General features: G+C 56.4%; 5 protein-coding genes across 24 annotated transcripts; all 5 read right to left on the minus strand.

Annotated features, from left to right (window-relative positions):
• Positions 1 to 4870: 4870 nt before the first annotated feature.
• On the minus strand, positions 4871 to 6973 carry SNRPE (small nuclear ribonucleoprotein polypeptide E). The gene is made up of 5 exons (XM_068419072.1): positions 6840 to 6973; positions 6621 to 6647; positions 6029 to 6091; positions 5712 to 5790; positions 4871 to 5153 (listed from the first exon to the last, which is right to left on the minus strand). Exons 1-5 carry the CDS (start codon positions 6891 to 6893, stop codon positions 5098 to 5100), a joined length of 279 nt encoding a protein of 92 aa, XP_068275173.1. The 5' UTR covers positions 6894 to 6973; the 3' UTR covers positions 4871 to 5097.
• Positions 6974 to 7218: 245 nt separating this feature from the next.
• Positions 7219 to 26353, minus strand: ZC3H11A (zinc finger CCCH-type containing 11A). Of its 11 annotated transcripts, none has more exons than XR_011049790.1 (20): positions 19647 to 26230; positions 18976 to 19251; positions 18668 to 18787; positions 17769 to 17892; positions 17062 to 17265; positions 16773 to 16889; positions 16159 to 16239; positions 15598 to 15705; positions 14841 to 14903; positions 14397 to 14459; positions 13958 to 14020; positions 13606 to 13701; positions 13327 to 13392; positions 12294 to 12788; positions 11598 to 11668; positions 10597 to 10903; positions 10120 to 10289; positions 9646 to 9713; positions 8519 to 9099; positions 7219 to 8416 (listed from the first exon to the last, which is right to left on the minus strand). XR_011049790.1 is itself a non-coding variant. In XM_068419067.1 (20 exons), the coding sequence occupies exons 3-20, from the start codon at positions 19027 to 19029 to the stop codon at positions 8916 to 8918; spliced, it is 2454 nt and encodes an 817-aa protein (XP_068275168.1). In that variant the 5' UTR covers positions 19030 to 19251; positions 19647 to 19699; positions 26240 to 26353; the 3' UTR covers positions 7219 to 8915. The 11 variants fall into 11 exon arrangements, 10 of the variants coding, with proteins under 10 accessions (XP_068275168.1, XP_068275163.1, XP_068275166.1 ...); XM_068419067.1 differs by adding an exon at positions 26240 to 26353 and having other exon boundaries at positions 7219 to 9099; positions 19647 to 19699; XM_068419062.1 differs by adding an exon at positions 26240 to 26353 and having other exon boundaries at positions 7219 to 9099; positions 19647 to 21107.
• Positions 26354 to 28689: 2336 nt separating this feature from the next.
• ATP2B4 (ATPase plasma membrane Ca2+ transporting 4) lies at positions 28690 to 77402 on the minus strand. Of its 10 annotated transcripts, none has more exons than XM_068419198.1 (22): positions 77261 to 77402; positions 57494 to 57934; positions 53234 to 53431; positions 52157 to 52414; positions 51292 to 51417; positions 51025 to 51150; positions 49262 to 49297; positions 47513 to 47674; positions 47177 to 47391; positions 46843 to 47085; positions 46507 to 46748; positions 45963 to 46197; positions 44637 to 44816; positions 44458 to 44545; positions 44209 to 44315; positions 43063 to 43254; positions 42747 to 42960; positions 42100 to 42311; positions 41623 to 41730; positions 41064 to 41246; positions 38635 to 38724; positions 28690 to 33209 (listed from the first exon to the last, which is right to left on the minus strand). In XM_068419198.1, exons 2-22 carry the CDS (start codon positions 57687 to 57689, stop codon positions 32904 to 32906), a joined length of 3717 nt encoding a protein of 1238 aa, XP_068275299.1. In that variant the 5' UTR covers positions 57690 to 57934; positions 77261 to 77402; the 3' UTR covers positions 28690 to 32903. The 10 variants fall into 10 exon arrangements, with proteins under 10 accessions (XP_068275299.1, XP_068275288.1, XP_068275291.1 ...); XM_068419196.1 differs by having other exon boundaries at positions 33090 to 33209; positions 38532 to 38724; XM_068419187.1 differs by lacking the exon at positions 38635 to 38724.
• Positions 77403 to 112125: 34723 nt separating this feature from the next.
• OPTC (opticin) lies at positions 112126 to 114938 on the minus strand. The gene is made up of 6 exons (XM_068419448.1): positions 114714 to 114938; positions 114151 to 114286; positions 113028 to 113186; positions 112723 to 112925; positions 112485 to 112580; positions 112126 to 112296 (listed from the first exon to the last, which is right to left on the minus strand). Exons 1-6 carry the CDS (start codon positions 114936 to 114938, stop codon positions 112126 to 112128), a joined length of 990 nt encoding a protein of 329 aa, XP_068275549.1.
• A 4026-nt stretch (positions 114939 to 118964) lies between these two features.
• Positions 118965 to 130228, minus strand: PRELP (proline and arginine rich end leucine rich repeat protein). The gene is made up of 3 exons (XM_068419246.1): positions 129962 to 130228; positions 122844 to 123795; positions 118965 to 121014 (listed from the first exon to the last, which is right to left on the minus strand). Exons 2-3 carry the CDS (start codon positions 123778 to 123780, stop codon positions 120836 to 120838), a joined length of 1116 nt encoding a protein of 371 aa, XP_068275347.1. The 5' UTR covers positions 123781 to 123795; positions 129962 to 130228; the 3' UTR covers positions 118965 to 120835.
• Between the last annotated feature and the right edge of the window lie 8296 nt (positions 130229 to 138524).

A 138524-nucleotide genomic window follows, 5' to 3' on the forward strand; every position in this document is an offset into this window, starting at 1 on the left:
GCTCTGCAGGTGCCACCGACACAAGCCAACACTCGGGGTACGGCGGCGGGTCAAACTTCCCCTCTATTTTGTATCATCTTAATGTACAAAATGCAACTGAGCTCTGTCAACCCCTTAAGATCCCTCACCAGCTGGACTTGGCCTACTTCTAGCTCAGTTTACAAGGTGAAAAACGACCGCCCGAACACTCTCCTTAAGTCTTAACCCACCCACCAGGGAGCACAGGGAAGGAGAGGAGCGTCCCCGGAAAACTCAGCTTTATTTACGAAGCAGATTGCCTGGCAGCAGGAGCCACAGAGACAGCAGGTCGGTGCACGGCGCTGTTCCACTCAGCTGAGGACATCACACCACTCCATCAGCCATCACCCCCCCAGGGGACTGTTAGATATTGCTCCTATTTCACAGACAAGAGACTGAAGAATTGCAGATAAAGGAAAACTCTGAAAATCGGGGCCAGACCTGCAGGAAAGCTCGGTCTGCTTTTGAAGCTCCGGCCCTCGCAACGAGGCAAGCCCTCCTGCAAACCTGAGCCCAAATGGCTTTTGTGGTGAGACAGGCAAAACCTGGAATGGGTCCTGTGCCTTAATAAATACTCGTGTGTGAGTAAAATAAACGGCCCAAACCTGAAGCTCTCTCGTGGCTTTGTTTTACCACGTCTATACCCCAAAATCCTGCAGTTAGATGTCACGGAGCAGGGCTGTAAATTACAATCTCTCTCTCTCTGCCACAGACAAACTGGTACCGTTGCAGGAGAAGCCCAGAAAACATCATCCACCGTGACGCTGTGCTGGGTAGGAACACGGCCCAAAGACAAGTGCAGGAAAATTGGGCTTAAACATCGCAGCTCAAGGCACAGGAGGGAAGAAAACCTACAAGAACAGGGTTGTCTTCTGGGTGATGGAGTTTGCTGTGACACCTTGGGCTAAACCCCATCCAGGTTTTTGTGCATGGGGAACACCACTCTCCCCAAAGCCCAGGTTATCGCTGGCAAGAAAAGCACCAGCATCGACTAAGCTCAGCGAAGCAAGTCCAGCTCCTGGCACGAAGGGGCCTGCTGGTATGCGAGGCAGCGGCGCAGGGGGGGGCGGGCGTTGCTGCTGCTAATGTGGCAGAGTTTCCCCGCTGAGGGCAGGGCAGAATGCCCGTGACTCATTTTTCCAAGAGATGTTACAAACAATAGTAACGATGCCCCTGGTGGGTATGAATGTGAAAAGGCACGACGGGGGGGCAGCCATGCTGGGCACCTTGTGTGTGGGCTGCCAACGGAGGGGACTGCCACCAACAAAACCTGCTGGAGCCAGTTTTTGGCATTGTGTGCGACCAGAGCCCTTCTGCAAGGGCTTTGGTTGGGGGGAAAGAAGGGCAAAACGGCTGCCCAGCAAACTCCTCTCCCCACGGCATCCTTGTGCTGGGTACCAACCCCCTCTTCAGCCAAAGAGGGGACCAGTTTTACTACCCAGGGAGAAAGACGGCAAAAAACAATCCCAAACGGTTCCATCCCCATGTGGGACTGGAACAAGAAGAGGCAGGGACTTTAGGGCAGGATTGCAGCGCTTTAAGGCTGCTCTCCCCCAGCTCCTGCCTCTACCCTCCACACAAGTTTTCCATATTCAGATGCTGCCCTAAGGGGACAGCTTCTAAGCCGATTGAGTCCTTGACCTTCCACTGTTGTCTGTTTGATACTATTATTTTTAGGCACACAATCCCTAAAACATACCAGCACTTGAAATAAGTTCCCAGATAATGTGCACGGAAGCACGAGGTGGCGAGGCTTCGGGAGAAGGGAGCTCTGGGGGGACCGAGGGCGGTGGCAGAGCGCCACGGAGGAAAAGGTGATTTTCCCCTTGTACAGCTCACACACATCCCACCTCCCCGTTCACTTATTTCACAGACACTCCGAAGGTCACAGGCCTGAAAAGACAGTAAATGCCGACGGTAGCCCAAGCTCAGCAAGCAGCCACGGGCTACGCAAGGGTCTGCTCCCATTTGCGGTGCTCCTGCCGACACAGAGCCACGTCCTGCCCGAGGACGGAGCCCGCTGCATCCCACGCAGCCTGAGCACGATGCAATGCCACCTTTCAGGAGCCGGGAAGGGCACCAACCCGCGGGCAGCTGCCTGGCTCAGAGGTTTAGGTTCAAGCATATATAAAATTGTCCTAGAAATCACTACGTCCTACCAAAGAGCCACAGAGAAACTGTTCCCCTCTGGAAAGGCAGGACCACTCTGCCTCCCTCCTCGGGGGGCTCTTTCACAAGCATCTCATCCTGCAAAAGGACTGGGCTGGGCCAGGGAAAGCAATTCCCAAGTGCGAAAGGGAAGAAATGCAGCCTTTTTCCCAGAACCCCAAAGCCACAGGCAGAGAAAAGGGACAAATATTTACTGAAAGTACCTTCCAGTGGTGTTAAAGGTGCTGACGCTTTTAAGAAAGAAAAGAATCAAACACTGCAGAGCCCCACCTGGGTCCGAGTGGGCTCTCATCCGCCTGCCACAATGAGCCCAGTGTCTCAAACTGAAATGCCACACCGTAGAGCTCTGTCTTACGCAACCTGTGCCACCATCCGTGCAGAAGCAGGTCTTGATCGCTAGCTTTGTAAGGAAAAACGAGCTCTATTTCTACAAAACAGACATTTGGGTATGGTGAGATGGTACCTAAAACTACCCCCAGCTCAATTTCTGGTTGTGACAGAGATCTGAGTGCTGGGTAGGGGTAAGAAAACTTCCTCTGGCAAACCCGGCCACAGGCACTTTGTTTCCTAGAGATGGGCAAACGCTGCAGCGTGGTATTTGCACCACAACAAGTCATCCCACTGCAATAATCCAGCACGCTGGGGCACTCCTAATAATGCCACCTCAAGGCATCTTCTTCAAAAGGAGTCTTGACACGCCCCCCACCCCGCACATCCCCCCTGCGCTGGAGGGAAAGGAATTTGCACGTTATGGAAAAGTACAATTTGCAAAAGCAAACAGGCTCCACGGCAGCAGAAAGCCAAGCGATGGGGGGTTTCTAAACACAGAGCCCAACTGTAAGCGTTCACTCTACCTTGCTCCTCCTCACTGCCTCTTGCTCAGCCCAAACCAGAACCTTCTACTCCTCATCCCCTTCTGGAACAGGACACCTCAGGGTGAGGACGAGCCAGGGAAGGTGCCGGTGCCCAGGAGATCCAGGCACGCCGTCCAGCCGCCGCACCGTTTGAGAGCAGCCTCGCACCGGCCAGCCCAGTTTGCTTTCTTCCAGGTTGTTTGGGAGCCAATAAAGCTGTTTGAATGCTGGGGAACTCTGTGTTCCTGCCGAGGCTTATGACACTTTGCTGGAGGGGCAGGAGGAGCTGGCCGAGTCCGCAGCACCCTCTTCTGTCTACCGCACTCTTTTGCAACCAGTTTGAGTCTCATTCTGGCACCGCACGGTTCAAGCGGCTCGTGAGACGTTACCTTCTTGCTGCCTGCAGCTTGGGAACGCTCAGGAAGCTGGAAGGATTCGGGGTTAAAAAAAAATCAGCAAGCATTTAGATGAGTCAGCGCTGTGGTTTTGATGAGGACAGACAAGTGCTGCCTGGGAAGGCAGTTTGGCAAAGCCAGAATTGTTTTTATGCCCCATCTATGTGCTGGTAATGCCTAGAAGCTCTGTTCTTGGACCACAAGGCTCCATTGCCAGGCGCTCCTCAAACAATGGGGCTGTGTTTCCTCCTGGACATCCACACACGCCTGGACTCTCCTGCAGGCTTTCTGCAGTTTTCATGTCTCCTTTTCTTCTGCAACTCCCCCCCCCACATAATTACTGCCTGTTTTGGTACCTTATCATGAGATGCTTCAGAGCTGATTAGCCTGGACTTCCTTCCTCCCATCATCAACCTACTCCAATATTGACGTTCACTCACACTAATTTGATCAGACCAAAGAGCAGAGGAGCTTTAGGAGGCATTACGGTGTCTTGAAGTGCACAATTTGGAGCTGGCAGCAGCACTGCTGATAAGAACAAGCTATTTCTCCTAATGTCCAAGTCTTCTCAAACAGCAGCCGCTTGCCAGCCACGTGCAAAGCGGAAGGAGGACAGACCCTTGTAGGCTCCGAGCCAGTTTTGTTTCAGTGGCCCTGGATAAACTGGAGCCAAGTAATGTGATGGAACAGATCCCACTGAATAACCTCTAACACATGCTCACTATTAGCAAAAAGTTTATGTTTTGAAATACTGAAAGCTTATTAAATGAGTCCTACTGCAGCCTGTGCATCAAGATTAATTTCTCTCCAACCAGGTAATCTCAGTCTCTTGAGTTACAGCCAAAACCTTCCTTTTTTTCCCTCTTTCTTTACATCACAAAAGCAGCAGAAGGGACTGACAGTCCCGAGTAAACGAGGGAACTTATCTTTTGTGGATGCAATAAGCAACTCGGCTTCTTGTGGAAACTTCAACAGAGCAGCCATATCCTCAAACAGGTAATAATAATAAACCAACATGACAAAAATCCAACTGATACACCTGACATCCCAACCCATTTGATAGCACCACGGTTTAATCTGGAGACTCTGCCCAAAGAAGCGAGAAATTACAGAGGTTTAATCCAAACCAACTGCCCTCTCTGCTTCTCTGACCTGAAGACAAGTTATTTCACAAGCATGCCTACCAGTAAAGTCTGTAAATGCTGGATTACTGTAGCACAGCCCCAAGTCCCTCACGAGCACCACGCAAGCTCAAGGACCGCACGTCGCTCCGGTGTCCTGAACGAGCCCACCTTGTCCACCTCACGCAGATGTAACATCCCAGAACACACAGATATTTATTGGAGACGGCACAGACCCACAGTGAAAATCACTTTGAATACATTTCTCCCCCTTCTCTACTCACAGGAGGGCACACGACTGAAAGCAAGCAGATTTACGCTTACGGTTAATGTGAAAAACGTTTATTTGAGAAATACATTGTGCACTGTTTCAAACTACAAAAGAAAAAAAGGACTTGCACAAAGGAACACGCAGTTTTCAACTCTGCATGCGACCCCAGTTACACATAACTTCCCATCTACTAGCTGGTCCTGCTCCCACTAGCACTTTATCCACTCTGAAGCACCGTAGCCATTGTTCTACGTGAAGAATAACAAATCCTAGTTAGAAACACTTTGTAGAAGAGTGATATTGTCCCCTTTTAACATGATCCGACCTGCAACACAGAGAAAGGAAAGGGGGGATTAGAGAGATCCCAGGCCCTGGTGACAACCTCACATTTTCACAAAACATTTCACAACGGCAAAGGTGCTCGCAAGAAGATGCCGACACAAAGACCGACCAGGTTTTGATCAGTGACACAGAGCCCCTGCCCAGCCGGCCGCATCGCAGCACTGCCAGCGTGGCCGTGCAGGGCCCACACTCACAACTCACACTACAACGTAACAGACACAACCTCCGTTCCAGCTCAGTGTTTGAACAGCACTCTGTCCCCACCGAGAGCCCAAACAGGCAGAGAAAGCGCAGTGCAGCTTATATGTTGTTACACATTTGAAAGACAAAAACTGGTCTCAGGCAGAGGCAGATTCTCCTGCACGTTCACCAAAACCACCAGCTCGAGAAACAGCAGGAACCGAGACCCAGCCAGTGTCTGCTCACTGTACATCAAACTCAACACTCATCACGTGTTTTGGATGTTAAAATGTTGCTATGTGGAAGGTTCACACAAACAGGTTTCAGGCATCACTCAGGTTACACAGACACACTGACATACCCAACTGTTTCCTTGATTTCGTTTTGGAGTGAATCTCCTCTGCGTCATCCAGCACCAAGTTCATGTATTCATCAAAGCCCTAAAAATCACCACAAAAGCAGTCAGTGAGCTCAGTCACCCCCCGTCTGAACTTCAGCAACAACGATACAAACTCTCATTAGCTGTGCTGATGTGGGCTGGACAATTAAAACTATCCATTGGAGAGGCATGAAGTATTCTGCCCCCCACTAGTTTTTCTTGAGAGGAAGAAATAGTTTTATGAATCTGAAAAATAAAAAACAATCAAAAGAATAACAAAGGCACATCCTGATACTCACAATGATGCAGCCTTCTATCCGCATGTTCACCTGCTCATAGAGCCACACCTGGATCCTGGACCTCTGCAGAATGACAGAGGAGGAGGGGAGCAAACCAGGAACATAAACACTCCAAGCACTTTTGTTCTCTCCTATGCACTAAGTGATCCTCGCTACCAACAGCCACTATAGCTCTGCAGCACTCAGGAGTAACGCTCACGCTTGGTTTCCGTTATGTCCTCAGATATTTTTAAGGTGTTATACTATTTTGTAAATATGCGTTCACTGATGAACACGTAACAGCGTAGATTTTAAAAATATCACAGAAAACATCCCCGCACACCGGGCTGCAAGATCAAATGCCTGTTACAAAGGCAACTCCTTAACACGAGAAGGAAACGCTGAACCCCTCACGTATCTGAACACCAGCGAGTTCTTCATTTCAACAGAAACCGGCTTCAAAACACGACTTATGAACTCGGAAACACCAACCCGGCGCGGCGCCCGGTCCCACACGGGTCACACGCCCCCGCGCAAGAAGCCCCGGGCCATTCTTCCCACACCGAGGGCGAAGCTGCGGCAGCAACCCCCCCCGCCCGGCCGCGGTACTCACGTTCTGCAGGTAGCGGAAGATGAGGTTCTGGAGCGGAGCGTTAAGGACGCAGCACGGCAACAACTCCTGGGCGGTACGGCCCGCGGGGCCCTTCGGCGCCTCACGGCCCAACGCAGCTCCTCCCCGCCTGCCCCCCCCACCCCCGCCAGACCCCGCCCCCCCCGCCCCGCGGCTCCGAGACGCGGCCGCCGCGGCCCCCCGCCGCCGCAGGAAGGATACGATGGGCTGCACCATCACCTTCTGCACCTTCTGGCCCTGCCCGCGGTACGCCATGGCTGCTGCTGCTGCTGCTGCCGCCGCCCGGCACGCGCTCCCGCCACCCCCGCCGCCGGAAGCCGCTAAGCACGGCGGGAGCGCGCAAGGAGCTGTGGGATGCTGGCGGACCCGGCCGCTCTAGGAGGCTGGGAGGACCCGCTCTACTGCTCCGCGCAGGCAGGGGCGAGCGGGAGGTGGCGGGGGGCGAGGAGAGGGGTTGAGCGGGGGGAACCCCCGGGACCCCCCGTTCCCCCCCCCCCCAGACACACCAGGCACCCACACCGCTCCTGTGCCAGGTTTATTTAAAAACACTCTTAACTGCTGTCATAGGGAACAGTTCAACTACAGGTGATGGCGGCAGAGGCCAGACTATGTTTAATACCTTAAATAAAATACAAATATAAAATGGAATAAAATATTTACAGAAACCACGGCGTACACCACATCCCGCCTGCACAGACAGCGCCTGGGCTGGGGGGGCCAAGGCTGATGACCCGAGGAGGGAAGCAGCAGGGGGGAAGCTCTTCCTCTCTCCCACTATCGCTCCTGTCGCTGGCAGAAATGGCACCGGGAGAAAGTCCTTCAGCAGGATGACGGGGCTGGGTGACCCTTCTGGAGCCCAAACAGCAGTTTTCTAAATTTTGGTTTCAAACCCGTCCTCTAGGAACTAAGACATCACAGTGGATCATCAAAGCACACAAGTGTTTCCTTCCACAGAGAAAGTATTTACAATCAACTCAACCAATTTTCTCTCTGCCAGCAGCAAATGCCTGAGGGCCCCTACAGCTTCACAAATCATAGCAGGAAGAGACTAAAGTTCTTAAAAAATTTAAGAAAATAATTCAAAAATACATCTGCTAGGGAAAACAATCACTGGTGGCAGGGTACACAATACACCCCAGTCTCGGCTTTTCTGCAGGGTCACAAATTCACCGAGGCAGAGCAGTGTACTTCCAGCGCGTACTTCGACACGGAGCTCGAGCCTCAGCGGTGGGGCAGGGGTGCACGGGAGAGCAAAGGGAGGATCCCCGGGGCAGGGGTTGCTCCTGCAGGTTCCATGATGGCCGGCCTGGGCACAGGCTCCCCCGTGGGCTGGTGCCAAGGAGGCGTCGGGAGGTCAGACAGAGCCAACGGTGTTTGATCGCAAGTCCGAGCAGCAGATGATCATGAGTTCCCAGCAGAAGATGAGCCAGCAGCGCGGGGGAACGATTCTTGGAACCACGAGGCACTTAAACCAATTCTTCGTTTACCAATTTACCGCAGACTACGAGAGGAATCCTGACCACCCACCCCCGAGTCCTACTCCCATCAGCAAAAAGCACCAACCCCCCAAGCTTTGGTACGCTACAGCCAAACAGGAGAGGGGTAGTTTAGCCCTACTGTAGAGCTGCTGCTTTTCACATCTTACTGTATCATCCCTGACAACTCAAAGTAAGGCTGGATGGACTGACCCCACTCACCACCCTTGGCAGCACGTTTGGTCCAAAATACTGAAGTAATTGTTCTGCTCCCTCCCACCGCGACATTTTCATTAAGTTACCCTAGAAGATGAAAGACAAAATAACAGCGTACATAAATAAAACTCAAGAGTTGACATAGTAACTCCAGGCTTTAGATATCAACTGTCCAAGAAACCAGAATACCAAAGCGGTGAAATGCGCCGAACGTTGAGTTTCGCCAAAGGGGGAGGAAGGAAGAAGCTTTCAGTTTAAGCCTTCAGAGCATCACTGAAGCAGTACATGAGTTCACGACCACCACAGTTTGCAGATGGGCATCTCTCTGTCCCAAAATAAACAAGTGCTTTGTCCTCTTCATGTGGAAGGCAGCCACCACTATGTACAGAATGGATGCACAGGACCTTGACTCTGACCAGCAGGGAAACTGAGGACAACTGAGTGCAGACACCGCCAACTTCTACCAGTTCAGCTGTGCTTTAAGACTCATTGCAAAGCCTCGGCTAGAAAAAGGATCACCTCCAGGTATCCAACAACAGAGACAGTTTTAATTATTTTTTTTTTTTAAACCATAAGACTATGCAGTTCAGCTGTCAATCATTTCAGAGAGTTCCAGAAGGAGGTCATCTTCATTCGTCCCTGGGTCCAGATCAATTTCTGCTTCCAGTTTGCCTCCTGAGATTTCCCAAATAAGCTTCTCAAAGTCATCTTCTTCTACAGATAAGGGTGTGTTCCCAGCCTCTGCCTGGCTTCCAATGTGCACTTCAGGGCTTGGAAGAACAAGAAAGAGAGCAGATCAGTGCATGATATTGCTTAACCAGAGAGACTTTTCTGCAAACCAGCTCTTAAAACTGTAGTTAATTCCTCCTACACCTCAACCTTACACAGGGATTGTTATTCGATTAACCTGGGGCTACTTTTAGAGTCCAATGTATCAGCAGGTACATCTTTCAGTTTGAGGATTTATCCGTGAAGACAGAGCGTCTGAGGTCTGGCAAAGAAGGTTCAGTCTTTGTAGCCAGAGACACTTTGCCACCTTTACTAATTTGACTGTAAAAAGGTTAAGAAGTCAACCTCTGCAGGCATTCAGAAATCTCAAGAAGCCACTTGAAAGCTGTACCAACTTCCAGCATTTTAAGAAAAGAATCTAAATAAGCATTCCTGCTAGCTGCTAGGAAATGATTTCAGATTAACTGTTCCTTTGTTGGATTTTGGCATTAGTTATCTCAAAACTCTAATTTTCCCACATGAAAAAAAGCTTATGTTTCACGTGCAAGACACACTGATCAAGAAAAAGAACGACTTGTGGTTGTTACCTGGTTTGGGGTGTTTCTTTCTCAGGTACGGGGACCAGGCTGTCCTCTCCCAAATCAGGAACAAAGGTCTAGGAAGAAGCAAGACAGTTTTTATGATACCCAGGTAAAAGACTTGTTAGCAAATTCTTCCTCCACTGCTGAGCCTTAACCAAAATACAGAACCAGGGTGCTCCTGAAGAAAATTTAGTATTCACTTGAAGTTGACTAATGACCTGTGTCTTTTTTAAGAACCCAGCATTAATGGACAAAATCCTTCCCACCACAGAGAAACCATAGCAGAGAATTATGTAAATACTGCCACCCATCTAATAAAAAGCAGAAAGGCACAACAACCATCCTATAGACCATTTCTGGATTTAAAAAGGAACAGAAACCTGTAGAACATTTCAGTTTTCCGTCTTTTCTTCAAGAGGAGGGTAAAACTTGGGCATAGATTTTACTAGGCACCCACTACTGCCTCAGCCATGTACTTACCACAGCTGCTTTTTTAGCTGGAGGCTCCATCGTATCACCACCACTGGTTTTCAATGGTTTCACAGCCGCCACAGCCGAGGGATGACTCTCAGCTGCCTTACGCTTCCGTGTCTGCTTCATGGGGGTGATGGCTTTCCCATCTGAAAGCTTCAGGCACACCTTAGATTGGGCTAGAGTAAAAGGAAGAGAGAACTGATACAGCCTTGCTCTGCCTCAGGAAAAAAAACCAAACCAAACAGGTTCTCTTAACAATCCCATAATCCTTCTAGTTAAATGTATTTAGCCAGCACAATTACACTGCCATTTCCCAGATTCTCAGCAGCATTTTCCACACAGTAAACTGTTTACCAACAAGCCATAAAAAGGAGCAAAGAAGTTACAAAAAGCAGCCAGAGTTACAACGTGAAACTTGTCATCTTCGGCCTTTCTTTCAAAACATGACCTAAAGTAACTCTCTAACATACAGTCAACACTTACTTTTAGCTTTCTGTTCCAGAAGATGAGCTGCCCGTTTCCCTGGTGATACAGCAGCATCCTTTCCAGGGCTTTCAACCCCAACTGGAGGTTTCACCATTATCCTCCTCCCAAGTTGATAAGCTGACCCTGAAACCACAGTGGATTCAGGGCTCCCTGATGCTGGAGTTTTATCCTTGATTGTTTTTTCAGCAGGAGATGGCACAGCAGCTGCTTCTTTCTGAAGCATCCCTTCTTGTTGTTTCAGTTGCTGCTTCTCCCTCATTTTCTCTTCAAGGCTCTTCACTTCAACTTTAGAATTAGTTGCACTCTGATAAGAGGGGTAGAAACAAACAAGAGAATTAATAGGACAAAAAACTATGGAGATTGTACTAAAAAAATCTGAGTGGCACTCCCTCCGAAATGGCTCCATGCGGAACAGAGCATGTTAATGTCATTCAGATCTGACATTTTCACCATAAAATGTTGCCTGTACAAGATCCTTGCTTTGCTATGGAAATACTGTTTCAAAAGCCTGCAATTCCAAACACAGCAAGCTTCTTCATTAGAGCAGAGGACTCTAGCTGTAACCTATTATATTCTTTTTAAGCAACAGAAAGTCATACACGCTCCCCAATACAGCATTCACTGACAGACTGATCTCCTCTAGCGCAAAGCTCTAGCCTTTTCTATTCAAATACTGACCTCAGGATTTTAAGATATCCTTCAAGTCTGACATATACAGTCACCAAGAACAAAAACATTCCCTCTATATTAACCTCGCAAATTTTATCTCATGCCAACAGGGTTCCTTAGGTTAATTAGATTAATTCAAAGTGTGAGGATGACAATGTTGTCTGGGAATGCTATTAAAAGTGACAGGACTCAGACTTCACTGCAGTGCTCACCAAACGTGGAAAGGTAGGAACCCACTCAAGCAGGGAGCATGCAGCCAGTTACCAACAAAACGTGACAAAGTTTACAGAAATTGTATGAATACATGTATCTCTGCACAAAGGACTCACCTCCGCAGGTGCAGAGACAGCTTTGGGAGAAGCCTTGCTCAATCCCACTGTCTTTTCTTCTCTTTCAGGTGCTTTAAAACAAGTAAAAAAAAAAATCATTTTGTCAACAGCAGAAATAAACCTGGTTACTTCCGTTTCCTTGGTGTGTTTATTTCCTCATGCCTAATGATGGGACACAGGGAAAGGCTACAGCAAGCAATCAAAGCAGCATTCGAGCTCTTTCCCTCAAGCACACTATCTCTTTTTACATGGCTTACATAATCTTAACGAGATCTTTAATGCTCTGTCACTTTTGACAAAAACCGGCCCTCACATTAAGAAGCTGATACCTCACACACACACATACATCAGTAACTAAGTTAAACAACACATATGCCAAAGAGGAAGGTAAACTTGGAGTCAGCACAGGGAAGATCCCATACCACAGATGGCACAAAAAACAGAGTAGAGAAACTACACTACAAAGCTCCTCAATGAATGAATTTTCCAGTGGGAAATACAGAAAACGTTCATGTAATTAATGGAAAATAATACGGTTGCGTATTCTGGCACTATCTTGCCTTTTCACTTTGTAGCCTTGAACTCTTTTATCCTCTAGCATACACAGAAGGAAAAAGCAAAGCAAATCCTGAGCAAACTGAATTTGCTTGACAGGGGAAGCACTTCACCAGGGCAGGTACCAAATCATCTTATTACCTATTAGCCTTGTAAGCCATGTAAACTTCTTCCCTCTTTGGGCAGGTTCAGCTGGTGGAATTGGCACATTTTTTTCACTCTGCTGCATTCGCAGAGCTTTCTCCTGCTTGATTTCTTCCAAGGTTTTAACATGCACTTCTCCTGCTGGCTTGGCTTTACCAGCCGGTTCTGCTGGCTGCACTTTGCCCAGCTTAGCTGGAGCAATTATGCTCTGCTTCTTGGGCTCAGTCTTAGCTTTTGTCTTGGTAGGAAACACTTCTGGTGTTTGCTTCTCTTCTTCAAGTCGCTTGTGCTTTTTTTCAGGCAGGGCTCCCGAGATAGTTATGATGAGACCTGCACGGGAAGGTTTTGCCCCCAAGCTGGGATCTTCTGTTTTACAACATCCTTCAGTCTTGGATTTTGCTTGAGCCTCTGCTCGTCTCTTATTAGCTCTCTCAAGACGAATTTCCTCCAGTGTTTTCACATGGATCTCTCCTGTTGGCTTAGCAGCCTTCTCTGTCATCAAAAAAAGAGAGAAGCATCGACATTTAAAGAGAGTCCAACAATATTTAAAGTCTCCAAAATTTGTCACAGTACTAAAGAAAACTAGATTTGAGTGTTCCCAAGAATGTATCTTGGCACAGTATCATTCTGCATAACATTCTCCTCCTCCTTTAAGCCACTTGTATTTGAAGACCAGTGCTATCCAGAGAGCTGTGACAAAACACATTAGTCTATTTTTATTTTGTTACTTTCTCAGACTGTGTCTCTCCATTAGCCTCTCAAACTCCTGCTCCTGGCAGTGGTTCTGATCTACTTGTGGGGAAGCATGTGGCAACTTCTGATGGTTCACAGCAGGAACATGAAACCTTGATGAGGCACAAGTGGAAAACACACACACACCTAGAGCCAGATACCTAACAGCGGCCATCAGGACAGCTTCAGCCCTTGAGCAAGAGGAATCAGGCAGGTTTTTTTAAATTAACTTTTAGGGCTGTATGGAAGTTCATGGAAACAAAAAAAAGGGAAGGCATATTTAATATCCACTTATTACCTGTCCCTGTTCTGGTCTGTTCAGAGGGCAATCCTAGCCTCTCCTTCAGAGACTTGGGGACTTGAACTACAAGACACAACAGAAAAAGTTAGGGAGACTGCATAAATCTCAATTTTGTGTTCACATTATGAAATGAGACAGGAGATCACTTCACTGGGATTCAAAGTTACCTTGAGCCCTCAACCAACACACAAAAAGAACCATTAGAGGAAAGTACAAAGAGAAAACCTCATTAGAAAATGTGTGCATCAAATCCAGATGTCTGTTTAGTAGCTGTACCTCTCTTTGGTGCTTCGTCAGCATTCTCCAGGCTCTCTATCTTCTTCCCCAGCCTTTCAGCAAGGTCGTGCCTTAGTGGAAGGCCACTATTATTAGCTTCAGAAAAAGAGAAAACAAGAAATACTTTTAAGAACATTTCTCTGGAGGAGGATATTAGACCAGTCAGCCACAAACTTCAATTCTTCCAGGTCCATTTTCTTCTATTTGCCTCTCAGTTGCTAACAAAATTCACTATTTCTGCAGTCAATACAGATCTCCGCCAAAATCTTCCTCCCGCATACAAAAAAATACCCTTAAATACACTCATGTTTAGATGAGGACACCCAAATAACGGCTTACAAAAAGCTCTTACCTACGGAGGCTCTCAGTTCTCGCAGTGTCTCTTCAACATTCAGTTCAATCTCAGACTCCTCCCCTGAAACAAAGAATAATCTCTTTAGTGCACAGAAACCAGCAGCCAGTAAAAGCATTGTCCTTCTAGCCCATGTCCCCAAAAAAGACACTCTTTTGGTAGCCAAACCACACAAACGACTGCAAGTAGAAGTAGTTCTACATGGGTTTTGCCTTTAAAATGAATTTGTGCAGACCTAAACACCACCATTGATACACAGACTCGTATCACATCACTGTTCACAACTGCCACTGTCAGCCTCCTCAATGCTTCAAAAATTGGTTACTTGTATAATACCATCTTCTATAGGTTTTCCCTTTTATTACTCCCCATTACATACCCTTAAATACACTCATGTTTAGATGAGGACACCAAATAACGGCTTACAAAAAGCTCTCACCTATGGAATTCTTCCATTTTCCCCGTTTCTCTGGAACATTGCCTTGAACCACAGGCTTCTCCCCTAAAGCACATAATAATCTCTGTAGTGCACAGAAACCAGCAGCCAGTAAAAGCATTGTCCTTCTAGCCCATGTCCCCAAAAAAGACACTCTTTTGGCAGCCAAACCACATAAACAAACGACTACAACAAGAAGTAGTTCTACATGGGTTTTGCCTTTAAAATGAATTTGTGCAGATCTAAACACCACCACTGATACACAGACTCGCATTAGACCACTGTCCACAACTGCCACTGTCAGCCTCCTCAATGCGTCAAAAATTGGTCACTTGTATAATACCATCTTCTACAGGTTTTCCCTTTCATTACTCCCCATTACATACCCTTAAATACACTCATGTCTAGATGAGGACACCCAAATAACGGCTTACAAAAAGCTCTTACCCATGGAGTTCTTCCGTTTTCCCCGTCTCTCTGCAACATTGCGTTGAGCCACAGGCTCCTCCCCTGAAACAAAGAATAATCTCTGTAGTGCACAGAAACCAGCAGCCAGTAAAAGCATTGTCCTTCTAGCCCATGTCCCCAAAAAAGACACTCTTTTGGTAGCCAAACCACATAAACGAATAACTACAAGTAGAAGTAGTTCTACATGGTTTCTGCCTTTAAAATGAATTTGTGCAGATCTAAACACCATCATTGATACACAGACTCGTATCACACCACTGTCCACAACTGCCACTGTCAGCCTCCTCAATGCTTCAAAAATTGGTTACTTCTATAGGTTTGCTCTTTCATTATTCCCATTTTTCAGTTGTGCCCTTATTTGCATACAGACACTTGTTTTCACATTAGCATCTCTCTGCTGCTACCGCACTTAACCCAAACACTAATTCTGTCACACACCATCAACACATTTGCTCATTCACAAATCTCACAACTTCAGGCACATGAAAGTCAAACTAAGCACATTTGAGAGTCTGTAGGATGGTGGTAATATATGATTAACTGTGGCTTAATGTCAGGCTGATAAAAAACACTTCTTGATCTTTTATTGCAATACAACCAGGGACTTTCAGCGTAAAAGCATGGTTTTAATCAGAAAAGGCAGCACCAGCAGACTAACATGTCTGAATTATCTTAATTATTACACAACCTTTTGGTTTTGGAGCCATGAAATGGAAACAGTAGTATTCACTGTTACCTTGCTTTGGAGACAGAGTCACAGTTCTCACTAATGTCTGTACATTTTCTTTTTCTGGCACAGTAGAAGTCCGAGATTGGAGCGGATGAACAGAAACTGAAGGATCTTCTGATCAGAGCAAGCAAAACAAGGATATTTAGGAAAAAAACCGCAGCCAAACAAAACAGAAGAACTATCCCAAAGACCAAAATCATTAGTTATTCATTACTGTCAAATGTACAATGACCAGTGCATGTAAATAAAAGAGATGGGCAGTTTCCCTCTGATTTGCACTTGGAATTCCAATCTAGAACACCAGCTGTTTAAGAAAACACGTTGCATGCCAAAGTAACTCAAGGCCCCCAGCTAAACACGCAAGTCTGTCCCACAAGCAGCTCCCAGCTGCAATCACTGCCCAGTCTGAACCCAACAGTGCCAAAAAAAAAAAATCTCCTTTCTTTTGCAAATAATTGTATTCACCCACGCAGAGCCAGCTATCCAGGTATTGTAAGAAGGAAAAAAAAAAAAAGATGAAGGTGAACAGAAGGCAGAAGGATAGGAAAGCAAGGGATATTAACTTGCCACCTTGTTTTTTTGTTTTTTCCTTCAGTTTCTTCGATTTGATTTCTTCAAGTGTTTTTACTCTGAAATTTAAATTGTCATCTGAAAACACAAAAGGGTTAATGAAACTGAGGCTTCAAGGCACCTGCTGAAGAGCACAGATCCTCAAACTTCCTACAGCTCAGAACCTTTCCAAAGTATTTCAAATAAACCCTGTCAACACTCCTCACAAGTAAAAAAAGCCACAGAATGGATGGTATTTTGGTAAGCAATTGGCACCTTTCTTCACCCCTCCTCCCACCCTTCAGGGTAAAACCTATAGTTTTAAGCATTTTAATCCATCTACATGATATTAGATTCCTCTATCATTAGACATGGCTTTACACAATGTGTGAAAGGACACATTTGCAGGCATTTAAACTCCACTCTGTGGCTCTATTTTGTTCTACAAAAGTAAACAAGAAGTTTACCTGTCTGACCCAAGGGACATATGACAGTATTAGATAGGAATGAGCTCATGGAAATAACTGACTCCACCCAGCTACCCTATGTTCCATCGTATTTTTAGAATACGTTGCCTTTGAGTTAATGTCTAATTCTCCTTCCAATCCATCCTACTACAGCTGTTACAATACCTTGCTTTGTATTAGCATTGGATTTCCTAGTGGAAGTTTTCCGCAATCCATTTGGGGCTTCTGTAGCTGGTTGCTGGAAAAGTGTTTCAATTTCATCTCCTTCTTCAGAAAGCAGGTCTGAAAGGCAAAAATAAACAGCAGGGATTAGACAAGATTTTTTCATGTTTACGTGGCTCACACAATGACATTTCAGTCCATGTTTCATATTCATAATCACTACACAATTCAGGTATTGTGTGATTTTATACAGTCATAGTAGAAATCCCTCCAAGAAGTAAAAAATGCTCACCATCGTCATCTTCGTCATCATCTGCTGCATTGATTACAACTGGAGGATGTGTAGGACTTGGGACATTTTCAGAGTTTTCCACTTTCATCACCCCCCTCAGTTGCGGAGAGGGATTTGACTGGACAGAAAGTTTGTTTTGCTGCAGTGACATTTGAGCCTTTTTCACATTGTCTTCTGCAGACACAGGTGGACTTGGAAGTGAAGCTACAGGAAAAGGAGGATCATTAGGGCAATGGTTGGACTCGATGATCCCAGAGGTCTCTTCCCACCTGACTGATTCTGTGATTCTGTGATCTGTAATTCGGCTATTTAAAACTTTGACCCCAATGTTGCACTCACTGAGTAAATGTGGTAGATAACCCACCTGGCTACTGAATTTAGAGTTTCCTATTCTCCACCCTTGGTTATATTACAAAAAACGGCTTCCCTTCACACACAAACTTTACCACCCTACCACCCAAAAAGGATTAAATGAGAGGAAAGCAACCTGAAAGACAAAAAAAATCATACCATGCACAGAGAAGGTGAGCAAGAAAGAAAAAAATAAATACCAGAATTACACTCTGTTTAGCTGAGTTTACGACTGCAGAGTTCTCCCTGCACTCATAAATGAACAGTTACCTGATGTCTTCTACGGTATTGTCCACTCAGAAGTAATACTAAAATTAATTATTTAATATTAAAGAAAAAGGACCCAAGAAACTCACTTTTGCTTGGCGGGAAGAAGAGTCCGTCAATGTAACGTCCTTTAGTGTGATGAAAAGCACAGTTGGATTTTTGACAGCCTACTGGCTGCTTCTCCCAGTAGCAAGGAATCTCGCTACGTTTCTTCTGAAGACAGAAAGAAATAAAAGCTCCTGGTAACAGTCACCGTGGATTTGCAGAGACATAGTTTCACATCATGACAGAGACAGGACTATTGCAGTGCAGTGCTGAAACGTCATTCCAAAGGTCAATTTATCACTAAAAGTGTTTCAGGGCATGTACACAAAGTTTGCGTAAGCTGTAACAACTCTGTATTATCCAGCTTTCTTATCACTCACTTTGAGAAGACAGGCACTCCCACACATCAATTCAGGGTGGGTTAAACTAATACAATATGCAAAATACTGGGATTATTCAGAAGGAAAAACGTCTTAAATTGCCTAGGTTCAATCTATCTGAAGTTATCTCTCAGAGCCTTAGTTCCTTCCCATCTTTTCTCTCCCCACCCTGCACTACCCCAAGAGGTCAGAACAACGTTATCTGAAGAAATCCAGGATCGGAGAGACACGATAGGCCATTACCAAGCCCAGCCCTCAGGAGCCCAGTGCAGGCTGTTTACTACCACCCTGCTCCAGCACATTTAAGCACTCTGATCAATGTGCTTGCTTTTGCCTCTTAAGAAAATAATGTCAGCATCTAATACAAAAATGTCTTGCTGAGATATACCCAAGACATTGATTTTTCTTCCTCCAACTTCCTCCCATTCCTCTCCCAGTAACAGAAACCAGTACCATTTTAAAGCAAGTAGATCTATCATGTAAAAGCACATTCAGTCCACCTACAGCAATGAAAAATGCTTTCAGTGAATTAGTTTGAGAACACATCTTTAGGCAACACTCACGTTGATTTCCATGTGTCTGAATCGGCAGACATTCCTGAAACAGCGACCCTCCTGCCACAGCTTGCAGACTGTTTCATTTCCCAGAGCAGCTTCGCAGTGGCGGAAAGAACAGCTGTCTCCCTGTAACCAAAAGGAAATCAACAAAAAGGAAAATAAAACAGTGCAGCCTAAAAAAATGTCCATGCTCTTAGAACTGGAAGCAGAATCTAACTGCTTATCAAGTTAACAGAAATCTGTATGTCTCCTCCCTCTCTTAAAAGCTAAAATGGAAAAAAACAAACCCCAAAGCAAAAGAAACCCAAACGTACCTTGTTACATGTGGAATAGAAATAGAAGTAGCAGTCATCTCCTTGGTTAGACATAATGGACGAATTCTTAGAACAAGCTCAGGTTCTAAGGGTTCGCTCAATAGCGACTTCTTCCAGTCTTGGCAAGAGCTGGCTTCGCTCTTTCTTGGACTGAAAGTCTTCTACTGCCTTGATCAGTGAAATCTTCCTCAAAGTCTTCTACTGCCTTGATCAGTGAAATCTTCCTGAAAGTCTTCTACTGGCTTGATCAGTGAAATCTTCTTTTTAAAAGTAACCCTAAAGAAAGGTATCAATAAGTAAAAAATAATTAAGTAATAAGCATTTTTACAGCTGCTTTCTGTTAATCAAATTAGTCTCTTGAGGGGGGCAATGTCTTGAAATCAGCTGGTCACAAGAACTATCCCAATACCAAGTCAAACGTCTGTAAAACTGCACAGGTTTTGTCAGTAAGCGCTCCCTTCTGTCCCCCTAGTAATAGTTATACAACTTGGAGTACAGAAAAAACTACGGTGTGTGCCTGTAAGCCCAACAGAATAGCCACTTCCTAAAAAACTGGTCATACATTTGAGTTGCCAGTCAATGATTAACTGTGGTACTAATAATTTCTATAAAATACAACTGACATATTAAACATTATTTTCCAATCACCATGGATCTTCAAGTTCACATACCTGGACAACTCCAGCAAAGATACTGATCTTCAAAGACTTCCAGTCAACTTCTCCTGTAGGCCGAACCAACACTGAATCCGTGAATTAATAATAAAGGGGTAGAAAGAATTTTCCTCCTCACATTGCCAAGGGAACCTCTCATCCACAATTCAAACATAGGATGTGCTTTTTTGGAACCTTTCATCCACAATTCAAACATAAGATGTACTTTTAAACATCTTACAACTAATGGAGGAAGAAAGTCCATTTGAATACTGTCAGACTGGAGACAGCCAGGGTTAGTTAGCTCTTCAAAAAAAAAAAAAACCAAAAAAAAGACCCAGCGCATTTAAAGATGAACTTGTGATTCAAAGTGGCTGCAAAAATGAGGATCCATCTTCCACAGCCGGCCAATTTTATCTTTTTTTTTAATTTAAAATTCAGTAAGTTGCAATTTCTGGTCTTCAAGATTTCTTCACCTATTAAGAAAACACAAAAACCTTCCCCCATCTTTATTACCTGTACAGTAAAAACATACTTGTGTGTATAAATGCACAAATATGTACATACATACACATATGTGTTTATACACACACCAAGAGTGAGTGATAATAAAGTCAGCAAGAGTGACAGTAAAAATTACAATTTTTGGCTATTTGCCACACAAGACTGCATAAAAAGTCTCTCATTTTGAGGGAACTGGGAAAAATGAAGGATCTACATATTTTGATGAATATGCCTGTGATTTGAATATGAATACATATTTACATGCATACGGTATAAACATATCTATACACACAAGTGTGCACAGTATATGTTGTATGATATCTGTACTGAGAACAACTTTTCGCCCTGATCAGACACGTAGAGTTGCAATCAATTAGCAGGAAGACAGCAGATCACGGACACAGCAAGCCTCAGAGGCAGGGAAGTGCTCCCTTTGCAAGCGTGGCATGGCTGCACGATACCAAGAATTTGGAACTACTTTTGATTTTAGGAAATAATTTGCTTTCTTTTTCCATCAGAGCAAATACTACAAGTTTGCCATCAGATGCTGTTCCCTAATCCATATATCCATTATTATCCATTGCTGCAGGATCACGGAAGGTTTGAAAAAGATGGCTTAGGTCCAATTCAACAGCTGATGATTTTTTGGTGCCACCAGAGCTGAAACTGATTTTATTTAGCCACAAGCAGGTTTGGTTTTTTTCCTTGTGAAGTCACATACTTTGATTCTTATTTTTTTAAGGATACTAAATGCCATAAAACCTGCAACCAGACCAGATAAAGTTCAAATTAAAGTGATTCTGACCCCTTTATTAAAATGCTGCCCATTTCTGTGCAAAGTATTTCTGACTCTTTTGGGCAAAACTGAATGAAATAGTTGTTACAAATTAATAATAAAAGGTTGGAACCTTTTACTCACACAAACACTAGTGAATTTTCCGGGATATATTTTTTTGGCAGGGAATTTTCCCAAATCTAAAATAAAGAGAGGAAAAGTTGGGTTCTCATATTAGTTATTGGTTTTTGACTGCTTGACAAAGGGAATAAAAACAGCAGTTAAGCGCAAGGTTTTCTTCCCTCCTTCAGTATCGAAGGGATTATTCACTTTTGACCTTTAGCACCTTCAAAACCAGCCTCAGTGTCCAGATTCCTATGCAGCTACTTCTAAAAACTACTGGTGCTCCTTCAGGTAGAAGTTTGACAACAAACATTTTTCCAAATGCGTTACCAATACCATTGTTAGTCAAATTAAATTTCAAGCACCATTTCTTCAGTTTGCACAAGCCAAGACTTAAATAGATGGCAATTAAGGACCACTGCTTTGCTGGGCAGAGGCATTCAAATACAAATCAGAAGGAATTCACAGTCTAGAAGGCATTGTTTTCCCTAGGAAGTGTAAGACACCTGTACAATGCAACATTACTATATCTACCACTATGGGGGGAAAAAAAAGGAATCCCCTAATCCCCTCAGGTTTGGCTCTTTTGAATGCCCAAGCAGCTCAGCGTTTTGCTTGTTGCCTTCCATATTCCTGAGCAGACTTCAAGAGCTGTTCAGAATTTGAATGGATCTTGTTTAAGGAATGGGGAAAAAAAGCAAAACTTTAAAACAAAATCAACAACAACAAAAACAACATTCCCCCCTCCCCACTCCTGAAAAAAAACTCCATAAAAGTCCTTTCATTTTAAAAAAGGTTAACTCAAAAACTTTTTTTTTTTAAACTGGTACCAGTTAACGCGGCAATTTCAGCACTAAACAGAAACCAACCGAACTAACCCCTGAAAGTCTGAATAAAAATGAGTAACTCTGGTGCACTCAGGGAAAACAAACAGTACAAAGAAAGAAAGAGTTTGTTTTACAAGCTTGTCTTTCTTGGTACTGAAGAAACAGTCCTATCCCCTGGCCTAACTCTCCAGCTTGCTTTTAATGCAAGTGCCTTTAATTTCTTACAAAAATATTAAAGATGCCTAACACCTCTGCTTATTAGGTCAGATGACAAGGGGGAAACTCCATGTTCTAACCCCCCATTTCAAGCAGTCAGCATTACCCCAGCTGCAAAACAGCTGCTGGCTACCGCACTCCTCGGGCTGGAAGTGTGGTGTGTGTGTGGTGTGTACATGGTGCGTGCGTGGGGTTTTCTATTATGTCACCTGAAGCACTATGACATAACACGGGTTGTTATGTCCCATTCTCCATCCCATAACACATCCCATTCTCCATATGAAAACCTAAAGCTAAGTTGTCCAAACCTGAAGCAGAATAGTCAGAATTTCTCCTCTTTACATTTTAGCCAACTCTAGCTGTTAAATACTGTCTAAACATGGACTGGGGGCATGTTCTGAGACCGGGGGTTACAGCACTCAAGACCCTCTCAGAGCAAAGACTGCAAACTTGCCAGCCAAGAAGGCAAAGGTTAAAGCAGATGATCATCTCAGCTTCCTCTGCCATTGAGTCGGGGTCACCTTTCGTCGTGACCCCTGAGAGCCAGAGCCATGAGTTACCACAGCCATGAGGCAGAGCTGCCCCTTGCCAGCTGGAGCAACTCTATTTGAAGATGTGCCACTTGAATTAGGACATTCTTCCTTCAGATGACAGGCAAATCAATTTGTTCCTGAAAGGGCTGATGGGCCTGGTGTTTCTGTAACTGTCAAAGAATAACTGTGAACTGAAGCACTCATCAGATCAGACACTGCTTCAGTACAGATCTTTTATCTTGACACATCAAGACACAGGAGAAGCAATTCTTCAAAGCAACCTTTAAAGTAGAGATCTTGTAAAGTGGCCAAGACAAAGTGTTCAGATCTGAGTGTACCCCTCCACAGAAAATCAGTTTCAAGCCTAAGATATTTCACCTATCTACCAGTCCAAGAGCAACAGTGACACCTCTGACTGGAAAGTCTTTCCACATGCTGTGGAACCACTGGAATGCGCTGAGAACAGCCCCATTCTCCCTCCCAGGAGAATTGCCGTTTTAAAGTCACTTTAACATATAAAAGGCAGAGAGAGGTTCACTGAGCAGCTATTTCCTGCTTCAAGTGATCCTGTGGAAGATGGTTGGAATGCTGGAGCTCCTGAAGAATTTGATGGGCCTCAGCAGAATGCCTAAGCAAATCTCTTAAGCAATTGCTATTCTGTTCTCAGGGTTCCTGTGCTCAAAGTCCTGAATCACTTATTTTAAAACATACATAAAACACCAGCTGCTGGCTCCTAGCACTGGGCAAACAGCGTCACGGTGTTGTAGGAAGCTGGAAAGCCAGGGGTGAGGGGATTAAAGGAAAGCCACACATCAATTTGGTAACTTGGCTGTTGTAAGACACTTCCTACTTGCAGAAGTTTTAGCAAAGCCAGCCAAAGGGAGGTGCCCGTTTTCTATGGAGAATTTTTCTTTTACAATGCTGTACAGTCACATTATAGATGGAAACTGACTGTCTAGTGCCACAATCTGTATGAACTTCTAATATGGCATTGAAAAAGAAGTGTCTTCAGTAATCAATTTTACAATAGCTCTGTTTATCTGTTATTTAAATGCATTCTCATATCAAGAGTTTCTTCACAGCAGTATGTAGTTGAGAGTCTGAGTCCCATGGTTAAGATTTATGTCCTTTCTCTGACCAAGCACCTGCTCAGTAGGCAAAGATGGAACAGGAACACCCAAGTCTGGAGATGTTAAACTACAACTGGCTCTAAGCCTACCTGTTGAAAAGAAACAGCTCAATACATCACCTTCATGGGGAAAAAAATCACGTGAAACAGTAGAAAAGTCCAGAAGTGCTTCCCGAGCTTCACGTTACCAACAGCACCATCATATTTAGGCCCTGGCCCAGCACGCAGGGTGTGTGGTCTGCAAGCGTTGCTGCAACACGGAAGTGCCAAGGCGAGTCCCTGCCCTGCCCGACACACTTTTTACACATTGCAAGGAGTGTGCCAGGTACACTGAGGGTCAACTGAGAAGTTCCAGGCAACAGATGTATGTCCTAATTTCTGGCATCAAGAGGCTTTTGATAGTACCGCTTTCATGAAGAAAACTCCGTCTTCTCCAGATGCTCCAGGATCTACTGTTGCTGCAGCTGCAACAGTTGCACCAGTACGACCCACATCTATGGCAAATCTCTTTGACAGCTGTTGTTTACCGAGGCACATTTGCAGTCGACTCCTCCTCTTCCAGCTGAAAAACCAGCCCGCCGGCTCTGCCACACCATCACTGCTGACATGAGAGCTGGGAACATACGTCAAACTCCCCGTGCTCAAACTGCTGTCGGGGAAGACGGCTGACACAGACAGGTTACAGGCATGTTCACCCTCCCTACAGCGCTTACAGCTGTGACACCCAGCTGTTAGCCATGGCCCAGCGTACACAATGCTCTGCTTGGAGATGTCACCAAAGAGTCAGTGTCCCCAGATGAGTACTTGGCCTGCCACAGATTTTTTTTTTTTTTTAAAAACACATGCTGGATACGGCACACGAGGTAAACCATCGATCTGAAGTTCCACACAATGGAAGCCTTTGCTCTTCATCCAGGCAACAGCACGTGCTTTAACATAGTGTTCAATAAAGAAGCTCTCTCCACCTTGCTCAGTGGCAACAGGCATGACTGCGGCACACGCAGGTGTAGCAGTACCTGCAGGTCCCAAATCCTTAACAAATTTTTAGATAGCACCAATTTTTAATGTAGTGGCTTTCCCTTAACGCATAACCCCTTCTTTCCTATATTTTTAGTCAGTGGATCTCCTCTATCTTTCTCTCTGTCCACCAGCTTTTCCTCCTCAGTGTCCAAATGGGCACTGTGAATCAATTCCAAACTAAGGGGACTGCTAAAGCTGCTATATCTATTCCTGGGTAAGACAGGAATACTTAAATAAAAGAGACACTCATTCTTTTTCTATTTCTGAAATCAGCGCCGGGGCCTGGCAGCAATTTACTATGACGATTCATCTTCCTCACTGAAATGTGTTATTAAATCTCAAAGAGTCGATTTCCCCTGGAAGCAGCCATTTGGAAGGGTGCCATTTTAGATGAGAACTGACAGTAAGAGGAAGTTTTCTCTAGACTAGCTTTCCTCCTGAAACATCTGGCCATCCAGCAACAAATTCAGCCTATCTGTTCAGCCTGATCAGTTTAGTGTGTGTCCAATTCAACCACGTGCCACTGTAGTGGTTCTGATATCATTTCAAATCCCCTATCCCCAGGAGAGTTCCTTTTCTACAATCAAATAACAGTGTTCTATTTTGAAAGTATGGCCCAGAGCTCAATCTCTGAGAGCAGTGTGCACCCCAAAGCACCAGTTCTGGGAACAATCTGTAGGCTGCAACAGTAAAAACCACTTTTGCACTTTCATTATAAACATCAATGTGAGAAAACAGAAACCTCCTAGATCCAATTCTTAAGAAACAAAAACAAACGTCACCCAATTGTGTTGTTTTAAACAACCTAAAGGAGAAATTAAGATGACAACCGGGTGCACCCAGAGTTAGTCAGATCCTGAAGGCAGCTCCTTGGGGGAACGGAGGAGCAGTTTGTCAGACGACTACATTACAGCATGACTCTTATACGCATTGCTACACAAGGAAGGCACAAGGTTTTAAACGAAAATAACCGCTAGTCATAAGGCTCCTGCGCTGGGATCTTCAGCCGGCCCAACCGAAGCTCTCCTGAGCCTGCCCCAGGACAACGTTGCCCCAGCAACGGGGGCAACGGGGGGGGCGGGGGGGCAGGGAGGGGCTAATGGCCAAGGGAAGGGCAGGGGTGGGGAACCAGAGAGCTGCGCCCGGGGCTGCGGCCCTGCAACCGGGGCAGAGGGGACCTTGGGCCTACCTCGGGCTGCGGGGAAACAGCTCCCCCTCTCTAACGTCCCGGGGCGCCGAGGCCGGGGAGAACACCTCACCCTCCCCGCCGGCCCCGGAGGGCCCGCACCGCCCCAGCGGCCTCCCCCCGCCCGTCCCAGTGGCTGCGGACACCCCGCTGAGGAGCGCTCGGGGACGCGGCCTGGGCCGCCCGCCCCGCCGGGCGCGGGGGACACCGCCTGCTTCCCCTGAGGGGAGCGGAGGAGACCTAGGCCTGGCCAGAGGCCATTCCCCCGCCCCTGCGGTTTACGAGCGGCTCTAGTTACCGGCGAGCAGGGACTTTACCGAACCCCAGGGGGCCGCCGGGGCCGGGGCCGCCGCCGCGTCGCCTCAATCCGTCGCGGCCGCCGCTCAGGTCGTCGCCCAGGCCATCGCCTTCCCGTTGCCAGCCTCAAAGATGGCGCCGAACATACGGGCAACGTCATCTCGCCCGTCACTAAGATGGCGGGCGGAACGGCTTCACCTGGGCCCACTTCCGCCCATTGAACCGGCGGGGGCGGGACTCCGCGCGGGCGGGCGGGAGGCCACCGGAGCGACAAAAGCGGCGCGGGCGGGGCCCGTAAACAAAGCGGGCGGGCGGATTTGCTGTCCATTTCTCCTCCGAGGGGTCCCGCCAGTGCCTCTAACCCCAGAGAAAGCCCCTCACTGTGGGGCAAACAAGAGAGTGCCCCCTTCCCCTCCACCTCTGCCCCGGCTGGGGTGCCCCGTGCCCACTTTCCTGTCAGGGTGCGTGCCCCTGCCCTCCATGGTGCCGGGCCTCAGCCGCTGAGGTGCCCGTCCCCTCCCTCACACTGCTGGGTCTCAGGGTTACGCTTCCCAAGCTGGAGGCTATTTTATGTTTTCACCGTGGTTTCCCGGGGTGGCAGGTGCTCACTCGGGAGCCTTGGGACACCTCAGGCCACGCTACACCCCAGGGAGGGAGGCTTGGGCCTGGCTGGGGCGTTTTGGGGAGCAGCCATTTCTCTGTCAGAGTGGCACAGGCCCAATAAGGCTTTGTGGCAGATCATAGACCTGAAACTGCCTCCCTCTGCTTTTCTCCTCTCCGTCCCAGTGTGCCGGTGTCCTGCTTTCCTCGGTTTGGCCCTGCAGCAGCAGTAAACAGCCACCTCGGCATCAGGAGCAGTGTCCATCCTCAGGCAGAGGGTGCCTGGGGCAGCCCCGCTACTGCACAGGCACAGCGGGTACAGCCATTTTTCCCATTAAATGACTAAAACTCCTCTGATTTGTTTCTTTCTTTACATCCAGCCTGGACTATGTTTAAAAAAAGAAGCAATTGTGGCTGTTCTGTCTAATTAAGAGCTGGAGGAGGCTGTTGGCACAGACACCTTCCCGAGAAAGCAGGAAAGAGGGTGACGCTGCACAGTAAAGCTTTTACGCCCTGTTCATATCACTTGGCGTTAGCTCAAAGGGTCAGACGCTCAGCTGAGAAGTTTGAGACTGAACTTTCTCACTGACAGCCTCACCCAGCTTGATCTTCTGATCATGGCTTGGTCCTGGAGTTATTAAAGACACAGAGAAGCAACAGCCTCTCCACTGAAGCGAGGGAGTTAAACAGCTCCAGTGCAATCAACCTGCTTGGGAATGAGAGTATTTCAGAGGCCAGTTGCTTTTATTTCCCATTGTCCTTCTTTTCTGGGCAAAGTACCACTATGGAGGCAAAATAGCCTCAGTACAGAGGCAGGACACAGCTCAAAGTGAGTCTCTGGGAGATGGAAATCACAACCTCCGCCATGCATCACCTTGGAGGCACTGCAGACATGGCATTGGGGAAGGGGACAAGGGAGGATCTTTGTTGAAGGGCAGCACAACACGTAGTGCAGGAGCACTGGTTTGGATGGCGTTTGACAGCCAGTTCTGGACTTTGCTTGGAGATGGAAGAAGCCATGCTTGAGAGAGCAAGCGCTGGGTGCAACCAGCCAGCCCCTGCCTCTCAATAGCGAGGCTTACACAGAGAGAAATCCACACTGACTAAGGGGCGCTTTTGTAGCAGCAGGGTTGCTTTTGATCCCCATCCCTCTTTCCACCCCGCAGGCCCCACGTTCATGCTCTGGCTTGCTCCGACAGGAAGCCCAGCCGTTCATCCAGCGCTAGGAGAGGATGGGGGATTGATTTCACAAGCTGGTGGACACACTGAGGACGTCACAGTTACATGTGGGCACATTTTATTCTCTGGATGCACTTGCGCATTGTTTCTGCTCAACAGCCAAAGCTTTATTGATTCAAAACCATTGCCCTTGTCCCCCACCCCCAGCACGCTTTATTTTTTTGCTATGTACCCCCTTTCCCACCCCTCAACCACTCGCCCGCTTCCACTTTGAGTATTATCTCTGCTTGGAGTCTGTTTTCTCAGAAGAAGCCAACTGACAATTCATTCAAAATTTGTTTCTCCCAAGAACCATATAAATTACATGCAAAACATTGTACATAGAGATTAATATCAAAATGCAATACAGATCAGGTGCACTTTAAGCTGGACTCTAGGATATGGCAAACACACCAGGGTACATATTGCTTTGAAACCACCATTTTTTTTTTTTAATGTCATGCATACCACATAATATTCAATCTTTTGTTTTGTATTTTTCCATTTTTATACAAAAATACCAGTGCTTATTATACTTACTTACTGGAAAAGAAAAACTCAGATCTGCGTGCCCTCTTCAAAAGAAAGTTTTGTTGTGAGAGCATTGGATAAATATATATACACACACAAATGTTGGTTTAATACTGTATATATATATATTTATTTAAGGGGAGGAAATAAACTAAAGGCAGTTTTAGCCATGGGCTTTGCTGAATGAAAATTGTGGGTTTTGTTGAGCAGGAGGACATCAGAGGCAGGACAGACAGAGATCAGCCAGTCTCAGTGGCAGGGGACAGCCTTGGCAGAGTGATGCTGGAGAGGAACAGCCAAGTGCCAAGAAACACGCTGGCGTTGCCCCACAGCCTCGCTGTTTGGGGCAGGACCAGGAGAGCGGTCCCCCCACGTCGCCATGCCCCGCTGGGGAGAGCTGGGTTTGCAGGAGGGTGTTTTACAGGTTGCATGCTCCACAGGTTGATGAACGTGTTGGAGCTGGACTCAGCAGTGAGGAGCGATGGCAGGCAGGTACAGGTGTCCTTCCCCCGAGAGGTACAAAAGCCTGCAGGGACTCTTCTTGGAGGTGCTTCGTCCCTGCACTGATGGAGGGCAACAGGAGCTGGCACTGGCCTCTTGGAGATGCCCTCCCTGGATCTGGGATGGGGCTTTTCCATTCACCCCAACATCACGTCATCCCGAGAAGCATTTGGAAAGGGGCTGAGCACAAAAGGACATCTACTCCTCAGCTGGGGAAAGCCAAAGGCTGCCCATGCTAAAATGTGGTTTAGTTTGTTTCCTTCTTGAGATTGTTTCAAAATTTTCCTCAAAGCTTATTGCACAAAACCTTTGAAAATTAAGTATAACCCTGTGCAAATCAAAGGAAACCTTATCACATAATGCAAATACCTAAAAATGCCTGGTCAGCAATGCACACAGGACGTGGTGTAATGTCTTTGGTACCAATCTGCCAATTTATTTAACAGAAAACCACCACCACCACCAGAGACCCTACTGTTAGTAAGAACTGGATGCAAAATGATGTTCAGAGTGTTTTAATAACAAAGCATTCCAAGGCAAGTTAACACGTATCACAGGGTATGACTTCGGTTCCTGTCGGGCATGGCACTCTCCCCCGTGCACACTCATGGCAGTTCAAACAAAGCAAAAGAAAAATAATATCTCTCCCCCTCTTTCAAGGCATGTTGCAGAGAGTCCCCAGAAGTTCGTGCTGCCAACCATGCCTTTCAGCGTAGAGCACCGATCTCCCCCAACTCTTTTGTAATGTCCTCAATAACTTAACCCAATAGTCATCTGCTGCCAGTATATCACTGAAACTAAATAGAAAAAAAAAAAACAACCCAAAATACTTTACAGAAAAGATGTATGCACAATAAACGTTTATACTTTAAGCAACCGGCCATACCAACATAATTTATATAAAAAAAACACATTTGTGTCATCCAACTAACGTCTAGTATAAAGATGGCTGCTCAGAGAAAAGGAAGCTGACTGGCATCCGATCGCTGATACACTGAATTAATTACCTGTCACTTTGAACTGCTGTCACACAGTCACGTGCCGTTGCAGGCGCGGGACTCAAGATTTATTTTTTTTTTTCTTTAAACAAAATACATATGGCTGACGTAAAAATATCAGTTTCTGATCTAAAGAAAACTATATTTTTTGCATAATATTTATATATAATTATTTCTCCCCCTCCTAATATGGAAACTAGAACAACAAAAATATATCAACTAAAGAACAACCAGACCCTTGTGGCAACCTGCCAGTCACAGATTTCTGGGAGTGACTTTGAGAGCCTCCAAAGTTGGCTTTTTGTTGGTTTAAGTCTTTTTTTTTTTGTTTAAAACAGGTCTGAGGTATTAAAAAAAAAATATCAAAAGAAAAATCGGTGTGTCCCCCCCAAAGTATTTAATAAATATTTATGTAAGCTTGTAAGAACACCATATTTTCATCCCTTTTTTTTTTTTTGCAAGTATTTAAAATAGAAAAAAGTGAACTTTTAAGCAATGTCACCTTTAGTACAGAACCAAACCCCACATCCACCCCTTTTTGTCTTTCCTGTCACCACTTGTGTATAACCTAAGAGAACACCCCCATACCCCCCGGTCCTGCCCAAGGTATTTTTTCAGCTCGTGTGAAGAAGGAAGGGGGAGGGCAGCGATGGGTTTGTCTGCACGGGCAGGGGGCTTGACACTGAATTTACAATCGAGATGGGCAGTGGTGGCAATTTCTTCTTGCTGTTGGCAGTGTACGGAGCCCAGCCTTCACCCCCTTTGCCAGCACCGAGGCAGGAGACCTGGGAGGAGGACTTTTCCTCAGCTACCTGGGACAGGAATGGGGCGACCTCGTCCTTCCCTCCTCCCACCCCAAGGAAGGGACGAGTCGGTGCTGGGCTGGAAACGAAACAAAGACACTTGGTTTGCGTTGTCGTTTAAGGAACACTTATTTCTTGGCAAAGTACTGGGCCCTCGCGTGGCAGGCGGTGCTGCAGGCAGTGCTCGGAGAAGGCACGGGAGATTCTGCTGTGCGTTCTTAAAGGAAAGAAAAGAAGAAACCAGCCAGCCCACCCTCTCGCTAAAACCTCTCTGCTTCCAGGGACGGAGGCTGGGCAAAGACGATGACGTCGTACAGCCAGTTACAACCAGGTTCTCTCTGCTTCCAACCAAGCCAAACGGGACAAAGAAGAGGCGGCAGCAGAGTTTCCTCCAGCCCTGCCTGCCTGGGGCCAGTAACCAGGGGTGCACCAGCAAGAGCCCATGGGGAAGAAACTAAGCCCAAGCAAAGCAAACTCCCGCCTCCTGCTCTGTCCCATGGCTTCACAAGAGGGTCAGTTCAGAGCCAACTTGCCCAGGACACCTGGGGCCTCTGCTGCAAAAAAACACAACTCTCAACAAATGGTTACAAGAGACTGAGGTGAGGCAGGACATGCAGGGTGAAGAGATGACCTTCGAAAAAGCAGTGAGGGAAAGCCTCCATGCAGTACCTTCTCCAGAAGACCTACAGCCAACCAACCAACCTGCCACCTCTGCGAGGAAGTGCCTCCACTGGCAAACCAGCTACACAAGGATGGAAATCAAGGGTCCTCCCATTGGCCACAGAGCTTCCCCTCCCTTCCACCAGCTGAAGAGACAACCTGACCCATGCCCTCCATGATCTAGGAGTTGGCCCACTGTACTGTCAATAACCTGATGCTCGTTCTCCGTTCAGCCTGCTAACGCCTCGGCAGCGATGCGCAGAGCCGGTGGGCACGGCTGGAGCATCCTCTGGGGTTCCTCAGCAGTTAAGCAGACCTTGTACTCCAAGGCTGAAGGATTATTTAACCCAACAGTACAGACAAGCCAGAACAGGCAAAAGTCCCTCTGCTCCTGGTGGCAGGAGCCGTTAAACCTTCACAAGGCTCTCGCCAAAAGCTTCACAGCTGTTCAAGAGCAGGAGAGATCCATCTCTTAAGGCTCCCTGGGAAGGAGCCCCATTTCTCACAACCACGGGGTTCTTCTTCACCACCCTTCCACTGCCAGTTCACTTCCACTTTGCTTTGTAGAAAAATCAGAATCTTTTACATCCAGCAAGCTTACAGCCAAGTCACCTTCGTTCCTTGTCTACCAATTACTGCTTTGGAAACAGAGAGAAAAGCGTGTGTGCACACACAGGAGGAACTGGAAAGGCTAGGTACCATTTTTCTAGGTGGAAGACTGGTGTACATCCCTGTATCTATCAACCTGTGAGTAAACACCTTGCCCCTGGCTGGGTTTTTCTTGTTTATTTTTAAATTTTCGCACTAGAGTGCTAACTCCCCCACTTCCCACCGTGAAGTTACTGGGGGGCAAATCCCACAAGCAAAGAACTAACCCCAACAATTAGAAGAAAACCCTAAAAACCACAAGTGGAAAAAAAAAAATAAAGTCACAAGTGCACCCCAGCCCTCAGGCCAAGAGCGTGCATGTAAGACTACAACAGTTTGAACTTTCTTTGAACGTGCATTTTTCAAAGTTAAAACCCTCAACAGACGCATGGAGCCCAACTCTCAGAGAGGAAATAACCTGGCTGCTTCACTTGGGCGAGTACCACTGAAAATGAGGGATGGAGATGCACAATTTTGGCTTAGCCTCTCTCCCAACACCCAGCATCGTGGTACTCTGGTTCCCACTGCTAAATAATGGTATAAAAACCAACAAAAAAAAAACCCAACAAAACAAACCACCAAAATGATATACGTATGAGCAGTTTGACACGAAGTGACCGCAGTGTGTGATCAGTTACTGGTGCCAAGATCACACAGGGCGAGGGGCGAAGGTGGAGGAGGAGGGGGGAGGTTCGAAGTTCTAAGGTCAAACTGATGTCTCCAAGCTGTGTAAGGGGCTTTCGGGCTCCGGGACGGTGACCTCAGCTTGATCGCTGTCCACTGCATTGTTATTTCTGTTGAGGGATGTAGATCCACCCAGGCTACCCCCACCTCGCTTTTTGAGTCCGTCAGTCTCGGGGTCGTCTTCAGCGCCATCAAGGAATGGTGTTCGAGGCTCGTCTTCCTCCAGGATGAACTCTGGGTGAGTCATGAAGTTATGGATGGAGCTTCTGGATTCGGGTTTCTCGAGGCCTTCGTACAAGGAGCTACGGAACGCATTCACCACTTTGATCTGCCGGGGCGCGAGGAGCGTGGGGGATAAACAAAAGAGGGGTTAGTAGCAGCTCTGAGAGGCTGGAGGTCCCAGGAGAAAGTAAAAATAAATAATAAAGACACAATAAAACAAAAAGCACAACAACAACAGTCACCACCACTGAACAGGCAGCTAAGTCAAAATGAGAGATCTATGGTGAACTAGGAGGGCCAACATGGATCAGAGTCAGGCACTAGGTGTGTGATGGGGAATCAACCGACTATGGGGCGACTTCAGAAGCTGCAAGAAAAGACACAAAAAAAACCCTCAAAAACACAGATCACTTCGAATGAATGGAAGCCAAAATGCATTAGTTGTCATTATGTGTGCGCACGCGTATCTGTGCGTGTAAACGAGGACAAAAAAGTGGAACTACAACTCAAAAAGGAGGTGGGTTAGACAAACAGTGGGTTCACTTCAAGACAAAAAAAACTCTACTGTGGGAGCGATGTGTGTGTGTTTATTCTGTCTCATTTTTAGACCTATAGAAAGGAATGGGCTTTAAAAAGGTGTCACAAACTTTTCAAGCCCATGTGAAGCAGTAGGTCCAAGTGGATGCCATGACCAGTAAAACCAGACCCAGCTAAACATGCACGAGGGAAGCCAGATCTGTGTGATCTGGCTGCCACCTGGATCCTGGGCTGGAGCTCTGGGTCCTTCCTTACACCGACATGCTGAAGATGACCCAGCGGTTTCCAAAGGCAGATAACTCTTTTGGATGCTCTGCACGGAAAACAATCTCAACCTTTGCTAGCAAGCCTGGCCACGCACCGCTCCTGTAAAACCCACAGGCTGTCAGCAGCACCAAAAGCCAGGCTCAACACATGACAGCCAGGAGATCCAGAGCCCAGTTTGGACAACCAGGGTATGGCTCTGCTACCCCCACTGCATGGGGAGGGAGAGGTCTGGAAATGAGCCTGGATGGTGACTAGCAGTGGATTCACTGCTTCCTCCAGTTCCTCTGGAAATCCAGCCTTGAACTCCTCCAGCTCTCGCCCTCCCTTGCAGCCAAGTCACAGTTGTTCGGTCGGATGGGTGACAAGGGTCCGATCCAGCGAATGAAGGGGCACGAGGCAGCAGCGCCGTGGGGCTGCAGCAGACCCCTCCACCCCAGGGCAGACGCTGGCATACGTGAGACAGCCAACATGTGCACCTCGGGTGCGGCAGAGCGCTCCCGCTCTCGTGGATGACTCGGGGCTATAATCACTCAGAAGACGTCAAAAGGCATAAACTGAAGGAGAGCGATGCAGTATGTGGGCTTTTGAAGCAGAGCCAACAGACTGAGCAGCTGAAGGTCTCCCAAGCCTTAGAGGACCTGGTGAAATCACACACGTGGCTTTGCCATTTACTGCAAAGCCGAGAGCTACCCATGACGCAGTGCCCTCCGAAGCATCTCTCAGGTTGCTCCGCTGTGTCTTACACTGATGTTCTCACCCCGCTGACTCCTTCAGGTCAGACCCAGCATGTTGCCTCTCTCCAGAGGTTCCCTCATCCTGCTGCCACAGGTCACACCAGCACCCTCCTGGCTCGTAGCAGCCTCCCAGTCACCTGGGAACTGAGCCATCTCCTCCCTTTATAGAGGAGGAAGCTGTTGACAGAAGTTGTCAGCAGGGACCAAGCATCTTGCACAAGCTCTCGTGTGTTTTATGGAAGCAACAGAAGTTTTTGATCTGGTCTGCTCAACTCTTCCTCTTGGAAGGAGCTGCCCCCAGACCACCGTAAGACTTTGTTAGCAATGCTGGGCGCAGCAGGGAAGTCGGTGACACCTCCCCATAGCAGTGCCAGTGGTCCTGCTCTGTCTCCTGCCCCATGGAAGCAGCACTGCTACTCATGAGCTACCTCCACCTGCTCCCAGCACCCAAGGAACCCAGTCCCCACCCATGTCCCCTGCCTGCTCTCATGGTGTCCCTGTGGACTGAAGCTGGGGCACAAAAGGGAGGAGATCCACAGATCCCACAAAAGGGGTGCTCCTCCACCTGGAGAGCCTCCCCAGCATTCAGCTGCCAGCTGAGGGAGTGGAGAACGTGCAGAGCTGCTGGAGGGAGAATGGTTCAGGTACCCCCTCGCAAGCTGATGAGGCAAATATACGCGTGTGTTCTGCCACTTCTTTGTGGACGGGCTGCAGATCTGGTGGGTGAACAGAGACGACGCCCCTCTTCCTGGTGAGATGAGCTGGGTTAAACTGTCCACCTCGGTTTGGTACATAGGCAGGCTAGGAGGGAAGTCACCAACCAGCACAGCCAGTGAGAGCCTCCCAGGGATCTTCGGTCTCAGCACAAACAGCACTCACAAAACCAGACCAGAGAAGTTGCCTCGTGCCTGGAACCCTGGAGGTTTTACCTGCAGCATGTTCCAGGGTTCCCCTCTTATGAGGGATGCCCGTCTGAGTCCGCTCTCCATCTGACTCAGAAAGATGGTGCTGCACCACATGGGGCAGCAACGTGGCATCCCCCTGGCACAGGCTCAGCACATCCCAGCTAGAAAAACAAGCCACCTCTTGCACGCCCACATGGACCGGCATGCACACACGTGAGCTGGATGACAAGACACTCATGAGGAGATGAGTGTGGGCCAGGTACCCCCAATGATGCTGGAGAACCAGCTGGCCTGTGAAAATGGAAAGTTTCTGTAGCTGGGAACAGAAATTCAGAGCTGTGTTTGCTGCACTAACACCCACAGTAAGTTCCTGGATAAATTCAGTCTTTAATGTGAATGCACAGGACAAGGGAAACCACCAAGCAGGCCACCTTCTACCAAGACTGATAACCTGTCACATCATCAACATCCTGAGAACAGCAACTGCAATCACTGACCCCTAAAATGCAGTCTGCAAAACCAACTAAACCAAGTATAACCAACCTGGACAAGCTAACAAGAGCCTAGGTGACTGCCAAAGCAACTAGGTGGTCAGCCTAGTACAAGCTCAGGGGAAGGAGTAGCTTCACAGAAGCCCTCTCTGCCCCACCACCTCAAGCCATGGTGAGCCCAGACCCTATCTACCACATCACTGCCTTCGGCTCCACCCCTAACTTCTGCTGCAGCTTTCCTCAGATTTTCTTACTTCCAGTTAAACATCTCTGTCAGCAACTGCTGTGAAATTAATTCAGCTGTTCCCTTGTCAAAGGAACTTAACAGCAAGGAAATGGGTTTTGAATGAGCCAGGCAGTGCAAGCAGCAATGAAATCCTCCCAGCCAAGCTGAAAGCCCACCTGCCTCCCTGCCCACGGCCAGGCTCACGCCTGCTCTCCACCTGAAACCTTCACAACCTGCAGAACCTCCAAGCTTGGAATTTATTCTCATTTCACACCATCACTGCAGCACCGCCATGTGCTGGGCAAACCCCACCGCTCCCACGGAGGTGGAAATCACATCTTCTGCATGACACCAGCATCAGCTCCACCACTGACCCCCGGTTTGCTTTGCCCAGCTCCCTCAAACCAGGACAAAACCCCCAGAGGAGACTAGCTCAGCTCTGCAAACCATCTCCTGAGGGTCATTCCCGAGACCTCCCTCTCTTCTGACAGGGACAGAGCAGGCAGAGCTGCCGAGGTCCAGCCCTGGAGAACTCATCCCATGGAAGTGAAGACAGAGGGACACCATTAATCTGTACGGGGGGAAGTGGAGCTTTGAGAGAGAGGGAAGAGAAGCAGCAGAGAGAAACAGAGAAGAGTCTAGGCAGAAAATAGAGGGAAGACTTAGCAACCTGGGTTAGCTTCTGGTAAGTTTTTTTGCTGCCTGGAAGGGCACAAGCTATCCAAGTTAGCTATTGCTGCAAACCAGGGAGAACATTAATTCATAGACTGCAAAAAACCTGCATTTTGGTCTTGTCCATCCAAGCCAACTACCCTGAGGCACCTTTATAAACAGGTTTTCTTCCGATTAGAAAGTCTTGGTGGTGCACAGATGCAGTCAGGAACAGAAGGCAGCGGCGCTGCTTCAGAAACATTGGGGTTAAACAAAATAAATTTCAAGCATCAGTGTCAGCTAAAGAGAGAGAAAACAAAATTATCAGAAATTCTCTCTTCTCTCCCACAGTGCATAAACAGTGGAGACTGAAAGCTATTCAAAAAGTCACCAAGGGTGTTTCTTTAATAAGAGGAGAACACAGAAAATGACTGTGTAATAAAAAAAAGCCAATTATCCGGGAAAGATACACTACCTACTCATAGCCTGGCACAGCCCTGCAGAGAGAATTCACGCTCCCGTGCTCACAACCCCGTACATGCAGCTCACAATGAACACGGAGAGGGGCACTGCACCAGAGAGGGCTTTTCTTTGGTCTGGAAACCCACCGCTCGATCCAGGATCCAGCTTTGCCGCTGCTGCTCAGCAGGGCCACGTTTTCCATCTCCATTTTCATGCAGAGAGTCGCGTGTCTCTGCGTATACACCGAGGACCAGCACGTGCAGAACAAGCTGGGCACCGACGAGGCGCTGCAACGGGGCAGCGATGCTCCGGCTACGACGGGGGACCGGCGGAGCCCCGCACCGTCCCCGCGGAGCTCCAGGGCAGCAAAGGGCACGCTCGTGTGCGCGGGCTCGCTCAGCTCCGTCTCGCACCGCATGCAAGGTGGGACGGGGAGGCTGCTTGCTTACAAGCCAGCTCTGAAACAGCGCGTGAGCGGCTCCGAGCAGCTCCGATGCGGCACCACCAGCCAGCTGAGCCACGGTGACCGGCTGCTCTCAACCAAGGCAGGAGCAAACACTCCTTCTCACACGCGTGCACGAGGCAGAGGGCACACAGGCAGCCCATGACCGCCGCTCAGCCGACCCCGGTAGGACACTAACTGCTGTGGGAAGGTCCGAGCAGCCACTCTGCCTCCAAACAGCTTTACAGCTTCAGTAAAGCAACACCTCTGCCCATCCCTGCCCTCCTGGGGCACCCCGGAGCTGGGTAGAGCCGCAGCAGAGAGAAACGGCAGCTTTTGGGCGCAGCGTGCCCTTTTCACAGCAATGCTTTTAGTTGCTCGTGAACACACGGTTCTTTTAACAAGAATCGCCAATTTTTACACTCCTCAGGAGGGTGGACTCATATGTCAGTCCTGCAAAGGAGGAGAAGAGGTAAAAAATGGAGGGAGCAACAAGGAATGGGGGGCGGGAAGGACCAGAAAGTATTGTAAACTTGTTAAAGATGCAACAGCAAAAACCTGGGGTTTTTTAAACGCTCTCCCGCCCCATCCTTTATTTGAGAAATGAGTGTGCGAGTCAAGGTTGAGACGGAGAGAGAACAGGCTGGGTTAGGTTGGTGCAGGTGCTCTCTGTGGTTATTAGAAGTCATGCATTGTAATAGACTATCACTCACTGCCCGCAGGAGGAGATGCAGCAGCAGCAGCAACAGCAGAAGTGGTGGGAGTGGAATTGACGGAGGAAAGAGCTACATGGGTTGGGCTAGAAACATTTTTTACATCGTGGTGCTGGCTCACGATGGAAGGCTGTCTCCTGAGGGCTCCCTGCAAAGAGGAGGCGCCGGTCTGGAATGTGTAAACTACGTCCATCTGCAAAGAACCAGAGAGTGAGATAGCGTCGCCCCGGCCAGAGACAGGGAGAGGGGTCAGGGGTGGAGGGGAGCAGGGAGGTTGGGCAGACACACACGGACAGGAAGAAGGAGGACGGAGAGGTGGGGAGGAGAGAGCCCCCCACCCCACGCTCCCGTAAACCCACACCGGGTTCGGCTGATGTTTCTGGGAGCAGAGAGGTCAGCTCCCAGCCTCTGCCCTGCTCTCGCAGGCACGGGAGGGTCAGGGTTTGTCCCACCACCAAGAGAGAGACTGTGGTAGGAGGGAGTGACAGAGGAAACACCTTGGGTTACCCCGATAATCTGCAGGAGGAGCAGAGGAAGAGAGAGGGCGGGCAGAGGTGTGAGCTGGCAGCTGGTGCTCCAGAAAACTGCACTGGGAAAGGGTTTCTGGTCCCTCAGCCCCACGGGACGTACGCTTGAGAGGCTGAATCCTGGGACACACCACGCACCCACAGCTCCCATGGCAGCCGGCCGGGCTGGAAGACGTTTCCAGCCTCTGTCCCAGGACCACGGCTCGGCAGAGGGCTCAGAAGCGGAGCTGGTAGTGGTGGGCAGGGACGCAGCAAGGAAGCAGCACCCTTGGTGGGCCACAGTTGCTCTGTGGATGTGCACCGAGGCCGGAGGAACCGAGCAGCATCCGGGTGCCACCGTGGCTTCCCAGACACTTTGCAGCTGGACTGTCCCCAGCCCCGTGCCAGCCAGCCCACTGGCACAGCACGCAGCCCGCCCTGGCTGCACAGCTCCTTGAGAAGGGACACCTTCTCCAGACCCACGTGCAGCTCTGGTTCACCCTGGAGCTATGTTACACCCTGCAGATTGATCTCCCTCCACGGAGGGACCCTCTTTTCCCCAGCACACCAGGCTGGCCCGTGGTGGAGAGCCCTGTGCTCTTGCTTAAGACACGGACTCAGGACAGAAGCCCTCAAGATGCTCGGGCTGGACCTGCCGGCTGCTCTGCTCGACGTGCCGGGTACCGCAGCCAGGGAAGGAGTCACTAAAGAGGCTCTAGGACGTGCCAACGTCTGGGAGCGTTCTTCATGTTGCAAGAGCCTGTTTCAACCCAGGTCCACCACGGCCGCAGGGAGAAGTATCTGGGGGGCTCTGGGCTCAACCCCAGCGGCATGCCTGGCTGCTGGTACTGCAGCCATTCATACCCACCAGGCCTCCAACACACGTGGACCACTTCCAAAACGGCCCAGTGCTCCCAGCACATCTTGCATGCGAATGAGCCAGACTGAGCCGGCAGCTCAGCCTCCCCAGCACCAGCGACCAGCACCGCCCTGGGCTCCCAAGAAGAGCCCAGCTGCCCCTCACCGCTCACCACGGCGGGGAACCACAGCTGAACCCCACCTTGAAACCATCAAGGCAACATCTCACCGAGGAGAAGCAAAGTTATCATGGCACAACACGGCTGCTGTGCTCGCAGCCTGGCTGGGCCAGGTTGGTTATCTCCATTTGCTGGAGGGCCAGAGGAGGAGAACAAAGCAGCCCTGAATGCCAGGGGCCACTGGGGACCTACAGCTTTCCTCCATGGGGCAGCTCTGCCCAGGCCTCGAGGGAAGACGAGGGGCAGTGACCTCGCTGCAGGGAGCTCTCCCTGCCCTGCCCAGCCACCAGGTCAGGGGGGAAAACAACACCCTTTCAGGAAAAAATGAGTCAGGGAGAAACAGCTGATGTAAAAACCATATTAACAGATAGATTCACCTCCCATTCTCTGCTACGGGGCCAAGAGCTCCAGGCAAGGAGCCCGGAGAGCTGGCAGGGAGGGGTGGCAAGAGCCCTTGACCAAAGGGCCATTGAGAAGGATGGAGTGGAGCAGAGGAGTGAGACCAGAGAGGGTCTCGCGCAGGCAGATCCCTCCTGGGCACCTTCCCCACTGGGAGCAGCGTCCCAGCAGCGACCGAGAGCAGCTTCAACGCTCACCCACTCGCTGCCCAACTCGGTAAGAGCCCAGGCAGCTCTGTGGCCCCCCCACAGCTTCCAAGCCCCTTCCTCTGCTGCACGAGGTGCCCATCAGCAGCGCATCCACCCTCCTGCAGACCAGCCTGGCCTCGGGCTGCAGGACACCACACTCTGCATCAGAACAGCCTGGTTCCTCCCCCTGCCCCGAGCTGTCCCCGAAAGCCAGGCTGTCCTGGTTCCCCAGCCAGGGCAGACCCAGAAAGGCACAGGTGGTGGGAGAAGTCTCGCCCAGGAGGCAATGGCATCCTCCGGGCAGCAGCCGTCACCTCTTTCCAGACAGAGCCCCTGGGGAGAAAGAGAGAAAGAAAGAGAGAGAGAAGGAAGAGCCCCACAGTACCCACTGCCCCCCAGTACCTGTGTCTGTATCCTGTTGAGACCCCTGAACCACAGGATCTGCCCGCGCCGCAGCTCCATTTCAGCATGGTCAATCTCATCCACGTCTTCAGGCAGCTCCTCCTCTGGGATCTCCTCCTTGGTGATGCCGTGCCCAGCTTCCTTCAGGAACTTCAGGTGGCTGGTTGGGACAGTGCAGATCAGCTGGGGAGAGGCAGGGAGAGAGCAGCTCCTTAGCCTGCAGCCTATGGCAGCACGGAGCCCACCACCAGCCTGGACCAAGAGGGAACATTCCTGCAGCGAGCTGCCAGGGCTCAGCTGAGAGATGCCAGGATGCAGCCGAGACATGCCACTGCTGGATGTGCCCCGCTGCAAGCAGGGTGGGAGCGAGAAGGTTAGCAAGCTCCTCTCTTTACTGGTGGTGTGGTACTGGGATGGAGCATCTCCCCCTTCCAAGGCTGCCTCGAATAAATATGGGGGAGAACAAGGGCAGCGAGGCAGCGGGAAGGGAAAGGCAGGCTGGGCTGCGAGCACGCCGTGGCATGGAGGCATGTGGTATTTTTTTCAGACTGGCTCTTACCTGGCCCCAGAGGAGCTCTCCCACTCCAATAAAAATACACCAGAACCACTGGCTCAGGGTGAGCCCAGAGCAGCTGAACGGCTTCCCACCAAACTCCACAATGATGATCTACAGCACAGGAGAGAACAGGTCACACACTGGGGAGCTCCAAGGGCTGCACAGCACAGCCACGTGATGAAAAGGTCCCCTACAGCCACGGATCTTCCCCCTGCCTTCCCTGGGATCACGAGAGAAGTGAGGACCTCACATCTAGGCTAGTAATTTTACAGGACACCAGCTGGCTGGCCACCCCTGGTACCTCCCAACACACTCTTAGACCCCAATATTCAGGTTTTGTGTCACCAAGAAACTGCTAGAGAAGAATAAGGGGACAGAACAGAACTGTGGGCAGTGACCGCAGCAGACACAGGTCCTGCTCGCAGCATGGTCCCCTCCCAGCCCAACCATCTTATTCCCACGCTGTTCCCGCAGCTTCACCTGAGCTGCAAACGTCCCCAGCACCACCGTGCAGAAGATAGGGTTGCGGTAGATGGACTCAAAGACGTTCCTCTCCCCGTGGATCTTGCGTGCGTTGATCTCGTTGAACAACTGCATCATGACAAAGGTGTTGAAGACGATGGTGTAGTGCTCGGTGGGGGGGGAGTGGAGCGGGGCGTTCCGGCCACTGTCGATGTCAAAAAACTTCTCCCCTAAGCAGGCAAGGGGGTTTGGGGAGGGGATGGGGAAGGGCAGGGAAGAGAGGAGAAGATGAGATCCTGCTCCTTACTTCTGCTCTGCACTGGTGGAAGTGGAATTAGGATCCCAGGGTCTTGCTGAAGATCCCTTGACCCAGGTGGAGTCCCCCATGCAAGCTCCACCAAACCCTTATTTCCTTAAAAATGCTTAAAAGCTGCTTCCCCGGCTAAAACTCTCTCTGCACCCCGTGAGCTCTAGAGCAAAAAATCCTCTCCTTATCACCCCTCCGCTTCCCATCCATTAAATAACGTCCTGGCCAACGTGAGGTCACCAAGTGACAGCTACGAATGAGGGTCCCCAACACTGGGGAGGGATGGTGGCTCACGAGGCAGTGCTGGGACCCTGCTCCTCTCCTTCCCCCCGCCGTTTCTTGGGGCCTCAAAGCTCACCCGCAAAAAGCAGCGTGAAAATGATAGTTAGCTGGTACACAGCGTGCCCCAGGATGTTCTTCATCATGGTGCGGGAGATGAGCGGCTTGTTGCGGCCGTATGGCTTGCGCAGCAGCAGGGACTCGGACGGGGGCTCCGTGGCCAGGGCTAAGGAGGCGAAGGTGTCCATGATCAGGTTCACCCACAGCATCTGGACGGCCTTCAGGGGAGAGTCCTGCAGCGAGACGGGGGAGAACACGTCACACCACCAAAACCACCCTTCTCTCCACTCCCTGTTTCACAGGAGCCTCCGCTCTCCTCCCGCTGAGCCCCGTACCTGCGTGATGCAGGCGCCCGTGAAGGCCACGATCACAGCCACGACGTTAACGGTCAGCTGGAACTGCAAGAACTTGGAGATGCTGTCGTAGACGTTGCGTCCCCACATCACCGCCTTGACGATGCTGGTGAAGTTGTCGTCCGTCAGGATGATGTCCGAAGCCTCCTTCGCCACGTCCGTGCCCGCGATGCCCTTGAGGACCAGGGAGAGAGCGATGGGGTGAGTCACGAGCGAGCTCCACGCTCGCTGTCCACCCGGCTCCACTTCTTCCCAAAAACAGCCCCGAGAGAAAAGTCCGCCGGAGCCAGCGGAGCCGGTGCCAGTCCTACGTTTGACAGCGAGTGCTGATGCGGCTGCGCCAACGCACCCGAGAGAGCGGAGGCTCCACAGCAGGGACGCCTTCAAGGACAGACCCCAGCGGGGCTCTGGGTCAGCGCAGCTTTTCAGCCTGTCGCTCTGCGTGCCCCAGACAGGGGCCACAGCGCAGAGAAACTGGGGAACAGCTTATAAGCGCGGCTTCCTCCTTATGCCAGGGGACATGGGCGCCCTCCTGGTGCCTTCTGCCCCGTCCGAGGTGGATGCAGCCCCGCAGCGAGCAGGGCTGCCCTCAGCCTCCCCAAAGTCACCCGCAGCCTCTCAGAAGGCACAGCCTGCACTGCAGGAGCGGGGCTCGCTGCGTTCCTCGCCGCCGGCACACAGAGGCGCTCGCTTTGCACTAATTAAATGCACCGAAGCGATGCCCAGTAACACACCGGTTCCCTGGTGCTCTCCCAGAGAAGCTCTCTTGAGATTTGCAAGACCCATCTGTGATGGGAACCCATCTGAGCCCCACTCGCTGGAGACCCAAGCACAGCACCCAGCGAAGCCCCACGCCTGGCCAGGGTCTGATCCTGCACATGGGGCAGGGAGCCCCACGGTATGTTGCTTCCCATCAATCTTTTGCTAATAGTCCTATAAAGTTCACGAGAATTAAATCAAACCTCCAAGGAAGGTTTCTTTTTTCTTTTTAAGCCATCCTGTAGATTTGGAGGAGAGTTTCACCAGTCCAGAAGGAATTTAAGTGTTGAGGACAGCCAAGTGTGCCATTAGTTTCTCAGCCTGGAGAGCAAAGGCCACCCCAGGGGAAAACCCACCGCCCTTCCGTACCATGGCAAAGCCAACATCAGCTTTCTTCAGAGCTGGGCCATCGTTGGTCCCGTCCCCAGTCACGGCCACCACCTGCCTCTGGTCACCAACGGTGCTGTCGATAATTCCTGAAACAGGGACAAGCAGTTCAGAGAAAATACGCCCCGAGGGCAGGCTCCCAGCACAGGTTACGCTGCAAAAGCACCCGGGCAGAGCAGAAGGAGACCCTTTGGCGAGAGGCAGCAGCTGGGAGAGCTGGCAGGCGCCCACCTTTCACGAGCGTGTGCTTGTCTGTCGGGGAGGAGCGGGCCAGCACACGCAGCTTGGGCCAGATCTTATCCAGCTGCTCCTGTTCCACCTGCAGGACAAGGCACATGTGAGAAAGGGTAGGGACCCCCCAGAAACCACCCACACCCGCTGCCCAGCAGGACCCAGGGCTGCTCTCCCACCTCTCCCTTCTCGTTGCGGATGAGGCGGTTGAACTCCTTCCCCTCCAGGCACAAGAAGTCCTCCCCTGGCAGCAGGATGCCACACTTGGTGGCGATGGCGCGGGCAGTGTTGATGTTGTCCCCTGTCACCATCCGGACGGTGATCCCCGCACGCTGGCACTTCAGGATGGCATCTGGCACCTGGAGGACAAGGACAGAGTCGGGGGGGGGCAGGCAGACGGGCAGGGCAGGGTGCTCAGGTTTGGCACTGGGTACCCCTCCCTAGAAGGGCCTGGAAAGGGCCCTGGTGGGGTCAGGAACCTGCATCCACCCGCAGCTCAGCTCGGTGCTCGCACCAGGGACGAGATGCTGAACCCAAAACTGCCCCCCCAGAACAAGCATAGCCTTTATCCCCAGGGCAAGGGGGGAAGCCACTGGGGACCGGAGAGGACGCCTGCCCCTGCTCGCTGCCAGCTGCTCCTGCACCGCAGCCTCCTGCCCTCGCCGCGGCTCCAGCCAGACTTGCACGCGTGTCCAGAGCGGCTCCTCCGGCACAGACAGCGCAAGATCTTCCAGCCCCGGCCCCAAGGGGAAGGCAACGTCACCGCCCCCTCCCTGGCCCACCACGGTGTGCCAAGGCACGGCCCGGTGATCCATCACAGCGGAGGCATTTCACCCGAGCCCGCCGCACTGCTCCGGCAGCACGTTGCTGCGCTAATGGGTTTATCTATTAGGGAGCGGTGGGGGAAGAGGATATTAGTGAGAAATTAGCAAATTGAATCAACGGCCTCCAGAGCCGGTGCAGACGGGGCATCTGTAATGCAATTCCCAGACCCAGATACTTGAACATCTAATCAGGAAAGATGCGAGCAAGGCAGGAGCGCAGGGGCAAGCTCCAAAATGTAATCACGAGGCAGGTATCAGAGGGCTTATTGCATTAGCCCAGCTGCCAGCCCGTCACCCCCGCGGCGGAGGCAGAGGGGGGCAGCAAGCTGCAAGGGAGAAACCAGCTAGATCAGCCCTGTCCCTCTCCAGCACCCCTCTGTCACCCCTACGTGGTGTCTCCAACTGCGTGTGGAACCAGTCTGGCTTGTGCACAGACCCCTGGTAGCAGTTGGGGGGAAACTTTGGGGGGAAACTGCCTGTCACCAGGTCATTTTGTCCAGGTATGAGAGAGAAATGCCAGCAGCAGGGAGCTGGTAGTGTGGGGCACTTCAGGGACGGATGCAGAGGAGCTGCTTGTGCTTTCAGGAGGGGCTTGTAGTCCTGAGCAGCAGGGAAAGGGGCTCCTGGCCCAGGAACGGGGCTGGGGTGGAGGAGAGCCAGGGCAGAGCTGGGGTGCAGTACCTCTGGCCGCACAGGGTCCTCTATCCCAACCACAGCGATGCAGGTCAGGTCAGTCAGGATCTCGTTCTCGCTGTCCCAGTCCGGCTCGGCGTCAGCCGGGAAGTCACGGAAGGCCAGGCAGATGGTCCGCAGCCCGTGGCAGGCCATGGGCTCTATCACCTTCTTCACCATCTCATCCCGGTCCTTCACCTTGAACACTCGCGGGTCACCGTTCTTGTCCAGGATCCTGGTGCACCTAACGCAGGACCGGGGTGGAGGGTGAGGGAGAGCGGCGGTGGCACATGCTGCCAGCTCTGTGATCTGCTCCCCATCACCCACGTTCCCCATCTGCAAAACGGGGGCATCCCCCTCACCCACAGCTCCCCCAAAGCCACCCTAAAATAGTCAGACTTTGCATGGCAGCATCTCCTGATAGCCACCTCCCCGCTCCACAGCGGCTGGGCACCCTCCACCCCGCAGCCCCCCAGAACGGCTCTGCGGTGCATTGAGACCCTAAAGCCCACGGGACGAGGAGAGGACGAGCGTAGCGAGGGAGGCCGGTTACTTGCGGAGGATGATCTCGGAGGCTCCCTTGCTGTACATGCGGAAGTTGCCGTTGCCGTTCTTCAGCACCGTGCTCATGGACTTGCGCACCGAGTTGAAGGTGTAGACCTTGTAGAGCTTCTCCTCCGGCACCTCGTTCCTCACAGCCTGGTAATCCTGCTTCAGGTCCAGCACAAAACCCAGCAGGGCGCACTCGGTCTTGTTCCCCACTTGCCGGGGTAGCCCCCCTTCCTTCTCGGGTGGCTGGAGAGGAAAAACGAAAGGAAAAGCAATGCCAAACCTGGGTATGGCAAGATGGGAGCAGGATGGGACACGAGGTTGTGGTTCTCCAGCTCACCAGAATCTTGGACGTGTAGGCTGAGTTGATGGCGACACCATTGACTATGAGGTCCAGGATCTTGGGCAGGATGGCTTCAGGGTCGGGGATCTGGCGGTAGTGGGTGTCCCCCACGTAGGCCTGTACCACGGTCATGCGGTTCATGGTGAGCGTGCCCGTCTTGTCCGAGCAGATGGCAGTGGCGTTGCCCATGGTCTCACACGCATCCAAGTGTCTCACGAGGTTGTTGTCCTTCATCATTTTCTGCGACAGGCACCAGGACCAGGAAGGTCAGAGCCAAAAGCCTGAATTGCCCCATCATGCTCCCAGTGACCCCACTGCATCGTGGTCTCACCTTCACGGAGTAGGCCAGGGAGATGGTGACCGCCAGCGGGAGCCCTTCAGGCACAGCCACCACCAACACGGTGACACCGATGATGAAGAACTTGACAAAGTACTGGATGTAAATGGGGGTGCACTCCGCCAGCCAGGGCCGCCCCTGCACCCCAAACGTGTCGATCACGAAGTACAGCACCAAGATGATGACCGTGATGGCCGACATGATCAGCCCTGGGGGGAGAAGAGGCAGAGGGGCAGGTGAGGGGATGCAGGGGAAGGGGACAGTCTCTTCTTCCCACGCCACTTCCAGCAAGAGCTCTGGGGTGACGGCTCGTGCTTGGCCACCACTCACCTGCCTTCCCGATCTGCACTGCCAGGCGCGTGAGCTTCCCTTGCAGCACGGACTTCTCCTTCTTGGGCACCTTCACCTTCTTCTTCTCCTTCTCCTCATTTTCCACCCCTTCCTGGCTCTTCAGGGGCTGGATCTCTAAGGCCACACCATCCTGAGTTTTAGCTACAGCCCAGGGCAAAATAAGACACCACGTGTGAACAGGAGAGAGACCAGGAAAACCTGTAGGACACCACTGAGAAAGATGGTGGTGGGAGAGAGAGAGAAAACCCAGAACAAGAACCATTCCCAACGACACACGCATCCGAGCACATGGAAACCTTGTGTTCCGGGGCCTGCCACCTCTTTGCGGGGCAGTTCTCTGCCATCTACCCCAGCCCCACGGATAAAGGGCCCTCAGAGCTGACACTGGCGATGTGACCCCTGCACCGGTCACACCTCTGAGGCAGCACTGCAGGAAACCCTCTGGCCAGGCTTTGGGGTGCAGGCAGGTCTCTTCTAGCCTCCCCTGCGGGCTGCTTTACACCCTGCAGCAGATGGGGAGCACTTTGGGCTGACCCCAGAGAGGCTCTGGTCCCCCCCAGACCCCTGATGAGCATCCCCACTCCCTCCCAGTGCCACCTCTGCAGTGCCCTGTGGGCAGGTCAGCAGGAACCACTTGCCAGGGGAGCGACTGAGGGGGTGAGATGGAGGGGGACGGTTAGAAATTCAGATGGAGGTTGAAGAGGAGTGAGCCAGCTCCGTGAATCCCAGCCCTGAGCCATCCCTCACATTTTTAGGATTCGAGACAGCCAGGCTTTCAGTTGCTGTAATTGGTCTAACCCAGCTGAAGATCTGCACCAGGGAGACCCAGGTCAGCTGGAAGTTTTGGAGAGGGATGGAAAGAGGGGCTGGAGGAGCACCAGTGGCCCCACAGCTGCCTGCGGACACCCCAGGACCTGTCCCCTCCCGGCTGCCACCGCTCGCTGGCTCGAGACACCCCGGAGCTCACGGCAGCTCCACATCGGACACCTCCACGGTTACAACAAACCCAACACGGACAAAACAAGCACCCGGACACAGTCTGACGGGAAGGAGGGAAACTCAAACTGCTGAGAGGAGAGAGAAAGAGAGAGAAAGAGGTGGAGAGAGGTGCAGAAATGGGCTTCCTCCACAGCCTGCAAAGAACAGTGTGAGAAACACTGGCGAGGAGACGCTCACGGAGTCGAGGCCATGGGAGGAGAGGGTGCAACCGTCGCGTTGGCCAGGCCCCGGGGGACATTTCATCCTGGGAGCAGCAGGAGGGGACCCACAGCTCTCCCCGAGACGTGCCCAAACACAAACCCTACAAAGGGATGGCTTCTGACAGGCACAAGGGCTTCAGAGCCACCAGCTCACGGCTGCGGCTCATGTCAACATGGATGAAGTTTGCCCTGACAAAGGGATGCTCTGCCAATGGTCCAGGCTGCTGGAAGAGCCCTGTCCTCCCTGCACAAAGGCTTTGCCCCACGCAGGGGCAACGTGGCCATGGGGGAAGGCAGCCAGCCCCATCCCAGCTACACAGAGCCCCGTGGTGGGGTGCCGGAGGGCACCGCGATGCCACGCCGGGGCCAGCGGCTGTGGGACCATTGCACGCTCTCCCAGGACAACGAGGCGAGAGTCCCGCCGGAGCAGCAAAGAGCACAGACTGATGAGAAGAAGGAAGGAAGGAAGGAAGGAGGAATGCTCGGTAGTTAGTGTGGTGCTGGTTCAAAGGATGGAGAGGCTGGTTACCTTTGTTGCGATTTTCGGGGGCTCCGGTTTTTTTACCTGTTCAAAGAGAGAAAGGGTGGAGGGCTGAGCACGTGGACCCACATTCACCGTCCGGCTGGTGGGCCAGCCCAGGGCCAGCCCTGCTCCGAGGGGCCGCACACCTCTCCCGCAGCATCCGTGCGCAGGGCTCAGCACCCCGCAGTCACCCCTCGTGCCTTGGTCCACAGCTCGTGGCACTGGGGAGGTCACCCCCGGGCACCCCGTCCCCAAGGCTTCAGACTTCCCCACCTCCAAAGCACCCGCTACAACCCCGGTCAGTGCTTCAAAGGGTGCCAGTGGTGTCTCAGACCTTCGGGGAGAAGAAACCATCTAGCAGAGCTTGCCCTCCATGCAGCACGTGCCGAGCACCAGTGCTCCCGACCTCCTGCTGCCAGTGGGTGCGAGCAGATCCACCCAGGAGGCTCAGCCTTGTCCCCCACTGCGGGCAGCACTACGCCCATCGTGGGGAGCTCTGCTCCCCACTTCTGTGGTGGGCAAGGTCTGCACGTGGGGATCCTCACACAACACAGGGAGCACAGGGCTGCTCCAGTCTAAACAAGCCCTGAGTGAGAAGGGGTTTATACACCTTGTGCCCATCATCCCCCAGCACCACGGTGCGGGCCGGGCCGGTGAAGCCCTCTGCCCCACTCTGCTCCCAAACAGAGGGCTGCAAGGCGCAGAGCTGGGTGCGCTGTGGGGCTGAGCGACAGAGCTTGAAGGCTGGGAAAACACCGAGCCTGGGCGCCTGGCGAGCTGCTGCTCAGCTCCCACAGCAGTGCCGTTCCCACGGCTCACCCCGTCCTCCCACCTCCAAGCTGGCAGCTAAACCCCAAGAGCTCCACAGCCACCAAACCCAGCGCACACGCAGCCCGAAGCCGGAACAGCTGCCAGGAGAGGCCTGGTGAGTCTCCCCCCCCGCCTGGCATCGCCTCCCGGGAAGGGCTCCCCGGCGCAGCCAGCGATGCCAGCCAGCAGCTCCCTCCTGCCAGCTCCCTGCGGCTGCTCCCAGTGAGCCCAGACCTGCTGAACAGGGCTGCGGGGACACGGGGGAGAGCAGGAGCTTCCCAAGCCTGACTTGTACCAATGCTGGCTTTAAAGCTGGTATTGGAACTGGCACAGAGGAGGGGAATAAGCAGCAAGATGTGAGAGCTGAGGCAGGAAAGCATTCGAGTCCCAGCATGATCGGGAACAGCTCAGCCTGCCTGGCTGCTCTCTACCCTCCACCCCCAGCCCACCACCCCTCCTCTCCCTCTTGCCATCCTCTGCGCCTCGCCGCCTTCCCCAGGGAGCTCAGGGGACGCCAGCAGAGATCTTCAAAGTCCTCAAGGTTCTGGATGGGCTACTAACATCCTACAGACAACCAGGACTCACCTTCCTACCACGGGGCGGGCAACGAGCACCGTGCCGCAGCCCCGCAGGCCATCGCTATCAGCCACTTTTCCCTCTGAGCCTCGATCCCCCCCAACCCTGCAACTCCAGGCTGCAGCTGGATGGAGACAGTTGGAGCCGTGTCTGAAAGAGCTGGTGAGCAGAGGTCTGGGTGCACGGGGGGCTTTCCTCAGGCAGCACAGTCCCCATGCTGCGGGCCAAGGGGAGAGCTCACCGTACCTGCCTGGCTCACGGGCACTAACACACAACCACGTCCCACGGGTGTGGGCGTAGCTTGTGGCACACCGGTGGATGCTTCCCAGGAAAGGGAGAAAGGCAAAAGGAGGGAAAAAGGCAGGTTCAGTTGCTCTCCTTACCTTTCTTCACCTTCTTTTCCTCGTCTCCTTCTCCCGCACCCAGGAGAGTGAAGATGATTCCCGTCTGGGAGTTGATACCCACGGCGGTCACCACCATCCTGCCGGAGCCCTCCATCACGTGGGTACCTGGCACAGCAGGAAGGCCACGGTGAGACAGGACACTGGCACGCAGTTCCCATCTCCTCCCCAGCACCGGGACATGAGAGCAACCATCCCTCCATCCCAGCACAAACCCATCACCAAGCGTGAGCCGCCCGGGATCCCCACCTGACAGCAGCATGGGGTCTTTATCCAGCGATTTCTTGACTTGGTCTGACTCCCCGGTCAGTGAGCTCTCGTCTATTTTCAGGTCATTGCCCTGGATCAGGATCCCGTCTGCTGGCAAGAGATCACCTAGGAGAGGAGCACAGAGGGGGGTCAGCCCCGGCCCGGGCAGCCGCAGCTCACCCCTGCCTGCCCCATCCCAGGAGGAGGCTTCGTGTGTCAGCAAAAGGACTCAAGACTCAGCCTCAGACCAAATCCAGAGGAAGGAGAAGCAACAGATGGGGATTATAAGACAGACGGGTATTCTAAGATGATATCCAATAGCTCCAAAATCTTCACTGATGTACGAAGGCGTTCGTTGGGAGGACTTCTGCTCAATCAGACAGTGCTTCCCCATCTGGTTTTACTGAGTCAACACCACATCCTTCCCAAAGCCTCCCGATACAGCCAAACCATTACATGATCCCATCATCCACCCGCTGAGGAAGGAAAAAAGCCCGATGAACACCTCGTTGGACCAGCCTCCTTCCCGACAGGAGCTGCATGGGATGAGCATATCCCCCAGTGAACGAGGAGCTTAGCCCAAGGGCTCCAGCTCCTTGCTGAGATCACGTTCCTCCTTGCTAAGGAGATGTTCACCAACAAGGACATGAAAATGAATAATTTTTGAGATCAGCAGGTCGCTGAAGCGACCCTAAAGCTGTGTGCGGAGCCTGGCTTAGCTCTGCCAGCCCAACTCCAGGCTGGCAAGCAGCAAGGTCAGTGGAGCATCTCCCATCGCTCCTGGAAGGGCTGGCAAAGCAGAGGAGGAACCACCAAGGCTGCCAAGGTGGAGGGACAGACCCCAGCCACCGCCGCCTCCACTCACCGTACTTGATCTGCGCGATGTCTCCCACCACGATCTCGGCCACCGGGATCTGAATCACCTGTCCCTTGCGGATGACCGTGAACTTCTGCTCCTGCTCGATGCGGCTCTGGAGGCCCCGGAATTGCTTCTCCTTGCTCCAGTCATTGAAGGCCGTCACCAGCACCACGATGATCACCGAAAACAAGATAGCCGCCCCCTCGATCCAGCCGGCCTGCGACTCGCCCTCGTCCTCCACACCACCCGTCGACTGGCCGCACACTGCGGGCGGAGGGAGGAAACTCGTTTGCACAACAAGACACCCGCTTTCCCCCGAGTAACACTGCAGAGCAGAGCCTGGAAGACACTTACTCCTCCCTGAGCTGGTCCAAGGGCTTCCCCTGCTCTCAGGAGAGGGTTTTAACATCCCTAGAGGCATTTGGGTTTTTTTTCGCTCCCCCTCTTTCTTTCCCTTTTCATTTTTGGCAGAGGTTGGGCCAAGAGCCGGGACAACCGGCTTCTATTTCCAGCCGCAGCACCCAGCCCTCCCTCCGCAGCGTGACCCTTGAGTGAGTCACTGTCTCCCTGCACCGCCGGATCCCTGCCCCTGCTCGAGTCCTCCAACGATACAGAGAACCAGAGCCAGGGAGGAGACACTCGCCCAACGCCGTTGCTCAGTCACACACGGGGTGTCAGGGCTGGGAGGAGCACTCCCTGGTTGGGGGGGTGGGTACCAGGGGACAGCCAGCCTTGTCCCTCCGTGCCCAAACCGAAAGAGAAGCCCCATGGGACTTGGACTAGACAGACCCCTTGGTCTCTCTGCATCTTTTCAGGGGAGCGGCAAGGAACAGCTCTGAGCCATGTTGTGATCACAGCTGTGCCCAGACACGTCCATCAGCACAGGTCCCTGGATGTGGATGGGACCATGCCAAGGATGGCGAGATGCCACCACCTAAAAGGTGAGCAGAATTATCTCCCTGCTCCATCTGCACCAGGGTGAAGGCACCCACGGGGTGACCTTCCAGAGACAGGACCTGTCCCAGCTGGGCACGGTGGCTCCCACGGGTCCCCCACCGTGCTGCAGGGACCTCAGGGACTCACGTTCATTATCACCGCCTGGAGGGTGGTAGAAGGACAGGCCCAGGGAGATTATGGCTGCGATTTCCAAGATGATCAGCGTGACGTCCTGGAGTGCCTCCCACACTAACTGCAGGAACGTCTTGGCCTTTTTGGGAGGAATAAAGTTCTGCCCGAAGACCTGCCGCCTCTTCTCCAGGTCGGTCGGGTTCCCGGACAGGCCTGGAGAGGGGAAGAGACAGATGAGGGCAAACCCCACCGCTGCCCCCCACCAGCACCGGTGGGACCCCTGTGAGGAGCAGCTCCATGCCTGCATGGGGGGAATGAGGTGCAGGGTGAGGGGAGCCAAGGCAGGGCTTTGCTCCCATCACCTGTGGGGCAGGGGACATTCAAGTGGTGGGGTGGGGGACATCCAACCCATGGGGCAGGGGGACGAGGACACCGAGCCGCCTCTCCCCGGTGCTGCAGCCTCGCGAAGCACCCGAGTGCCAGTTAATGCCAGTTGGCACTGGCCGGCTTGTTTACATGCTGCATCAAATTAGCCGTAAATCTGGCACCGCGAGCGGCGCTCGGAGCTGTCGGAGCCACCTGATCCCTCTTCTCCTGCCAGCTCGGAGGAGCAGCCGCCGCGGAAAGCGACTGGGCGCAGCGGGAGCGTCTCCGAGCTCAGCCGAGCCCCACGGACGCGTCCCGGCTGCAGAGGCTGAGGCGGTGTGGCCAGGGCAGCTCCTGCAGGGAGCTGGTGGAGGGGACACGGGGCTGCTCCCACTGCTGAAAAAGGGGTGGTGGGAGCGAGGAAAGGAGCAGGACAGCCCTGAGCTGGGCTGCTGCTCCCCTCCGGCTGCACGGAGCAACCCCGGAGAGAGGGGAGGAAAACAGGGGGCACAAGGGGGGGCACAAGGGGGGGCACAAGGGGGGGCACAAGGGGGGGCACAAGGGGGGGCACAAGGGGGGGCACAAGGGGGGGCACAAGGGGGGGCACAAGCTCCTGCCCCAGGTCGCCAGGGACTGCGAGCACAGCAGCCTTCCCAGCCCGCCCATCCTGGGACAGGGGCCAGCGATGGGAGATGGCAATTTGCCCCGCTGCCTCCCCCCATCATCCTCTGCATTAAAGCCATTAAAAAGCTGATGGAGTCCAAGGGGAGAGCAGCCTCCCCTGCTCAGCACCGCCTCAACCCAGCGCCGTGCCGAGCCCCCCTGCTCTCCACCTTAAGACGGGCCGTGGGGCTGGTGCCAGCTCCCGAGATGCAGCGGGCAGGCGGCTGTAACGCCCGGCCCTGGACACTTCCCGGTGCCTGGAGCAGCCTGGCAGCGATGCCCTCCCGAGGGGGACCGAGCCCTCCCGCTCTGGGGACACCTCCCTGCCAGCTCCATTGTACCCCAGCCGGGAGGAAGCAGCAGGATGAATCCCATCCCTGCCCCACGCACCCGCTTTCTCCTCCGACTACACCCTGCGGCTGCAGGGAGGGGACACGCTGGCAGAGCAGCCCAGGTGTCCCCACCCGACCGTGACGGGGCAGCAGGATCCTGGGATCTCCCCGAGCCCAGCCCATGTGGGAACGCTTCCCACCCAACGTCTCTGGCGGGACGGATGGAAAATATGGCTAACTGCCGCGGCTTGACTCATGCCAGCGGCGGGGAGGCACGGCGTGTGCCGTGGGCAGGCGTGCCGGGCACACACGTGCTCCTGCACGAGGATGCGGTATGCTGCCACGGGGCATGGGAGGGTGCACACGTGGCTGCCCCAAAGCCCACGTCCCACCCACGGGCATGGCCCTAGAGCTGCCCCCCACCCTCCTGGGGCAATTGGGGAGGAGGGGGCTTTCAATTCATCTGTGCTGACACAGGAGGGTCGCAAAGAGCAGAAGCCATGGGCACAGACCCCAGGCACGCTGCCACCAAATCCCCCGTGGCTGAGGCCACTGAAGGGCCTGGGGGTGATGGGTTAGTGGGGGTGTGGAGCAGAAATTTTGGATGGAGGCCACAAGTGACAGCAGGAGAACAAAACCCCTGTGCAGTCATCGGTCCGTGATGAGAGAGGAGGCACCACAGCCCAGGAAAGCTGCTTTTGGGTGGCGAAGCCCTCACGCAAGGAGCCCCCAAAGCAGGCTCACAGAATCCCAGAATCAATCAGGTTGGAAGAAACCTCTGGGCTCACCGAGTCCAACCATTGCCCTGACACCACCATGTCAACTAGATCAGGGCACTAAGTGTCATGTCCAGGCTTTTCTTAAACCCCTCCAGAGATGGCGACTCCACCACCTCCCTGGGCAGCCCCTTCCAATGTCTAATGACCCCTTCTCAGAAGAAATTCTTCCTAATGTCCAACCTGAACCTCCTGGGAGCCGCTGCCGTCAGCGGGTGAGTTGAGGCAGTGTGTGCTGACACTCGTCACCCCGGGGTGACCGGGAAAGGAGACGCTCTAATCAGTGACTCACCGAAGCCGCCTGTGCTTCGCCGCCACAGCCCCGCTCCCCTTCCCACCCTGCCCAACCCACCACGGGGACGGGGCTTGTGGAGGAGGTGGAAAGCCAGAAGACTTCCCAGAAGAAAAAAGCCCCACGCTACACGTGCTAAGATGTAGCCAGCACTCTCCAGATCGCATGTCTTTCACTAAACCCAGGCTGGGACATCCCACCTCAGACACAACCCGAGCTCGCCTGTGCTGCCCTGCGCTCTCCGGGGCGAGCAGCTGCCTGGGGACCCCATTTCCCAGGCTTCACCCACGGATGCATCGAGGCAGGGGACATGCTCCCAGCTGGCAGCTTCCCCAGCCGTCCGGGGCTTCCCTCTTCGTGGCACCACAGCGGTGTCACACCGTGCGTTGGGCTCTCGGGTAGGTGCCCGTGGAGAGTCCTGGCACAACAGGATGGGATGGAGGTGCCGCAGGCTGCCTTGGGCCTTCACCCTTCCTAAAAATCCCAACTCGTAGGAAATAACCTTTCTTTGCTCTCTGGGCTCAACAGGGATATGCTGGGGGCACAGGATACAGCAACGCCAACCAGAGCGCTCGGGACCGAAGGGCAGCCCTTCGCCTCACCCTCAGCAAGAGCCACGAGGCCAAGGCAGAGCCTTTCGGGTTCGCTTCCCCCCTCCCCTCCCACCCCCAAAGGAGCGCGCTCCCACTTTGGCAGGGTCAAACACATTGTTTTGCGACCTGGACTTGGTATTTCCACCGGGACTCCCCCCCCTTCTCTAATGACATCCCGATATTGTCTCCCCTTCCCGGTCCCACTCACAGCTGGGAAACACGCTAACCCCCACCTTACGGCACTAATAATAACCCACAAGTTTTCAGAGCCGAGGCGCAGCCACGTCCCCCCATCCCACACAGCCGCTGCGGGGCCGCATCCTGCCAGCACCGTTCCCAGCCCCTCGGTGCTGGAAGCAGAGGGTCTCTCCCCCCTGTACCCCTTTTAATGCCAAGGAAGGGGTGCAAAGACACCCGCAGTCACCCCACGCAGGGAGCCCCAGTGCCTACCCCTCGATATGGGGGCCCCCCAAAAGGCCAGCCCGGACCAGGGGGAGGAGAGGTGACATCCTTCCACCAAAGCCTCCCAGAAGCAACCTGGCACCCGCAGGCAAGCACCACCGCCACCGCTCAGCGCCGTGATGCTCAGAAGCACCCAGCCAGGTTTCACGCTCCCACAGCCACTCGAGAAGCGCTATGGAGCTGGGGGAAGCCCACCCGCACCTCCCCAGCCCCAGCAGCGATCGATCCCCTTCGGGGGCGCGTTGCCCGACCCTCGGCCGAGATGCTAACACCCTGCAAACGAGCTCCACGCAGCCCGGCCATGCTCCAACCTCCTCCGCCCGCACCCCACGCAGCCCGGCCGCCCTCGCTGGGAATTACTGAACAGGGGAGAGGCTGGTGCCGACCTGCGGGGCAGCAGCTGGGTTGCAGAGAGGAGCCCCCCCTGCGCCCCTCTTGTGCTCCATCAGCTCCTCACCCCTGCCCGCACCCCACCGCCGCTCCATCCTCCCAGGGGACGCAGGGCTGCGGGCTACACCTCAGGGGAACCCCCAGGGAAGACACTTCTCCTCTTTTCCTTTTTTTTTATTCCTCCTTCTCTACCGTAAATGATCATTTCATTAAGACGCAGGGAGCCATCTCCCAGGAGGCTTGTGACGGATGCAAGGGGACCACGTTCTGAGCTCAGCCATGAGCTATTTGAGCCATCACCCTCCAGCCACCAGCTTGAACCTCGCACAGCTCCAGCCCAGAGGCACCAGCCGGACCCGAGCGGGTGGTCCCACCTCGCAGACCACAGGACGGCCGCTTACCTTCAACTGGCGACGTCTTCAACCTCTTGCAGACATTCTGCACGCCGCCGTAGGAGTCATTGAGCCGGGCAACTGCCTCGGCGCTCCTCAGCTCCATGAGGTTCCTGAGCTCCACCATGGAGCAACCAAAGTCCCCTTCATGGTTGCCTTCAGCAACCGAGTTCCCGGGGTGGTGGTCGGCCATGTTGTTCGTCATCTTGACGGCAACGCCGGCTCGCGGCTCCTGCAGCACCCTCCCTCAAGGGTCCGGCGGGGGGATGCTCGGTGCGGTCCCTTCCCTGGGGGCTGCCCGGGTGAAGCGGGTGCCTCTAACCGAGCCCAACTTCTCCAGATAAAGGTGTAAACAGGATGTGCATGTTACCACGGAGGCGACCTTAGCAACGACCAGCGTGCATCTCCCACAGAAGGAGGAGGGCTCCCTGGATACCACAGCAACTGGAGCTGCAAAAACAAGGATGGGAAACAAAAATACCGGCGTTAGGAGGCCTGCGAATAAATGCACGTGCCCCATGGGATGGGCGAGCAGGAGCACTGGCACCCGAGGGTGGGCGCCTGCCAGAAGTAACGTGGTTTGGAGGTGCTGGCTTGCTCACCCAGCCCTGAGGATTAGCGTGATTTGACCAAAAACGAGCAGAAGTTGACTTTGCGGGGAGCTCGGACGGGCGCGGCGCAGATTGGGGTGTTTCGGAGGCGCTCGGCCACGCCACAGGGACAACCAGCAGCAGCAGCTCCGGCAGCGTGCAGGGCCGGGCAGGAAGGGCTCCCAGGTGGTTCTTCGCTCAACCCCCAGCTGCCCGGCCCAGAAAAACGCTCCCATTCAGTTTGGTTTAAAAATACATCTCGGCAGTGGAAAACAGCTGCTTCCTCCACGGGCTGCCGGCCCGGGGCCAGCTCACCGCGCTGACCACAGGTAAGCAGAAGCATCCCCCCAGCTAGCCAGCACCCATGGAAAGGGGCTCGCAGCACCCAGCGGGCTTGTAATCAGCGGAGAGATTCAGCAGGAACCAGAGAAGCTGCTAAACCCCACGTGTTGCTCTAAAATAAAGAAGCTTTTGCATTAATGATGCCCTTTGAGGCTGTGTCTTGGGAAGCCCTCCCTACTCGGCTTGCAAGCTCTCGTGCCGTCCCCTCGAAGGCAGCGAGCGGGGTCTCAGCCCCGGCTCGCCAAGCCCCAAACCGCTGCCAGCCAGGTTACACCCCAGCCCTGCCAGCGAGGGCAGGCGAGCCCCAAACCCGCTGCAGCCAGCAAGACCCAAGCACTGCAGCCAGGGAGGGACCATGAGCACCCCGCAGCTCCCCTCTTCCCCAGAGGTTTGGGGTCTGGGGTGTCCTGCTGGCATCCCAGGCAGAGAGGATGGGTGCTAGGGACATGGAGGGAGCAGGTGGAGCAGCATGGGCCAGAGGGGAAAGGGCTTTCTCTCGCCCAGGGTGCCCTCGGGCTCTGCTCCCAAGCTCAGGTGCCAGCAGCGATGCTCCCAGCCACCGCTCCAGCACTACAGAGGCAAAGAGCCTGCAAGGGAGGCTCTTTATGGAGAGAAAAGTCTCTCCTAGAGCAATATAAATGAATAACAAAAGGGGAACAGACACTAAGGCAGCACCAGCACTGAGGCCGAGGTCCAGAGCGGGCAGAGCAAGCGGCCAACAGCAGGAAGGTGGGAGAACACCCATCGCTGTTGCCCAGGAGCACACGGGATGTACCAGCCCCCGCCAACCCAACAGACGGGCATCAGACCATCATGGGGCCGTCCCAGAATCACCCTGAAGCAAACAACCCCAATTCCAGCCCTGGTCACACTGGCTTTGCAAACTGTGGGGCAGCAAGACCCCCAAAAAGCAAACCCCTCCCTGCACACACGACCTAAGCTCCCGCGAGCAGCTCCCCTCCTCGCCAGCAATGCCCAGGGCGGCTCTCGGTGTTATCAGGAGGCGACAGGCACCAACCGAACCCCAGGGACACCATGGGAGGGTCCTGTCCGCCAGCTGCAGGCAGCAAAGGGGTGGGGAGCACAGGGACGTGCTCCCCCCACAGCACTGGGGCTCCTGGGGCACCCAAACTTGCACCCTCATCACAGAGCGTTGCTGCTGCCCCATAGACCAGAGACCACCAGCATCCTTCCTTGCCCCAGCATCTTGCCCATGCCCAGCCCAGTCACCCCACAGCTCCTCGCAGAGCTGAGCTCATCTATCACCTAACGGCATGAAAGCTGCCGGCAGTGGGAGGTAGGACACGGCAGGTCCAATTAAGCAGAGTCCTGCTGATTAAGAGGAAAAAAGATAATTCCCCTCATGTCAACACACTAATTTTTTCCCCTTTCGTAGCAACTAGCCCCTTCTGAGGAGAGCTCAGAGGTTAAGAGAAAGACAATTAATACTGTAGCGGCCTAGTCCGTAATTACCCCTGAAGGAGCCCACAGGGCACCGATCATCACCAGCCCGTGCCCAGCCGTGAGGCTCCTTCCCTCCAGCAGTGCCGGCCCCAGGGACTCGCTTTGCTGGTCAAGACGAAAGGAGGGACCACAGCAGGGGAAGGCTCCTGCCTCCTGCTTTGAGCATCCTCCTCCAGCCCCAGGTTGGGGGCAGAGCATCAGCCAGGTCCAAGCCCCATCCCTGGCCCATCTCTGCCCCATCGCACCAGCACAGGACAGGCTCCCACGCTGGGAAGGATCCATCCCAGGCAAGTGGAGAGCAGTGCTCAGGCTTCCCTACCTCCTAAGGACTCCAGCAGCACTCAGTCCCCATCATATAAAATGAAATAATTAATTTCCAGAGCCCTCAGGCACTAAAATGCTCCTCAAGGGTCACGCAGGGTAGGAAAACAGAGCCCAGGTGGGAGAGCCTGACCGAGAGCCCGAGAGCCCTGCCCTGCGTGGGAACCAGCTGCACGGGACCCCCCAGCGCTGCGTCACCTCCCCAGTAACGTCCCCGAGCAGGACAAGGGGAGCTGCAGACAAGGAGGAGTTTGGGGGTGGCAGCGGGGAAGGACACGGACCCTCTGGACCTGTGGGCCGGGGGAAGGAGTGTGAACGCTCTGGGAAGGAGGGAGCAGCTGGCGAGGAGCAGCAAAGCCGATGCGGTGCTGCAGGCAAACCTGCCCGGAATAATAAACGGCTGCACGACACCTCCGTCCTGGCTGGGGAGAGCCGGAGCAGCCCTCCGCATGTGCCCTCCGCGTGTGCCCGCCCCGGGCAGCCGCTGGCACGGGGAAAGGGACTCGCTGGCTTTTAAGCACGGGGGAGAGGAAAGCAGGCTGCTGAGAGGGGGATGTGGGAAAAAATAAGTGGGATATTTCACACGTGACACCTTCAGTCGAGCCATGGGTGGGCTCGCTGCGACGCTGGCGGCACAGCCCACGGCAAACGCCAGCCTGAGCAGCTATCGCTGGGCCACCGGGCAAGAGCACGGATCCTCCCTGCTCAGCTCAGCGCGCTCGGAGCAGACGCTGGCAGGCAGACGTCAGCACCTCCCCATCCACCCCGGCAGAGATGGAGCAAGCCCTGACCAAGCCAGGTGGGTTTTTTTGACCCATGAAGGAGGGGAAAATCCACACCCCAGCTCAGGTCCCCCCTGGACATCTCCCACCATCCGGGGCACAAAGCACCGTGCCAAGGAAGAACAACACCAGCCACCACCTCCCCTGCCCAGAGCCACCAACCCCGCCGGGCTGGCAGGGCAGCTCGGCCAGGCAGGATCAGGCCCACTGAGCAAGCCTCACGCCATTTGGATCAAAGTTTATCACCTTCCCCAACACTCGTCTGGCTGCATCGGCACGGAGCCTGCCCGCACCCCAGCCCCACACGCTGCCCCTCGGGCAGCACCCGCTGGGCTCCATCTCCTCTCCTGCTGCGGGGATGGGGTGGTGGAAACACTCGGCTGCTGTAGGTTGCCATGGCAAACCCAATGTAAAGCTGTCAGGGATGCTGTTTATGTTGCCAAGTGGGGAGAAAAAAAAAAAAACGCCCAAACCCCAAAATTACTCTCCCTGGTCTGGGTTTAAGACTTTTCTCTTTAGAAATTAAAAGCGGAGCTCCATCCCCAGCGGAGGGGCTGTGCTGACCCCAACGCACAGCCGCACGGACAGACTGACTCTCCAGACAAGACACACGGGCTCCAAATGCCAAAGTAGCCCATTAACGCAGACACCCAGGCCCGAAGCACCTTTCCCTGCCTGCTCGCCAGGAATTGTCCCAGGTGAGACCATGCAGCTCTCCCAGCTCTCCCTCCACCGCACAGACCCACCAGCAGCTGCTGGGAGCTGCGGTCCCGCGTGGGAGCGACGCTCGAATGGCAGAGGGAGCTGAAAAGCTGCTGGAACGGCTGCATCTGCCGAGAAAATCACCAGGAGAGACGTGTGAAGCGCTGCTGCTGGCGGAGGGTGTTTGGGGAGGGGAAGGGACCCCGCCAGGCAGCCGCTGCAGCCCCTCGCAGCGTGCAGGGAGATGCGAGGGAGCGCGCGGGGCTCCCTGCGCCAGGGTGGGTGTACCAGGACCTTGGCACAACACACCCTGCCCAGGTTCGACAGAGACCAGAGCTTTGAGCAGACGCAGCTCTTGGCACATATGGGGAGGGGGCTGTGACTCCCCACCCGGGCCCCTGCTGGGGCTGAGCCGGGTGTCTCCCACGGCGGGGGCACGACTGAGATGAAGTGACATGCCCAGGGCGATGCGGAGCAAGAAGTGGTCCCCAGGCCATGGTGACACCGATGCTTGGTGGCTTTTGAGCAGCAGCAGAGCCCCCCCCAGCCCCCTGCCTCCCACCCTGCGCTGCAGCGGAGCCCCCCCCACCCCCATGCAAAGCGGGGGGGGGCCGCAGCACTCGGGATCGGGCCCCTCCCCTGCACACTCACCAAATCGCAATGTGCAGATGGCAGCGGGCTTGTTCCCAGCAACACCCATGGCAAGCCTGCCCGCTTAACCCCTCCTGTGCCGGGCGGCCGGGGCGCCCCAGGGGACACCCAGAGAGGGCACCCAGAGAACTACTGGGCGTTATCACCTCCTCGGGAGAGAGATGGGTGGAAGGAGCCAAGACGGTGACCCACGGCCGCAAACCCCATGCTCTGGAGGGCCATGGCCAGCTCCCGGGGGGCACGGATGCAGCCCACTGCCCATGGGCGCATCCCGGGGAGGATTGTCACCCTCGGGACCAAGCGCTCGCTGGCAGCCCAGAAGGGAGGAGGCGCAGGATGGCAGCGGGCAGTGAAGGTCGTGGTGTGGGAACCTGCACCCTCCACCCCGACGCCATGGAGAGGGGCCCTGTCCCAAGCAGGGGAGGGTGGAAGAGGCAAGGGGGGGAAGAAGCCAAAGCGAAACACCCCGAAACGCTCTCTCCAGGCACAAGCTCCACTCACAGCACCCTGCGCCGGCACCCGTGCAGCGAGGAAGCAGGATCTGTCCCTCTTCCCCCGGTAACGCTGGTGCCCACCTCTCCTTGCTCCTTCCCCCCAGCCCTGGCTGCCCAGACCAGCCACCGTCCCCCGCCGGGGCTCCCCTGGGCAGACATCTGTGTCGCCCACGGGATGTTACCTCCTCGCCGGCGCCTCCTCCCACCACCACGGCATCCGCTTCCTTCGCCGGAGCGCGCTGCGCCGTGCCCCAGGGAGGGGACGGTGGCATTTCCCTCCCCGTGTCTCTACGGCGGGGCCACCCAGTGGGAAACCCCCAGTGACACCCACCCCGCAGCTGCCCCACACGGGGGAGGCAGCGGGCACCACGGGGTGCTGTGCACGGGGACGGGTAAATGCAAGAGCCAAAATCCAAGCGGGGAGACCCCAACGACCCCAAGACCCTCTCACTTCCCTTGCAATGCAGCAGGGGGGGGAAGAAGCTCCCAGCCTTCACCCTGCAAGAGTGGGAGGACTAAACGTGCCCCCTCGCAGCTGGAAAGGGACCAGCACAACACCCAGGAAGCGCTGGGGCCTCGCACAGCCACCGCACCGGGGGAAACTGAGTCACGGAGCGGGAGCGACTCGGTCCGCAGCGCAGGGCTGATGCTGCAGCTCAGGAACCGGCGTTTTCGTTACAGGAACCCCAATGCCAGCGGATTCGCTGCAGGGCCAGAAGGAGCTCAGGGCTTCTCCTGCGCTCACCCGCTGGCAGCCCCCGAGGCAGCGCCCGGGGAAAAGCAGCATCTTCTCCTCCCGCATCCCCGCGGCGAGAACCGCCGGCCCCGCAGGCGCAGCGGCAGCTCCGCAACGCGGCGAGTTAAAATTCCCCAACTCCCACGCGGGGCCGACTCCTACGCACCTCACCGTCTGCGAGCTGGGACGCCGGAGGTGACGCCAGGGTGGGGACACACACACAAAAAAAAAAGGCCCCCGGTTATCGCAGGCAACGTGTAACGCTGTCACGCGTGGCCGCTGGCTCGGAGTGACACGCGTTTTCAGAGGCGCGGGAAGGAGATGTCACCGCTGGCCCCAAGATGTCACCGCCACCAGCCCCAGCTCCCCACGCTCCCCGGTCACCAGAGCATGAATCGCACCAGCCCACGGACGGCAGAGCCCGTAGTATTTCTCCCATACGCAGCCACGTGCAAGGGCACAAGTCAGGGCTCACGTCCCCAAACAACTGCCACCACCCCCCAGCCACGTTTGCACGCTCATCCCCACGCAGGGGACACACAAACCCTGCCGCTGAAGCCACCATGGATGGGGAAGAAACCAGAGCATCGTCCTCAAGCAGCATTATACCATCACACCATCCTCCTCCTCCTCTCCTGCCTCCCACGGGGCTGTGGGGACCAAAAGGGAGGATGGCAGCTCTGAGCCACGCACCGGGGGCCAAGGTCACGGGGGAAGCACGAGGGAAAGGTGGGCAGAGGCGACCTTCTCCAAAAGTGCATCTCCCCTCGCAGGCCGCTCCGCAGGGAACGCGAGCGGCTGCCATCAGCCCGCTAATTACAGCTCCATGTTTCTAATATTTTGCCTCCTGTTAACGAAAGTAGGAAACCTGTTGGGGTTTATTTTTTTGCACGCCCAAGGCAGCAATTAGCTCTTGCGAAAGGCAGGGAAGAGGTTGGAGGCAGGAGAGCACGGGGTGTGCTGCGGGGGCGTGGAACGAGCGTGGATGCAGCGATCCGTGACGTGGCTCCCCAAAACCTGCTGCCCCAAGCCCGCTGCCAGCCCAGGGTAGCCCCTGGCTCCCTCTGCCCAACGCCCCAGCGTGATGCATCCACGTGCAAAAGCCACCGGTGCAGCCACCAGAGCCGGGGGCTCCGGAGTCTACCCACACCCTCGGGCTTCCCTGCACGGCAGCGGCCCAGGAATTTCAGGGGGGGTAAGGGAAAACAAAAAAAAAAAGCAAAAGGAGGGAGTCTGCAGGCGAGCTGTCAAGGGGAATGTTTCCATCTAAGGCCTTGGTATTTCTCTCCCGGCGCCTGCACTAAATCACCCCAGCTCCTCTCATTATTCTTTTGTGCTTTACAAGGTAGCGCAGCCGGAGGAGGAACGCACAAGTATGCACACAGCAAACCCGGCCGCTTCTGCACCAGCACATACCTGCAGCCCTGGAGCTTTCGGAGGGGCACAGCATCCCCTCCTGCCACCCCGCCGGGCAGAGATGGCCAGTGCAGGGCGAGCTGTCGCAGCACTGAGCCCTGGTGCTGCCGGACTGGGGGGCTGCGCTGGACCCCAGCACGAGGCTTCGTCCGCCCCTTCTCCCACCGGCTGGCACGTACTGGGCAACTCAACTGGGGAGGGGTCTGGGGCAGACAGCTCCACCACACTGCCCCCCACACCCCCTCCACTCACAGGGGCTGACCTCTCCTCCAGCCCCACCACAGACCCAGCCCCGGGATCGCCTTAGTGCTGTTACACAGCATAGAGCAAACGAGCGTGTCCAAAGCAACGGAGGGAAAGGTTTGGGATTCAGCTGACTCGAAACCAAGGAGCAGGATTTGATCCTAGAAATAAGACAGCAAACCAGGCCTGGGGCTCTGGCTCTCAAGCTCCTCTTGCAGCAGCATCATCCCGGATGGGCTCCGTAAAGCAACGGTCGCACCCCAGCCCTGCGCTCAGACCGGTCCGGATCCTCCTGCCCCACAGCACGCCCAGACGCCCGCTGGTCTCAGCCCGACCCAGCACACCCACGGGCCCATGAGCACTGGGTGCAGACGCTCTCTGGCAGGAGCAGGACTCTGCTCCCCGCACATCCCTCCACCTAACACAGATGGGGAAACTGAGGCAGCAACACACCTGAGCACAGTATCAGCATCAGCTCTCTCCCAGCTTGCGAGCAGCTCCCGGTAGTCCTGACTCCCACCTTTCTACGTCCTATTCAGGAAGCGAAGGAACAGCTCAACTCAAAATAAAGTAAAAACCAGCAGGCAAGAACTGACCTACAGAGCACGAGTCAGTCTCGCAAGCAAAACACCACCCAAAGAACGAGCGAGCTGTCGGGCAGGACACATGGGTACAGCCATGATATTTTTAGCAGTATTACACAGGGACAGGGGATTCCTACCCTGAAGATCCCCGGGGGCTTAAAATAGGTCCTGTCACTTCCTCCCAGCAGCATCTGCTGCTTCTGGAAGCTGGGAGGAGAGGTTGAGCCCTTGGGATCTCGGGGTGCTGCGGGATATCCCAGGCAGCATCGCTGCCCGGGGTACCCCGTGGCACCCCGAGATCCATGGAGGCATCTGGGTGAGCCCAGCACTAACCTCCACTGGAGCACTGTGATGAGCTGCTTCCTCCTGCCCTGCTTGGAGAAGAGAAAAAGCCCGTGCCAAAAAACAAAATAGCAGTAATAATAATAGAAAAAATACCCCTCTTGTTCACAGCAAGGGAAACTGAGGCAGGGGAAGCAGAGCTTGTTTGACACCACGGGGAAAGTTGGTGGCTTGCTGGGGGGCGGGCTTTGGGGTCCCCCAAAGCAGGAATACACCAGAGGGGAACCCCAGCAAGTCCATCTGTCCCACAGCAGCCCCTGGGAGCGGGCTGGGACAGGAGGAGGGATGGCCAGACGCTCAGATCCTGACCCCGAGGCTGGCAGGAGGCCTGGGGACACGGCGAGGGGCTGGGGACAGAAACACCCCTCCTGCCACCCTCGCAAGGTCCCACTGGATCGGGGGGGTCTGGCACCCACAGCTCCCGACCGTCTCAGCTCCGAGGGCTCAGTCCCACTCCGGATCACATCCCAGACAGGCACTGGGTAACTTTAACTTCTCCGACCCCGGCTAGCAGGGATCCCTCACACCGGACCACACCAGCAGCAAATCCATATTTTCCCATTTACATTTCTGGATTTTCCAGCAGAGTAAGCAACCTGGGAGGGAGGGGAGGAGCTGTGACCCCCCCCTCCCTGCTCCAAAGGGTTAAAAAAAATAAAGCCGGCAAAAGTGTGTCTGCGATAGGAAAAACACACGCGCTCCCAGGGCGAGCGCGCCGGCTGCTCGCCGCTTCCCTTCCCGACATGCCCCGCTCCTGGGAAAGTGTAGGCTGTTTTCCATATATAACTGCAAACTGTTCCATGCAGTAAGAAGTCTAATTAAAGGGAGGGAGGGAGAGCGAGCGGGAGAGAGGCAGAAGACCGAAAGGCAATATTTATACGAGGGGAAGAAAGCCTGCATCCCGGGCACCAAATTAGACCCTCGCGGAGCAGAGCCCGTGGTATCATCGGGAGCTCAAATCTGGGCAGAGCAGAAGAGGAGGCAAATCAGAGCCTGGAAAATATGTACCAATAAATAAGAGGAGAGAGCCAGATGGGCCAGGAGAGCATGGGGAGGGGCAGGGGAAGGAAAAGCTAATGGGAGCCAGTTGCTGGGATAAGGCACTGGGAGGGTGCACATATACCCCCGGCCCCCTGCGAGGCTCCCGGGGTCCCTGTTCCCCACCGCCCCGCGCGTCCTATGGCTGGAGAACCTGTTATTTAAGTAAACAGCAGGAATGTGCTCAAAAAAAAGAAAAAAAGTAAAGCTGCACACACAGGAACAGGGCTGGGGGTGTGAAATGCCAGGGAGCAGAGCGGCACGGTGCAGGAGCCAGCTGCCGCGGTGGCTGGGGATAGGCTGCAAGCGAGGGGCACCCATCCCGGGCACCCACCCCACGCAGCACCCAGTCCTCACCCCACTTTGACACACCAACCCACGTGGGGCTGCATCCCACTGCCCCGGTGCTTTGGGGACACCCCGCTCCCCAGCATCCCCAGCCCAGCCAGGGCAGGGGGGTGCAGGGGGAGGCACGCTGGGCTGGACGGGGAAAACCCACACCCCAAAACCCGCACCCGACGTGCTCGTCAAAGCCCCTTTGTTAGAGCCACGCTTCCCACAAGCGACCAGCAACACCCCAGAGGCTCCCAGCTGCACCAGTAACCCAGAGAGACTGGGATATCCCTTTCCTCCAGCACCAGCATGAAGTCCCTGGTGATGCTCCCACATCCCTCCAGGTGGGATGGGGTCTTCCAGCGCTGACCGACACCCCAGGCTTTGCCACTGCACACATCCTTTGTGCCCATAAATTGCACCTCACGGTGCAGCCTGCAGGCCCCCCCCCCCAAAAAACCCTGCTCTTGAACCTGCAATGATGCCGAGAGCCCCAAGCTTGGGTTGAGCTCTACTTCAAGCAGAGACACTCACTTGCAGAGCCAGGACAAGACGCAACAGGGACAAGGACACCGCGCTGCATGGAGGGAGGGGGTCAGACCGCCTGCCACCCCCACCCCAGCGAGCAATGCCCCCCGCTAGCACAGAGCCAGCCCCGAAGCCCTGCAGCCTCTGCCCAGCCTCCACACAAGAGGAACAAACCAGCCCCGCGTGGCACGGCGCTGGGGTCACCCGAGGTGACCGCTGGACACCAGCCACTTTGTGCTGGCCGGACCTGGAGGCGCAGGAGCTGGGGGAGGCTTTACAACAGTCCCTGCCTCTCGCCGGCATTTATACAGGTGGGTATCTAAGCACCAGCGCTAATCTGGGGATAATAGCAGCTTTAGCAGCGATAGAGCAGAGATTACCGCTCAATCCGGGTGTTAGGGGCGTTGTGTTGGCAGCGAGCAGGGCGGCAGACGGGGCAAGGCGATCTGCAGGGAATAAAGCAAGCGGCCGGCATCGCGCCCCGGCTCCCCACAGCTCCCCAGTGACTGGACTGGTACCAGGGTACAGGGGGCAGACGTGCTGGGAACACGCTGCCTGCTCAGAAAAACCCCACTGAGTGCCTGGGGTTGTGGTGGGCAGGGTGCCCTCTCCTTCTCCTGCCCCAGGCATCCTACCCAGGGTCACTCGCATGCTGTAACCCCCTCCCAGGGCTCTGGCTCCTCTTCTCTGCCCCCACATTTTCCCCTCTGCCCCACACACACAGGGGTGGCTGCCTGCAGTAGTGGGGCCCTTCATCATCCTCTCCCTCAGCCTTTTGCAACATCCTCTGACCCCAGGCTGGGTCAGGGCAGGGGCTTTTGCTCTCTGCACAACAAGGACAGTGGAAATGTAAAAAGCAAGGCTCACTGCCAGGGGAGTCTGCTCAGTTCGGGGTCCCCCAGCACCGTTCGGGGTCCCCCAGCATCACCTGGGCTGCTTCTGCCCGGGGAGCACCCTGCTCCCACGCAGCCCCTCGAGGGGAGGCAGCCAGACAGCGTCCTGGGGTGAGGAGGATAGATTCAGGGCAGCCCCTCTCTGCCTGCTTTTCTGGGTCCCTTCTCAGCGATGCTCTGCCCAAACCCATCACCTCGAGCGGGGACGGAGCACGGCGAGATCTCAGGGGCTGAGAAACAGCGAGGCTGGTCTGTGCAGGCAGCTGCGTCCGGGGGAGCGGGAGGAGGAAGGGAGGATCCCTCGTTGTCCTTTCCAAAGGGAAAAGGGACAGTCCCCTGAATGGAAGTGCCAGGCAGGGCAGGAAACCCCTCCAGCCTCCTCGCTCCGGGCCGCAGCTGCCCACGGAGAGCGGCGGACACCTGCACGCAGCACAAGTCCCCCCGATCTGCAACATCTTGCAAGGATTTGATGCATTTCACGTTCAGCTGCAGGAGCGAGAGGATCCCCCGGCTGCCGCCCTGCAGAGAAACACCCAGATGCCGCGGGGAAGGGGAAGGAGAAGGAAGGGCCGTTCCTGCACCAAGTGCTGGGTAAAAGCGGCACGGGATGCCCAAGCTGGTGCCCAGCGAGGTGAGACCGGACACACAGAAGAGGAGCGTGTCCGCAGATGGGTGCGAGATGGAAAGAGTGGGGAAAACACCACCACGAAGGGAAGCAACGGGTGGAAAGAGATGAAAGGCAGCGGGTCAGGAGTCGGCACAACAGGATTTAGCGGCGGATACAGAGCGCTTTGCTGAAGGATTTTTGGCTCACGGGAGCCTGGCCCGTGGCTGCACCCATGAGACTGGCTGCACCCAGCCCTCGAGCATCTGCTGGGCACCCAGGCAGCCTCCTCTCCATCGCTGTGGGAAGGTGAGCGGGTCATGGCTGCTTGCTTCCTCCTTCCCCCAGGAGATCTCCTGCTGGCTCAGGGAACACCCCCAGGTGCCCTGCAGCTCTCCGGGGAGGAAACGCTGCCCAAACCGAGTCAGCTGGTTTGGTCCTTCCCTTCGTTTTTGGACGGTCCATTTGGGGTCGGATTTAAAAGCAATTCGTCACTTGGGAAATAACACCACTTCAGGCCTCCTCCCTCAAATAAACCTCAAAAGACATCATTTAGGCGAGCTTAATTTGGACAACTAAAAATAGCCAGCACTAGTCACACTGGAAAATGCAGGCTGAGGAGCTTCATGCTTTCGTAGCTCGAGCCAGGACACGGGGGTTTCTGGCTACAGGAGGGTCCCCCCGTCTCCGCAGACGTGTCCCTGGATGATGAGGGACACGGGGATGTGGTGGGCACAGTGGGACCCCCTGGGGACCCATCCCTGGGGCCACCAGCGCCCTGCCCAGCTGCTGGGATGAAAGTTTCGGGTCCCCTCACTTTCCCAAGCAGGATGCCGTGACTCACAGCCACGTCTGCACCAGGACACCCGGGAAAGATCAGCCACGCTCGCAAGCTTTTCCACAGCCAAGCCAAGGTTCTGGTCCCGGCTCCCTGCGGCTGATTCAGCCCCGCTTCCCCCAGCCTCCTCAAGCAAACGCAAGCAGGCCCCTCTGCCAGCTCTGCCCGCACACGGCATGAATCCCCTGCACTGAGTAATGTGTAGGGGCGGGTTGTTATTCCAGCTTTCCTCCCGTTCGGGAGCAGCGGGGCTGCCACAAGCAACGCGACCCTCGTGAGGTACCATCCAAGCCTTGCTACGGCCTGGCAGCCCGGGCTCCTCCATCGCCAGCCTGGCTTTACCAGGCCACAAACCCAGCCTGCCCGCTTTTCCCTGCAATCCCCATCCTTGCACCAATCTCCCCCTCCTCGCACCAGCCTCCCTGCTCCAGAGGCAGGAATAATATTTAACTCGGGTTCACGCTGGAGCACAAGCTCCCTCCCAGCCTGGGTCCCCCCCACCACCCGGGGCTGTCTCCATCACAGAGGCCATGCCGGATCCGTGCTCCCGGCACAGCCACGTGCCCACGGCAGAGCCCAGCGCCGGCAGAAAGCCCCTGGGGAGCGAGCAGGGCTGGGAACCCCGGGGAAGCTCGGCACCGTTGCCAGCTGCAGCAATATGTCACGGCTCTGGATTTCACGGCCAGCAGATCACGCCTGGAGCCGTCCCCCTCCCCTGGGGTACGGCCCGGCTCAGCCCACAGAGCCAACGACAACGTGGGGGCTTCAGCCCCTGCAGAAAGGAGATGGGACAGGAAGATGCTCGAGGACCGAGCCATCTTCTCACTTGTCCTCATGTCCCTGCAGCGGCGACAGCCTGTGAGATGGCACAAGCAAGCAAGCAGCTTCCCCATCACCAGTTAAAAAGCAGCCCGAGGTCTGCCTGGAGCAGCCAAGTGCTCGAGCAACCCGAGGTCGCTTTTAAGTAGTTGGTGAGAAGGTGGGAAGAGAGATGAAGAGCCGTAGCGTCGTGATGCTGGGCCACTAAACCTCTGGGAGGGCTGAGGCAGAGAGAGACGAAGCATCAGCATTTCTGAGCAGGACCAAAGGGCAAGAGGAAAGCTGAGGGCACAGCGCGGGGCTGGCCAAGGGCAATCGGCACCTCCCGGGCAAGCGAGGGGTGGAGAAGGGACAGTAAAGCTCTAGCTGCTGCAGCAGGGTCCTGAATTAGCATCTCGAGAAACCGCGCTGAAAATCAGACACCTTCTGGCCGAAATCTGAGCCCAGACCTGAAAATCTGATCACTGGATCTGATGCTCAAAGAGCAAAGGTCACGCCAAGTCCCAAGCAGGGCCTGACACCACGGCGCAGGGCTGAGCTCCCCCATGGTCCCCTCCAGCCGGGCTTCAACTCCTGCCCACCCCCAGCCCCCCTGGCATGGGCAGAGGCAGCACCGCGAGGGCCAGTGGCTTATTTTTAGCCTGGGGAAGGCAGGAGCCCACGAGCGGCCCTCCCGGCTCTCGCCCTTGGCATGAAGCTTTTCCTGCTGCCACTGCTGAAGCGAGTGCCTCGGGCCTCAGCCCACCCCGCTGCCCCCCAGGCCCTGCGGCACTGGATTCAGCCCCCGGCTGGCATCACCGACCAGCCCAACCCCTCCCCTGGCACAAATCCTTCCTCTGCCCAGGGAAGAGGAGGATGCTGGGATCCGCTCAGGAGCCGGCGCGGCTGCCATGGCCGAAGGATCCAGCTTATTTACAGCTCCGTAACGGACGGCGGCGAGTTAGGCAGGGCTGACCTTTCCGTGCCTGAGACAAAGAGGAGATGTCAGCAGCCGCGGCGGTGGAGGAGTCGCAGAATCGGTGGCGCGGAGCCGGGACGGAGCAGGAGGAGGCCAGACCCGCGCGGGGGGCTCGGGAGCGGGGAGCCGGCCGGGGCCACGGGAAGCCGAGCGCGCTGGGATCCCAGCCTGGGAAAAGGAGGGATCGGATTCCTCCCTCCCCGGCCCCGTCGGACAAACTCTTCCGGGTAGGGACTCCTACGCGCTGCGCTCTGCCCAGGCACACCAGCAGCTCGCTGCTCCCCGCGGACCCCGGCTGCTTTAGCAGGGGGAAAAGACAGGGATAACGCATAAAATAAAATAAAAAAGGGGGGATGGAGCCTTGCCCCCGGCAGCCGCAGCAGCGCTCGGCTCCGTTGGCTGTCGGTGCCTCGGCTCAGCCCAGCTGCCGACTCATCCCTGCCATGGAAGCGGAGAAGCAAAAGTTTCCCCGTCAGCACAAAACACGGACAACTGGCCAAACCTTCGCCTTGGCGAGGAGTCCCCACGGCGGGGACCGGCCGCGTCCCAGCCTGGGTGCCCACGATGGGCAGGGGACCGCCCCGCTCCCCGCGTGAGGGCACCGGGGGGTCCCCGTGGGCTCACCACGGACCCCCGTGCTGCGGGGAGGGAAGGGTTCGCTGGCATGAGGAGCTCTCCCGAGCCAGCCCTTGGCACTGCCCGACGGGATGATCCTTCCCATGCCCCTTCCCTTGCTCCAAAGCGGGTCAGTCGCAGGATTTTGGCAGAGGACCACATGCAGGGCCGGTGTCACAGCTGCGCCGTGCCCCCTCCCAGTCTGTATGGCATTTAGGACTGGATGCCACGACGCAGAAGCACAAACGGCCCAGGGATCCAGCCCAGGAGCAGCTGGCATCCCACCTCACGCCCGCGCCAGCGTCCCCATGTCCCTCTCCATCTGCCAGGGCAGTGGTGGCCTGTCCATGCTCGCCAGAGCGGGGCCAGCCCCTCGCTCCGCTGCCGAGTGGGTGCGGGCAGCGGGATGCTCCCAGCCACGGCCCCAATTCCTGACCCCCCAGGGGCACGTTGCTGTGCATCAGCTTCCCACATTTAAATCCGAGCCTCCTCCCAGAAGCTCACAAACGCAGGAGGACACCAAAGTCATCTGTTACTCACAGAGAACCCTCCGAGGATCTGAGTTGCTTAATTAGTGCTTTGAAAGAGTCACCATCCAGGTGGGTGACACACCAGCGGGTTGTCATGTGCTCCGCATGTCTCAAGCATTTGCTTTCTTCCTTTCTCTATCCAGGGTTAGCTTTTTTTTTTTCCTCTCCTTTTTCTAATGAACAAACAGAGGGGCAGGTTTTATAAGTCCATGGAAACTCTATTATCCCTCTGCATTAAAGCCAAAAGCAACTAATTAAAACATCAAAGTCAGGTGTTTCATTAGTTCGCCCTCAGAAAGCACTGGCAGGAGGTGGCAGGGAACGTGGCTCCCGTGGCCGGCTGCACTGAGGGACCCCAAGGCTGGACCCCCACCCCAAAGCGTGGCCCCATCCTGGTGGGACTGGGAAACCCAGTGGGGAGCTCTGGGCTGGCCACCACTGGGCGGAGAGGGGGGTGTCACCCGCCTGTCCCTCTCCTCCAGCCGGTCACTGCTCATCGCAGGAGGCCTTTGCATACACCAATGTGGAGAGCAGGGAGGCTGGGGAGAGGAGCATCACCCTCTCCCCATCAAAGCTGCATCTCCCAGGAGCATTTCCATCTCCAGCACCACGAGACGGGTCCTTATTCCCTCCTGCGCAGGGCGAGGGGGCTGGGTTCAAATTCTCATCTCAACCAGACCAATTTATTTCCTCTTCCACACACTGTTTCTCCACCTGTACGATAGAAGGGACATCGCTGCCTCCATCCATCCCACCCAGGAGGGCCCCAGGCATGGGCCAGCATCCCTCACCCTGCCTGGATCCACTCCCAGAAGTCCCCAGCGCGACACAGCAGTTGGGGCACACCAAGGAGGTGGCACCTCTCTGCGCTGCAGCGGCCACCTCCCCACGTACGGATCTGCATCCCTTTGCCACGGCCACACCGAGCATCGCCGCATCCCTCCCTGTGCCGCAACGAGCGCATCCCTGGCACAGCGGCACCCGGAGCAAAGCGGGGTCCCCACCCCACGCCTCGCCGGGGCTTTAACCCACGTTTTCCTCCGGCTCCCAGAGATCAACGGTGATTTGCCAAGCGCGGCGCAGCCTTCCCCGGCAGGGAGGGGCCCTGGGCGAGGAGGAAGCCGGAGCAGCAGCCGGAGCAGCAGCCAGCCCTTCCCCGGGCCCTGCCAGGGGGGAGCAGCGGATACGGGGAGCGGCAGCAAACGGGCACCGATGGCCGGTCCCTGCTGCAGAGCTGCTGCTCAGCACCGGGCTCCTCACAGCCCCCGAGCCCCCGCGGGCTCCTTCCAGCGCCGCTGCAACAGGCGGGTGCCACCGCTGCGGGCGAGCTCCGCTCGTGGCCTGGCGGGGGGGGAAAACAAGGGAAAGGGCAAGAAAAAACCCTAATAGAGGAGCAGGGAGCATGCAGGGAACCCACAGGGTGCGGGCAGGGAAGGAGCAGGCTCATCTCCCAGCGCAGGCAGCCGAGGAAGGCCTTGGGGAAGAGGGGGAACTCCAGGCACAGCTCCACCCCGGCGCTTTCTACTGCACAACAATAGCGGAGAGGAGCAGCCGTGTCCCTCCCTGCTCTTACTCACCCTGCCCAAGGACCTGGGTCACCCCACGGCTCACCCCTCCTGCCCCGGGGGGGCTCCAGCATGGTGGGTCCCGGGGCACAAGGCTGGGTGACGCTCCAGCCAGCAGCAGCTCACGCCAACGGCGAGAGATCCTCGTACGCAGCGCGAGAGCCGGACCCACGGCACGCGAGCGGCCAAGCCGGCAGCGCAGGGAATTCCTTCCCTCCGTCACCATCTCAACAGGAAAAAAAAAAAAACCACCACCCAACACCATCCTTCGCCCTCTCAAGCCTCTACCTGCAGCGCCCTGCAACCGCCTCCCCAGTGCCAGCCAGCTCCCCTCCCGCGGGGACGCGGCCAAGGCTTTGCGGAGGCCCCTGCGCATCCCCTCGCACGACGCTGCTCCCAGGGCAGCACCCACCAGCGCGGGTGGGATGGGGACGGAGCGTGCACCCCGAGGGGCCGGGGAAGCGGGAGGTGTGGGGAAGCTCTGCCTCGCTGCCCTGGGCACTTCGCTCGCACCACAGCACCATCCCGGCACAGGCACCCCTTCCTCCGTGCCAGCGCAGCACCCGCCTTGGCACGGGGCAGGGAACCCACACAGCCGAGCCAACACGAAGAGGCTTTGGGAATCAAAGGGCACGTCGTAGCTTTTGGGAGGCCCCCAAGGCCCCCCCAGCTCCCTCCATTCAGCCTGGGAGAACCCTCTGCTACCCGGGGCCAGGGGGGCACCTGCAGCCACGCCAGCACCCAGCCCACACCATCCCGAGGGGACGGGTGGGCTTTCCTGGGGAGGGTGACCCGAGGGGACAGCTTGCAGGGCACTGGGAAGGGAACCCCACGCCGCTGCAGGGTGGGGCTGGTGGAGCGCGGGGGCGTCAGCTTCTCTCGCTCGTGATTAAATAATTTAGGTGCGTCTCAGTGCTCAAGGAAGCGAAAGATTGAGGGCACGGTGTGGAGGCAGGCAGGGCGCAGGCAGGCGGTGCCATCCCTGCCTGCCAGCGCAGCCGACAGAAGCACTGTGCCCGTTTGGGGTGGGGGCACAGAACGGTGCCCCCCAGCCCCAGGACAGCCCTGGACACCCCGTGGGGAGCTCGGAGCACTCACCTCCACCCCAGCTTGCTGCCCCACAGGCCCGGCCCGGCTGCCAGTCCCTGGCTGCCCGTCCACGGGCAGAAACAGGCTGCACTGGTTTGAGCTTTGCAATCGAAACCCCCACCCAAGCTCAGGTCTCCAGAGATAAGCGCACAATAACCTATTGTCCCTCCTCCACTCCCTCCCCTCTCAAGATCTCGACTTGCCTCTGGTGAAACAGGGAGGGACCACCCAGCTCCACACCCCACGAGGGGCACGACCCCGGCCCCTGCCCACCGAGCCAGGATGCTCGGAGCCAGGGCACGGGCAGGGCTGGGATGCAGGGAGAGCGCTGGAGGCAGAGCCAGGAGGCAGAAGAGGCTCCTGCCTGCCGGCCATGTGGGCCACAGCCTCCCGGGTTTTCTTTTTTATATATACATATTATATTTTTTCCCCCCATTCCTCCTGTTTTCTGCTATGGGTTTGATCAGGATTGGTGCAGGCAGGAGGGGGTGCCTGGCCATGGCGTGGGCAAGCACGAAGCAGCCTCCCCCTCCCCGCGGTGCCAGCGCTCTGCCATCCCACCCTCCATCCATCCATCCCACCCCAGCGTCCGGATCCGGCCCCACGCACACCCTGCCCCGCTCACCCCACTCCAGACGCACCTCGCCCAGCTCCAGGCAGGGCACCAAGCACCCCCTCCTGCCCCACGGGTGGGGAAAGCCACCCACGCAGCACCTTCCCCGCTCTGTCCTTGGGCTGCCGCAAAGCTCTCCCCCCCCTCCCTGCCTGCGCTGCCTCTGCCCTTCCCTCCAGTGCCAAGCTGCAGCGTGGCCTGGGGATGGATGGAGGCAGCAGCCAGACCCACCGTGGTCTCATCCTGCTCCCCCCCGCTTTTTAACCCCCCCTCTGCAGTGCTACAACACGTTGCCCTCCAACAACACCCCCCTCCCCTCCTCAAGGGCAAGGCAACAAGTGATACGACCAGACCGGGTTCCCACCCCCCCCCCCAGACACACGGGGGCGGGGGCTGCACGCCTCGCAGACCCCCACGCACAAAAGTGGGCATCCCACCACACCGCCCACCTCTAGGCACCCACCCGGCTCCGCAGTGGCACAGGGCAGCCCCGGGGGGTGCCACGCCAAGCGCCCCCCCCTCAATCCCACCTGCTGTACCTGGGTGCAGCACCCCAGTACACACTGGGAGGGACTGGGGGGGGTGAAAGCACCACCCCATGCGCCCAGCACCGAAAAACCAAGCACCGAAAAGAACCCACAAGACCCCCCACCCCACTCCCGTGTCCCCCCCCCCCATACACTCACCGGCTCAGCCCCCACAGCGCCCGGTTGGCGACGGAGCCCCCGCGACTGGCCATGGGATGGGGCGGGGGGCTCGGTGGAGGAGCGGTCCCGGAGCTAGCGGGAGAAAATGCTTGTCATGGCAACCCGTGCCGAGCCGTGCGGAGCCGAGCCGAGGAGGGGCTCGTCCCAGCTTGCCGGGGGAGGGGCTCTCTTAAGGTGGCGGCCCGCCCCGTTGGTTGCTTAAGGGGGACGGGAGGAAACGGGCGAAGTCCGTGCCCGCCCCGGGCAGCGCCGTGCGTGTGCCCCCGGGCAGCACCGGGACCCCCTGGGCAGGGAGGTGTGTGCACCCCCAGGCAGCATGGGGACCCCCCCAAGCCAGCACTGTGCATGGACCCCCCTGGGCAGCACCGTGTGTGTGCCCCTGGGCAGTGTGGGGACCCCCCAGGGCAGCACCACACATACACCCCCAGGCAGCACGGGGACCCTTCAGGCAGGGTGGTGTGTGCACCCCCAGGCAGCATGGAGACCCCCTGTCCATGCACCCCTCAGCCAGCTTGGCACCCTCCCCATGCCCCTGCAGTGCGTGCCCCCCTGGGCAGCGTGGGTACCCTAAGAAGTGGGGGTGCCCTCCCCACTCCGGGCATGAGGATGGCACATCTCCAGAGTGAATGGTGGCAAAATTGGGGTTCCTCGTGGGCACTGAGGTTTTGGGGTTCCTCCTGGGCACTGGGGTTGATCGCCCGGGGCTGGCATGTGCCTGTTGGGGTGTGCCCAGCCCTGCAAACCGTGGGGCACCGTCCTCTGACATCCCCTGAGAGTGACTGTCCCCGTGGGTGACAGCAGCACTTGGGAGGGGTACACGCACTGTGCGCTGCAGAGGGCTGAGCACGAAAAAACTGCCCTTTCCCCCTTCCCGTCTGACCCTCACCCTTTTTTAGAAACAAGCAGGAGAAAAATCTTCATGGAAACGTGCCTGAAACGTGTGAAACGCTGCGGCTGAACCGAAAGCTCAGCGCGGCGTCGGTGCGGCAACGCTGGGTGTAGGCAACCTTAAATCAGCGTTAATCCCGGCTGCATCCCCACGTTTGGGCACGCAACCCGGTTCAAGTTAAACCAGTGGAACATCTGTGCATGCACAAGCCCTAATTAGTGCTTGTAACGTTGTTTTTCCCCCCTTGAGGGCCTGCACCTCAATAATTTTGCATTCCTGAGCAGTCCCAGGGCGACGTGGTGCTGCAGGAGGCGGGTTACACCGGGAGAGCCGAGCCCAGCAAACGCTTTGGGCCCTTTGGGGGGGAATTCCTCCCCGTGCTGGCAGAGCCGTTATCCAAAACATGTACTTGTCAAATTGCTTCCACTCGACCCCCCAGGACCAGACCTGCCCGCTCGGGTGAGCTGGTTGCAGTGCATTTTTAGCGCATGGGTGGTTTTGATGCACGGGCAGTTATTTGAAGCCAACTGAATGGCTTCAGAGCTGCTGGTGTTGGATGTAATAAAGTCTCTGCCACCTTCCAGTAGTTCACAGCACAGAAAGCATCAACCTGCCCCTGCGCCCTGCAGCGGAGAGCGGGGAAAGGGACCTGGGCTGGTAACTCCTTGCTCATCTTCAGTGGTCCTTGGTGTTTTCCTGGGGACTTATAGTCGGGTTTATTCCTCCTTAGGTAAAAGCCTCCAGGGCTGGAGAGTCTCATGGCAAGAGCAAACCTTGTATCTCAAAGCAAGCTCAGGCATCTATCTTCCATTTCTGGGCTCCACAGCTTGTCCACTACAGAAAGTGGGAATAAACATGTGGCTTTTAGCTGGTGCCCAGCTCTCCCTCCGGCAAAATAAAAAGCAGACGGCGCTGACCACATCGGGTCTCGGGGACTGACCAGCAGCTCGAAAAATAGATGGTGGTGCAGGCAGCAGACTGCTTCCAGTGGGCTGGGATGCAAAACTGCTATTGAGACATAACAGCCTTTTAAAACAGGTTTTCTGAGCTTGGAAGGAATCTCTGACCATCTGGATTTGGACTCCTGGAAGGAAATCAGCCTTCCTGCCCCGGGAAACCTGTTGTTAACAGGGCAATTTGCGCTCTCAGAAATGCTGTGAATTTGCAGCCTCCTTGGGCTTGGGCTGAAATGGGGAAAGGCAGATTTTACAGCCCGGGCACTTGCTGGTGAAGGAACTAGCCAAAATCCGTTCAAAAAACGTGCTTCCCATCCAGTGGCGGCCTGCAATTACAGAGCTGGTACTTAGCAGCTCCTGCCTGGTGTGTTTCCATTCCAGCGAGAGCAACCATAAACACCGAGGCTGAAATCCCCTTCCACTTTACATTTAAGGAAAAGCACATGGAGGATAAGTCACGAGCCTGGCTGGAGCGGGAGGGGGAGCAGGACCCTCGCCTCTGAGTGCGCAGCCGGACCCTGCTCGCACCGACCCGTCCCCACACACTGCAGCAACGTGGGGCAGAGCAAGTGAAAAGTTCCTTCGTGGAGTGTTTTGAGGTCGTACAGGCCCATGATGCTGACCTAAACCTGCTCTGAAGACCCTTCAGTGAGCCCCTGCTTCCCAGGATCGTGCCTCTGCTCTGCTTGCTGGTGCCACCCCTCCTGCTCCATCCCGTTCATCACAGGGCCACCTGCTCTCCCCGTCCTGCTCTTGGGAGACGTGAGGTTTTGCCATCCCTGGAGAGGTGACGGGGGTGTCCCCACACCGCTCTGCCAGGGGCACGGACTGTGCTCTGCCCTCCTGCACCCAGAGAAAGGAGCAAACCCAGAGCCAACAAAGCTCCTCGCTCGTCTCCCACCAGCCCCGAGCTGCAGGAAGGGACCTCCCAGGATCAGCGGAGGCTCCGGCTGCTGCAGCCCCGGGGGTGGCAGCGGGGACAGGCTGCTTCTCGTTTGGCTCTTGGCAGGCGCTCACCGGCGAGCTCCGAGGGGGATGCTGGATCCCGCTGGCAGGTCTCTGCAGGGCTGCTCCGCTGCTTTGTTCTTGTGCCTTCGGCCTCCTCGTTCGCCGGGGATGATGGCTGGATATTCCTTCGTCCCTTTATGTCCTCCCAGAACTGGCTCTGGCAGCAGGAACCATCTCTCAGCTGCTTTGGAAAAGGAGCAAAAGCTCCCAGAGTGACCAGCAGCATCGGAGCCCACGACCAGGGACCTAAGCCCTGCGGGGAGCCCTGCTGTGATGGGAACCTCAGCTCTCATCCATAGTTTGGTACCTCATTCCCAAACGCTTTCCTGCTGGGTGCTCTGTAAGCGGAGCAGCCAGCGGTCCCTGGCCTGAGCAGTCCCTGGCCAGAAAGAGACCAGCAGCACCATGAAATAAATAACCCCAAAATAGAAAAGATCAGCCCACTAAGTCTTCTGCAAAAATCAGGCTTAACCGATGATTTCCCTTTAAAACCAGTACGAAACTTCGTAATAATTTGCCTTTAATGTCTCCCAGGCTGGGAACTTGTAGGTGGAGTTTTAGCCCAAAATGAATTGAATCAGCCAAGTTGTATCAGCCAAGTTACAAACCCATCAAAACCCGAGGCCAGATCCTGATCTCATCCCCGGGGGTATAAATCCAGCGTCGCTCCGCTGGAATCAACGGGGAAGATTTTTGTCATGGTGCCGGCTAGCAGAGAGCAGAATTGGACCCCGAGGGTTTCTAATGGAAACACTGACTGACTCTTAAGCACAAGGCAGCGTCGGGCGTCTGTAAAATCTCTCTCCATTCAAGGGCTAAATATAGGGAGAGCGAGCGCCAGCGCTTCGCCTTTCAGTGCTCAGGGATAAATAAACCCCCGACGGCTGCTGCGGGAGAGGCTCTGCTGGAAATGCCAGGGGCTGGCGGGGGGTCCCGCTGCTCCCAGCTCCCCTCCGGCCGGGGGTGCCCGCAGGGTGCTGGTGGGGAGGCAGGGCTGGGGGAGATGCTCCCAGGTGATGCTGGTGCAAAAGGAGTTTGGGGTTTTTTTTCCCCCTGCCTCTTCTTCCCCTTTTCTCTCTCTGCTGCTGAGCTTCAGCACCCACAGATGCTGTTTGCAAGGCTCAGATTCATGCTCAGAGCGAGGAGAGCAGCCTGGGTGGGTGCTGCTGGTGGGAAGGGTCCCATCATAATCACACCAATTCCCTTCTCTGCCTTTTGCCTGCTTTGCCTCACTCGGTTCTGGGCTTTCCCCTTGCTCCAGGACATCTCCCCGTGGCTTTGCAGCCCCAGAAAAACCCCACAGCCATGGGATTGTTAATAACCCCATTGCCCTGCTATTGCTAATAAACCTCTCCTGGCCCATTTCTGCTCTCGATTACACTAACAGCCCTGTTAATTTCTAATTAAGCAGCTACTTCATTGAGGGAGGGGGGCTGGAAATAAAAAGCAAAACAGAAGAGGAGAGATTTGGGCCTCGTTTTGCTTTATGAATGTAATTAGGAGACAAAATGGTTCACTCACCTAAGGAATTCGTCACCAAACTGCCTGCAGCTGACAGACACGCTGTGTTTTCCTGGGGAGCCCCGTGACTGACGGCGCTTTTCCTTTCCCCACCCCTACACGTTCCCAGTTGGAGCTGGAGCCACGACAGGCTCTAAAGCTATTAGTGCCTGTTATTAAACCCCTAATATTCGTAACAGCTGAGGCAAAGCCTCTGAGCTGCCTCTTCCCAAGCACCCGTGGGCAGGGTGAGGGGGAACGCCGTGTCTCAGGGATGTCATGAAGCCTCACCAGAGCTGTTGGCACAATGGAGCTCCTTCTTTCTCCATGGAGTATCTCATGAGGATACCCTGTGGTTAGGACAACGCAAATACCCCCCTCATTGAGATCTGGGGGACCCCCTGGTCCCCTCTGAAGGGAGTTGGAAGTCGCTAGATCCTCAGCTCCATCTCAAAATGAACATTTTTCCTTCCAGTTCCGACCTCGTTTCATTCCTCACATCAAGGAGGAACCTTGTACTCGGTGTTTGCATCACAGTAACACCTCTGGGACCTTAGTGGGACTGAGGAAAGTCCCTGCTGCCGGGAGTGACAACGCGGTGGGTAGTGCTGAAAGAGAGGAGAGAGAAGTGACAGCGCGGGAGAGCCGCTCTCCCGTCACTCGCAAGCTGTCAGTCCCGGAGCTGGGGAGGCGGAGGAGCACCCGGGCTCCTGAGTCCTACTTTGGTGCCTTCCTTCCAGAGATGGAGGAAAAAGCCAGGCTGGTGCAGGAGGCCTCTTCCCCCAGGGCTGGAGATGCTCTTGGTCCCAGGCTGAGCACTGCAGTACCCAGTATGGTGATGCTGCAGAGCCCGTGGTACTGGGACACAGCAGGGATGGGGACACCACGGGGATGGGGACACTGCAGGGATGGGGACACCGCTGCAAAGTCCCCTTCTGGGGGGCATTTGTGCCCTCTTGCTGCCCCTCCGTAACACCTCAGGGTCAGGAGCAGCCCTCTGAAAGGAAGGTGCTTCCCTCCAGCCCAGCTCACCCCACTGCTCCCAAAAATCTGCTTGTGGGAGCCCAAAGCACCGGCGAAAGCCCAGGGAGAGCAGTCGCAGGTCGCTGTGCCACCGTGCAGACTGAGCTGGCACATGGAGCCCGAGCAGGGCTGGCACTGCCCCAGCAAACCCACCCGGAGCCTGCAGACACCCACCTCCTCCGCTCCCACGTGCTTCACCGCATGGAGTCAGGCTTCGGCACACTGTGACCACAAAGGCGAAGCCTCCCCTGACCCTGCGTTAAGGCTCCGTGTCGGGGCCCTGGGCAATACATTTCAGGGGCGTTTTGCTGGTGTCGATGCCACAGGGCAAAGCTGGGGTGAGCTCAGCCCCTGCAAACACCCACCGTGAGGGGGAGAGAGGTGGCAAAGGTGGGTTGAAAGAGTAGAAGATGAAAAGGTGACCTCTTCCCAAAGCGGAGAAAGAGGGAGGAGAGACAACCATGAACACTGCCAACGGCGTCCACAGGAAAACAAAAAGAAACGACTATTTTATTTGAATAATAACCATCAATAATGCATTGCTAAGAAGCTGCAGATGACTGCAATTAAAAAAAGCATTGCATTCCCTGAGCAAAATCTAAATTATTCCTCACAGCTTCTCCGCTCGCTGAGCTATATTAAAATGAAGCGGTTCCTGGAGCGGCATGGCTCAGCAGAGCTGGGGAGCCCGGGTGGAAGGCATAAAAGAAGAAAAAAAGATGAGGAGAAAGAAGAAGAGCCCTAATGTAGGGGGTTATAAATATTTTACAGCCGAGGAGGAGTGGGGAGCCACGGATATAGCTGCAATTGCGGGCGTCCATGGTGGGAGGGAGGAATTAATCACAGAAACGGACGAGAAACTTTTCTTGAGGAACACATGCCCACACCCACGGCCAAAACGGCTCAGGAGGGTCCCTGGGTGCTGGGGACAGACAGTTTCAGGTTTGCTCCAGAGGGTGCAGATGTGATTTGGCAATGATGACCTATCTCTGCCCAGTGCCATGGGCAGCGTGCCGGGGCCGGGACAGGCACCGTCGATTCAGGGGAGGTTCAGGTTGGACATTAGGAAGCATTTCTTCTCAGCAAGGGTCATTAGACATTGGAAGGGGCTGCCCAGGGAGGTGGTGGAGTCACCATCTCTGGAGGGGTTTAAGACAAGACTGGACATGGCACTTAGTGCCGTGGTCTAGTTGACACGGTGGTGTCAGGGCAATGTTTGGACTCGATGAGCCCAGAGGGCTCTTCCAACCTGGTTGATTCTGTGATTCCTCTGGAAACACTGCACCTTGCACCCTGACGTTCCCCAAGCCACCACCCAGAGCAAACACCAGCTGGCAACTCCTCCTATCGCTATCCAAACACCAGCTCCGCTACCCAGAGAGGAGCGAGCGGACACAGGTGCTGGGCTTTGCTGCATCTCACCCCTCCCTCAAGCCCTGGTGGGAAGGGAGCAGGGAACCAGCCCTCCAGCAATGTCACCCTCGATGGCTGTGCCACGACTGGGACAGCAAACCCGCTGTCTCCTTGACAGGGAGCAAACACTTGCCCAGAGGCAGCTTCACCTCATCCCCAGGAAAGCATCAGCAGAGCTGGAGCCGAGGGAGGTCAAGGCCGTTGATGCAGCTGCAGCCATTCTCTACCTCCACAAACTGCTCCGTCCCTGGAGCCCACTGAAGCCAGCGTGGGAGGCTGGGGCTTATCAGAAACCGCAGCGTGTGGCAGGACCAGGGGAACCCTCCCGAGGCCAAAACATTTTCTCTTTCCCTGGCAGCTCTCAGCTAGTGCTTCCCAGCAGCAGGGACATCCCCAACCTCTTCTCTGCCTCCTTCCTCCATGGGCTGAGCAGAGGGACAGTCCTGCAGGCAGTGTGGGACCCCTGCTCCCAGCTTGACCCTGGTCTCCATCTGCCACGTATCTGTCCCAGCACAGTCCTGGGTGCGACTGGAGTGCTGCCCAGAGCCACTGGCCCCAGCGTCTCTCCTCCCATATCTCCATCCACACTGACTGGAAAAGCTCCTTGGCACCTGCTGGGAGCCTCCGCAGGTATTAAAGCCTCCACAGGTATTAAAGCCTCTGCACCTAAGAGCGCCTCTTGAAAAATTAAAGCCTCAGTGAGAAAGAAATGAGTCATGGCAGGGAGAGATGAAGCTCACGGCATCTGCAAATCGCTGAAGAAAGGAGAGCCAGCAGCAGGACTGGGGCTGGCTGGAGCCGTGACCATCTCTGACGCACCGGGAGAAAGAGTGGAGATTAAATGGAAAGCAGCCAAGGCACGGGACACCCGACGGGGCGTGCTGGGTATTTGGGTGACAGCCACTGTACGGGTGAGGGCACCTTCCCTCGCCATATCTCATGCGTCCCCACCGAGCTGAGAGCAGCCCTTGTCTCTGCAGCCCTACAGACACCAAGCCCCAGCTTGGCGTCCAGGCACACCAGACCTGGCAAGACAGATCCCTGCCTTGTCCCCAAAGCCACGAGGACACCAGAGGCTCTGCTCCCCCCAAACCAGACCCAACCTCCTGGCCACCAACGCTTTCTGCTAAGTGCAGGACCCCACAACACAGCCAGCCCCAGCATAGAGTCACCTCGAATCCCAAACACCAACAGACCTAACGCTGCAACGCCTGACACCAACACACGAGCTGGAATAGCTTGTGCTGCGAATGTGGCACAGCTGTAGCTCTTCTGCAAGACGTGCATGTGCCTCACAGCAGCGGTGACGCCAGCGACTTATTTCCCCGCTGACTGCTGCGACGGCTGATCCCCGCCTCAGCCGTGACGTGTGAACCTGCCCCTCATTTCCAGTGGCACCAATATGTTTTCTTCCTGCCCTCTTTTCTCTGCCAGCCCCAGTTTGCTCCGTATGGGACACGACAGGCGATGATAAAGCACCCTGAGCGGTGCTGGGAGGCCCAAAGGCTGGCACAGCCCAGGCTCCCGAGGAGAAGAGCTAACAGAGGCCAAGGGCTGGGCTGGCCTCGCCAGCCAGCGGCGTCCCTGGCAGCTCACAGTGAACCCAGGTCACACGTGACACATCGCATACGTAAAGGATGTGTATGTAGGAGTCTCGAGCAGAGCTCCCAGTGCAAAAACAGTGTTGGCTTTGGGGAGGGAAGCCATAGGGTGTGCAGGCAGGAGGGTGAGGTGCATCCCTCCCTAAGCCCGAGCGTACGGCTGCATCCCAACCAAGGGGGTACCACAGGAGACAGGACAAGGGATGATCCCTCTGCAGAGCTGGGATGCTCTGTGTATATGGCTAAGGGTGCCTATAGCCAGGTGAGGCATTCAGAGGCGGGGACACCAGCCCATGGCCAGGACGCTCGTGTGCTCGGTTGCCAGGGCTGTGTGCTGTGTGGTCTGGCAGCCGCCGAGCTTTGTACGCGTATTTGTAAATACATTAAGCCCATGGTTTGCAGAGGAAGAGACGAGCCAAGTGCCTGCAATTGTCTGCACGGGAGCGTAACCTTTAGGGAGCGGAGCCTTTGCGCTCTTTACTGAGCTCAACACAAATTGTTCTGCTCGGCCGAGCTGGAAATTGGCTGCAGATACCATCACCCAGGTGGTGGGGCTGAAGAACAGACTCTCCTTTCAGTCATAGCCGTGGGCAGCACTGTGAGCAGACGGGGAGGAGGAACGGGACTGACGCTGTCCCTCGGGTCCACCACGGCGGCAGGTGTGGGCTCTACTCTGCCCACACAAAACCAGGCAGAGAGATGCCTGCAGCAGGGCTGGAGGGGAGGCAAAGATGCCTGTGTGCCCCAAGGAGAGCCTGGGAGGGCTTCAGCCCTCCAGACCCACGGCCCCATCACTTATCACTTTGTCCTGGTCCCCCTCTGACTAATTTCCTTCCTCCCATTCATCCCACCCTCCCGTGTCCATCCCTGCCCGCAGCCCCAGCCACCAGCCTTTCCTTCCCCCAGCTGACCTACACAGGGATTGGGAACGTGGCTTCCAACCCAAATCCTAGAGCAAACCAGAGACAAAGCGGCCGCAGGACCGAGGTGACTCCCTCCGGCAGCCCAGGAGATCGATGTCCAGCTTTTGGAACGGATCAGATGCTTTTTGTCATTCATCATCAGCTGACAAACGGCACCGCAGCGTTGGGCAACGGAGCCAGACGAAGCGCAGCCTCGCCGGTAGCGTAATTCAGGCACTGCCTTTAAAGGGAAAGGGCTCGCGGCGGCGGAGAGCCCACGGCACGATCTGCCCACGGTGACTAACTCGCTCCCTCGCACACCCTCTGCTCCGGGGCCGCAGCAGGAACCACTATCAGAAAGCAGAAGCCGGTTCCTTCCCTCTTGCTCCCCACTAAGATTTTCCAGTGACCCATCGTTCTGCAGCGCTAACGGAAACTCGCCCAGTCCCGGCCCGTTTCTTCTCCAGGGTGTTTGTTTGGGGTGGGTTTTCTTTTTTTCCAGCTGTCTCTTAGCATCATCTGCCCTGACCGCCCTCGGAGGACGAGCGTCATCCCTGGCATCACACTATCGCCTCCCAGCTTGGTTTTGCTCTGAGCACAGGAGCTCTGCAAGGACAAGTGCCTCATTCCCCTGCACCCCGCTCTGACATGGGTCACCAGGGTCCCCAGCGAAGGGGAACCAGCCCTGGGCACAGCACGATACAACCCATAACGGCAGGGGCTGGTTCCAGCATTACCGGGCACAGCTCTGCTGAGGACACGCTCCAGAGATGTGGCATCAGAGCAGCCAGGGAGCAGGGAGGGAGATGGATGCAGCGAGCCCCCCCTTTCCTGGGATTTGTTAGGGCGAGCTGGGAGCAGCAGCACAGGCTGCAGAGGGGGAGAAGCCACCCGAGGGGACAGACAGGCCTCCAGCACCCCAGCCTGGAGCACTCAAACATCCGAAAGGGACAGACCTGTTACCCACGCAGGTACCAGTCAGAAAACAAGGTAGAAAATTCAGACACTTGAGCACATTTTGGGATTCTGAGAAGCAGCTGGTGAAAGCCTCACGCACAGGTGCTGGGGGAGCCTTGCTCAACTCCCTCCTGGAGCCAGACCTGCCTGGCCACCATCACACAGCCCCCGGCCACCATCACACCTTCGCCTCTGGCAGCAAAAGGACTCTCAACCACGCTGGATCCAGCCCTCCTTGGCCAACGCCACCGACACGAACCGCAGCAGCATCTCCAAGCTCCATGCCTCGCCCTCACGCCAAGCCTGCTTCCTCCAGCCTTAATCAACTCCTCAATTACTAATTAAAAAGCCCCACAGACTGTAATCCCCAGTCCATGCCCAACTAGAGGCAACCAACAGCCAAAGAGCTCTCCTAGTGCTCGTTCCCTAAATCTGTTCCCAATTAGGAGTGGACTTACCCCTGCAATTAATTGCTGGAGTCATTCATTAGCAACTAGATATCACAGATGATCAGGCAGCAGAGTGGCTAATCAGTTCATAACGAATAGAGAGAGGATGGAGGCGGTGGTAAAGCCTCTGCACCTGGCCAGGGGACAGCAGAGGCTGGTGGCTTCCAGCAAAAGCTCCTGGCTTTGGGACAAGTGGGGCTTGGGTATTTTTTGCATGGTGCTGGGAGCGCTGCAGAGATGATGCTGGGGATGCTGCCAGCGCCAGGGGCTGTCACTGCAGACCAAGGACCTGCACCCAGCACAATGCAGAGCCTGTGTCCCGCTTTACCCCCATCCCGTGTCCCCAGCTGCCCGCTCCTCGTCACCGCGTCCAAGCCCCGAGGGGAGCCGGGATTGAAACAGCCCTTCCAAAGCAATCACTCCGAGCTAGTTGTTCTGACACAGCTCCAGGTACCAGCACGCCCTTGGGAGAGTGCTCTGCCCAGGGCCAGCGCTGGGCTGCGGGAGCTCCCAGGCTTTACCCCGAGCCGTGGGTGCTCCGCAGACCCAGGAAATCAGCGGGGTCAGTTCGTGTAACCGGCATCAAGCAAAGGCAGGAGTGTCCCCTGTCATGTGGCATCACCAGCCTTGCAGGAGACAGAGTGACACAGGTTGTAAGGAGAGCCCAAGCCCTTTCCTAACACCACCACAAACCAGGTTAAGGTCTCCCGTGCCTCAGTTTCCCCAGTTCCCCGCCGCCCTCCTCTCCCGGCACCGCAGGGTGTGTAAGGCACCGGGAGCCCGTTGGCTGCAGTCACCGCTGAGAGCACTGGCTGCTATTATTAGCTTTAAGGGAAGCGAAAGTGTTTCTGTGCCTCAGCATTTACTTTTCCCTCCTAATACAATCTGCATGGAAATGAATTAACCCCCCTACACCCACACCCACACGGGAAATCACCCGCCTGCAGGTGAAGAAGCTGCAGGGTCATTCCCCAGGCCTGGGGAGCAGCAGCTCAAGGGTCCCAGCAGGTCGAGGCTGCAGTTAAGGCTGTTTTACAGCAGTTTTACCATAATCAGGCTGTTTCAGTGATGCACGAGCTCCACGATCCCTCCACCAGTGCCAGCTCACAGCGAGGGGCCAGAGCCATCGGTGCCTTCGCTACCAAAGCAGCTCCACGCTTTCTCAGATGAAGATGCTTAGCAAAAAAAAAAAAAAAAAGTATGTTGATAGGAGTTGAGCTGCGTTCTGGGCTAATGGCTGGTGAAATTACATTAAAAAATGGAGCAAAGCAAACCCTTGAAGGTAGACGGCTGTAAACAGCGAGAGAAACTGGGACGCAACTTCTAAGCGGGAGCAGCTGCTTATTGCTGGCTGAGAGGGGAAGCTCGGGACAACCGACCGGTTCCAGCTCTCCTGGGGACTGGTTTGACTCAAGGCTGAGTGACCGATGACCAGTGCCCTGGTGCTGGGCTCGGTGACAAGGACCTGGTGGCTCTTGGCCCTGCTCTTAGTGGGGACAGATTTCTGCATCAGGCAGTGGCTCCAAGCCTGGCCAGCCTCACCGAACTGCATTTTCCCCAGCAGCTCATCGACATCCCAGTGCTCTCCAGCCACCAGGACAGGGCTGAGCCCATCGCCTGGGGCAACTGGGCTCTGCAGCCCATCACCAAGCCCTTAGGGGAGCTCCAAAGGAGGGGTATTTACTGCTTCTGTCTGGCAGCTGATTGGGGACAGCGAGGATACCCTGGAGAAAGCTCGGGAGAGCACTGGGGCAGGGAAGCAGTGTCCCCTGAACACCCCTTCAGCCCCAAGCCAGCACCTGGGCAGGCAGATGGGGGGCGAGGGAGATGGATAAATAGGTGCTGTGAGGAAAGTGATGAGTAACGAAGGCGGTTGGGCATCAGGCAGAGAGAAATGGGTAGAGTGATGGGCGAGGAGGGACAGAGAGACAAGTGCACGGCCAGACAGATGGCTTCACGGCCAGGAAGGCGGTGGGTGGAGGGTCTGTGGATGCCCTGGGAGGGAGGGGAGAAGGATGGGCAGAGGCAGCATGCAAGGTGCACGCTTACCCGTGGAGGAGAGAGCTACCTGATGAATAATAATGAATTATGATAACGAATAAGCATTCAGGCTGGGCTGTGCTTTCATGCCAGGCTCACAGGGGCTGAGGGAGCGAGGTCTGCTGCAGCCCTGCCTGCCCGCTGCCTTCCCTGGCCCCGTGCCTCAGCCAGCCCCAAGGCCACCAGGACATTAACCTGCTTTTCCACCAGCGGCTGCCGGCCACGTCAGCCAGCTTTTAATTAGAGCGAGCGCTTCCGAGCATCCCCCACAGCCCGTTTGGGAAGATCCGGGGGCTGGCAGAGCTGCACCAGAGCAAAGGCAGCGCTCGGGACTCACGACAGCTCAGTGCCAGGTCTCCAGCGGAGCTCAGGGCTCTGCCTGCCACTTGTGCACCCCCAAAACTGCCCCATCCCCCTTCAGAGGGCATCCTCTCAACAGCCACCACCTTACCAGTGCTGCCGAGCGTTTGCTGCTCCCCCTGCCCCAAGCTGGGATGGTGCCACGACCCGCAGCTGGCTGTCGGAGGAGCCAAGCTGTGAGGAAATCTGGTGTGTCTCCGAAAGCCTCCGCTCCCAGAGCCCTGTGATTATGGGGATTTCTCCTTCCTTTCCTTCACTTTAATTTGCAGCCTCTGTGGTTGCAGAGCTCTGCTCCTCCCAGGAGCAGCAGGTCCCTGGGAGGGGGGGAAGGCCCTCACCCTGCCAAGGCACAGACCCCGATGCAGGGCTGACACCATCCCTCAACAAACGCCCCACTCCAACCATCTATTTTCTGTGGCTGCCCGTGCCCAGCCCCACACACCTCTTGGGCAGAGCTTGGCAGCAGGTACCCACTCTTCACCACCTAATCCAGCTCCCTGCCACCGGCCAAGGGCTGAAGGGTATAAACACACCCACGAGCCCAACGTGCCTTTCCATAAGGGGAGCAAACCTGCTGGCACCGCGCTGCTGGCAGAGGTGCCGCTCTCCCCCAGCTCCCTTCCAGCCCGGTGGGTCACCAGGGGCCAAGCAGGGGGGGTCCTGCAGAGCCTGAACCCCAGCATCTGCTGGGCACCCCTTGCAGGGTGCTCAGGGTCAGAGCCCACCCGCAGCCCCCCAAAACCACACCCCCCCCCCCCAGCAGCACATCACCTGTGGTCAGCACAGCCCTGAACCCAGCCACAGACTGACCTGCTGGTCACAGCACTGTGTGAGCTGAATGCAAAGAGGCCATTAAATAAATGAATTAACGAGAGTGTTAATTAGAGATGAGAAAGCCCTGGGAGAGCAGGTGGGAGGGAAGGGAGCTGGCTGACCCCTGTGCCCCCAGCAGAAGGGCAGCCCAGTCTGTGGGACCCCTGTCATGGGCTGCTCTTGCTGTGGTGGGGACACAGTGGGGCCATGGAGGGGACACGGTGGGGGGTGGCTGGGACCCTTGGGTGCCACAGAAGGTTCCGGGTGCCACCTCACCCAGCAACAGGGATGCCCCTGCAAAGGCAGTGTTCAAAGCATCGCTTCCAATATCCATCTGTTCCCATCCTGCCGGGGAGACACCTCCTTATATAAACCCTGCTAAGTAGGACGGCCTTTTATATCTCTTTCTGCCATCGCTGCTGGTGGCTGGGGAGGCTCCAGGCCCCTGAGCCATCCCCACTGCCTGCCTGGCAGCCGGTACAGCCAGGCTGCCCTCACACCCGGCCCCGTGCCATGGCTGTGCCAGCGCTGGAAGGGGCTGCACCCAGCCCAGGCACCGGCCACCAGTGCCATGTGGGTGCATCCAACACCGTGTCGGGTCCCGGAGGGCCCTGGGATGGTTTCAAGCCAGGAACAAGCGGTGGGGAATTAATAAAGTGGCTGAGTTGATGCAGTACCCTTCCCTGGGCAGAGGATGTTGTAGCAGAGCAGATGGAGGGGGTGAGCATGTGTGGCATCACCACACTCACACACCTTTTGATCCCCCCATGCTCACCGAGGAGGGTCCCATCGCCGGGACAGCCCCCTGCCCAGGCCAGCTGCCCACAGGACCACGGCACCCCCTAATTCCCGATCCTTTACGGCTCCCTCTGGCCAGAGCATCCCCTCCTCGCTGCCCACTCCGTGCCTCCCCGCTGCCTTTCCCCCAGCCCTGTCAGACATCTAAAATGACGGCTTTAACAAGGGTAAATTTTTGATGAACAAGATATTAAATATTTGTGGCTGTTGCATGAGCTTTCAATAATTCAGCATGAAAGTGCAGGCAAGGTGGAGGCAGTGTCGGCAGCAGCGTCCTGGGGTGCCGTGCTCTCCCTGCGGCAGCGAAGGACGCGGTGGCCACGTGGGACATGGCTGGAGAGCCATGGCTAAAAAGCCTCTGCCCCACACTGTGGGGAAAAACCTCCAGGGACAGGCTGCTTCACTGGCAAAATCATTTTAATCCTCATGAAAAACTCTTCCAGGGAGTGGGAGGCCACTCGAGCCGGGCGAAGCCTCGCTGGGACGGAGGCAATGCTGTGACATCTTGCTGCAAACTTAAATTTGCTGCCTGGTTTCCAAGCTCACGTGTTTGCTGCTGCTCCTTGGATTTGCTGCTTCGGCCATGGCATCAACACGCCAGACACTCGGAGGATGCTTGTCATGTGCTCTGGATGCCCAAGGCCATGGTTACATGGGCTGCAGCTCATCAGGGCACCGGCCAAAGTCGCCTCTGCCCCTCTGGCTCCTTCCTGCCCCGGCCACACGCGTGAGATGGGCCGGTGTCACCGCCAGGAGGGCACCGGGCAGGACCCTGAGGGAGCACGTAGGGCCATCGTGGGATGCCAGCAGCTCTGCTGGGTTCCCAGCTGACTATCAAACCCCGAGCACTGTTTGAATCAAAACCACATTCCCAAATGCCATCGTTCCCCACAAAAGCACGATGCGGAGCCGGGAGCAGCTCGAGCCTGGGAACACCCCAGCGCTGTTCGCAGAGGCAGGGACGTCCCGCCCTGCCTTGGGCACGCTCCAGCTTGGGTGTTTCTTATTCCCTACTGCAGCTGCTGCTTGTGTTTCAATACCACTGAAGGGTATTTAACAGCTCCCGGGTCTCACCCCTCCTCTGCCTGTTTCCAGCTTTCAGCAGAAGGATGTCAGCACCCATGGGGAGCACCGGGGAGGTGCAGAGCATCCCCAATCCCCCCATCCCGTGCTGCAGCCCATGGTCCTGGGGAGAGCTGCTGCTACTGCAAGTTTGGCTGCATTAATGAGGGAGCTCGTTATCACATCGGGTATCCATTGGGGTGCTGCTCATGAGCCAACGTTGGAGGCACAGACACCACCCAGACCTGCACCCCACTGAACTTGGGCACCCGCTGTTGCAGGGCTGCTCCTGCTCGGTGCTCCGCAGGCATCCAGTCCTGGAATATACCTGGGGGAAGCAGCCAAGAGGCATAAAAATCCCTGCTGAGCCTCTGCCAGCCAGAGGAGCGGCAATTAAAACAAAATGATTAATCACAAACAGTGAGTGGCTATAAAACTTTCCAGTAATAGGAGCGAGAGTGGGATGAGCAGCTCGGGAGCTGAAGAGGCTCCCGGCGGTAGCGGGGGAGCGGTGCTGGGATCCAGCAGGGTTTAGGAGATGAGCGCTCCTCCCAGAGAGAGGAGGGACGGTCCCCGGGTGCTCACAAAGTGCTGAGTTCCCTTTTGGCTTCCAAGAGAGATGAGCTCCTTGGCCGGAGACATCCCCTTGGCTGGGAGATGGCGATGCTCGCTGGGCTGGATGCTCCTCGCCATGGCGCCCATGACATCGCCGTCTGCTCGTGCCGGGGCTGCTCCCATTCGGCCGGGGCGAGGGGCAAGGCCAAGGGCAGGATTTGCCCAGGGTCTGGTTTCCACCAACAGTGGATGCTTCAGATCACCTTTCCCCAAGCATCACGTCGGCTGCATCCACCTCAAGCCGCATCCCCGTTGTGCGCTCGATCGTCCCCACCCGCGATGGGGGAGGCAGGGGCGCAGGCAGGGCTGTGGTGCAAATAAATACCCAGTAAAGGGGGGGACTGGCCTCACAGCCCTGTGCAGCCAGATCGCCCACTGCTACGTGGCGATGGCGAGCAGAAGCGAGGTGCCCACCCCCTCCTCGGGACATATTCGGTTTGCATTTACTCCAGCGTGTGTGTGTGTGTGTGTGTGTGCAGGCGTGGGAGGGCTGGCAGAGCCCGAGCATCCCACCGGGCTGCTCTCGCCTGCAGTCAGGTATGCAAACTTTCTTCCTTTTGAAGAAAGGAAACCCAAGGATTAGCTGGGCTCTTTCATCACCATGACAACCCTAAAACACTTATCAGAGATAATTGCTGAGAGGCCGGATCCTGATCTGCTCTGGGCACAACGCTGAGGCAGGTTCCCTTTTGCCCAACTGTTCTTGTCGTTGAAACCTGCATCTTCTGAGCGTCGCCATCCTGGTGCAGCTGGGCTGGAAACGGCAAGCAGAGGCTGAGGACACTGTCCTGACACCCTCCTGTCCCTGGGAGGTGCTGGGAGGGTCGGGGCAGGGCTCCTGATGGAGAGGGATGCTCTTGCCATTTGACACACTGGCTTAACGTGGGGGACATCCATTCTCCCCCAGAGCCTGCCCGCAGCCATCGAGCTGCATCGCCGTGGTAGGAAGGAGAATCCATTTCCAACACTTTATTATTCTTATTAATAATAATTTTAAAAATTGCCTTAAAATGGTGGTGCTGACCTTGGCACAAAGCATGTGCTGGGACTCAGCACCGGTTGGGGTAAATGGGATTTTTGGATTCATCTCAAGTCATTAACTCCTCCCAGCCAGTCATTAATCCCCAGGAAATGCCCTGTGACTTGGATCATTGCTGCTTAATTAATACAAGCTCCCATCCCCGGGAGCCCAGGGCCAAATCCTGAAGTCATCCTGTGCAAAGCTTCCCCTTGGCTGCGGGAGCTGCTCCCCAAGCCCGTGGTGTCCGTGGTGCCAGCAGGAGCCGAGCCAATGCGGGTGCTGCAGGATGGGGGTGCTGAGACATGTGGGTGCTGCGGGATGTAGGTGTTGCAGGATGCGGGTGCTGTGGGATGTGGGTGCTGAGGGATGTGGGTCCTGCGGGATGCAGGCGCTGTGGGATGTGGGTGCTGCAGGCGCTCATGGGGCCAGCAGAAAATTACCCACAGCCTGGAGCCAGGGCCAGCGTTTTGTTGCAGGTTTATACAACACCAAGCACCGTGCCATGGGCAGGACAACCCCTCTGAGACACGAGCATGACCCTGAGCAGTGCAATACATCATCCTAATAATGCAGAGCCGTAGGGGAAGCCTTCACACACGCTCGTGTTCCCTCCATCCCCAGCAAGGGAGATGCAGCAAGCACTTGTTTCTTCCCCTCTCTCTTCAAACAACTCTCATGGAATTAGCTTTATCCCCTTTAACTTGTCAAAAATAGTAGGAAATGCAACACCTTCTCTTCCTTGCTCTCCCCTCTCCTGGTCTTTCATGATCCCTCTTCTTAAAAGGGAAATAAAACCTCATTCATCACAATAATGATTTTTATTTCCAAGCGTTGCCAGTGATTTATGGCCCTGTTTCCCGAAGCCGATCTCTCCTGCAGCAGAAATAGATGAATGTGTTTAGGGGTGGGCTGGGGGTGCCAGTGGGGGAACAGGGACGGGCGGGAGGGAGATGCGGGGACACCACGGGCAGGCACGTGCCAGCGAGTCCCACGGCAGCACGAGCTGGAAGAAAGGCTTAAAATAAAAGCGGTGGTTTGATAGGAAAGGGAGGCGTCATCCACCCAACAGCCCGAAACGAGCCCCTGGTGCCACGTGGGTGCAGGAGCATCACGGGGCAGCCTGCACCATCCTGCCCGTGCCCTGCGGCACAGGGTGAGGGCTGGGCAGCGTCACCGGACCCCGCTGGCATTTCAGGCCGTGGTGACAAACGAGCCTGTGAAAACCTGAGCCATAAATCCCCCGCATGACCCCGCAGAGCGTGCCGAGAAAGGTCGCGCTGCCCGGCGTTTCCCACGGCGGTGATTACCGGTGGGCAGAGGCGATGCGAGGCTTAAATACCAGCAAGATTCTGGTTAGGAAGCGGTCACGGGGCTGGGCAGCCGGGTAAATTCCCACCGGCCCCATCCCACACGTGCCACCACCAATCCTGAGCCCCTCGGGCCACTGGAAGCCTTTTGAGAAGAGCCTTTACCAGCCTCCAAACTCAGACCCTTCCCAGAGTCACCAGATGCTTTGCCAGTTTAGGCTGCCTATATATTTATTTTTGCCTGCATTTATTTGCCTGCTTTTCTCTTTTTTTTTTTTTTTTCCCCTGTTTGTCTGAAGTTATGGCTCAGTTTCAGGAGTTAAAGAAAACTCGGTTTATAAATAGTTTGCTCAAAGCATCGCTTTCCAGAACCGACCGAAGTCAGCTCCCAGCGAGCGCCGCTTCCCCAGGGGAGGGTCACCTCGAGGGGAGGGAGGGGGGATTTTCACCTTTCCCACATCATCTCTGCGAACAACATCGAACCTTCCTGAGAAAGCTGGTGGGAGGACTTTAGGCGGCTGCTCCCTGGTGCTGGCATGGCAGCCAGGCCATTTCCCTGCTCTGAGTGTGACAGCAGAGCTGCGGTGGCCAGGGACAGCCCGACCAGAGCAGTGCTGTCCCTGCTCTGCACAGGTCACATCACCCTGCTTCGAGCAGGGGAGATGCCTCCAAGCTGGTATGTGATGCTGGCGCTGGGAAAGAGGTGGTGAAAGGAGGAAATCCTTGGGGAACTGTCACTGTTGGACGGTCCCTGCCTCTCCTCCCAGCATGGTGCTCCTCCTGAGCCCCAGCCGGTCACACGAGAGCCAGGCTGCTGCTCTTGTCACCCCTTTTAAGGCTCTCACTGTTGTCCCCGGAGCTGCCCACGCTGCAGGGCTGGGACCTGCTCCAGGAGGCTGGAGGAGGGAGGTTGCGTGCCCACCGCTCCGGCTGAGCCGGGGAGCATTGACGTGCAATGCTGTGCCCAGCGAGACACCCCATACCCTCGGGCAAAGCCTCCCCCTGACCCAGCAAGCCCAAACCCCCGCAGATGCTGCAGGAGAGCGGGCTGGGGCGGAGGAGCCCGACTCGCTGCCGCTTGCATCCCAAGCCGGTCCCTTGCAGAGGGTGAGGAGTGATGCAGCCAGGTATGAACTTTCAAAGGGGACAGTTTCTTCCAGGACAGGGTTTTTGGGTAACCTTTGGAAACAAGCACCTCGAGCCAGACCATCTCACCACTCCACGTGCTGCTTCCTGAAGCCATCCTGAAGGATTCTGCACCAGGAGGCTGGGGTCCAGCCCCGCTGCCTCCTCGGGGAGGTCTCCTGGAGCCCTTAGGGACAAGCCAGGAGAGGCACGGCTGCTCTCACCCTGCTTTATTTCTTTCCCCCTTCGTGGGCTAAAAAACAAAAGCAGGTGCATCATTTTCAAAATACTGGGAGGGGGGACTGGGGAAAAGTCACATCGTTTGGAAAGGGTTCTAGGGACACGAGTCATCAGAGCTGTGCAGAGTTGATGAGAAACATACAGCATTTTGTCAGAGAAGAATTTATGTCAGCGTGACTGATGGGAGCAATAACGAGAGCGTTCAGGATGAATCGTTTAGCAGAAGCAGGACGGACGGCATTGCTGATGGGAGGAACCTATGGCCGAGATTTTAGGAAGAACAGGTTCATTGCAAAAGTCGATTGACACTGGACAAAGCCAGGCAGATCCAGACAGTCCAGTGCTCTGCCAGCCTCTCCACCGCTATCCTGGCGTGCCAGGACACAGGCACTACTTGTATTGCCCAATTTTCCTTCTGACCCCTTTTCCCTCGCTCAGACTTACTGAATTTCTAGGGGCCAGGCTGGCATTTGTCTGGGCTGAGGATCCCGGACGTATCTAGAGAGCAGGAGCAGCGATGGGCAGATGCTGGCGTTGGGCTGTTGGAGCTGGTTTTATGTTAACCAGCAAGGTGGCCTCAATTTGATTTCTTTGCTTTTTTTTGGACGCTGTTAATGGGCACATCAGCATCAGAAAACCACCCAACGAATTCAAGGATCAAGGATACACCCAAAAAAACCTGAGGGTTGAGATACCGAGAGCTCTTCGTAGCTCTGCAGGGTGCCCCGGAGAAGCTCTTCCCAGGGCAACCGGCTCATCACTTTGATGGTGCGTGGACAGCCAGCGTTGCAGGACAGGGACTGTCATCCCCATGTGCAGCCAGAGCCTTACCCCATGTGGACCCTGACACGTTGGGGCCTCTGGTTCCTATAGCGATGCAAGACACAGCGCTGCTGATAGCCAGGCCCAGCGCTCGGCAAGTAGTAGAGATCACTGCCCAGCATCCTACGGGGACCCGACCGCTCCCGGGCACCCCAAAAGACTCTGGATCTGAGCATCTCTCCCTCCCTCTGCAAATCAATCAATCAATCAGATTGGAAGAGCCCTCTGGGCTCATCGAGTCCAAACATTGCCCTGACACCACCATGGCAACTAGACCAGGGCACTAAGTGCCATGTCCAGGCTTTTCTTAAACCCCTCCAGAGATGGTGACACCACCACCTCCCTGGGCAGCCCCTTCCAGTGTCTAATGACCCTTGCTGAGAAGAAATGCTTCCTAATGTCCAACCTGAACCTCCCCTGACGAAGCCTGAGGCTGTGTCCTCTTGTCCTATCGCTAGTTGCCTGGGAGAAGAGGTTGACTCCCACTGCGCTACAACCTCCCTTCGGGTAGTTGTAGCCTGCACTAAGGTCACCTCTGAGCCTCCTCTTCTCCAGGCTAAACACCCCCAGCTCCCTCAGCCATTCCTCATAGGTCAGACCCTCCAGACCCTTCACCAGCTTGGTCGCCCTCCTCCGGACTCGCTCCAACACCTCAACAACTGCAAAGCTTCAGACCACAGCGCCGCTGGCAGCTCTCAGCCGATTTCCCAACCCAAAAGGCAGCACCTGATACCCATCTCTCCCGGTCAGTGTTTCACCACAGCCCCAGCTCCCGGCATCCTGAGGCTTCCTGGGGACCTTCAGCTTTTAAACCACATTTCTGGCGCTCTGGCCCCTGAAGCAAGAAAGCCAGGAAACTCTTGCACACTAACGGGGCAATAAAACCCCTTAAACACCCATATTTCGAGGCACCAAACACACAAGAGCTGGCTCCCAGCACCCTTCACACCACCGTCCTGCGCAGCAATTAAATACACAAATATTTGCTGCAATCTGTTTTCTGTCTCCGCGTCCCTCCTGGGCTCGGCTTGCCCCTCCCAGCCCCAGGAACGCCGGCATCTGCTCCTGCTTAAAACACACTTCTGCAAACTCGCTGGCTTGTTCCAAAAAGGAGGGAGATGGGGGAAAGGCAGCGCTTGGGTTTGCTGGCTTTGGTGTTTTGTTGGGGGTTTTTTTTAGTTATTTTTTTAAAATTTTTTTTTTAAAGGAGGGTTCGTTACTTCTCCCTCTCTCTTTCTGTTCCTGCTCAGGATGGAAAGTTTTGCTTCAGCTCGCCCTTGTGACTGGAAAAAGAGCCAGTTCATCGCAGCAGAACAAGGGGGCTGTTTCTTCTTTCTTTTTTTATTCCAGACTTCTTAGGAAAGCGTTTTTGCAGGGAGGCTGCTGGGGAAAGGCCGGAGCGAGGTCCCTGGGGAAACCCCTGGCACTGACCCGGGCTTGAGAAATGAGGAGGACCAAGATGTGGTGGGGATTCAGCTCGGCGGGTTTGGGAGGTACATGGGAGAGGGGGACAGACCCGCTGCAGAGGGGAGCAGCATCCCACCAGCCACGGCAGAACCATTGCCCTCCCCAGCAAAAACCTGCGCCGGCATTTGGGGCTGGGGCTGGCATCGGGGATGCTCTGCATGGGAAGGGCCTGGGTTTGTCCCCGGAGAGTGGATCCCACACAAAAATGCCCAGGAGGTGGTTGTGGGTGTCCCTGGGTGTTTGCTTGTGCACAGACACACGCGTGTGCAAGGGTGATGGGAGGGCTCAGGGCAGGGCAGGGGATGGGATTTGCTCTGGGCTGTGTCGGAGCTGGAGCAGATGCTCTGTCTGCTGAGACCTGGTCCAGGGTTTTAACCCTGGCTTCGTGTTTCTTCCCCTGGATCTCCCAGGACAGTTTGGGAAAAGTGACATGATCAGGTCTTTCTGCTCCCCCAGGTTCCTCTCTTGCCTCCATCAAGGGATAGAGGTAGAGCCATCCTGTCCTCCCCCACCTCCCCTGAGCCCTTCGGGGGCCAGGCAGGGATTTCCATCCCCAGGACGTGACCGCAGCCCTTCCCAGGACAGCCAGGGCTCGTGGCCAGCTTCCCGCTGCAGACACAGATGCTCCTGCCCCAGGTGCCTGCGCTTGTGGAGTCAGAGACTGTTGTGACGGCAGGAGCCAGCACAAGCCGTTATACAGGGACCCCAGGGGATGGTGACACGTCTGCGTCACGGATGACAACACTGAGCAGCCTCAGCATCACTGCTCAGACCCTCCCCACCACTGGAAAATACCCCCGGGGCTACCAGAAGCCACCTGAGCCTTGCCAGGCTGCCAGTGCTTTCTCTCGCAGGAGGAAGGGAAAACAGGGAGCACACCGGGACGCTTGTAAAACCCTGGGGTTTATCCATAATAGACCCTGCCCCTTCTTCCAGCTGCATCCCAAGCCCTGAGCATCTTTACCCCCCTCCAGGGTTTACCCCCCAACATCAGACTCCCCTCCGCACCCCTGAGGGTGGGGATGCACCAACCCTCCTCCCCCAGCTGCAGGAGACCCCTCTTGCTGTGGGTGCGCGGAGCAAGGCAGCGCTTTTCCAGCGAGGAGGCACAAAGCCAGGCTGCTGCAATCATCAAACCCGACAGCTATCGCTGAAACGCAGCAGCAGGACGTGCCGGAGCTTGCCAGGGCTCTGCTCAACGAACCAACCCATCGCTCCGAGCAGGACGCCTTTGTGCCCACTCCTCTTCCTTCCCCCTGCAGCCACTTTAGCATCAAAGGGATTTCCCTGCACGGGGCAGGGCGACGATCTGCTGCCGTGCTGCATGCTCCCAGCATCGCTGGCACCGCTCCCCATAAAGCATTTGTTAGCACTCGAGTTGGAGCAGCAGGAGGAAGGGGGTGGCACAGGGAGCTGAAATAGCTCCTGGCTCTTCCCTGCAGCCCTCCACCCTCCTCCAACCTTTCCCGGCTGGGAGCTGGATATCCCGCTGCCAACCCATCACACACTCTCCAACAGATGCATTTATGGGCTTGTTATAATTTCAGGTTTCTATTTGTTTGCAAGGGAGGCATCAAACCCAAAGCCACTGAGGTCCCTGTGGACACCAAAACCTGACCCTAGGTCAGCTACAAAGGGCCCAGCCCTGCCCACATGCTCTTGCAGACTCAAAGGGCCACCAGGCTTGGCAAGGAGGTGATGGCCCCTTCCCTGTGGGCTTTGCTGTAAATCCCTGCATCACCCCAGAACCCGGCCCAAACACCTCTGAGCCTGGCCACTGGCTTCAGTTCCCTTTTTTCTTGAAAAAAGGAAACCTTGGAGCACATTTGGAGCCTGAAGAAGTTTGCAAACAACCCAACCGCATTCTCCAAATCCTTTCCAGCTCTACAGAGGCATTGAAACGTTTGATTAAAGACTTGCACGAGATCTGCAAGCAGATACAATAAAGACAAAAGCAGGTCAGACTTTGGCCGCTCACCAACACGGCCACCATTTCATTAAGTCGAGTTGAGACGTTAATGCAACCGCCAGCGGGAACCTGATGCTGTTTGGGGCTTCCCAGATCCACCTCTGCCCCTGCTACCCAAACCCCTCTTGTGCCTGGAAAAGCTTGTGCAGGGGAGGAGGGGGCTGCTTTGGAAGAGTTCTGTGGGTCTAGAACCAAAGCAGAGATTTCTCCTGCATCCCGCTGTGAATTCGGGGAGCCCTCGCTCTGCCCCAGCATCATCCCCCTCAGCCAGGTGCAGCCTGCGGGCTGAGCCCCCACCTCCTCTATGGCAAAACTCAAACCTGGAATTAAGTTATTAATTTGATTAGGAGAGTGCAAAAACCTATGGAGATGCCAGATTATTAAACAGAATAAATCTCACGCTTGCATATTTCATTCTATTGTGCATATTGATGAGGCATCCCAACTTCCCCAGCAAGGCTCCCGAGGAAAACCACCGTGGTGCAATGGATGGAGGTGGTCCCTATCTGAGATGTCACCCCATGCCTCGCTGAAGGGAATTATTACTGGATCAGTGCAACAAGATCTTCCAGGGGTCTGGCCACAAAGCATCACCCATCTGTACAGGAGAAATGCCTGCACTGGACCAGATCATCCAGCAGCATCCTCTCCCTGCCCGAGGCCAGTAAAAACGCTGCAGAAGGAGGGTAAATCATAGAAAAAACAACACAAAAATGAGCTATTCTGCCTCCACGCAGGGTACCCTGCCAGCCCTTAATATTTGGTGCCTGTAGATGAAGCAATTTCCACACCAGGAAGGAATTGCTGGTTTTAACCATCCTGCAGGGGGATGAAAAACCATCATGGAAGAAGAAAGGAAAGAGGACACTGAAAATCCAGACCCCAGGCTGGAAGGAGTTAATCCCAGCCTGTCGCCGAGATCCTCCCCGACCATTTCAGTAGGATTTCAGCCCCCTTTCAAAAGGGGATTTTGCAATACATTTACTTCCATTGCAAAATGAAAAGTAATTTGGAGCTGAGAAATGGATTATGCTCTGCCGAGAAAGTGTTCAACTGGGGTCTTTTGACAATTTGGAAAGCTTTCCTTTTCCTTCTAAAAAACATGTTGAAACAGAAATCTGTCGAAACCGATGTTTTTCTATAAACATGCCGGAGTTGCAACAAAACCTCCATTTTTCAAGCAAAAACAATTTGTCTAAAAATTACCAACTGGTTCTGCCTGGGACTGGTCTCATTCCCATGGCACGTGGTTAGATACTGCCCCCCGAGCCCCATCATGCCATGCCCCATGGCTGGGGGCATTTCCACAGCCGTGGGCTTGCGGCAGGGCTTGGCCAGCAGCTTTGTGGGTGTCAGAGGTGGTTTTGGCAGTCGGAGGGGATGAAGCGTTGGCCGTGGGCAGGGAGCATCGCTCCGGCTTCTCAGGGAAGTCCCAGCAGAGAGGCAAGAGCATCCCTGCTGCAAAGAGCTCACCCAGCCCTGTGGCTGCTCTGGTCCCCCCACCCCACAGCTGCTACTCTATTTCAGGTTTATTTAAGGAAAAATTCTCTAGTTTTCACCTAAAAAGTGTTTGGCATCATTTAATACCCCCAGCTACTGGGACTCTCTCATCTGTGACCGTGAAACCTGATCAAAGCGCAGCGGAGAGCCACAGCGCCGGAGCCGCGGATCGATGGGGCCACAATTACATATTGATTTTTATATTTTCCCTGGGCAGCTACTTTAGTGCCGCTGGCGTTCCCCTCCCTCCCGGCCCTCGCCACACTCGATCTCTGCAAGACAAATGGGCAGGATGGGTCGGAGCAGGAATTTCCCCTGCTCGATAATCTCAGTCTTTAAATATTCTTTGAGCTTTGGGGCAGGATAAGCAATTCCCCCGGCTGCCCCGAGCTCTGGCCCCTCTCCCACGCTGGGGACACCGGTCACAAACATTTCCAAAGACCCAATAATTAATAGTGCAAAGCCCAGTTCACAAGCTGAGGCACGCAAGGCGTTATGGCAGCCAGGAGCGAGGGCTCTGCCGGTGCCGGGGACGGCAAATATCGGGTCAGCCGTGGTCCCTGCCCCTCGTGGGGAGGATGCCACGGCTCCAGGCGATCGAAGCAGATTCGTGGCATTACCATATTAGCAGCCCTGCACTCTCTCCCCCATCTGTTACCCTAATAGGGATGATTATACTTATTATGGTCTCAGCCGCCAATGCTTATTGATTCTGACACTGCAGCGGTTTTAATCAGGGAGCTGAAACATGCTATTATTGGCGCCAAAGGGTCATCAACACGCAAACAACGATGACAAGGACAAAAATAAACCCCTGGCAGAAGGCGATGCCGGGTGGAGAGGGAGCTCGATGGCAGGGGGACAGCCAAGTGTCCCCAAGCCGGGGTGCTGCTGGTGACGCTGGGGAGGGCCGTGGAGTTGTGAGCAGGGTTTGCTGGGGAGCGAGTTGCAAAACCACGGAGCACCTGAGCGGCTGATTTTCACACCTCACGCGCGCAGGCGCAGCCCCGGCCGCCTCCGAGCCTCAAACCCAGTGAGTCACCGAGAGGTTCTTATGCAATTGTGGGGGGGAAAAAAAAAAAGCTCTAATTGTAGAGATAACGCCACGGGAGTGACACATGCCAGCACTGAGAGCTGCGGTGCTCGATTAGAAATTACATTATAATTACATTTATAGAGGCTGCCTCTGATTCGAGCCCTCCCAGCGTGGAGCCATCGGCCCTTCCCAACGTCCCCCTCCCTTGCAGCACGCACACACCGGGTCCCTTTCATGGAAATCACCTGCTCGCTGCTTTAAATAGCTCCAGGAGCAAACGCAAAATAAATATACTTAAAACCCAACTACAGAGAGCTGCGGAAGGCGCTGCAGCAGGCGCTGGCCCTTCCCGCGCTCCCACTGCTGGTGTGCGTTAGCAACACAGCGCGCGCGGGGCGGGCTGCATCGATCCGCGCAGCGATCATTAATTCATAAGCACAACCATCGATTTTTGCGCATGTCCTCATGCAAGTTTTATCAGCGGAGCCACGTGAGCGCCCGCCAGGTCCGGGCATCGCCGTGCTGGCAGCAGCGTGCGGAGCAGCCGGCTGGGGAAGGGCAAACCCGGCTTTGCTGCCCCCCCCACCCCGAGATCCTCCTAGCCTAATTAGCCTCTTGGCAAAGCCACCTAATGACCTGCTAGAGGTGACATCCCTCTGCTTCTCCTTCTCCACCCCCTTACCGAAGAGATGCCCCGCTGCAGCCCTGTCCGTCCGTCCGAGGCGTCCCTCTGTCCCCAGCCACCAACACGTGTGTCCTCTGTCGCTTCTGTAGACACAAGGCAGTCTGGATCCAGGCAGGAGGTTCGCAGGGAAATGGAATAATTTGCATTTGAGCAGACAAAAAAGCATTTAAGATGCCTGAGCCAAGTTACCCCCATCCCTGCTCCACAGGTCAAACCCATGGAGGACCCCAGCACCCCCCAAACCCCCGTGCAGGGCTCTCCATCCCTGTGCTGAGCAGTGTTTCACTGTGAGTGATGTCCTGGTCAGGGGGAAACTGAGGCCACAGAGGTGTGCAAGGGACTCGTGTCCTCTCCCATGGCTCACTGAGTCCTTGGGAGATGCCCCTTTCACTCTGTGCCTCAGTTTCCCTCACCTATGGAGACCTCATCCCCTCTGCCATGAGCACTCAGAGCTGGGCTGAGAGGAACCAGGGCTGGCAGCTGCAGGTTTGGGGATTCTCCTTTCAGTAACAAGAGGGTAAATCAGAATAATCTGTTGATGGAGCTGGAGAAAGCTCCCACGAGAGAAAAGCCCACCCCCAGGCTGTTCCACGCCGCTGTGGGCAGAGCAATTGCTTTTCCAAATGCTTCTACCTTCTGCAGTCGAACTCACTGTGCCATCGCCGCTGTTACTTCCCCCTCCGCAGACAGAGGCTCTGGGAGGTGACCGGTCCCTGGTCCTCTTGGGAGCGACCGTCTGGCATCTCCCAGGGAGCCACTTGAGATGCAGAGCCCATCCCTGCTCTTGCCAGGGTCATTTTTTCCCCTCTCCGCTTGGCTGGCCCGTGCAGACGCTTGTCACCCGCTCCATCCGCAGCGCCTGCCTGCTCCGAGTCCTGGGGGGAAGGTGAGACCATCACCACCGCTAGCTGATGGTGCATCCCGGTGGGAACGAGGTGGGGACGGAGCTTGCCACAGCCCTGAACTGGAGGGAACAGTCCCTGGTGCCCCCTCATCGCCTGGGTGACACCGGGAGGGCAGAGCTGGCGCGGGGCAGCCGTGGCCATGCTGGGGAGGGGGCAAGCACGGAGCCAGCTGGAGAGCACGGAGGGGTGGAGGAGGGAGCACAGGCAATCCATTTACGATGTGCGTCGACTCCTAATGCGCCGGGTAGCCTGCCTGGCTCTTCGGGGAAGCATTAAGAGACGATGCTTAGAAAAGCTGTCCACGGCCCACTGCAGTAAAACCCTCGATTACCTCACCGCCATGGCACGGAGCCCGGGGGGACGGGGAGAGCGGGCACAGGGCTGGACGTCCCCAGCAGCCAGCATCCCTCCAGCCTCCGTCCACGTCACCCATCCCAGGGATGGACACGGGGGAAAAGAGTCAGCGTCCTGGCCGCATGCAGGAGCTCTCCCCGATACCCAAGAGGGTGCTGCCCTCTCCGTGAGGGCAAGGACACCCTGGGAAGCAGCCCCCCAAATCCCCTCCACACCCTGGTCTGCCTCCTCCTCACTGCCTGGGTGCAAATGTGGTTGCAGAAAGCAACGTCTGACAGCCCCGACCCAGCAGTCGTGGAAAAAGGCAGTGAAAGGGCAGTTCTGGGGCTGGGCCAGCAGTGAGCCCCAAAGCCTTGCAGGCAGGTGCCTCCCACAGGCAGGGCTGGCCCAGCTCTTCGGAGAGCCCAGCGGTGCTGCACAATGGCTTTGGCTCTTAAGCAGAGAGGAGAGGGGAAGCAAAAACTCTCCATCCAGCTGAAAGCACCAGGGGAGTGACAGGTAGGTAGAAATAATTACTCAAATTGGAATTTGGGGTAATTATGTTCTGCGTTCCCACAATTTACCCTGTGGGGAAGCCTTTTCACAACCCTCCTATAAAACAGATTTATCATCGACTGAACACCAGGTCCTTTCCCTGCAATCTTCAAACTCAAACACACATTTCTCTGATCATAAATTAGCAATACTTGCACTCACTCTCTCAAAGCTGTTTCTCTCTTCCCCCTCTCCAGGTTTTCCACATCCTACAGAAACGGAAGATCCAGGCTCCGGCTGGTTATTTTAAAAGGCGGCGATCAATCAGGCTCCCCTCCTCCTGCTCCACAGCACACCGAGCTCTTCCTTAGGGATGCATCACCCCTAAACCAATGCGTGCCCACCCAATTCATGCTTGAAAGAGTTTGGCTTCAGGTCAGTTAAAAAAAAACAAACAAACAAACAACCTGAAGACAAGAATGGGGAAGCTCCGAGCTGGGGAATGAATCCCCAGTGGGGGAGACCCACATGCCCAGTAGGACACTGATCCCTGTCCCAGCAGCCCTGGCAAAGCCTGGCTCACAGCATGGCAGAGCCACATGTATTGGCATTTTTCTCCATCTCCTAATTTCTCCCCAGCTTGGCGTGCTCAGACGGTGGATGGGAGACAGTGCAGGAACAGCGAGTCACCTGGAAATGATGCCGGAGAAACTCTTCCCTCTACAGCAACAGGCTCAGGGGGAAGGTCCCGATGCCCCAAGGCTGGGAGCAGCACCAGGGTGGAAATGCCCCCATTTTGGGGAGACACCAAGCAGCTTTCAGCCCCCCGAGGAGGTGATACTGTCACTCCTGGCTGCAAAAGGGACATCAGCTCACATGCCACGGGCTCAAGCATCCTCCAGACCAACCCCATCTCCCTGGGAGAGGTGCTTCCAGCAGACACTCCCCACACCGTGGCTCCATCCCCTCCAGCCCCCCACCCAAACCCATAAAAATAATGCCAAACATTCAGAATTTGGGGGAAGAGGGAAAGAATGTGTTTTCTTCTTTCTCTTCCTTTTGCTGCGTTTTTCCTCCTCCTTTTTCCAGTGGTGAAGTGGAAAATGGGGAGAGGAAAAGCCCAAGCAGGTTTTTTTTCTTTTTTTTTTTTCCTTCCCCTCTCTTTCCATTGTTGAGATTCCCTGAAGGGGCCTGGGCAGCTGTCTGCACCCCGGTGATAATTCATGAACGGCGCTTTCATCTCCACAGCCCTCGCAGCTCCCATCTAATGAATCCCAGCACTGGGATCCTTCAAAAAATAAAAAAAACAACAACAGAGAAGGACATATCTGGAAAGCAAGCAGTGACACAGTGACACAGCTGTCCCCGGGTGGCCGCTATTAATTACTCCATTAGTGTTAGGGATGTACAACCTCTTGGACCCTAAGGCACTGATTGGGATTTCTCCATACAAGATGCTACAAATATGTATATATACATATACAAGTATGTCTGCCTCTGTATAAATAATCAATATTTATACCTCTCCATACAAGATGTATAAATATAAGCAGGAAAATGAGTTTCTGGTCAGTCCAGGGGAGCCTGGTCCTGGGCCATCTGCCTGGGTTGGGGACAGGGAGCGGGACACATCAAACATAAGCAAAGTCCTGCCCCGATGCCGGGCGGTGGGACCTCGCCGATGGCTTTGGGGGGGCTCATAGTGCTCCAGCCATGAGCTGCACAAACAGCCGCCCCGAACGATCGCACGCTAAGCACAGATCGGTGCCTTGAGCCAACAGCCAGTTAAGTGCTATAAATAAAGCTGTTATCATCCGTGCCTCGCTCGCTGAGCGGGCTGGGCCATGGCGCTTCCTCCCCAGCAGCGTTTAAGGGTGATTTCTAGCCCGGAGGAGGCCAGGAGCTTGTCAGCATCCACAGTTCAGTGGCCTTTTTCCATCCTGCCATTGATTTTGCACTTGGCCAATAAATCCACTGGTTGCCTGCCCTGGGTGTGGGTAGGGGACAGGGCTGGCACCGTGGGGCCATCGGGGCTGGGCTGGCACAGACACTGCCCTGGACAGGGAGACCTGTGTTATCACTGTGGCCTCTTCCCAGCTTCCCTGGGTCCCAGTGGGGCTTAAAGCCTCCATCCTCCTCCTCCTCCTGCTCTGATTCCCACTGCAGGTCCCTAACCTCAGCCACCACTGCTCTGCTCCTGACCTGGCCCCCCCAACCCTGCAGCAAGCTGCCAGTTCTGCCCTGGCTGAGAAGCTGCCAAAGGACAGAAAAGGATGGCTCTGTCCCCAGGTGGTGGCCAAGGGACATGGCCCAACATGGCACAGGGAGCTCCTGGTCATGCTGGTGGGAGAAGATAAGAAATCTAGATAAGGGGGGAGCAGAAAGAGGGATGGGCACAGTGATGGAAGAGGAGCTCACATCCAGCTGCGGGAGGAAGCCCGAGCAGAAGAGAATGGAGGTGGCTCCATCAGCAGCAAGCTGAGTCCCTGCAAGGATGCCACAGGCTGTCCCAGCTCCTCCTAAACCAACCTAAGGGAAGGAGCATGCTCATGTCATCCTCCCCAGGAGACAGAGAGGCAGAGGAGGGAGAAGGCTGCTGCTGTCTGGGGCTTGAAGACTTTCCTGTCTCTGTTTTGGTGCTGGTTAATGATGCATGGCCCGGGCTGGGAGGAGAGCGGGGAGGGGGAGGGCAGGATGGAGGAGGAGGGGGGCCCATATGGAGATGATTCTCCCAGAGAGCGACAAGATGCTGAGCTGGCGTGAGATTGGGAGCTCACCGAGATGTTGGCTGCTAGAGCCAAGCAATCAATATGTGACAATCCAGCCCAGGCGAGGAAGGTGACCTTGAGCGGCGGAGAGACGGAGGGAGGAGAGCTGCATGAATTACACACGGAGATGCTCTTTGGGTGAGGGAGGGAAGGGAACAGGAGGGACAGGCAGGACGCGAGCCCTCTGCCCGGCTGCCGCAGAGCCTGCGTGTGCCCCGGGAGAGGGAGGACAAGGGGAGGGAGGTCAGTGCCTGGAGTTAGTCTGCTGCTCCCTCTCCATCCCTGCACACCCTGTACGGGGGAGACACAGCTCCCTGCACGTCTCTAAAGCAAAACAGGCCGGGAGCAGTCACCCATCTCACCCATCCCCAGTGCTGCTCCCAGTACCCCGCACGGGTTAACTGTCTCCAGCAACGGGGCTGCCACCACTTCCCATCAGAGACTACTTTGAAGCCCCGCAGCTCCTGCTGTTAGCAAACGCTCCTGAGATCAGAGCGATGCTTTGCACAGCTCCAGTTCACGGTTTCTAACACGGGCCCTGCTCTAATTCCTCTCTCCGACTGCTCCACTCCCTCCCCTGGGTAGGGCTGCAGGCATCAGGGGATGGAGAGGAGCCAGGGCTCCCAGCTGCCCAGCCACAGCCTAAGGGACACAGGGCAGCAAAGGTGACAGAGGGGGTGGCTGGGTCATGAACATGCTGCTGAGTTGGGCTGAACTGGGGCAGGACTGTCCCGCTGGCAGGAGGGCTCAGCAGAGCCCCTCCAACGCCTGTTGCCATCTCCAGCCCCGGGGAAGGCTCTGCACCTCTATGCTGGCTCCAGGGCAGGATTCATCCAGTCCCACTGGGGTGCTGGGGAGAGCCTGGGGGCTCCCAGCCCCATGGAGGGGATGAGGCACTTCAGCAGGGTGGGAAGGGGCAGTGGGGTCAGCTGGAGATGGAGCTGCAGAATGCTGCGAGGACAGGCAATGGTTTCTTTACCCCCTGGCGGCAGCAAGAACACGAGAGCACAGGTAATAACTGCACCAGCAGCCCTCTCCCCAAGCCAGCCCCAGCCCAGCTCCCTCCAGATCATTGGGGAAGACAAAGACCTGCTGCCCCAACCCACTCCCTCCTCTCCAGGGGTGCGAGGGCACCTGAGAGCTACACAAGATGAGACAACACTGCTGAATCTCAACTCTCCCCCAGAGCCACCCCATTTCTCTTGGAAAAGTTTGGTTTCTGCAAAACCAACAGCCCCTTCACCCCCAGAGACATCCCTCCACCTACCTCGCTCTCCTCCCACGTGAAGCAAACCCTTCTCCTCTCTGCAGCTCCTTTTAATCCCTCCTCTGCCAACACAGAGCACCTGGGCTATTCCCCAGCTGCGTGGGCATGATCAGGAGACCATCAAACCACCCCAGGAGGAGGTAAATGGCAGAGAGTGAGTTTGCAGTCTGGAGTTGAGGTCAGGCATTTCCAACCACTCTGCCTTGCCATCTAGTGGGATGAACGCGAAGGGCCGGGGCTCTCGCCCTTGGGAAAAGTTGGTCAACCCCATCCCGCTGGAGCCGAGCCTGGCTCAGGGCGATAGCTCATCCCACGGGAGCAGATGAGATCATCGGGGGTAAAGGACGGTGTGAAGGATGGATGGGGAAAGAGGAGGGATATGGGAATAGACAGGCAGGGGATGGATGGATACAGCTGTTTCAAGGAGGAGGTGGCAACAGTGATAATAAATCCTGGCATTTTAGATCCAGCCTGAAGGGAAAGGCTGGAATAGCTCCAAATTCCCATTTACCAAGGGCCCTGGCTTTTGGATCAGCATAATCCGTGTCTGAGTTGGGTTTTGCATGGGAAATAAAGGCAAGGGGAGAGAGGTGATGCACACACCGTGCTCCGCACCACCGGCACGCTTGTGCCCGTGCTGTGCCTGCCCGGCAGCGCTCGCAGCGTGCCCGCAGGTGAGAAGCTGGATCTGCTTGCGAGGTTTCCTCCAGCCGCCTCAGTTTGCCTCCCCGGGCCTGGAGGATGTGGGCTGAGCTCAGTGGTTTCAGTTCAGGATTTTGGATTCTCCGGGGATGTGTCATCCCTCTCACGGTACGCGTGTTTGTTACATGTGTATAAAAATATAGCGGATGAATACATTATATTTAAAATATCTCACCACTGGGCAGCTCTTGTCAGGTGTTGAAAGCTGGGATGATACAAGATAATTTAACTGCCTCCAAGTGACTCTCTCCTGCTGGACCCGGGGCCGTTTGCTACGCAGGCTCCGGTGCTGCTCCTGGCTTTCTCTGCAGCTGAAGCAGACCCAAACCCGGGGACACCCCCCATCCGGGCAGAGCTCACCCTGGAGACCCTATGTGGTGCCAGGGCTCCCAGTCCCAGTGGGGGTCAGGGTCCCCGCAGAGCAGCGGCCACGGGACAGCAGCGGGTCTGGGGTGAGGTTGTGGAGGACCCCAGTTGCCCTGGGGAAGAAGTGGGACACAGGGAAGTCCCTGTCTTTGCAAACCAGCACGTTCACAAAGCAGCTGCTGGGCTGGGGCTGGGCGAGGGCTTTCCACTGCACTCGCTCTTGAGAACAAGACACTGAATGCATTTTTAAAGTCTTCATTTTATTAGAGCTGCCCATCCCCTGCTCTGATTGCCCCAGAACTGAGTTCATCCCTACACAGAGGCTCAGCTCCCACCAGGGTTAAATGCATTCGTTTTCCATGGGGCAGCAGGGTCTGAGGGGGTCTGGGGTGGGGGCATGGTGGTTCCAGGAACGCTCACCCTTGTTACCCAGCATTGGGGCCGTGGGGCTCAGAAGAAGTGGCCCGTGGGCAGGCGGGGCAGGCAGAAATAGGCGTTGGGGAAGAGGCTGAGGTTGATGGGGTTGCCGTCGAGGCGGATGTCCTCCAGCGCCCTGCGGATCTGGCTGTGGTCTTGGCTGTCGCAGAACGTGTCCTCATGCATGGTCTGGATGTTGTTGTTCTGGCCAGGGAAGGAAAGGGCAAAATGAGAGTCAAAGGGCTGGGGAGGAGGAGGAAGAGGAGGGGGAGGAGGAGGTGGTGGTGGGCTCTAGAGGTAGACTAGAGGTAGAGGTAGAGCCTGGACTAGGTAGACTAGTCCAGGTAGTCTAGACTCATGTAGAGCCAAGCGTGGGTCCAGGCTGGCCTCACCTGGAGGTGCAGGGAGCGCAGGCTCTGGGGCAGGGGCGCCGGGATACGGTCCAGCTGGTTATCGGAGAGATGGAGAAACTGCAGCTGCTCCAGGTCCTGTGGGAAGAGGGGCGAGACGAACCTCCCTGCTCCCAGCCCTGCTCCGGCCCTCTGCACCACCCCGTTACCCCTTGGCACGGCAGGTTTGGGCTAAAACCAGCCTGGATTCACCCACTGGACTGGCAGCCCCAGCACCCACCCGGAAAGCTTCGGGCCGGAGGCCGGTGCTGGGGATCCTGTTGAGACGGGCATCGAGGCGGACGATGCTGCGGGGCAGCTCGGGCAGCTCCGTGAGCCTGTTCTCGGGCAGGATGAGCTCCTGCAGGCTGGGGAGCAGGCGGAAGGCGTCCGCGTCCGCCCGGGAGATGAAATTGCTGGTCAGGTCTATTCGCTTCAGCTTCTCTGGTGGGAGAGGAGGGAGGAGATGAACAAGGCCCCACGCAGAACCGCTTATTCTCCCTGTGCCCCACTGCAAAGCCTGGCCCTTCCCTTGCCCTGACGTACTCAGCCCTGTGAAATCGCTGGCCCGGATGGCGCTGATGCGGTTGAAGCGGGCGTAGAGGTAGGTGGTCTCAGGTGGCAGCAGCGGGACGTGCTCCAGGTCGGCGTCGTCACAGTAGACGGAGGTGCCGATGCACAGGCAGAGCAGGCAGCTGGGCAGGGCTGGGGCGCAGAGGCAGCCCGTGGCATGGCATGGCATAGCACAGCATGGCATGGCATGGCATAGCACAGCATGGCACGGCACAGCTTCCCTGTCCCCCCGCCGAAGCACCCCAGCATGCAGGGAGATGGGAGGACCTGCCCACCCCTGCCCACACCGTGGGTACACGAAGTCTTTAGCACCCAGAGCTGTCACAGCCCCAGCACCTTCATCAGCGAAACAGCCCAGGGAAGGGACAGAAACTCCCAGCCAAAAGAGCTGCTAATAAATGAAACTGCTCAGGGCCAAATACCTCCCACAGGAAGGGGGAGACGTGAGGCTGCCAAACACAGCAGCCTTACACCCAGGGCTCACTCGGCCCCTTATTTTTTTTCCACAGAAAGAAACGTAACAAAAGAAAACAGTTTTGCATCGAGCAAAACATCTGTCTCGGCTGCATGAGGGTCCTGGCAAGCCGGGCAGGGGCAGCAGGAGGGGTAAAGCCGTGTCCCCCCCCCATGCTCCCTCTCCTCTCCCCCAGCGCCCGCGAGACCCAGCATCCATTAGTGGGGGAGTTCAAAGCAGCAAGGCAACAATTTCCCTTCGCCTCCTACTTAATTTGTCCCAGTCCAGAGTGACAGAAAATGAATAAAGATATTTATCCCTCGCTACAGGATTTTAATTGTCACTAATCTAATTGCTACTCTGTCCGACTGTCGCAATGCCTCTGCTCATTAAAATGTTGCTGCTTTGCTGGAGCTCTTGTTTCCCAGAAACGTCTCGCCGCAGCCCTCCTGCCTGCTGTGCGATAAGACGCACCCCTAACCCCCCGTCTCCTCGCTGCACGGGCAGAGCAAATAACTGCTGCTGTCTGCTGGTGGCACAAGGATTTGCTCCCTTTTCTCCAGAGCACCGGCCCTGCCACCCCCGTGGGAACCAAACCCCGCTGCCTGCACCCTTGTGCTGCGCCCAGGGCTCCGCACTCACCCTGCGCGGGGACGGGTGCTGGGTGGACGGGGCCGGCGGTGCTCGGGGGCTGCAGCTTCGGGGTTTCAGCCGTGGTGGGCAGGTTTGGGAGAGCCGCGGGGTTCTTGGGGCGAGGAGCCAGGGTGCCAACCTCGATCTGCAAACACAGCCTGGGGTGACCGAGTGAGTGCCCCTCCGCGCCCCCTCCAGCGCCGCAGGCACCGGTCAAGGGGTCACGGGTGCTGGGGAGGGCTTAATGGGAAGTGAGCTCCTCCTTGAAGAGCTCTCCTGCCTCAGGGTTTCAGGAACCCCCCTCCCTCTTTGCCCAGAGGGATGCAGGAAGCCTCAGGTCCTGGCTTCCTGCAGCGATGGCAGGGGACAAGGAAGCAGGAGGAGGCTGGGGTCAGGTAAAGCCTTTCCTGCCATCAGCGAGAGTGGTGGAAGAGCCATCAGGGCTCGTAGGCTTGTGCAAGAGGCTGGTTTCCAGCTGTGCCCCATCCATCCCTCGGACCGAGCCCCTTTCTCAGGATGCCCCCAGGGAAGAGCTGCCCCCCATGCCGGGTGCTCTCCTGCGTCCCCCTCACCTTCGGAGCAAGGTCACCATAGTCGTAGAGCTCCTCGTAGTTGCTCAGGTCAAGGATCTCACCATAGTTGTCCAACGTCAGGTCGTAGTTGTCCAGGTCCATGTTTTCATAGAGTGCAAGGTCAGCTTTTGGCTTCTCCTCCCTCCTCGTCTCCTCCTTGGCTGGGACAGCCCAGGCTGCCCCCAGACACAGGCTGGCCATGCTCAGCCAGGCCAGGGTCCGCATCCTGCACCCGGCTGAGGTCACTGCTCCGAGGGCAGCGCTGGGGACCACGGTCCTGGGGGGCACAGGGCTCCGAGAGGGCCGGCAGCACAGGGCAGGATGGGGCCGGGTGCCCTGAAACGGTTGCAAAGCGGTGAGAGCAAAGAGGGATGGGGAGGCAGAACCGGGACTGCAGCCCCGCTCTGCAGCCACGGTGGGGACTGTGGCCACTGCAGGGGACAAATGGCCCCCGGCCCCAGCCCCGGGACCATTGCACCATCCCTTTTCAGCCCATTTCACGCTTGGCTGGGCGGCTGTGCAGGAGAGGCCCCGCCGCCGCGCTGGACTGCCCTCGCCTCCCGGCTTTCCCAGCCTCGAGGACACGGTGACGGGGTCGGGAGGTGATGAGGGGACTGGGGTCCTGCTCTGGTCCCTCGAGGCAGTGGGTGAAGCTGGTCACTGGCCCAATAAACCCATCAGCCAAGCAGAAACGACCCCAGGAGTCCCGGCACTCCGTTCCCCCAGCTCCTAAAGCCAGGTCTAAAGCCTGGGCTGCTGTTTCTCAGCCTCCAGCATCGCGGGCAAGCCAGCGTGGGGGACTAGAGGCCACAGGGTCCCTGTGACTCGACCCTGTGCCCAGGGGCTGCCTGCAGGGGGACACCCCCCGCTCTGCAGCCTGGGCAGGGTGCGCCTGGCCACCCCCCACCCAAACCATTGCGGTCCTTTCCCAAAGGGAGCTCCCACCTGAGCCTGGCCCCAGCACCCACCGCACACCCTGCGCTGCAGCATCGCCCACCCCCCGGGCTGCACACCCCCGTGCGCACCCACGGCAGAGCAGGCGGAGGGGCCCAGCACCCAGCAGCCTCCCACGCTTCTCTCCCAAACCAAATGCAAAAGCAACCACCCAGCCCAGAGTTTTTGCACCCCGGGCTGAGGATGCTGCTCCCTGATTTCTGCCTGTTTCCCACAGATCAAACCTTTACACATGCAGCGAGCCCCCCGCACGCATCACCAGCCCCCAACCCCCCCAGCCCTGCAGCTCACCCCATCGCCAGCCCCTGACCCCCCCAGCCCTGCAGCTCACCCCATCGCCAGCCCCTGACCCCCCCAGCCCTGCAGCTCACCCCATCGCCAGCCCCCGACCCCCCCAGCCCTGCAGCTCACCCCAGCCCATCAGGGCTGTGCTTGGCACTGGAGGAGCAGAAAGAAGACAGCATGGACGTACCCCCTTTCCCTTCCTCCTTGGTGTGGGAGAGCCCCGTTCTGCTCCCGTGGGCTGGTGCACTGGTCAGGGAAGGGCTGCCAGGCTTTTAATGCGTGGAGAGGAGGCGGGGGGGCTGCACCGAGGGGCCTGGCACGACTGCTGCCGAGGGGAGAGGCAGTATGCGGCCAATCAAGCCAGCAGCCCCCCACTGGGACTTTACATTGTCCCCAGGGGTGAGCCAGCCCCAATGGTGGCTGTCCTCCAACAGCCCAGGCTAGTGTCTGGGGCTGGAGGGGACGAGATGGGACTGTGCTGTGCTCCCTGCCCCGTTGGCCCCATGGATGGTGAGGACACACAGCCCTGGGCAGAGGGGACAGAGCTAGCTCCATCCCTGCCCCAACCTGCCCATGTCCTGCCAAGCCAGAGAGCAATTTCTGAGCCAGAGATCACCCCCCCTTGCTGATCAGGGTTTGAACTGGTGGGACCTTGGGGCCCAGTGAGCATCCCAGCCCCGGGGAGGGTGTGGGGGGACCCACCGCTCCCCAGGGTTTGGGGGTCTGCACAAGCCCACCCCAGCAGCCCAGGCTGGGGATATTCAGTTTGTCCACCCCAATTTGGCACCATTCACCCCTCCGTTTTGGAAACACGGGGGGTGGTTTTGGAAGGGGGAGCAGGCATGGATGTGGGGAGGGGCAGCACTGCTCCCCCACCGGGGTAGGATGGGAGACATCCCCCATCTTCCCCTGTATGCACCTACATGCTCTGGGGCAGGGGGGCTGCTTGATCCCCCCCATGTAGGGCTCAACTCGGGGGACCATGACCCTGTTTCATGCTCTGGGAGGGGGTGTCATTGCCAGGGGTGTGTCCTGTGGGGCTGGGACACCCCAGGACGGGCAGGGTGTGCGCGGCAGCCCCCCGGGCTCCTGGCAGCGCCGGGCAGCCTTGCGCACACACAGCCGCCCACTGCCGTGAAAATGTTCTTCTCTCTTGCAGGCAGATCGCAGCCCCCGCGCTCGCCCACCCGAGACGTCGCACCCATCTGCCGCTGCTTGCTGGGCAGGCAGGGACACCCCGGCAGCACCCCACCAGCCTTGGCCACGCACCCGCAGCCCCCTCGCCTCCAGCCCACGGCATCCTGGGGGGGCTGGAGCAAAGGGCCGCCGCTAATCTTCGTTAAGCCCCTCATTAGGCAGCTTGGCAGCCACCGTGAAGGAGGCGATGTGGCAGCTGGGGGGGCATTACGGCTGCCCCCATGCCTCTGCTCCTTGGAGGGGCTGCGGGTGCTTGGTCAGGGTCTGCTGCCGAGTCCCCCCCAGCCTGGGGAGCGGGGGCTTTGGTGCTGGGGGGGACCTGGCTGGATGGCACCTTCTGCCCTACCTCAGGGGGAGATCGTGTGTCCATCCTTGTGCCCCCTTCTTCCCCTGTCCCCAGAGGCAGCGGCACCTCAGCAGCTGCAGCGATGCCTGCGTGCGTGGCATCGCCCAGAGGGTCGGTGCAGACCCTTATGGCAGGGGAGGGCCCTGCTCAGGCACCCACGAGTGGGCTGGGGGGCGTCCCCAGCTGCAGGGGGGCTTGGCTTGAGCAGTAACTCACCCTGCTCCAAACTGCCTCTCGCTATATCCAGCCCACGGCCCCCTCCCCAGCGCCGTGAAGATCAGCCCCCGCCATGCTGAGGAGCCCCCGTTGATGCTCACCCCAGCAGCCCCATTCAGCCCCCACTAACGAGGGGTTTCCAGCCTTCCCCCTGACCCCATGACACACATGGTGAGGGCTTCCCACGCCGATGGCCCAGGTCCCCCTCCCAAGGTGGCACAGCGACTGTTTGCAGAGAGAAGAAACAAGCCCCCCCTGCTTTCGCGGTGCTCAGCTCCTCCAGGAGCCGGGGCTGACTTGCCCGGTGAGGCAGTGGGTGAACACGCTCCCGGGAGCACATGATTCACGCCCCGATCACAAAATAGGGAGATTTTCTTCCCCAGCACAAAAGCACAAGGGGAGCCGGGTGCCTGCGCCCGCTCCGCGCACACGCATCCCCCTCCTGCCAGCTCCCGTGAGCAGCCCCGCGCCGCAGCCCATGCGTTCGCACCCCCGCCCACGGCCACCCTCCCTCTCCGCTCATGATTCACGTGGGGAGAGCAGCAGCGAGAGGAGATTTTTTTTTGAAGCTGCAGCCATGGGCAGAAGGATTAAGTCGCTGCCTACACCCGTTCTGCTCGTGGGGAAACCACGCGTGTGCCCTGCGGGGCTGCAGCCCTGGGGATGGACCCGGGCTCAGTGCTGGCGGTGGGAGAGATGCTCCCCCTCAGCTGCCCCTGTGCATGCCCTGATGCTCCTCTGTGCTGCTCCACCGGGGCAAACTCACCCTGGGGACGTTTGTCCAGCTTCCCTGGGGGCACGAAGGTGACGTGGGGGCAGCTCAGCCCAAGCTCACACACCCCACCCCAATGTGCAGCCATCGGCTTCTCCCAGCTGGCTCGCGGGGACGATAACACCCATCAGCTGCAGCCACGGCCCTGGGAGCTGCAGCCGAGGTCAGGCTCTCTTTAATTAGCAGAGGTGCTCGTTAAGACAGGCATACACCCCACAAGCGTGCCCACTGCTGCTCTGCAGGCGTGCAAGTCCAACCCAGCATCGGCTCAAGAGAGGGCACACCACAAACCACCCCCAAACCCACCAGCCTCCTGCTGCGGGGACCCCCGGGGTCTCCCCCTTCGTGGGGCTCCCAACCGAGCTCCAGCGTTCGGGAAGGTTGGCCCCAACGGGGGAAATCTGGTCCTGAATGAAGCAGCAGCTCCCGCGCAGTGAGGAAGACGGGGATGGATGGGAAGGAGGCAGGTCCGACCATGGCGCTGGGTCCCTTGTGAATCATTTTATTTTCACTGCTGAGGAGAGTAGGAGTGAAAATACCATTAAGTTGAAATCAGTCGAGAACTACATATGTCTCTAGATATATCTGTACAGTCTACCAGTATATATACACATTATATATAAATATATACATAGGGTCTCCGGGTTTAAGGTTGAAACCTGTCGAACCCAATCAAGCCCACTGGAGGAAGATTTGGGGAAGAGACTTTTATCACCAGAAAACAAGCCTGGATGAGCGCGGGGGGTTTAATGATCCCCCCAGCGCTGGGAAGGGGGGAGCACCCAGCTCGCGGGGTCGCTGGCGTGTCCCCAGGCTGCGGGGAGCATCCCTGTGCCATCCCCGGGGAGCGGGACATGGTGCCCGTCTTGGAGAAGGGTCAGTTTTGGTGGCTGAACACAAAGGAGGTAACGGCCGGTTTCTTTGGTTTAATGCTTGTTTCAGTTGGATTTTTTTTTTTGCCCTCTAATGCTCGGCCTTAAATCGAAATCCTGAGAATCAGGAAGAAAAAAAGAGAATAGACCCCCCTAAACCCGGACACCCTATATATGCAGGTACAGCTATCAAAGAGGGAAGCGATACATTTGAGAACAGGGAGAAGGGGGAATAAAAAATAGATCTTCCAAAAGAGTAATTCTTCCCTATTATTTTTCTTTCCTTTTTTTTTTTTTTCCTAAAAACAGCAAAAAAAAAAGACAAAACCAGTCATGTGTGTTTGCTTCAAGAAGGCAACAGAGAGTAACACTTCCAGGGGATGGGAGTCGAGGCAGGAGGGCAGAGGGTCTCAGGGTCAGCCCAGCGCTGAGCCCCGCAGCACGGGGCGGGGGGACGCAGGGTGCTGGGAGGGGGCTGCGGCACCGGGGGCTGGTGCTTCTGGGGGAGCCTGGGAGGGACGAAAGCCGGGGTGGGGGCTGAGGGAGGAGGCTGGTGGTGCGAAGGAGGGTGCGTGGGGTATCGCTGCGGGGAAGGTGCAGCCCACGCAGGGTGCAGGAGAGCCCAGCTCCGGCTGCGGGGGCCGGGCACCCTCCCCAATTCACCCCGCCGCTAGGGAATGAGCCCCTCGGCCCCTGGAGCAACGCGGAGCCAAAGCCAAAGCCCCCCAGGAGGGCCCGGGCAGGACGAGCATGTCCCTCGCCGTGTCCCTGGGACGTGGCTCTGGCCACGAGGTGTTGTTGCCGGTCCTGCCGGCCAGCACCAGATCCAGCACCCTGCCCTACACCCATCCTGCTCCCCTGGCCACCCACCACCCATATGCCAGGCTGGCATCACCCTGAGCCCCAGGGCTGCAGGGTGGCCACCAGCACCCTTGGCACACCAGCCCGGGACATCCCTGCTCCACCGCCGTCACGGGGGACTTTACCCCCGTTGGCTCTCTGGGTGCAGCCACCCGGAGCAGTGAGACAAGCCAAGTCCTACAGCAAGGTGGCCCCTGGGCTCTCTCGTCAGCTCCATCCGGAGATGGTTTTGGCTAGAACCAAATCCAATCTCCTGAAACTCTGCCAGGTGGAAGGGGAGAGACAGAGCCAGCTCCAGGGCTGGCCTGGGGTGAGGGCAGAGAAAGCAGAGCCCACGGGCAGGGAGGGAATGGGGGCAAGCGTGGCAGCGGGCTGATGCTGCGACCTGGGAGGGCTGCTGCAACGCGGTGCTGTCCTGCAGACAGTGGTCCCCAAGGATGCACATGCCACGCACATCCACGGCCACTGCAGGGGAGGAAAGGGGGAGACGTGAGAGGGACGGAGGTGGGGGGTGAGCAGGGGGAAAGGGAGGCAAAGAGGGTCCCACGTGTCAAACACCGACAGGGATCGAGTCTCTGTGCAAAGCCAAGTCCTGGGAGAGGAGCACTGCCGGGCAGGGCTAGAAAACCACGGACTGCAGGAGACGGAAACACATCATCAGGTCCAAGGGGATGGGGGGCTTCAGGAGGTTCCCGTCCAGCCGCAGGTACCGGAGCCGGGGCACGCTGTCCAGGTCGGAGGGGGAGAAGTCGTGGATGGACACGAGCGAGGTGGGGCAGATCTGCGTCCCGTTGATTTCTGCAGGGAGGAGAGGAAAAGCGGGGCGCAGGTTAGAGGGAAGGGAAGGCAGAGGGGGTGCTAGAGACCCCCCCCTTCCTGCCTGCCTGTCCCCGTCCCCCCAGGGCTGAACCCCAAAACGGGGCTGCTTTGCTACCGAGGGGGAGCATCCCCAGCCGCTCCCAGGAGACAGCGCAGCCCCAGCGAGAGGAAACTCCTGCTTTTGTTCAGAAATTAAGTAGGTCACGTTGAGGCAAAGCACGGTGAGGGATGCAGCGTCATTCGAGAGAGAGAGAAGGGATCGCTTCAAACGCGAAACCTGCCGAGCCAGCCCTAAGCCTTCAAAAAAACATCAAGGAAACTCGCTCCAGCACCGTTACACCGAAGGTAACGTCGATAACCGGCTTGTTGCTCGCTTCTGCATTTCCACACTTATCTCCCCATCCCAGGGCCTGCGTTACAGAAAACAAACCCAGGGATTTTTATGTCATTACCCAACTCCAGGGACTGAAATGTTACAAAAGCTGGGTAAAAGAGGCAAAAGGAAAAGCTGGGACATGATGTGCACGGCCAGGCAGCATCTCTCAATGGAAAGCCCCAGCAGGACCTGGGTACCAGCACGTGTACCAGTCACCGCCTTCGCCCCCAGGTCTTCCTTGGCTCCAGTTTGGTGTGGTTTAAATAAAATGCAGATTAACAGGCATTCGTTCATCACTGCATCATTATTCCCTGGACTCTGGTGACCCCCTGAGAGAAGGGATGTGGCTTTGTGAGGGTTTTGTCCCTCTCCCTGGCATCACATCCCACACCACCATTAGCGCTTTCCTGCTCCTCCCGTCCTGGCTCTCGTTCAGTGCCCTTTTTGGGCATGAGCTGGCACCCTAAAGCTGCGCTGTGATTTTACAGCCCCTCCTGGGCAGCACATCGCTTTTGCATATAAGCCCATACACCGTTACAGCACAGCGAACACCGCAGCGTGGTGTCACACCGCTTGTGGGGACCAGCGTCCTGCCCGGCGGCTGCTTCAAGGGCAAGTAATGCCCTGGGTGGGTCCTACAGCCCCCACACACCCCACTGCGGCCAGAAATAGAAGAGCCCAGCGCGCTTTTCTCGGTGCACATGGAGGGTTTTTGGCAGGAGAGCCACATTCTTGCTCCCCTGCGGATAGCAAGGACAGCAGGTTGATGGACCCCTAATAGCAGAAACAGCCAGGGTGACCAGGAACGGGTCTCTGCCTTCTTCTCGAATGCACTAGCTGTGTTTACACATCTCCCAGGCCAGCACCTCTCCCATGAGACTGCAGCGCTTTGCCTGGAATGGTGTGAAACTGCCCCGGGTTGGTTTGCCAAGGCAACCTCCATCACAGCCTTGTTCTCCCTGTTCCTTCCTCTGCGAGGCTCAGCTCGAGAGCTGAGCTGGGTTATTTCTAACCATCTTGACTGCGTATTTGGCATCTGTTCTTGAAATATGTGCACAGACTCTCCTTTTTAAATATCCCTATTTCTGAGCCCTGCTGAGGAAGTAACTATTTAGATGGCAGGTGGCCCCAAAGAAGAGTTGCCCATGACAATGAACAAGAAAAGTCCTGCAGCACCAGCGGGAGCTTAGCTCTGCCCCTCACCTACCACCCTTATCTTTGGGCCATCCTTCCCCACGTGCAAATCCATCCCCCTTAGGGCCTTGTTCACCTACAAAGAGCCCCCAGCTCATCTCACCATTGCATCCCCCTTTGAAGGGTTCCATCCAACTGGGTGAAAAATGCCCTTTTTCAACGAATCACTTGCCATCCCCAAGCCTGTCTGCTCCCCAACAGACCTCCCGCAGCCTCCTGACCGGCCAGTGCAACTCACTTTCAATGGAGTTGTTATTTAGGTAGAGGTGCTCCAGCTTGGGGCTGATGAAAGGGACGTTGGTGAGCTTGTTGTGGGCCAGATGCAACACCAGCAAGTTGGTGAGGTTGAAGGAGTTCTTGGGGAGCCCCTTGTCAGAGATCTGGTTGTAGTTGAGCCGGATGAACGCCAGGTTGGGGAACTCCTTGAAGTAGTCACTGGGGATGTCCTCAATGTTGTTCCTGTCCAGGAAGAGCTGGTGGATGGCATTGGGCACCCCAGGAGGCATTTTCCTCAGGATGTTGTGGGCAAGGTTGAGCTGCATGAGGTTCTTGAGTCCCTTGAATGTGTTTTTGTTGAACACCCCATCGCTTAGCTTGTTGTGGTGCAGGTCCAAGAGGACCAGGTTCTCCAGCTTGTTGAAAACCCCAGCAGGGATCTTGGAGATCTGGTTCCTGCTCAGACGCAGCTGCTCCAGGTTGGGTGGCAGGAAGGCAGGCACCTCCTTGAGCTGGTTCTTCTCCATGTAGAGGAAGATGAGGTTTTCCAGCTTCTCCAGGACCCGCCTGTCCACTTTCCGGATGCGATTGTTGTCTAGGTTGACCCATTTCAGCCCTGTGGCGTTCCTGAAGGACTCCTCGGGGAGGTCGTCAATGAAATTGTTCTGGAGGTAGAGGTAGTGGATGCGGGGTGGGATGACGGGGACCTTCCGCAGGTTGCGGCTGTCACAGTAGAGGGCAGATGGGAAGTCCGGGGGGCAGTAGCATTCTCGGGGGCAGTCAGGGAAGACGGAGGGGGGACCCGGCGGCAGGGGTGGGGGCAGCTCTGTGGGCTCTACAGGCTCAATGAATTCGGGAGGTGGGCGGGTGGGTTTCCGGGGAGGCTTCCTCCGCTGCCCGCTCACCTCCGAGATCAGCACAAGAACAAGCGGGAGTAGCAATCTGAAGGCCACCTTCATGGTCCAGATGTTTCCCTGAGGAAGGTAACAAGAAGAGGTGGGTTAGGAAGAGCCTGATTTAGGTACCTCATCATCTCCCCCATCACTCCAGTCTCTGACAGGCAGGGATTTACCCCACATCCCTGCCAGTAACCTGCTATTTTCTCTCCTTCCCCTTGGAAGTTATCTTAGAGCATGAGTCACTGAGATCCCCTCTCTCTGGCTCAGCTTTATGCCATTGGGGGGGTTGGTCTTTTTTAATGTGGTTTGGGTTTTTTTCGCACATCACCCCCAGCACCACCCCACAAAGCCTGGGCCCCCCCGGGAGTCCCAACACTGCTGTGCCCTCTCCCCGAAGGATGGATTGCCCCTTCAGAGGCCTTCATGGATTAGGCTTAATTTTGCTCTTGAGCCAAAAAATCAATGATTCAGTAGCAAACTGGCTGAGCAGCAGTATCAGGAAGCCAGCAGCAGTTAGCGGGGCAGCAAAGATGGATGGTCCTGTACTCCAGGGACAAGGCTTTGATGCAGGACAGCCTGTGTGATGAAAAGGGCATTTGCAAGATTACACGTGGGCAATACCGAGGGTGTTTGGCTGTACAGCTCCCTGTGCTGCCCAAATAACGGATCCATCGCCTCCAGTCCCATGGCGGGGTGCTGGGCTGGGCTGGTTGTTTGGGGAGAGTCCCAGCAGATCTGAAGTGATCAGGTGAGGTCTCTGCTTGTCCCTAGCCAGTTTCCCCTGGACACTAGCCCAACCTTACATGTACCACCTCTCCCTCTTCTCTGGGTTGTTACCAAGCCCATGAAGGATACCTGTCCCATCTCTGCCCTCCCTGCTGCTGCCTGGGACAGAAGCAATCATCCCTGCAAGACTGCCGCTGGTAGCTCTCCAGCTTGTTGCAGACGAGCTCCCCAGAAAGCCCTGTGCAGAAGGTGCTTTAGATGCTCCAGCACTCCCTGGAGCCAGCTGGAGCAGGCCAGGCTGTGGGCTTCCTGGGCAGATACCTCGGGGTGCTTGCCAGGCTTTTCCCAGCGGCATTTGTCACCCCAGCAGGAACAGAGCCGAGCTGGATGCACGGCGAGGCAGATGGAGGAGCTCGGCAGCGGCAGGGTGGGAAAGAGAATCAAGTGAGATGAGACAGGGAGGAAGATGAGGAGACTCAGAGGAGGATGGATCTCCTGGTGAAGAAAGAGCATCTGCTGTGGGAGCCAGTGCTGCTGGAATGGCAGCACAGGGCAGAAGCCTTCGGTGATGCTGATGCTGGAGAGAACTCAGGCTCTCCCAGCTCGTTGCTCTCATGCAACACGACGGAGCGGAGCTCGCAGCAGCGCGGGCGCAGCCAGCCCAGCTGCAAACAGGCAGGGCTGAGCCGGGCACATCGCGCTTGCCCGCAGGCTGCAGTGAGGAAATGTCCCCAGCCCTCACCCGACCAGCAAGGAGCACGGACCAACCCTGCTGGGGCAGCCCCTGCCACGCCAACCCCCTTTGGCCTACAGCTTCCCACCCAGGGATGCCCTTAGGGGCCCTCGATGGGCCACTGCTCCCAGGGCCACGCCAGCCCGGCTCCCTTTGAAGCCATCCCGCGCATTCCTGGGGCTCCAAGTCATTGACTTTCTCCAAGAAAAGATCCTGTTCTCACTCCCCCCCTCCAAGCCCAGCCTGTTACTTTCCTTTTTGTCTCACTCAGCTCCCATCTGGCTCTGTTTAACCCTACAAGCCTCACATGCCTGCTGGTTTCAATCAGAGCTCTGGCATCTCGCTGGGGGAAGGGAGGAACAGGGAAAGAGCAACGGGGCCCGAATGCTGCCAGATATTCAGCTCAGCAGTGCTGCAGTAAGTCCCCTTTGGGGATGTACGTGCATGCTTCTGTGTTGTAAGCGTTCAGATCCAACAGCCAGCTGCAGAGAACGGACAAATTTGTGACAGGGAGCTGCTCTACGTGCAGTCCCCTCCCTGGCCCTGCTGCACCGCGCTCCTTTCCCAGCCACGTCCCTCCCTGCACGTGGCTCTCCCCCCCACCTTGTCCCAGACCTTTCCATGGGATTTTTGTCTCCGCTCCAAAACTCAGACCTGGATTTTAACACCCACAGCGCTCGGGGGGAGCGGCGGGGGCTGAGGTCTGCGTTTGGCCCATTGCAGAGGGGAGGAGGCAGCTGGGACACGACATTCCAGCCAGTACACGCTGCGATCTGGGCGTTGGGCTCCCTCCACTCACAGGGAGATGCTCAGCTCAGGCCACCCAGCAGCCACCCCGGGCAATGTCACAGAGAGGGTGGGGACAGGGCAGAGCTGTCACCCCGTTGGCCTCAGGAGCTGGCTGAGCTCTCAGCCCTTCCAGGACCAACCTGGCCCCACGCAGCCTGTGCCATCCCCTCTGCACGAGGCTTTAATGCTGCAGATGTTTAGGAACCCGGCATATAACAGTCAACGAGCCAGAAATTCAGGCTGGAGAGCGGCAGCATCGTGTGGCATTTGTCAGCACAGAAGGAAAGTGTCAGGAGGCAGATGCAGCCCCTTTTATCCGCTGTACCGCCTGCAACCCGCTGCCATGTCCCCACGGCGATCTGCAGGAACCCAGCTCACAGCCAGCGGTCCCCACAACAGCCCTGCCTCCAGAATAACAGCGATGCAACAAGCCTGAGGCCACCACAAGCTTTACAATTGCCTCCAACACGCTGGAAGGTTCAAAGCCAGCTCTCCCTGGACCCGACACAGCCAGCAGTCTGTTCTCCATCCAGTTTCATGCAGTTGAATTTACTGGCGTGAATGCAAGAAGCCAGATTTCAAAACCCCACACCCCGATTCTGCACAAGCACCCACTGCTGAATCCATCGGCCAGAGCCACGGCACAGCAAACGCTTCCACTCAACCTTTCTCACCACTCCCTGATGGACAGGACAGCTCAGATCCCACAAGGAATCCAAGCAACTGGAATAAAGTTAAATCATGAAGCAATGAATGCATTCAGGAAAGCAACCGCCTGGTGCGGAGAAAAGGCTCGATTCATGGGCAAAACCAGCTCTGACACCTCCTGAGCTGCGGGCTGGGCCGACCAGCTTGGCCTGGGTGCAAGACCAAGGCACCCACCAGATGCCAGCCCAGGGTTTCTCCCAGAAAGAGGCAGCTGCTCCCTCAGTCAGCCCATTAAAATCGACATATATTCGGTGCAACAGCTGGAAATTCCAGCCCAAATGCCACTGGTGTTTGCTTTCCAAATGGTTTATCTTCGCTGCATCTCACTCACCCCCAGCCCCCAAGCAGTGCTCACTGCTGGCCCAGCAACAAGGGCAGGCAAAAATCACAACCTCCGGGGCAAGAGCGAGCTGTGTAAAGATCACTGGGGGATTTGTCATGGGCAGAAGTCCCGGCGCTCTCCCTTGGGTGCCTCCTGCCCTCCCCACCTCCTCTTGCAGCAGTTGGACGTGCAGAGCAGCAGCGGGCTCCAGACAGCTGTCACGCATGTGTCTGGGACCCCTGCTCCTGTGGAGGGGCTGGGAGGGATGAAGGGAGCTTTTAACTCTGGGAGGAGAGGGGAAAGCCTGGACGGCTGGACCAGGGATCCTTTCCAGCCCGTTGCCCATAACCCTGCTATCTCCCTTCACAGCTTTCCCACCAGGACCCCCAATTCCCACCATCCCTGCAGCCCCCAGGCTGGAAAAATGCCCCCACCCAGCCTGGGAATGTGCACGTTGGAGCAGAACAAGGAGGGCAAACTAAAAATAAATGAAAGGAGCCGGCAAAGCTCCCTCGTTGGCTTCCCTCCGTGTCCAACCACCACAACAGCCCGTTCGTGCCTCTGCAAGAGCCTGGGTCTGATCAGCTGTAACCAGAACAGGGAGCGCTTTATCCAGCGGTGCTGGAGAGCTGGGAATGGTGGAAAGGGGCTAAATGCAGCGCAAGGCTGTCCTCGGAGGGGAGGGCTGACACACTGTCACCCAGGCGTCCTCAGGGTCCCCAGGGGAGCCGAGCCCTGATGCAACAACCCGCTCTCGTCGCCCTTTCCCAGAGAGAAGCGGAGCCGCAGGCAGCCAGCTTGGCTGGGGATGGAGCCAGCACATGGCCCAGGCAGCCGTGGGGACTCAGCCCCGCTGTGGTTCTCCTTGCTGGGACAGTGCTGTGTCCATGCAGGGGTGGGTGTCTTGGGAGACCCCACCAGAGAGCAGCTCGGACACGTTCCCAGGCTCTCAAGCAACACTTTTGGGCTCAGCCTGAGGACTGGAAGATACAGGGACAGCAACGCACGGCTCCTGCGTCCCTCTGCGTGCCAGGAGCATTTCCTCACTCTACCACCGTCACCAGACTCATTGCGAAAGGCTTGTCGCCTTCGCTGCTCCCTCCCGCAGCAGGGTCCGTGGGAAGGCAGCCCTGGCAGAAAACACCTTTCTGCTGCCTTCTTCATGTCAGCAATTCCTCCCTCCTCCTCCTCCCTCGCTGCATGTCCCGACCCTTCCCAGGGCTGCTCCCGGCTCAGCCCGCACACAGACCTCGCTGCCACACACGGTGGAACTGGCTGGACACGCACAAAAGCAAATCGTGCAAGAAAACGTTGCCAAAGTGAGTGCAGCCCGGCCCCAATCCTACCCCCCACGCACACCCGGCTCCCCTCCAAGCAGGTACCTCACCTCGGTCCCCCCGGCTCTGCTTTCTCTAAGAAAGCTGCTCTGATGCCTTATCAGCTGCTGCCGCCTCATCCCTCCCCTCCAGCCTCTTCCCGAGGGCAGAGGAAACCTCCCACAGCTGCACTTTTATCTCTTCCCAGGTGAAAACACTCAGCCCCTCACTCCCCCTCGTCCCTCCCTTCCCCGGGGGTACGGGGACACCCAGCACCCTGCATTTCTGCTCCACGCTGGCCGAGGAAAGGGTGCTCCCGGGGAGGCAGCTCACGGGACGCCGTCAGCCGAGCACCACATAAGGCAGGCCCACGATCGCAGGCTCCCAGGAAAGTTTCCAAGCCCTCATGTGCGACGTGCTTTGCGCTCAGCTGCCAAGGGGATGAATTTCCACTTTCTGCCCTTTAGATGTTTTTTCCTAAAACTCTCCAACAGGCGAGGAAGGGCAGGCTTGGGATGAGGCTCTTCCATGCAACAAAACCCTTTCCCCAGGACTTCAGCGAACATCACTGCTCTGTGGCTTCCTCTCACCATCTCCTGTCCCTGCTGGGGCAGAGACAAAGAGCCGTCCCCAAACGGGACCCACACAAATGGGACCGTGGGGTGCGAGGAGGGGGCTGCACCTCTCCGCCTGCCTGGCGCAGAGCTGGCTCAAACCTCGGTGATCGAGGCAGCGAAAGTGGGGTTATGCGCCCTGGGAATGGTCTGTGTGATCCAGGCACGGCTCTGCCTGCCGGGCAGAAGAGAAGGGCTTTACCACCTACATTTGGGGCAGAAAACCAGCCTGGAGCACTGAGGTGCTGTTTGGCTGCTCTCTCCCACCTCGCTCCCAAAGCAGCGCGATGCTGGTCCCCTCCGCAGGGCAGGGAAGCTCCCGGCTCCCCACTGTGGCACGGGGGCAAGGGGCTGCGCACAGCCCCCCCTCCCATGGGAGCAGGACCCCGCAGCCCCCCCTGTTTCCCCAGCCCTTCTGCGGATCCAGCTGGCACCCAGGAGCCGGTGCTGGGTGCAGGGAAGGCACGGTGACGCAGTGCTACTGGAGGCTCCCTGGTAGCAGTCCTGGCTCCAGGGGTGTCTGCTCCCCTCTCAGCCTCTCCCCCTCCTCACACGCTTCCCCTCCTGCTTTCCAAGGCAGGGGACTGCCCTGGGCATGGCTCGGGCTGTGCAGCCCCCCCAGTACCCCCAGTACCTGGCTGCAGAGCCAGAGCCAAGTGTGCGTGGGGTTGTGAGCACAAGGTGGGGGGGACACAAGGGGGTCCTCACTTGCCCCCACAGAAAGCACCAGGCAGCAGCTGCAATGCTACTACACAAGGAACTTTCTTCTGCGTTTGCAGCCCCAAGTTCCCCCGCCTCCAGCCCACCCTGCCCCGTGCCGAGAAAAACTCTTGCAACAAGAGAAAAGGGAAGGAACAAAGACTCCAGCTGCCGAAGAACAGAAAAACCAACAAGAGGAGAGAAAAAAATAAAGGAAGAGCAGATGCTGCTTTGCATGTAAGAGAGGCTGGCGAGGGCAGGAGCATCGTGGACCAGCGCAGCGTCCTGGGACGGAGGAGCAGAGCGTGGGGGCCAGCACCTGCCCACAGCTTACCTGGGTGCACCTCTCCCTCCTCCTGCCTCTTATTAATCCCCAAGACAAGTTTCTCTCTGGCTGTCTCTCCTCCTCCTCCTCCTCCTCCTCCTCCTCTCGGCACCGCGGCTCCGCCACGAGTGAGCCCCGGCCGGAGCGCGGGGGTTTTGTGGGGGGAGCCCCGGCCGGGGGCGGGTGGAGGGCTGGGACGGAGCCGCGATGACAACAATAACGGCTTTATCTGGCAGCCAAAGCGCTGCGGGCTCCGCTGCGCACCCGCGGGCTGGCGTTTAATCACGATTCCTTCTGCTGCGGAGGCTGCTCCCAGCTCGTGTTTAAAAACAAAGCTAATTAATAATTTCAATAAGCCCTTCCCTCGCCACGGCCCCTGTTCAGGAGCGGGTGTTTGGGATGGAGCTTCGCAGCGATGCGGCCGAAGCGCAACAGGGGTGCAGGGCACAGGGGCTCGGCGGGTGTCACCCCCCAGCCTGTCCCCAGGGCTGTCCCCCACCTTCCAGCTGCCCCCCATCCCTGCCGAAGGGAGCCAGCCCCGGGCTGGGGTCTCTGCTCCAGCCTGGCAGATGGCACCGTAAAACACGATGCAGGGTTCATTCACTCCCTGCTGGTTGATAAGCTTTAATTTAAATCCTGATGGCACTTTATAAAGAGAAAGGAGGGGAGCTGCGGCGGTGCTGTGCAGCCGAGCGGGCCACGGGAACAGGACCACTGGGTTTTGCACGGAGCCTCAACCAGGTCCTGGGCTGGAAAACCACTGTGCACCGAGGGGACACGGCCGAGGGACCCCCGGGGCTCCCACGTTCGTGGATGATAAGGGGGGACATTTCTGCTCCCAGGAGCTCTTGCATAGTCACAGCTCTCAGACACAGCCCAGGCATGAGCAAGGAGTCCTGGGGGCACAGCGGCCATGGGCACCTCCTTCCTACAGGTATCCTTGTCCTGGGCATCCCTGGGATGCGGGATTCAGGGGGCAGGGGGTCCTCTCCCTCCCCACAAGCAGTCGTCTCTCCAGCCAAGCCAATCTGCAGCGGGGGCCAGGAAACCTGAGCTGCTTTGGCTCCTTGAAAACCCAGTGCAAACCTTAATGGAGGCTGGCAGCCACCCAGGAGGGTCCAATCCTGCACTCCCACACTCGGATGACAGCGGCTACCAACAGCAGGTTCAAACACCCAGAATCTGAGCCTCCCCCAAAGTTCCCCCTGGCTGCCCTCCCACACTTTGCGCTGGGCTCCCCACAACCCTTAAGTATATTTGTTCCCAACACGGTGCCCTTCCCTTTACCCCAAAACCGGAGTGTTGCTGGGGAGTGCTGCTCGCTGACTGCTGGGAGCGGGACGGTCCGAGGGCACAGCCCTCGCCCTGCAGCGAGCTGGGGCACTCAGATGTCTAAAAACCAGCAGGTAGCCCAAGAGCAAGCCAGGAAAGGGAATGGAGAGAAACCACATCGGTATTTCACATCGTTTAAACAAAGGGTCGAGCTGGAGCCATGTGTTTGCCAGCTGGAGTAGGATCAGAATCAATAAGGAAAGAATAAGCTGCTTGGAGATTGATGCCAATTGCTTTAAAAACTAAGTCAAAAGTGCCTACATCCATGGGGAAATGTTTCAGGTTTTTTTTTTTTCCTGCTAACTAACAGATACTCAGCTGAGCGCTGAAAGGGGGAAACTGAGGCACTGAACGGGGCGACCGCTTGCACAAAAGCCACCCTGCAATGCCAACACGTAAAGGTTTCATATCCGAGACCTTATCCCCCACGCTGCCTGACCTGTGAAGCTGCTCACACAGCTCCCATTGCCGGGAAGCACAAAAACCTTCAGCAAAGCTGGTGAGTATAAATTCTGCTCTCAGCCAAGGGACTTTGTTTGTTGAATTTGCTTCCTGCAGGAATTTCTTTCGGTGTCCAAGTTTCGAATCCACCTTCAAAGACGGCCTTTTAAATTTTTAAGACGCAACAGGCTGCAGCCTCGAACGCGGCTCTGGGCACCGTGCGCTCGGTTTATCCTACGTCTGGAGCAAAATCTGGCCCCACTCTTGCAGGCGAAGGGGATGATGGAGGGTGGCCATGGAGCAAACCTGCTCTCACGGCTCTTGTTGGCTTGGGGAGATCCCAGTTTCAGTGCCCCTGCTGTGGGCTAGCAGCATCCCCCCCATCCCTGGTCTCTGTCCCTTTGGTTTATCCCCTTTCCCGGCCATGGCCTGTTTGTTCTGCAGAGGTTTGTAACAGAAATACCACTTTGGTCTGGCGGAGGTAGGAGAGGAAATGTTTGAGCGTGAAAGCACCGGGAGACGGAGCCAGGGCTGCGAGAACGGCCTGTCTCGACCAAGGGCAACACGAGGGACAGCCGTCGAGCGGGTAAACACGGAGGAATGTGGTCCCCGGCGAGGCCAGGGGCTGCGTCCCACCAGCCCATCAGGCTCGGTGAGGTTTCGGCACCCGGCCATGCCCCGGTCACACTGGCCATCCCGGCAGGGAGCTGATGGCAGCCGTGCAGACACCCCAAATGAGGAAACATCAACTAGAGGCAGCAGAGGGTTTAAGGGAAGGGCATGAGCAAAAAAGTCCCTGTTATAACCAGTGGCTCCTTTGTATCCAGCTGGGAAACGTCAGACACAGTGAGCACCCGCATCCCTCACCCTCTCCATCCTTCCCCATCCATCCCAGCCAGACCCCTCAGCACCACATCATGGTGCTCACGCGTGCGCGTGGCTCTACCAGGTATGGTTAAAATAAGCATCCCCTTCCTTACTATAAAGATAACAATTCTTTATGTTATCCCAGCACCAGCCACCCCATCCCAAGCCGAGCCTCTGCGGTGCTTGGTGCTGTATAAACACAGATGATTTACGGCGCAGCAGTTCTTTCTGACGGCCAGATCTTAAAACTCCCTTTGGAGAGCTAAAAATTTTAATTTCAGAAGGGGTGAAAGAAAAAAAATGCAGCGGGAAACCTGAGCTGTCCCTGTGGCCGCTCGGTCGGAGCAGCGTGTGCTTGATGCAAAACATCAAATCTCAGGGGTTTGGCAGCACAGCCCCGCGAGCCAGCCCTGCTCCCCATCATCAGCCACCAGTGTCGTGGGAAGGGGACACTGAGCAGGGACAAGGGGAGCCCAGGGGTCCCCCAAAAATGCTGACTGGCAGGTTGGGATGGACCCTTTCCCCTGGGACCATGGTGGGAGGGTGCTGAGCTGCCCTTTCGCCACAGCTCTCCCGGGGCTCTGCGTGCCTGCCCCACCGCAGGGTGTTGCCACTGGTGTTGGGTAGCCACCGGCCTGGAAAATTAAACTCAGCTTCCCCCAAATCTCGCCGGGAGCTGGGGACAAGCTCCTGCCCGTCCCAGCCCCAGGCTGTGGCCCCCTCCGCCCCGGGGGGAGCACGCAGCAGCCTCCGCACGCGAGAGCCAGAGAGCTGGGAGAGCATCGCCTTGAGCCTGGGAGAAACACTTGGCTCCCAGCAAGGCTCTGGAGGGGGAAGTGAGCGAAGGGGAAAAATATGTTGCTTTGTAATGCATGGATCCCACTCTTGAGATGCTGTGTGATGTGCTTCCTCCCCCCAGCTGCACGTGGGGCAGGAGCAAAGCGTGCCTGCTCTGTGCCCACGCTTCCATCTCCAGCAAACACCTGGAAACACCTGGAAACACGCTCCATGAGTGTGGCTGCCCGAGGGGACTTGTGGAAGGTGCTTGAAACCCCTCTTGAACAAAGCAGCCCCCAGCCCCAAACACGAGGATGAGCGGGTTCAGCTCGGTGGCTGGGGAGGGCATTCATGTCACTTTGGTCACCCCAGCACAGGGATCCCAGCGCACAGCGAGGGAGGGAGGCAAGGGGAGGAGGAGGAGATGGTCTTCATCCCTTCCATGCAGATATGCTCATCCCAAATCCCTGCCCCAGGCGTCTCCTGGCCTCTCCATCCATCCCTCAGCATCTCATACAGCTTGAACCAGGGAGCAAAACCCTCGTGGACCAGGACATGCAGCTTCACCAGCACAGATGGACAGAGACAGGGCCAGGCTGGGAAGAACAAGCTGCCCTCACTCCCAAATAAGAAATGCAGCTGAAAAGGCAGCTGACCTCTGCCCCAGCCAGGTGTTTGAAAGAAAAGAGAGGAAAAACAAGAAATAACCCATTCTGAGCACAGCTGCTGCTTTGGTCATTAAACCTATGGGCAAACGTCCCCTGGAGAAGAGCCTCGTGCGTCGGGTGCCCGAGCCCAGGCGCTGCGGCAGCCAGGGAAGGGTTAGGGAATGGAAAACACCCGGGAGCCGCTCGCCCTCGGCGCTGGCTCCAGGGACAGACGCAGCGGTGGAAGGCGAACCCCGCTGCAGCGCTCAGCTCCCCGCCGCAGCCCTAAACCCGCTCGGGTTGTGCCAGAGACGTGACTCTGCGTGAGGAGCCAGCGAGTGCCACGAGCCAGCCGAAATCAGGAGGGTCCCAGTGGCTCCTGCCCCATGGCCAGTCCTGCCCCCCATCACAGTCTGAGCCGAGGATGAGGGGAGAGGAGAAAGGGGGAGCCACGTGCCCCATCATCCACGGGGGAAACTGAGGCAGAAGGGAGCTCTGCGCTCGCAGGGCCACAGAGCCAGCTGCCTTTTCTCTTTAGACAACCCATAGTATTTCTATAGTCATGCACAGCTTTTATTTTTATTCCTTTTCAGCCTTGGCACGGAGGGGGCTGGCACACACACCCACACCAGTCTGAGCACTGGGCTGAGAGCGCTCACATCCCAGCCCCGAGGCTTGTCCGACTCCCTGGCACAGAGCACACTGCCCACTCCCTCCCCAGCCTGATAAGACCCACTCCATCATCCCCATCCTCCCAGGACAGATGCCAAACTGGAAGCAATGGTCTCCCCACGGGGAAGGAACAGGCCTTCCAGGAAGGGCTGAGACCCAGCAAACTCATTGCTGGGACAGCCTGGAGGAGCCTTGGTCCCTGCCGAGCGAAAGGCAAAGCGGAGGGAGGGAGCTGGAGCTCTCTGTGACAGGGACGAGCCCAGCGCTGGGAACTGGCACTGTGGCATGTGGGGACCCCATCCCCGCTGCCTGTCACACACGGGGTGTCCCCAGCGGTGCCCGGAGTGTGGCTGCCAGTCCCACTCGCTCTGTGCCATGGCCACTGAGCCCCCCAGCCCTCCCTGCACTCCCCCAGCCCCTTCCTACCCCACCTCCCATCTTCTGCGCTATTCTTGTGGCTGCTTTAAGCGCAGGGAGGGGATACAGAATTCATCAAACCTCACATTTCTCAAGGATTAAATCATCTGACTCATTTCTCTGAGGGAAGAGAAGTCCAAAACCCCTTTTTCTTTTTTTTTTTTTTTCCTTCCCCTGCAAGGCTGAGCAGATGCTTATTAGCTCTTGGCAGCGGGGCCGGGGGCTGCTGAGCACATCGGCTCACGGCCGCAGCGCCGGGGGGGCCCTGGGAACGGCGCCTGCGCAGGCAGGGCTGCGGGAACCGGGGCCCCTCCTGCCCTGGGGTCCCCCAACACAGCCCCTGGGATCCCCCAACACAGCCCCTGCCCACTCTGCCTGGCTGTAGCCCCCATGCTCGGAGGCAGCAGCACCCAGTGACACCCAGACTGGCTTCTTGCCACTGGGTCACCACTTGCCCCTGCACCCCCAGAGAGAACAGCCCCCCGTTATTGCCCAGCTCACGGCTCTGGGCACGGTACAGAGGTGCTATGAGGAGTCCTGGCTCTCAGCACCCCGAGCCCTGCCACTGGCTGCCCGCCAGCAGCCACACTTTATTTAGCTTTTAGCAAGAGACAGGGCAGCTTTCCCCTCTCCTCCTCGCTCTTCACATGGGACAAGAGGTAGCTGCAACCCTCCAGCACGTCTCCCAGGGGCTCAGCCCGGCACGCTTCAGACCACGCTGGCAGCAGGGATGGGGGGTACCATGCTGGAAAGGTTTCCTCCAGCCACGACAGCACTTTCGATGGTGGAAGGGTTCTTGCTGTCAGCTCAGCAGTGGGAAGAGCTGCCAGTGTTGGTTAAAACAAGAACAAGGGGGTGATTCAATGAAACTCCGAATGAAGCATGCTGGCAACCATGAAAGCGAATATTTCGAGCCAAACGCACAATTAGGTGGTGGGACCCATCACCACAAGATGCCGCTCAGGCCAAGGGTTTAGTAGGGTGTTAAATAAATACATAAGAAAATATGTGAAGGCCTGCCCACACGTAGGGAGACTGGGGACATTGGGGTGACACGAGTCAATGAGGACAAAGACTTGGACAATCTGAAAGGCGGGCGGCAAGCAGAAGAAGAGGAGTCACCAAGGTGCCATGGACATCTGCCCTGCCTTCCTGGGTGACACACGTCTGTCACTGCTGGCCAGGGCTCTCTGTACCCCTAGGAAGCCCCTGCAGTGGGGGGGGAAGCTGGGGGTGCCACATAGGTGCCCCCCGAGCCCTCCAGCTGCCCGGCCGCTATGCCCCAAGCCGACGGCCTCCATCACCTCCCTCACGCTGTCTGGGCTTCACCACCGAGCTGCTGCTCGCAATGGAAACACCTGAGTCGTGTCTAGTCCTCCCTTGGGTTTGGCCTTCATCCTTGCCTCCTCCTCCTTCTGGTCCAGTATTTTTCCTCTCCGAAGGCAGGAGCCAGCCGGACGCTTTCCTCGCATGACATCAGCTGCCTCGGGAGCCTTACTGCTTGCCCTGTGCTCCCCAGGAAGGAGACACCCACCACCATGGTCCTCACTGGGGAGAAGACACAGCCCCAGGGGCAGCTCCATCTCCCAGGGGCTGCTTCCCCTTGGAGAAATTCATTGGGGTGCTCCTATCCTGGTGGAAACACAACGCTGTCCCTTCAGCCGTAGGAGCTCTCACCGCGAGCCTCTCGCCTGCTCTGCTCTCCCCAGGAAAACGCCAGCCTGGGGACACACACCTCTAAAAGCATCTCAGCCACAGCCACCAAAAGCACTTGAGATGCCCCAAGCTGGAGCTGTACGTCTCAGCTGGGGAGATCTCCTATGTGGAGACCGCACCGAGCACGGGGCAGTGGCGGTCCCCAAGGTCCCTGCACCAGTGTCCTCCTCCTCTGTGTGTGATGGGGAGGCGAAACCAGAGAGCACAGAGGAGCCAGAGGGGCCCGGGATGATGGATGCACAGGCCTGATCTGGGGAGTGATCTCCACGGCCCTGCTATATTATTGCATATCACACCCGGTGCAGATCTGCCTATATCGCTTGGCAGCGCGCGAGGAGAAAACGGGCCTCAGTCAAAGCCCCAGAGATATGCAGAAACTGCTCCAAATATTACAGCTATAAATTCAGCTCATTTTTCTAACTAAGAGCTGCCAGGGGCTTTGACTTAATCCATCTCTCCCTAACCTTTGTGCCAGACCCCTGCAGGCACCCGTCCCTCTGCAGCTCCTTGCCTGGGTCCTGCATCACAGACCCCCCCAGCTGGCAGAGCTGCCCCTGTCCCTTCCCTGAGCAGCATCCCACCCCACCGAGCCTCCATCTGTGCTTTCCCACACCCAGACATCCTCATCCCACCCCCCATCACCCCTCCTGCTGAGTTACCCCCCTCCCTCCAGCCCCACGGCCACGTTTGCAGCGGTGTTGGGGCTACTCGGACACACTCCGGGTGCAGCCAGTCCCCGACCCTTTCTGCCTCCCTTGCTCTCATCACGAAACCAAAAACCATCTGCTCTGCCCAGCACATTTTCTCCTGCTTTCCTCTTTGCAAGGAAATGCTCCATTTTCTCCTCTCAGCCTCTTTCAAGGAATAAAGATCTCATGGGAAATGAGTCTCTTCCATCCCCAGGAAACGCCTGGTGAGGTTTTTCCCCTTCCCTTCAAGCAGCCCCTTCTCTGACCTGGGTTATTTCATTCTCACACTTGGCCATGCCTGAGCACCCAGCGTGCCCAACCAGGAGCAGGGGGCTAATCCAGCCCTCCCCAGGACACATGGTGCTTGCAGGGAAGAGTTAACTCTTCCTCTGAGCGCTGCACAGGGGTCAGCTGTGGAGCAGGGAAGCATCGAGGCAGCATCAGATTTCCTGAACCATTCCAGGAGCCGTCCTCCGAGGGCTGTATCCTCACACCTCGCTCCCCATAAACGCTTCCCCTCCACCCTGGGATAGAGCAGGGCTGTAATTAATCCAGGATCGTTCCCAAGCTTGGTAGAGCTGAGAATTATCCAGAGCACGGACTCATCACCCAGCCCTTCCCCTGGCCCCGTCTGGCCACTCATCACCCAAATATTTGAGGCTCAGTTGTGCAAAGAGCTCGTTGTGCAAAGGGATGGAGCAGAAATCTGTTCAGTTGTTTGCAAGGGGAGGTGGGCACCTAATTTCACCCTGGGCGGGGGGTTCAGCATCTCCCACGTAGGAGGAGCAGCACCAGGAGCGTTGCCTTCAGGTCTGGGACGCTGGGGCTCACCGCTCCCATGTCGGGGGCACGAGCTGGCAGCAAAGGGGGAAAGGGGGAAAAGGCACTGGGTAACGTCCCTTGGTCCCCTTCCTTCAGCCATGGCCTTTGCCTGAAAACAGGGCAGCAGCTTCAGGGGGACAGAGGTTGGCTGAGCACCCCAAGACCCCGCATGCATCACCCCAGGAACCGAGT

This window comes from Nyctibius grandis, chromosome 27 (genome assembly GCF_013368605.1).
Source record: "Nyctibius grandis isolate bNycGra1 chromosome 27, bNycGra1.pri, whole genome shotgun sequence".
NCBI lineage: Eukaryota > Metazoa > Chordata > Aves > Nyctibiiformes > Nyctibiidae > Nyctibius > Nyctibius grandis.

Coding starts and splice junctions, on each gene's coding strand:
- SNRPE (XM_068419072.1), bottom strand. CDS start 6,893: ATGGCGTACCGCGGGCAGGGCCAGAAGGTGCAGAAGGTGATGGTGCAG. Junction 6,648..6,839: donor AGGTGATGGTGCAGCCCATC/GTATCCTTCCTG, acceptor GCTCCGCTCCAG/AACCTCATCTTCCGCTACCT. Junction 5,791..6,028: donor GGATAGAAGGCTGCATCATT/GTGAGTATCAGG, acceptor GGTGATTTTTAG/GGCTTTGATGAATACATGAA.
- ZC3H11A (XM_068419067.1), bottom strand. CDS start 19,029: ATGTCTAACCAAGGAGATGACTGCTACTTCTATTTCTATTCCACATGT. Junction 14,904..15,597: donor GACTCTGTCTCCAAAGCAAG/GTAACAGTGAAT, acceptor TCTTTGTTTCAG/GGGAGGAGCCTGTGGCTCAA. Junction 9,714..10,119: donor CAGCTAAAAAAGCAGCTGTG/GTAAGTACATGG, acceptor GCTTCTTCCTAG/ACCTTTGTTCCTGATTTGGG.
- ATP2B4 (XM_068419198.1), bottom strand. CDS start 57,689: ATGACGAACAACATGGCCGACCACCACCCCGGGAACTCGGTTGCTGAA. Junction 53,432..57,493: donor GAAGACGTCGCCAGTTGAAG/GTAAGCGGCCGT, acceptor TCCCCTCTCCAG/GCCTGTCCGGGAACCCGACC. Junction 42,961..43,062: donor CGGGCGCCTGCATCACGCAG/GTACGGGGCTCA, acceptor GTCTCGCTGCAG/GACTCTCCCCTGAAGGCCGT.
- OPTC (XM_068419448.1), bottom strand. CDS start 114,938: ATGCGGACCCTGGCCTGGCTGAGCATGGCCAGCCTGTGTCTGGGGGCA. Junction 112,926..113,027: donor CAGCGATTTCACAGGGCTGA/GTACGTCAGGGC, acceptor CTCTCCCACCAG/AGAAGCTGAAGCGAATAGAC. Junction 112,297..112,484: donor TGCGCTCCCTGCACCTCCAG/GTGAGGCCAGCC, acceptor TTCCCTGGCCAG/AACAACAACATCCAGACCAT.
- PRELP (XM_068419246.1), bottom strand. CDS start 123,780: ATGAAGGTGGCCTTCAGATTGCTACTCCCGCTTGTTCTTGTGCTGATC. Junction 121,015..122,843: donor AAATAACAACTCCATTGAAA/GTGAGTTGCACT, acceptor TCCTCCCTGCAG/AAATCAACGGGACGCAGATC.